This window comes from Triplophysa dalaica, chromosome 3 (assembly GCF_015846415.1).
Source record: "Triplophysa dalaica isolate WHDGS20190420 chromosome 3, ASM1584641v1, whole genome shotgun sequence".
NCBI lineage: Eukaryota > Metazoa > Chordata > Actinopteri > Cypriniformes > Nemacheilidae > Triplophysa > Triplophysa dalaica.
Window position 1 is genome coordinate 27,610,324 of NC_079544.1, and position 144,179 is coordinate 27,754,502.

General features: G+C 39.1%; 1 protein-coding gene across 6 annotated transcripts; it reads right to left on the minus strand.

The window, feature by feature from the left end:
* Positions 1-20,270: 20,270 nt before the first annotated feature.
* On the minus strand, positions 20,271-116,008 carry LOC130417197 (adhesion G protein-coupled receptor L2-like). 6 transcript variants are annotated; one of them, XM_056742545.1, is made up of 23 exons: positions 115,484-116,008; positions 100,757-100,953; positions 82,310-82,523; positions 76,608-76,717; positions 68,281-69,081; positions 57,020-57,307; positions 56,487-56,590; positions 56,198-56,383; positions 54,961-54,999; positions 49,579-49,762; positions 43,472-43,594; positions 42,901-43,106; positions 41,999-42,172; positions 39,877-40,086; positions 39,448-39,668; positions 38,888-38,954; positions 32,233-32,324; positions 31,083-31,251; positions 30,533-30,661; positions 28,927-29,023; positions 26,930-27,058; positions 22,722-22,757; positions 22,037-22,174 (listed from the first exon to the last, which is right to left on the minus strand). In XM_056742545.1, exons 2-22 carry the CDS (start codon positions 100,830-100,832, stop codon positions 22,723-22,725), a joined length of 3,654 nt encoding a protein of 1,217 aa, XP_056598523.1. In that variant the 5' UTR covers positions 100,833-100,953; positions 115,484-116,008; the 3' UTR covers positions 22,037-22,174; position 22,722. The 6 variants fall into 6 exon arrangements, with proteins under 6 accessions (XP_056598519.1, XP_056598520.1, XP_056598521.1 ...); XM_056742541.1 differs by lacking the exon at positions 22,722-22,757 and having other exon boundaries at positions 20,271-22,174; XM_056742546.1 differs by lacking the exon at positions 26,930-27,058.
* Between the last annotated feature and the right edge of the window lie 28,171 nt (positions 116,009-144,179).

A 144,179-nucleotide genomic window follows, 5' to 3' on the forward strand; every position in this document is an offset into this window, starting at 1 on the left:
CCGCTTGTGTGTCTAGCGGAGAACGGGGTCGCGCTAGCAGCGGCGACTGCGCCAAAGAATTGTGGTCCTGAGACCAGCGCTTGTGTCCCAAGCGAAGGCAGCCTTGCGTCTGAGATGTGATGATGCGGCGGTACTCCTGGAGGTTTCCGGCAGGCTTTGCATGGGAGACCCACTGCGTTCGATTTGATTTCATGTGCGTCGAGCTGAGATGCCTCGGCCTGCCTGAGGTGCTTAGCCGGGATGTCCTTGGCTTCCAATGCACCTGGTGCGCTACCTGGATTGGCTGAATCTCTGCTGCGCCGTCTCGAGTGAGAGAGGCCATGCCGAGCCGCGGAAGTAGATTGCTTGTGCCTGGAATGGACGGGACCCCGAGCCGAGCCTGACTCGTCGTTGGCAGCCATTCGAGCCGACATGACCAGCGGGGCATCGGTCTGGGATGACACAAAGAGGGTGTAGAGCTCTAGTTTTGACATCCGCCTGCTGAATGGGACTTCCGCGTTGGTGAGGGCCTTATGAAGACTCTGGACCGTCCATTTGCGGAATGTTGGTATCTTGGGGTTTGCAGAGGCGAGAGATCTCGCCGGTGAATGAGATGGAGATCGCGCTGGTGGGAGAGATAACCCTTCTGCTTAGATGCACGCCGCTCCGAGCTGGCGGCACCGATGCGAAGCTTGGGAATCATCCGCAGAATCTAACTCTGCTGGAGACTTGTGGAGGTTCCAAAGCAGGCGCATTTGGAGGTGCGGGCATCGTGATCGCCGTAGCCAGTGAGAATGCTGGGCGTGCCTGTTGAAGAGAGAGAGAGGAGGGAATGGCGGCCGCTTGCGCGTCGTGCGGAGACATGCTCAGGCTTACGTTGGCAGCGGCGCCGAGTTCCATCAAAACTGTGCGGGGACTCTGTCTAGTGACGTAGATACGTGGCGGTTAGAGACACGTCTCTTTTGCGTGATTTAGAGTCAACTCCCTTTTTTTCAAGCCAATAACTTTGATATTTATACACCTTAGGTCTTACAACTTGGCAGACTGCTTATTTCAAACACGGCAACACAACACACTGGATGAAATGTCATTTTCATGATCAAATGCTACTTACTTTTAAGGGAACGAAGTAACACAGATGTTCTTGGCATGTTGCTTTGTTGTCTCACTTTTGAATCCTTTCTCTCTCTCTGGCTCGCTCTCTCTTCAGCTCTGGCTTTGATGTACACTGTACTTTATACCTGTAAAACACTGAAATGGTTAAAAGACATCATTCACCCAGAAGCCTCTCGAAGGAGTTGTCGACAGCACTTGCTGCATTGAGAGTTGACGTTCTTTGTCAATTGACAAACCCTGTGAAAGGCAACACACAATGGTTCAGGGTCACGTTTTCAAATGAAAGGAATAAAGGTGCGAGACGCAGCGTGTCCCAAGGTTCAAGTCAAGAGGAATGCCATACATCGTCTGAGACGTAGAGCTGTACTGTTCTCAAAGCTGTTTTCCTGAGGTTTTTCTCCAGTCATTACTTCATCTGTGTTCAACTGTGTTGCTGATGGTCTGAGTCACACTTGACACCTACTGTGTGTGTATTTGGATCTGTTTCATCAGCATGACCATTGAAACTTCAGTTCTAACTTGGGTTTTCTGCATTCGATTCATCTTTGGCTTTTCTAGTTGTTGGCCTTTTGTAAAAGTCACGGAAAGAAGTTGTTCATTACTCTACAGAACACAACATAACATTCAATACACCGACGAGCAGCTCCGAACAAAAAGTTCAGAATGTTTCCCGTATTTCCCTTTACGTGACCCGGCTGAATACACAACAAGAGAAGTTTTATTTTGCTTATGGTTTTGAAGGTTTCTGAGAAGCAGATACCAAACGTCAATATGATTCAAATTTGGATTCAGGGAAGGTTCAATACGGAGTTCAGAATAAAGAAACGTGGCAGAACATCCCTTTTATCTATCTTACCAGGGAAAGAGTTTCAATGGTTAATAAACAAAAACGTCTGTCCTGGATGATGTTTGCAAAACATTTTTGTGCTCTGGTAAGATTGTAATGCATATTTATTTTGACACTAATTCCGGGTTTGCGTAGAGGCTGACAGGCCCTGCTTATAGTTTGGGCTTTTGATGTGTATCAGATTTCTTCAATAACCAGTCCAATACAGTCCAGATGCTCTCCTGGCCTTTCTGGGCTCTCCAAGTCTCAAGATCTAGCTGCTCTTCATCAAGATGTTCTGGCTGTGGTCAGTTTTCACTTAGGAGCTTTCAAAAATACTTTGAGTAAAATGATATAATCTGAAGGAAAACAAATAACACAAAGATTTATGAAAGTGCATAGTATCAAGAAATTACAATTCGCCATGTCGTCTTAGATAAGCATCACAATTACTGTTGAGAAGAGATGTTCTTTGCTTTAAGGTCAACGGATCAGCGTTTTGCACCCATTGGACAACAATTTAAGGAAGATCCCGAAGAGAGTACATTTAAGGATGGTATAAAGACTCCGGCATGAGCTTTATTCACTTGGGACAGTAAACAACCATTCAGACACCTGTGTAACATCAAAGCGCGCTGTTCTAGCATAATGACCACTTGTTTAACATGAGCAAGCATCACTAATATTTCTTTAGCAAGCATCTAGTCCGTACACTAGTACAATTTTGTAATTGTTCCACTCAAAGCGTGTAAATCTTTCAGGGAATGAAACACTACATTTTCTGATAAAATATTAGCCAAACCCTCAGACCAACATTAAGGGTGACCAGTAGTAAATATTAAAAACATACGAAAGGTTTCAGTATATTTTACATATAGGTCAGTAAAAATATTTGACCTATTATATGTTTATCAGGCTTATCTGAATTCAATTCAAAAACATGCTTACAGAACATGCTGTATAATATATGAACCCACTAATGTTAATTATTTTATTTTGCAATAATAGCAATCAATTCTATTCTACTTTTTCAAATTTAAAACATACATAGACATCTTTCGATGACATAAAAATACGCTGGTTCAACACTGGAACTTCCTGCTTCAGTTACACAACCGTTAGAAATAAATACAACTGACAGAATATATATAACCGATTTAAAATGTGAAAAAAAGAAATCTTGAAAAGCAATGAGTCTTACCTTTTGTTAGTAACCTCATCATCCTTAAAAAACTTGCAATATTTCCATTATGGTCAACATAGACTTTTAAACAGTCGTGCAAAAATTTTCACCATAATGATTGAACGTTGAATGTTCATAAAGCTCAGAAACATAAATGATCACACGTATACAGTTGATGACAGAAATGCCTGTGCGACCTAATTTAAATGAGGGAAGAATACTAAGCGAAGGTCTCAGTGGAGTGAATGTGAATGAATTATGAATAAATCAATAAACATTTTTGCAGTGGCTGAAGAGCTAATGACAAAACTAAAGACTCAAACCTTTAAGAGCATCTCTGCCGACTGCACACGACACCTGTTGCCAGGTAACGTCTGCCAGGAATCTCGTCCTTCTTATCTCGTGGGAGTCGGCCAATGTCTCTTCTCAAGGTCGGGAACAATATCGTGAGTTGTTGCAAACACAACAAGTTTCTACAAATAAAACAGCTGTCAGCATTTGAAGGCCTCAAATTGTCTTGAAAAACAAAGAAAGGTAAAAAAGAAATACAATCATTTAGCAAGAAAAATGAGAAGGAGAGGTAAGAAGATTATTTTGATCATTATTTTCAAATTCGTTGTAAAACCTGTAGCGCAGCCACCTAACATGGGTCCTTATAAGTGACTGATGTAGATTCACAGCATCAGTTCACTAAAAGCTCACAGGCAACTTGAATCCCAATTGACTCAATCTCTATTTGGCAAGATAACATCCCCTGTGGCCATATTGTTTGGTCTCAATGAGGAAAATATCTTACACATCAATCTAAATGACTGGTTTATTTTACAATGATACATTCAGAGAGCTTTGTGTGAGTGTTAGGTTTGCAATATTCAGTTTGTGCCGTACAAATTTCACTACGTCCATGAAAAGTCCATGTATGTGTGTGATGTAAATGCATTATGTCATCTGTCAAGTGTTAAGTGATGTAACCGTCTTTATATTGTTCCAGTAGTGAATTGCGTTAGCAATGCCAAGGTCATGGGTTGAATTCCCAGGTTTACTGTACACCGATAAAGGCATCTGCCAAACACATAAATGTAATGTACCATAAAACGTGAGCAGCCAGAGACATCTGTGCATTAATAGGATGTATGACTGCAATTGGGTTTTACATCCCCCAGTTTTTTACAGGATCTCAGGACAGCGTTCCAGGACCACTGGTCGTCTTTTTCCGACTGGAGTTGTGACTGTGATTACCTGGCCCACCCACTCAGACTGGGGAAGCACTTCTTTACTCACAGTCGGCCTCTGGAGTAGCATCAATTTTCAATCACTCTGATTATCTCCATATGGTTCTGGCAGAGCGTGTGCTTTTACACAGAGCACCCTATCGCTGTGCACTGGAAACAGTGGCATAAGTAAATTAGCTCTGAATAAGTGTTAGTGGGGGACCGCCATTAATCCACGACACCCTGCTGTCCTGTGGCTACGAGCCTAAATCCCTCCACTATGAACTCATGTGCAGAACGCGAGGCGGGAGGACCATTGTTAAACTGCAATTACCAGCAAAGCATCTCTCATTACAAATTCTGTGGAGCAGATTTGTCCAAAGCATTGGATTCGCTCTTCAAGACATCAAGGGCTTTTTCTGACTGGTGTGTGATGTTACATTTAAAGTCAGTTCAGCCCAAAATTGAAGATTCAGGGTTTCTTTTTGAAGAATCTTCATATTGACTACATCTGTTATACCCCAAAATGGGAGAAACAACGCTCATAAAGGCATAACAAATGTAGCCGATGTGACTTGAGTGTCATATATATCACATTTCTACAGTAACAAAACAAAATTCAAGTCATTATGCCTCATAGACCGTTTCATCGGACACGCACACATCTGACCCCCAGTTCACTTCCGGTCTGTGTTTGGCTAGTGTCTAATAATGTCTTTTATTTTATGTTAATATTATTTTATTTTATTGTATACATTTTTTATTAAACCAACGATTTGTTGAATTTAGTTGTTTGTTCATTTTATTAAATGAAAATTTGTTGAATTTAAATTGGTTTTATTTAAAGAAAGTGTATGGTACATTGACATCTAGAGGTTGAGCTTGGTATCGCAGTCTAAATTCGAAATATTTGAGAGACAAGTTCAGCCAGTTAACATTGTGATTGTTATCAGAAATAATCTACAGGCACTCTACTGTCTGTGAATGTGTACCAGAAGTTAAGGTGGGGTCACAAAAGTGCGTAAGCGCAGTAATGTTTTGTAACATAGTTTTGATCCTGTAGACCTGGATTCGAATCCACCTTCAGCTGAACTCACTCTTTTACCTTTTTCCATCACATATCAGATCATGAAAGCATTTGTTTTCAATAAAATTAAGTATTGGAGTATAATTATAAAAAATAAAGAATATACCGAATATATCGTATTATAATACCATACCATTATATCAACTAATGCATATCTTAAAAAGATATAGATTTTGAGCATAGATTTTATATCGTAAATATCAATTATCATTGACAAATTATTCTCAGCAGATTTTTACAATAGCACACTGTAGGTGAATAAACAATGCAACTTTTCTTTGTAGTTCTGTGTAGTTTTTTCTTCTGTAACTCCGGTTCAGGAGGTTCTCTGACACTACATGTGCAGAGCATCAACTGAGGAAATAACAGGGAAAAATTAATCTTGTTCGTGTTCCCATACAAGACAAGCCTCCCTCATACCCCGCAGCTGAATACTTAACCTTCGGCATTCCTGAGGAGATATACGTCGCTCACCCTTAAATTCCTTTACTCCAGCTTCAGCCGAACCCATGTAGATAAGGGAAAATGGCAGTGCAGTTATTTTTGGTGAATAATATTACTGGCTACAGGAAGACCATAGCCGCATCACATTTCCCGTCCTCACACTGTGCGCTTAAAGGTCCGCTCAGCACATTTGTAGAATAAGAATCAGAGGTGAGATTGCTCTCATGAGGAACCTGACCTGACAGCTGCTGAAATGTGTTTTTCCCCATTCAAAAAGTTTCATCCACAAAGAAATGAAAAGTACATTTAAATAAACATTTTAAATAAACATTTTAGGTTTTGATACCAACCAGCAGCGGCTAACTGGACTGTGACATCCAGCCAAACCTTGACCTCCTGGAACAAACATTTAAGCATCTTTGGCAATTTGAACGTATAATGATTTAGGACACACTGATTCTAATCTTAGGGTAGACACTTTCAAGATTGGGACAGAGCCCATGTCTACACTGTAAGTGAGCGATACAGCAAGACGAAACTGTAATTGTCAAAGAAAAACAGAGGGAGAGAGTCCAGACTAACACTAATAAGCCAATCTAAAACAAATTGGTTTAAAACAAATATTCTGCCGTCTTTTAAATATATTGGGTTGAAATTGTCTTTGAAACATTCAGACTCTTATCTGATAAAGCGTCAGTAAAAAAGCATTTCATGAGCACCAAGAAGTTCAGCCAGTTTATTTATTCTCCATCAATCATCTAGAACTGAATGTCCAATGAAACCTGATTATTTGGGCACGTTCTCGGTCACATAACATCCCAGTTTGACGGATAAGTTAGTTCATACATGTCCGACCATATTTCTCTTTATTGTGGTCTTTGCTCAGCTCTGAATATAGAGATTAATGAATGAGCTTTTAATATTCTGTCATCTCTCATCTACAGGGAATGAGTTTCCAATAACCCCGGAGAACGGGAACGCTCGGAGGCACAGTAGAGATTTTACGATGTAATGCGAACAGCAGATCCGTACATCCAGTTAAATTTATATATAGACAGAGTTCTGAATCTGATGTTTCTTTATGAAGATCATTTAAACAGACTGCTATGTGTCCAACCCCTGAGACGTGCAGATCTCAGACTGACTCTGGGAGAAAAACACTATTGCTGCCCTGAGAGGCACAGTAAACAAACTTTGAGTTAAAAACACGTTGATTTCTGCATATTAACATCATTATACATTGATGCTGCTTTTCTATGGAGACAACACTCAAGCACCTTACTGGACGTTGTATCTGATAATTAAAAAGAAAAAATTAAGATCAAATCTACTACATGAATCGCATCATTGTTTTTATACCACTTTTGTGAGTCACATTGGATGAAATTGGTTTCTTTTCAGTAGTGTTTCCAGATAAAAGCAAAAGGTAATTATTTCTGAACAGCTGTCAGAGGTCACGAACATCGTTCTCACACTTTACATTTCTACACAATTTCACTTCTAAGCAGATCAATATAGCTAATAAAAGCTGATAATATATAAACGATAATCGAATAAAAAAATAAGCGTTTCACAACACACCACAAACATCTAAAAGTGATTTGTTATTGGATATTTGGAATGAGGAGGGCTCAGAATATCCTTCCCTCAGGCTGTCAGGGGCCGCCCCGGGGTCAAATGTGGGCCAAGTAATATTTTCTCATCCTCTTCGTCAGCACCCCCAGTTCATCAGTTGCCCCGAGCTTGCAACAGCTCCGACCCATCACCTTTCACCCGAACAGCAGTGATGAAAACTAAACATCAAGCTAATACGATGTCAGACACCCCTGAGGCTGAACAACTAAACCCCCTGATAATGTCATGTAGTTCAAGGCTGTAGAATGACCTCAAAACCCTGTGAGCTGAAAGTTAATATGAGCTCAAAATTCAGCGTCTTCACTTTCTTAAGATAGGTTCCTGAAGGCCTTATGCTCAGCTTCTGTGCGTATTTCTCAAAAAAAATTATATTAAACTGCACACAACCTTCCTGGTCCATTAACGTCACCCCCTGTTTCTCAGATACTCCCCTCCATCAACCTGTCATATAGAAACCGCTTCACCATAGAATCAATGCACGAATAGTCAAAACTGTTCTTGAAAGTAAAACTGTGAGAATGGAAGTGCGTTTTTTACATTTCTATCACATACTCTTTGCCAAATAAAGAGATATTGCCATTTCAAATCAGTACATGTGCCTACATACATTTATATATTGAAACAGCTGAGATTCATCAATGTTTGTCAATTGATGTATTATAAAGTGATTTGATGGGTCTGTCCTAGAAACGTAAAGTTATTTACCGGCAATCCACAGCCACAGGCAGTCGGTTTGTGTGAGTGATAGGATGTGTTCCATAATGTGTCATGTCCTCTTGAAAGTAACTGCAGGAAGGAGGTACACTACGTGACCGGTTGTCTCAGTTAAGGAAAAATGGTTGATTTAAAAGGCAAAATTGACAAAAAGCTGTTCATCTTCATTCATTCACAACACTTCAGATACAAGGGCAGGGATACTTTTGTGCTGAGCGTGGGCCTAATAGCGTTTGAGACATTTACTGATTTCACTTTCATTAACTCAACCAAATATCTTCTTGAAAAAACATATAAAAGCAAATACTGGATGTGAGATTTATATGCATGTTTTAATATATGACCTATAAGTAAAAGCAACAAAAACAGTATAAAATGAACAAAATGCAATAAATAACAGAAATACAAAATGACAGAAGAAATAAGGATGGTTAAAAACCTCAAAGAAAACTATTTTGAGAGCCCTGTTTCACGATATCTTCCTAGAGGTCCAGCAATGACCATTTTTACAGGATTGTTTTCAGTATACTTTTTGAAATACGTTAAAATCCATCAAATTACAGAAAAGGACAAATTTACAAGAAATACATGAAAAATATAACGTTTTAATTCTGGTCAAGAACCACTTACGTAGACTGACAAGATGTCTGACTGTAATGTAATGCAATTTATCCCAGGCCAATAATCCATCAACCATTAGATTATTTCAGAAAATACTAAAGACATTTGCGGAAGACATGCGTGGACACAGTGGTCAGAATTTCCATCAAAAAATCCTATACATCCCAAAAGTTGATGGAAACACAGTTCATCAGATTGAAGCTGCAAATTTTGTCCCACACGTGCCAATAAGCATCAGACATTTGGCCCGTGGATCGTCTGTGACTGAGATTATTTGTTAGCTGAAGTTGCCAAGGTTTGTTGATTCTGTGTCAAGTTGAATTTGTTGGTGATCTATTTAAGCGCTGTAATCTAGTGATGTCATCCAAAATCAAATCTAATTTAAGAGTTCAAACTGTACTTAAAATGTTTACAGAGTGCAACCTGATCACTGTGTGTTTCTGATGTGCAGAATGTCGAGACACACACTCAGATGAACAGGCTCTACAGTGAAATAATATTTCGCTTTGTGGACGAAGCGCTTTATGGCTCTTCTTCAAGTGATCAACCTTTGCTCCAGCCGGGGCCAGAGTTTATTTGTTTGACTGAACCTTTATTTAACCAGTGTCAGAGCGGGACCGGTGCCTACCTTGCCGAGATGATTAAATGGCAAGCATATTTGGACAAGAAAATCCTTGGAGCATAGTCAAGACACCTGGCCAAAAGTGCTGGAGGATATTTAGTTCTCTCTGGTGCTTTGAAGCTTTAATCTTCAGGGGAGATTGACAACCGTGCATTCTCTGCCTCATAATATTAAACTCCATTTACCACCCCTGAGGTTCCTTCCCGTCGAGACCAGACGACAAAACTGCAGACGATCCAAATCCACAGGAGTTTTTGGTGATCTTGATTTGATTTGGATAATTACTTTTCGACAATCAGACAAACATACTTTAAGTAAAGGGTCAATTGTGACTCTGATTGTGTAGGCCTATGCTAAACAACTACACACATGAGGAGGCTTTTCCCTTGACAATAAACATCTACAACGCTGACGTAACATACTTTATGGTGACGTAACTAGTATCAACAAATTTGCTTCTCATGTTGTTTCTTTGTCAGAAGACAAATGTCTTTAGCGTGTAAATATGTGTTGAAGTACTCTAAAACACAGGTCAAACCAGCACCTAAGTGCCATCTGAATATTCCAAAAATTGTCATTTAGCTGCTTCAAACTTTCTATCTCTGAGAGAAGAATACATTTTTTTGTGTAAAAGTGACCTTTAATGTCACATACAGAGTTATGTATAGAAATTTGCAAATAAAAATGGTTCACACAAACTGTTTGCGTTCTGAAATGACACAAGTTGCATTCTTAGCATTACAGAATGGCAGTATAGTGGGCAATGGGCGTTAATGTAAAATGTCAGGGGTTCTCAAAAATGAAGACTCCAAAGGACCCCTGTGGTATTGTACAAAAACCATAGCCCCCCCTCCCACTCACCAAAAAGTCTGACTTTAAAGAAGATTTTGGAGCTTGATATTAACTGGAAAAAAAGTTGAGTTACTATAAAAGGTCCAAATAAGAAGAAATATTTTGTCGTTTAGGTTTTAAATGTATTTCAATGCTTCGTCATCTTGATCCCCCCTTAAAAGTCAGCTGGAGCTCCCTTGTGCCCCCCATCTAGAAACACTGTTCTGGAGCCAGTTTGCTGTAAAATACTGTAAATAAACTGCAAGTTCACATGAAATGTAGTTTAACTTTCCAAGAAATGGTATTTGACGTTTTTCTGAGGCCCCATCTGCCAGAATGTTACTGTTTTAATATGTTTCGCACAATGTATGATGAACACTAAAGGTTATGGTTATGGTTAGGTTAGGTTTGTTCACAGCTTGCTTTTAAAAAATACATCTGTTTAAAACCACATATACTATACAAATACTCTATTGGCACTTGGATTGTGTTGAAGTCAGCAGAGTGTGTACAACAGGACTTTGAACTTGCCATAGGTTGGGCAAGTATTTGCATCTGCATTTGTAACAAAGGACACATCTCTTATACAGACATGAAGATGGATGACTCACTCCCACTCAAACACATCGACAATCTCACTTTGCGAGTTCTGGAATTCGTGGTATTGTTTTTATGTCTCATAATCTCCATACCACATTGCTTTGTTTTTACCATCAAAGGAAACCCTAGTTTTTTTCTTCATCTCCCCCCACACACAGATCATAATGTTAAAGTGGTTGTGTTGTACGTACAGTAAGGGCCCTGAGACCGTAGAGGACCCATTCTGTTCGTCATCTCTCATGATGCAATTATGTACATTTCTGCTCATTCCCAAGCCTGCTATCCATAACATAACAGCTTCCCCTTCAAAACATCTGCTCCACAGGAATTTACACAACAACCACCACCAAAAAAAACTTGACTGTACAGAATGTAGCGTACTGTAAATTGCAGCTTGCAACTAAAAGTGATTAACATGAGCCATTAAAGGTTAACTGTACATTGACTACAGCATTAACAAAACGTATTTAACTTCAACAATCATGTATTATTGTTTCCCAAACATTCCCTATGCCTGCAATTCATTAGCTAAATAGATAACCTGAAACTCAGACCATCAAATGTTGCTAGTGTATGTAATTCTGTTTAAACATACTTCAGTATTATTCAGTGCTTCAAGTGATTCACAAATCACACACATGAGAAATGTGTGATAAATGTCCATATACTGTAACAAAAACACAAGATAGAGCCAGTGTGGTGGACTAACTCCAAACAGTGATGATACAGTACTAACTTTCCATAATGATTCATAAAATAGAGTCATTTTATGACAACAAGCTACACTGAAGTTTACTTAATAAAATCCTCGTCAAAATTTGCACAAACATTTTTTAACTAAAATTTGCTGCTATAATTCAAGTAGAGTATTCAACTGTGCTGAAATAGTGAGATTATAACACCTAGTCCTATTAAGTGAATATAACCAGAATAAAGAAGATTCTACGTATTAAATACATTTAGTTTTGTTAAGATGTCAAGTAAATGTTCCATAAAGTAAAAATAATGACACTGAACAAAACATGTATCTGACTCAAACTTCTCTGATCACTTGCTTTCATATTTAAAATACTATTTTTTATAAGATAAAGTCAAGTGAGATGAGACTGATGGTCTCTGTACTGGCATTAGCACAGTTACTGCTCAATAAGTGAAATAACACCCTGATATCACGCCTCCCTCAGCCTATAGGCACAGGCACCGCTCTTCTGAACAACTGTATCAATTGAAAAATCCCAAACATAAAAGTATTACCAGAACTCTCGTAAATCTCTAAGATAAATCAACAAAAAGTATTTTCTTTTTACTTAAAAACATTTAAAATGACAGTTAATCTGGAAAATGAATCTCCTAATGCAGTCAGATACAAAGCATGCTGGAAACTATTTTTTTAAAAAATATTTATGTAGTCTCAACACAAAATAAACTTAATTTGACCAATTAAAATTGGTTTAACATAATAAAATTGAGCTGGATTTACTTAATACATTGTTCAACTGAAATTACTCAGAGAAAATAATTAAAATCTAAACAACCAAATTCGTTATTTTAAATCTATTGTTTTTGTTAAAAACAGGAACATAATGTTTAATTAATTTAGTATATTTTAATCATTTCTTTTCATAAAATCTACTAAGGCACAAAATCTTTTCTCTCAGTGAACTTTCCAAAAAGCTGTTGTGAAGTGTGATAAAGTAAGAAAAATGATCTTTTTAGCATAAGATGATGCATTAGTTACAAATAACTTAAAACAAGTAACACAATTTTTATAGCTTGGTTTAGTTGTGTAGCAGTGTTAGAGTATTTAAACGGCTTTCTGAATATATTTGATATTGATGTTATTTATATTAAATAACATCAATATCAGAATCTTTTATTCTTTTATGTTCTCATGAGAATATTCAGAACACTGTAATATAACGTCTAAGTGTTTATTCATTTCAATTAGTTCATTTGACCGATTTTTGGTCATAAACAGAAAGTTTGAATGGCTGATATTTGAAGATGGCCATAAAACAATGATGGGAAGAGTAAGCTTCGAGCATACAAGCAACATCAAAGAGATGCTGAACGTCATGAACTGAAACAAGATCATGAGGGTTCATTTCAGTTCCTCTCAGTTATTAAGTATTTCAGTAGGATAAACGTCTGCCAGCTTGACATTCACTTTGTTTAGTGGGGTTTCCTAATGTTTATCCTCTAAAGAAAAAAAATGGAATAATACTACAGTGCTGTTATATTTGAATCATAACAGATTTTACAGGATTCTTGACCTGACATTTATTATAGCTATTTATATATAGCTGTGTGCCTTTAACAAACATTATCCACTGGACAAGATGACTGAACCCTGCTGTGTATCATCTGGAAAGCCATTGAATACTAAAGTCTGGCCTTTTTCTGAATTTAGACGGACTGACCAAGTAGATTTTGTTGCAATATGACATTGAGGCCGACTTAATCTGAAACAACCATAATACAATAATAATACAATCAAATAACATTTGTGCAGACATCCATGTGAACAGAAAACACTTTGGAAATATGTGGTGAGGATTTCTGTCCATTCAGATTATTTCACAGACATGTTGAGAATATTCACTTCTGATGGAGGTTATCAGTTCACTCTGAGACGAGGAGATATCTGCTCATAAACTGTCTGCTTGATTCTCTCAGCTGAATGCAGTTCTTGAGGAAAGGTGGAAAGTTTGAATTGTAAAGCAAGACTTTACTGGGGAATGAAGACTCATGGCACAACAGTCTGATTTCACAAAAAATTATCTGTATGATGTGAAACGTACTAAAATGTAGTTTTATTAAAAGCAGCAATTCTGAAGCCGCGCCCCTAAACCAGGGGCGGAGCCAGAGGGCTAGTTGGGGTGGCAATTGCCACCCCAGACGAAGTCCTTGCCACCCCTGTTGTCACCCCGCTGAAAACATTACACTGTTAGATTTTTACGAACATTTCCCAAATCTCCCAGCGGACGTGAATGCATCCTTACGCAGCACGCACAAGCGTGCAGCCGCAGCGTGCTATTGCTGCTACACTTTTCATTGGTTAAGCTGACACGCAGCACCTTCGTGACGTGCTCCAAACGGCTCCAAAACTACGCCGACAGCTCACGGGATCGATGAAGAGCATGTTGCTGGTATGTACGGCTTTTATTGGTATTAAATTAAACGAAGTAGTGTTTAAACGGGAAGTAAGGGAGACGTTGCACTTTAGTGCTTAGCATTAATACTTCATGAGCATTACTAGTCGTGAAACTGACTGACTAATACTGTCACGCCTGTGTGAATATGCTTAAAACATGTCGTTAGCAAATGTTCAGCAACAATCACAGACATTAGGTAGGCTTATTCATATTGGCACTAATCTTAGTATAACAGACCGTTGTCATGAAAAACAGAGCGTTGTAATGGCCGCAGTATTTTGGTATTTTAACATGTCTAGATGTCTTTAAGCAATTTTCCTTGTGTTGTCAAATAGGCTAGACCTCAATATACTCAGATTTTGTCGTCATGTATTACTTTAGTATTTGTATTATTAGTAACGGTGTACTCGGTAAATAATAACAAGCAAATTGTTCCAAATTATGGTTTCTTCATGAGGTGTGTAAAACATTTTGCTTCATCTCACCAGAACCGCAGAATTATGCTGTTCTGAATCTGAATGTTTGTATTTGTGAACTTGGTGGTGCCATACCATGTGTAGATGCAGGTTATACCTGGTACAACTATTGAAGTTTATCATTAGAGTCAGTGTTTAAGGGCTCTATGTTTTTTGTTGTATTGTTGTTCTACTATTATTCTTGTAGTACATGTTTGAATGTGTACATCTGCCTACTCCTGCCTTGTTTTGACAGGTCCAAGTTTACCTCAGTTTTTTCTCTTGGACTTGATTAGTCCAAGGAGCACTTTGAATACTTATTGTTCTATTTTTGCTGTATACTTAATACATATATAATTGTGTACATTTTGGAAAATAAACAACTTTAATTTAATCTATATACATTTTGTGGAAAATAATTTATTTTTACCTTGCCACCCCTTTGCCACCCCTGTTTTTAAAGTGTAGCTCCGCCACTGCCCTAAACCTCACTGACACATTACGAGTGATGTCGTACATATACGATTTTATGAGTACATACAAATGATTGCCATGACAAATAACACCTGTCTGGTAAAGATTGGATGCCATCAAAACCAAATCAATTCCCTTCCTATAAAATCTGTGCATCCTGACTCTTTACATGACATTACAACCAGCCAATCAGATGAAAGCCTGTCAGACTACAACAGCTCTCGCTCTTTTAACGTGCAATGCACATCAGGTGGTCAATAAGCAGATTGTGGTGGTGTGTGGGCACGCCGTCTTACGCCTAATTGAGTCCTAAGTGATCCATCAAACTGAGCGTCAAATTCTTGCCGTCTGGTAGTTTGCAGTGATTCGAGCACAATACTGAGGTGAAGGCAGAGGATAACCGTCAAATGCTAATCTACAAAGCTGTTCTAAGTATTCAGACCCTTAACACATTCTGGATCAGCGTGTAAGATTATGTGTGAGCATTGCTCATAGTTCAGGTGGGATTTGGGCTCATTTTTCCAGGAAGATTAGCTCCATGGTCATGCCTCCGCACAATGGGATTTAAATCTGGGATTTGACAGAAGAAAGCCACTTCCGCGATATACTGGCCATGTGGTTGGGTTGGTTTGTTGTACTCAAACTAGGAATACAAAATTTAAGTATTTGTGTTTTTTAGAAGACTCAAACGTTAACATTTCATATATGCATCGTATGAAAGATAAAGTATCTGTGGTCCCCGGGAATCAAACCCATGACCTTGCTTGTGCCACACTTTGTTTTCAGCAACTCTTTTAACATTCTCCATAATTTCTTTGAAAAACAATTGTGCAGACATTGAGAACTTTGAGCCACACACATGGTCCCTCAAAAGCTCTTTTTGTCACACTTGTACATTATTGTGCTTCTTGGCAAACCACAGACATACCCGTTGAGTAATGGCTTTGTATGCTACATGCTTTTTTGGTTAAATAATGCACCTTTACTTCTCACATCTCTGTGTCTTTGTTAAGCACACAGAGAGGATTGAGGGATGACCTTCTCTAGCTTGTGTCTGTGTGGTTTGATGTGTCTTGCGCTTCCTGATCTGAACCAACAGGGGCATGTGAACAGCTGGATGTTGTTCTCCACACTTTTCCTAACTGATGCACGCTTTCCTTTAATCCGTAACCTTTGTGAATGATCTTTTGTCTTCATGTTCACAGCTGCCCTTTACATTCACAGCCTGAGTGATAAACCTTGTGCGCTTTGTATCCTCTTGATAGTGTTTCAAATATTTACACTTTAAGTCACACATCAGTTGTGAGGCAAAGACATCCTTATTAAATGAATGAGTTTTAACTCAATAGACGGATGAAATGAAATCACTGATATTAAAAGACTGTATGAAGAAAGCTTGTTTCTTATTTACTTCAGTCGAAATGTTACATGAACTTAAAATAGTTCAGATTGAGTGACAGTGCTCCGTGCTCAGACAATGACTGTAGAGTTCAATGTATAACATCAGAAAGAATTAATTCATATTTACATTTAGTCATTTAGCAGTGACTATCTCAATCCACTTACAAATAAGGTTAACAATAGAAGCAATTGGAACAACATTAGGACAACAAAAAGCGTGAGTGCAATAAAACTGGTCTCACAAAGTCTACTACAGCATACAAAACTAAGTTGCTTTTTTATTTATTTTTTAAAAAGAGTAGAAAAGACATAAGTGGTGGTCTGAGTGCTAATGAGTTTTCATTAATTATTTCATATCAAAAGAATATTGATTAGACATTTACATTTTCCTAAGAAGGTTTTGATTATCTCACCACTATGATGTTGGATGCTTTTTATATGAGTCGAATAGTCTGGCCCATAAAAAAGATTATTGAAGTGCCCTATTAGTCTACTTTTTAAGCACTTCTTAGAAATATACCAAAAACCACTGTATACTTAAGCATTCTTGATTGATCTCAATGTTCTTTTACTTTTAACAACATATCTACATTAAAATGTTGAGCACATGCCATCATATTAATACATTTAAAGATAATAATATAAATTATAATTTCATAATTATGTAATTTATAATCTATAAAGTACATTTGAAGCATAAAGTTAAAAATAAATAACTAAAATAATACATGTTCTAGAATAAATCAAGTGCACTGATAACATAAAAATAGTAAACTATAAGTATGATGGAGTATAAAAATACTTAAAGTAGCAATTTGCAGAGAGTAAAAAAATACTGTATAAAATAAAAATATACTCAAACTGTAAAAAAAGTATTCTTTTATCTACAAAAATGAACCCATTTTGACCAAAGTCATATTAAGTACACATACAAGTATACTACTAGTGGATTAATAGTAGTAATTGCTACTTGACATATAGGCCTACTTAAAAATACCCTTTAACTCTACTGAAGTATACTTCATGAAATGACCTTGAAGCCTACTTATTTTAAGGGGTTCACTGGATGTGGCTTAGGTCCCTCCTTCAGTTTTATCATCTTTTTATCAAGTCTAGATATTATTAGCGTCATAAAACTGTGCTCAGTTAAACAAGTTTAATACTTAAAATGGGGATTTTAATCACATGCATAATTTATATATTGTGTATACAACATAAAATAGAGAAGCAGGCAAGACCATGATAATGAGCTGAACTGCTCAGTGTTCAGTATTCAGATCAACACGACCCAGAAACAGAAGCCATTCCTGGACCCAGTGTCATATAAAAGTGAAGCGATCTGCACTGACATCTGAATGTGATTTGTCATATCATGTACTTTATAGGTCTATGTGCTTACACAGAACATGATATATTTTGTCTGCCCAAGGTAGGACTCGCTGGGCGAAACAGTCTCAGAAAGGTGACCTGACGTCCCCATCAAAACATCTCATACTAATGAACTCTTTTAATGCAAACAAGGAATTTCCAGACGGTGCGTGATTATATCGCGGGAAAAAACAGCAAGCTCAGAGTTCCTGAAGAAATCATTCCCTACTTAACAAACCCTGACAGCAACCACCCACTGTCAAAATGCTTGTAATCAGGATGTGCATAAAAACACTAACACCGTCATCATGCAAAATGGATCAGACTACAACATTGTCAGCAGTTTGCATCCAGCGCTTAATTTGCCCTGTGCTCCACCTGAAGGGTGATAATTACATGGGAATGGGAACGGGACGGGCTGTTTGCCGAACAACAATGAGCCAATATATATGCATAAAACCCTGCAAAGCTTTTGGAAGGTGTTTAAGAGTTTCATTAAACCCGACGGTGTCTTGAAAACTGGCTTATGACCGAGCGCTGCTTCCTTCTGCTTGTTTATAAATCTCTTTTACATTTCATGTCCGGTTAGCACGGTCACTTTGGATTGTTTGCGGAGGTCGACGGACTTCATGCGGCCAAGTTGAGTTTGATCACTAGAGGCGTCCTCGATTTTGTACTTTCTGTGCTGGGGAACTGGCATAAGTCTTGTTATTGTGACGTTGGGATTCAAGGTCTGAAAGGAAATCAATGATATGCTGTTTTCAAGCCACGAGACATCTGATTTCTCTCCATAAGACAAGAGGGATGCTGAGACCCAAGAGATCCTCAGATTGTGCTATAAAACATTTCTGATGTACATCTGGATTTTCGCTGCATCTTTGATAAGTTAAACAGATGTTACTTTATCAAATACGGTTTTGCAGAAATGGATCCTGTAGGTGTGAACGTTGCCATATGGCAACACTAGAAATTGGCCATAATAGACCTGCAGTAATGTTTCTCCATTAGAAAGTCTCAAACTATGATAAAGCAATATTGTTTACGCGCAGTTACGTTCCTTCTGGTCAGAGTTGTTTGTGTTGTATGAAAAGGATGACGGAAGATGAGGATGGGCTCAGCTGTTAACACCTGCAGTTAAAGAGAAAAGATTTTCTCATTGAAGCGGTTCATTACGGTGGCCCTGAGGGGCAAATAAAATTCACAACTCAGTAAACATCAAATCACATTCGTCTACATTTCACTGCAAGTCGCATCCTGTATAGCTGTGTGTTTAACAATTAAAACAGGTGGAATTAAAAACCAGATATACCCTGTACACAGTGTTGGGTAAGTTACTCTGAAATAGTAATTAATTACTGGTTACTAATTACTTATTCAACAGTGGAATTAGATTAATGTACAAGTTACTTTCTACCTTGATTTACTACAACCTGGAATAGTTCAGTAATTCAATGAAACGGCTCTTGTAAGTAATTCAAATAAATCATATAAAACAACATAAAGAAGTATAACAAATGTGAGACTAATACATTAAAGCTCAGATTTTAAGGTGAGACTTTGAATTTTGATGTCAGTTTCGCTATTGCACAAACATATATATTACACAAAGTATTTTGTTTATTTACATCAGAAGTAAGTAATTAAATTACAGAAAAATTACAGTAATCCCTTACTTTACTTTACTTTTTCAAGGGGAAAGTAATTAAATAAGAGTAACTCATTACTTAGTTTCAGGTTTCTGATTTGTAAATTTAATTTGCAGTGCCAGTTCATAGCACACATAGAAATTATTGTTCATCGTTTACCAACGATTCTTAAATTAAACATGATTTTAAATAATTTAGGAATAATAAATGATATATTAAACGCATGATTCATGTGTTTGGTTATTACTCAAACGAGTTCAGACCTCAAACAATGTCAATTTTTGTGTTCCTAATAATTACAATGATTCTTTAAAAAAACAATTGTAGTGTTGATACAGAATCCGTCTTAAGCCATTTTTAAACCTTGTATTTTGGCTAATATTCATGAGACATATTTATGGAACACAAGAGTTACACCATTTTCTAATATCTCATATGATGTGAATTGAGCAGAACGCTCAGCCTACCTACACCATCTGTTCTTTCTATTTAAGAGCAGGATGTGGGTTTCATCAAAGGCTCTTTAGACACTAACTGAATGGAAATGGCACTTTACTCACTTTAATTCAGTGTACGCTTTGGGCAGAGCTCTTTAAAGGCAACATGAAATCACAATTGCCCTTAATACATGTTTTTGGTCTTATTTTTGTACACAAATGTATCAGTAAATGTAAAGATAAGCACTAGTAAACAGTGTTAGATTTATTCTCATCACGCATGTGAAGATGGTGTCGGTCTAAAAGTCAACGCTCAGTGCTCAATTTATCAAAATCAAATCCCACCTTATATTTACTTACACTTTCTCTTCTCCTTAAATGGTTTTATGTTAAATGTTCCTTCATTGCTCATACTTCCAAAAGAACAATTCTGTAAGTTCAACACTGCACGGAATGAGACCGATATTTGCAAACCAGAAAAATTGTCACATTTATTTGATATCAAACAAGAGTTGAATTTACATCAGCATATGACAATGGGCTCTTAGAAAAGATTGAAATGAATATCAACAGTGTTACATCACGCACACTCTGTCTGTCTCATCCCTTGTATTTCATAGTTCATACTTCATCTAATAAATTATTTTGTGTCAAATACTGAGATATGTCCTCAAGGTATGATGTTAACACATGAATATTCCTGATCCCTGACAAATACTGTCAAGTATTTCTTTTTTTTTAAGTAAAATAAATTACATATGAATCCAATTCACTCCGAATTTGTGCAAGACACAGCTTCTGTTCAGCTGAACAAAAATAAAGAAGCTTTATTTTCTACATACACGTTGGCAAAACACATTTGAATGGTCAAATCCCTATCAGAGCACACCGCTCGCAAGCTTCATCTGGCTCCCTTTATGTTCTCAATGCTTTTACAACACATGAAACATCTCACACATTACAAGAAAATGTGCAACGACTTCCCTAGAATTTGTCTGAACTGTTTCTAATATGGTCATTTTAATTCTCTACCCTTGTGGTACTGCAAAATATATTTTCGTCAGCTGTTATTCGTACAACAGTTATATGTGCAATAGAGAAAATATAAAGCCTGAGTCTGGAATAGTGGTTCTTGTTTCTTTTTTCAGTCTTTAACGCTTCCTTCTGCATTACAGAGAACCTCTGTGCTTCCAAGACGGGACGATTACCTGCAAACTGGCCGGGAACGTTTTGAAGTTCTAGAAAAATCGGACATTGGCATGTTTGTCTTGTTGTTGTTTTTTACAGTATATTGTACAAAGCTTTTGGCAGATGTGTATGATGCCAGTCTCAGGGAACAGCCTCCACGTCAGCACTAGCACAACCTAAGCGTCCAAAGGACTGTATCTTAAAAAAGTCATTGTGCCGTCCACGAGTCCCTCTCTCGCAGTTTGTGTCTGAACGGTCAGAACAGGTTAAGAAAAAGAAGGGCAAGGGTACTCAGAGGCTGGTGATTAGCTGCATCTGTCCATCTTTATCAGCTTCACCTTCCTGTGGGAGACAGCCGTCAGGGAGCCCGGGGCCAATACAGCCCTCGCTGGTGCCCCGCCGGCTTATTTGATAGTAGGAGAGGGGTTGGTTCCCGTCGCCCAGGTCGGGCAAGCTCTTGTGAAAGAGTTCCTCTGGTTCACCTCGAGCGGACGAGCAGGGCGAAACGTCATCCTCTCCGCTGCAAGGGTCGACCGATTCCGAGGGCGAGGGTGACGAGTCTCTGAGATTGGGCATGCTCGTGTACAACGAGTCCCTGTTATTTGGCGAGGGCGTGTTCTCTTCTTCTGCCGGCCTTTGTTCTTCTTCTGCCTCCCTACTGTCTTCCTGTGGCCTGGCGGCCCGTCGAGAAGCCCTCTGAGCACAGTAAAGGAGGGAATGAGTTCGCTGGGGCAAAAGCGGGGCCTCAAGGGCCTCCCGGTGGTTGGGGTTAAGGAGCAGAAGCTCCAGTGCCGGGTGGTTTGTGGATGCTGACAAAGCGGAGGTGTCAGCATCAGCAACTATTGCATCGTCTTCACTCCCGCTGCTGTTACCAACACCCCCGTCGATGCTGACGCGTGTCTGCTGCCCCGCTGGGTCTCTGCGATTGAAGCCTTTCTCGGTTTTGGTGTCGCTTTGGTTCCGAGGCGGGCCGCGAGGCCTCAGGTTGTTGTGAACCAGTTCGGAGATGATCATCTTTTCCAAGGCAGGATCGTCCAGGCCTAAAGCGCATTCAGCCGGGCAGCGAAACGAGGGGTCTTCGTAGTCGTCCTCCCTCAGCGAGTAACTGTTGTTGAAGTTGCCGTTGAGAGGGAGCGTGTCCATGGTGCTGACATCACGGCTGTTCGTCAGCGAGTGCTGGCCTGAAATGAAAGGTGACAGATTCAGTACCGCAAAAGTGACGGCAACAATAACAGTCTCAATGAAATGATAGACAAAACTGATGGATATTTGTTACTATTAAGGACATAACGTTTCTTATCACACTAGTAAAACATGCGGCCCACCTGTTTATCACTAACTAATGTCACAAACAATACATAAGATGCTGAATTGGGTACACTACAATTAACTGATGCCAATCATATAAAAAGAATGCAAATATGAATGTATTAATCTATTGGTAAATACAATCTTTTACGCTAAAAGTGATTAAAACAGTATGTCCTTAACAGTATAAAAATTAGGCAGAAAATATTTTAAAGGGCAGCCAAAGAACTTCTTGCAATAACACACACAGATTACCATTCGTGAAGCTATTATTGTAAATGCATATGAAGGCAGAATTAAAACCCAACAACATAAACGTGCTGCAAATGTTTGCACAGAACAGACGAGAAGCATGTTAATAGTGCAGACAGACGGCCAGGCACACGGATCACAGACAGCAGGCAGGGGACAAACACTCACATCATGTGTGTCTGCTCAGGCTAGATGACCTGAGAACTGCCCATGTGCGAAAAGAAAAAGAGTGAAACAACGCTCGTTTTAAAAACTGCAGCAATGACAGAAAAGTGAGAAATCACCAAAAAGAAAGCTTACAAAGTACAGGGGCCTGAATTCAGTCCGTCTGTCAAGATCCGTGAAATGAATTTTAATTCGCTAACAATTTAAACAAAGTATGAATATCAATCAATGAAAAATCTGCAAACGTTTTTCATTTCACACACTGGAGCCAGACTGGAAATTATTTTTGGTCTTATTCAACTCGTGACTTGGAATTTGAATTGAACTGCTCAAGCGGCACAGCATGTTGAAGCCGAATGTGAATTAGAACGACAGGATTTACTGAATTTCAATAGCAAAAATTCAACAGTCACACAACAGAGGAATTTCATTCATCCAAAAAGATTAGAGATAACAATTCCTCCTTATTTCCAAGATGTGTCCACCACATTTTCTTTTCAGTGACATCAGAAATATTCTAGACCTAACCGAGCTTTATTTTAGCATCATTTATAGTTTATTCAAACGTCTTTATCTCACCCTGATGCCATTCCAAACACATGTGACTTTCTTTCTACTGCAGAACACAAAAGTAGATATTTTGAAAAAAAAAACATTGGACCCCATTGACTTACATTGTATGGAAACAAAACCACTGGGACATTTCTCAAAATATCTATTTTGTGTTCCACAGAAGAAAGAGTCACATACAGGTGTCGAACCACATGAAGGTGGATAAATATTGACCACATTTTTTATTTTTGGGTAAACTATCTCCCACACAAATGTTTCAACACACATAGAAATTAAATACACATTGCAATGTTAATATTATTTTATGAACGATCGATGCTTCGTAGAACATGCTTGTAGGTCATTCACACAGAAAAAGTGATCAAATGTAATATTGGTGACACTGCTCAACAAGGTCTCATTGGTTAACATGAGATAATGCTTTAGCTAACATGAGCTAACAATGAACGCCGTTTGTTTAACATTCATTACTCTGCCTTAGGTCAATTCGCTTTTCAATGGGGCAGTCGTGGCCTAATGGTTAGAGGGTTGGACTCGTGACCAGAAGCTTGCCGGTTCGATCCTCAGGTCAGGTGGGAAACGATTGAGGTGTCCTTGAGCAAGGCACCTAACCCCTACTTGCTCCCCGGGCGCTGCAGCGATAGTTGCCCACTGCTCTGGGTGTATGTGTGTTCACCACTTGCTGTGTGTGTGTTCACTACTCTCTGGATGGGTTAAAAGCAGAGGTATATCTCGGATATGGGTCACCATAACTGACAAATTGGTCACTTTCACTTCACTTTTATTCATTTGTTTTATTCAGTGTTGAAATTATGATGAAAAAAAGGGTTATTCATTGGCTCATGTTATCTTACGTACTAATGTTACCTATCATAATAATTGTATTGTATAAATAACTGTAATTGTAAATCTGTATTATCTGCCACTTTATATATTTGAAATTCTATTCAAACTTCAATTTAATTGCCAATTCTGCTACATCTTGCGTGCTTCCTTAATAGAAATCTCGAATCGGACTTCAATTCTAATTGGCGTACAAAGCTGTCGTGAATTAATGATGAAATATGTCAGCAGTTAATTTGGCTTCAAATAATTTCCGACAGTAATTCCAGCAAGTGAGCGCGATAAGAGCGTCATTAATAAAATGTGGATACGTAAAGCAATGGCACTTCTAGGAAGGAGGTTTTTTTATCAATGTCATTAACGCTTCCTTCCACACACTGATGTGTGAGTTGACTTCAGTAATGAGCAGATCCATCAGAAGACTGAATTCAGGAGGCGGCAGGTGTAATGGGTTCAGCACCCAAGCATCTTCAACAACTCTTTTCTGTTTATGCTTCTTTGAACGGATAAACATCTCAAGTTGTAATTGCAAAGCAGTATGAACACAGCAATATCAACACGTTTCCCTTATTGGCCCTTGAAATTGTAACAATGAAATAAATAAAAACATGGATGGAAAAACTAAAAGGGGGAAAAGCTGCTGTTTGGTTTCATGCTAAGCATAGGATGGATTTAAAGTTCTGTAGTTTGAAACAAAGGCAAGATTGTGGGGGACGACAACGCCCAAAAAAATAAAAATGTGTGTACTGCTGTGAGATAAGGAGAGGCTTTTTGTAGAGCAAGAAAAGAAGGCAGAAACAGACATCAAAGAGCTGAACGAGAGCAGAGAGAGACCGAACACGAGGATAAAGAGAAGACCAAAATAAAGCAAGCAACCGTGAAACATCCACTCGGCCAAATGATTTGCATTTGTTTATGCGTCGGCAAACGGTTTAATCCAGGAAGGTATTGTCTGGAGAGCTGTGCCAGAAGACACAGACTGAATACTGGTGGACATGCTGAAGAGGAGGAATTCTGGGAAAACAGCCAGGCCACATCTTTAGATTCTACCGTCTCTCCGGTCGAATACTTCATGCACTGAAAGCCCCGCCATGTTTACATGAAGCGCAGCTGGTTTTTCTGTTGGCGGTATTTGTGGAAATGGAAGGTAAAGAGCGAAGGTCTCTGGGAAATCATATTAACGCAGGTCGGAGTGATGCAATTAGAGCTCGGTGAACGTAAAGTGTTTCTTTTGTTCACACATTCTGCTTCAAGCGTCATGCGATGCGTTCACGGTGCACTCTTAATCCTTGAGGTATGTTGAGACGCGGCATGGAAGCCATTACGCTCAAAACAAAAACCAGGAATGACAACTCTCACTCTCATGACTGTGCTGACGGATATTAGCACGAAAGCCAAAAGAAATTGGGGGATTTTGAGCATCTACACAGTTTGAGAGACTTGACAAATGACCCTGACAAATTCAATCCAACTCTTCTGCCACAGAACATCAAAATATGAAATATCGGGTTCCATAAAGAATCCATATTTATTATTATTAAATTTGATAATAAACACTGAAAGGGAGCTTACGGTGGTCACAGATCAATGAGCTGTACGCCTGAGGCTAAGCTTCAACAACATGAAAATATATCTTTTTTACACTCCCTAAAGAAATCCCTAAAAATAGGGCACAATATCCTGTATTAATATGAAGGAATTTTCCATATTCATTATACACTTGTTTTGCCTGTATTTTACATTTTGCACTGAATTAACGGAAATGTCCGTAAACAAAAGAAAAATGTATACGGATAAATCTTATGACAGTGTACTTTTCTCTACAGAAATGCATCTCTTTTGCTATTGTAGAAAAGTTTCTGTCGTATTAAAATTAGAATCAAGATTAGTAAAACTGAACTGGACCTTCTACAAAAATGTTTGTATGAGGACAGGCCTACAACTCAAAGTGACCGTATAGGATGTTTTTATGACACAAACCGTTGTTTTTCGAGGCGATGTGATTTTGATCTAGAGATGGATGTGACTGACAGTGGCAGGGACGCCGGTCGCCTTGCGTGAGGAACTGGAGGTGTACGCTGGGCGATTTCCGTCAGGAGGGTGATTAGCTCACTGTCTGCCGCTGACTACGGCGTGATGGAGACGCTGACAGATGGATACGACTCTTCCCATTTCTTACAAAAGCATGTTTACAATCTAAACGCAAAGACCAATTTCCATTTACATAAACGCGAGACGGCGCATGTCAAATGCGCGGCGAAACGAATGGCAGTTATTTCTGAAAGCACACAGCCTCTTCTTTTTCTTTCACTCGCTCGTTTTATCATCAAACCGTTCAGGATTCAACGCCTGTGTAGCGACCGGTGATATAGACTGCGCTTGACGGGAAGGAGGACGCTAAATGCGGAACCTGTTTGTGTCTGTTTATTTTACTGGATGGGTAAAGTATAGAGACGACAATGACGGAATGCCAATCACAGCCAGACACAGGAAAACATAACAGCTCGTCTGCCGATTAACACGTGTCAATCATAACACGTCTAAAAAAACAGGAATTAAAGGGGTGAACTCATGACGTGGAGGAAATGGAAACAAAATCGAAAATCATGCAGTTTTGTGTGTTGAGAAAAAGAGAGGACAGCAAAACCACCACATGGCCACAGCGATCCCATGACAGACACTCAGCAAATTACAGTCCTGTGTTAAAGTGCTGTGAAAATCCCTGTCTTTTTCCACCCCACACCCCCATCAACGTTGTGAAAGGATAGGAAAGCAGAGGGGAGGCCTGCGAGCACCTGGGGAGTGGAAAGCCGGAGGTGAAGGTGTGTTGCACACGATGGTTTCGGCCAGAAGGTTGTTATAGGGGTTGTTAGTGTCGTGGGGCCGCAGGAGAGGGTTAGTTAGGAGATAGTTGCCCGTCATTCCTGTTGAATAAAGAAAGAGAGGAGAAGAGCAAGGGTGATGGTGAAAAAGAGGAACAGTGCAGAAAAATTGTCTTATGATACGGTCAAACTTTCAAACATGAGCATCCAACATCCCTACGTGTTTTTTGTTTTACAAGTCTCGGAAGATAACAGTATTTATATCAATGTATCCGCCTACTACATGCACACTTTGATACTGTCGTCGCCAAAACGCACTTAAATATTTTCAGAAAATACAAATGAACGCTTCAAATAACACTTGTTTCTAAATCTATTACATAAACGTTCATTCTCGATTCCCAGTGCACCCGAGAGCACATCGGAGCAGCGCAAACTTTTTGTTAGTGCGTCACACCTACAGGAGCGTTTTTTGACTCATATTCTCTCTCTCTCTCTCGCCTGCACGTCTAACGGCCTGTCGAGGGGTCGGTGAGAGTTGAACATCATACTCTCATCAGCAACACTCTTGCCGAGCCTAAATTATTCATCAAACCATTTTGAACATCCGGCCTGGCTGCTCTCCAACTGAGGAGAGACCTCGGGACACGATGAAGAATTAGGCATGATCATCTAACGCTATTTCAAGTCTTGATGTATTTTAACAATTGAATAATGTATCATTTCATAGAAATATTTTTGAGTCTCATCAGACTCAGTTTGTACAAATTGAGCATGGGCTTATGACAAAGATATTCCTTTTCTCAAAACCTATTTCAATGTGCCTTACAAAGAACCCCACATAGAAAATAAACAAAAAGTGTCAAGAATAGCACAAGCCTGGGTGGAACTTTCTATTTGATGCAATGAGTGGTACTCCATAATGTGATTCATAATATTGGTATTAGTTAAAGAAACCAATGGAAGAGATTAACTATGACCACTGGTTCCAGAAGTACTTGTTTTATTTATTTTCTCCAATGGCGTTAAAACTTTTTAATTCAGTAACAAGACTTGAACCAAACCAATCAGCTCTGAGATGAATCACATTACATAACATCTGATTCAATGCAAGAACGCTTCTAAAGACTGGATTATTTAAGGGAGGAAACTTCTTCCATGAAACCGTGTGAATGATGAAATCAAACCAGATAAAATATACATAATAAAAAATACATTACTGTAGTATGAATATTTCTATTTCAATATTGAAATATATGTAAGTTTCTGAATGTGTACTGAGACATCCTCCAAATGCTTAGCAAATCCGGTAACACTTTACAATAAATGCTGTTAGTTAACATTAGCTAACAATGTACAACACCTCTACAGCATTTATTAAAATTGGTTCATGCTCATTTCATCACTTACTAACACATTACTAAAGTCAAACGTTGTCACTGTTAACATTAGTTATTGCACCATGAACTAACATGAATAACTGTATTGACATGAACTAACATTGACGAGGATCAATTAATGCTGAAAAACTCAACTGTTCATTGTTAACTCATAGAACATTATTGTAAAGTGTCACCGCAATTCCCGCTTGGCAGCTAAACTAAACTATAATGTTTTAAGTACATGTATTAGTCAGTTTAGCGACATTAATTATTAACTATAATAACTGTAAAGTTACTGTAATCTGGCTATAGACAGCAGAGTTTTTTTCCATGTGCTGATGTATTTCCTATTGAAAGAGGAAGTGATCGTGGCCATTAAAAGCTCTTCCTTGTATCAAACAGCTCCAGACCATTATTAAAGATGGTCCATTTAATAAAATACTTTAGTGCAGATAGAAATTGTGTTACTATTTAGTAGCTACAATAAAACTATGTTTTGAATTGCTGCGTAGAAAGAAAACACTACATTGAAACTATGGTTTGGAAAGCACACACACACACAATCTTTCGCTAGGTTAGAGCTGTCACCTTGGTTTAGAGTGGAAGTGCTGTTGATGTCTCCGGAGATAAAGGAAGACTCAGACTGTTTCCTCACCGTATCGTTCCACATCCTCCTGATGCGACTCTGCGGTGAGAGAGAGATAGAGAGAGAGAGAGAGAGAGAGAGACAGAGAGATAGATTAATGCGTCTAATATTCAGCACACATCTTCTTAACACAATTACAAGATTCAATGTTAGTTGCTGGAATAAAGACGACATCTAAACACGCGACACGTTTTGAAGACAATTACGTTACAATCCATCGCAACAAATGCAAACATTCACAGCAGGCCAAAACATGCCACGAGCCGTGTAGGGTGTAACTAGTTACTAAGGGCTGGAATACACTACAAGACTTTCAATCAGATTTTCAGTCTGGAGTTGTTACAGAAAGTCTGCGCCAGTGTGCAGATTTTATTACGTATTGTTTTATAATGCAAAACATTCAAAAAGTCTGCAAGTGTATGATGTCTAGTTTAAAAAATATATATTGTAGTGTATTCCAGCCTTTAGTTATGAGTTAATGTAATTGAATTACTTTTTCCTTGAAAAAGTAAAGTAAGGGATTACTCTTGTTTTTTCCCGTAATTATTTACAGTTACTTCTGAAGTAAATAAATAAATACTTTGTATAATATATGTGTGTGCAATAGTGGAATTAACATCGAAATTCAAAGGCTAACTTTAAAATCATGCTTTAATGTTTCATTCTCACCTTTGTAATAATTTGATCACTTAATAATACTACTTTATGTAGTTCGTTATTAAACCGAATGAATTAAAAGTGCCGTTTCATGTCTATTCTTTAATCACTTTAATTAAACAAGGTTGATGTTGGATATAGAAAGTCATTACTTTTCTGAGAGAGTCATTCGTACAGTAATCTAATGACACTGTTGAATATGTCATCAGTAACTAGTAACCCAACACTGGTCATGAGTCTATGATAATTCCCAAATCAATATAAAATAAATATCACTCAACAAATGAATCTCTGTCAGCAACTGTGGCACAATATTGAGTCCAACAGAAAATTCTTTGGACTTTTTTAACAAAACAAATGATGTTTACTGTAATGAATTACTTATACTGTATGTAGTCTAAATGACTGTTACGAGATGATCACCAGTAAAATGTAGATCTGGTTTTGAACCTACAACATTCCTTTAATGTGCTGTGTTTGAACTCACACTGGATTATTTTCTGAAGAATTGAATTCAAATCTACAAGAGGGATTTCCTAAAACCTAAACATTTTATGAACTCATTCAGTTATGTATTACAGTGTATAAGGGATTGAATATGAACACACCTCCATATGCCATACAAATAGCCCTGACAAAAGCTGTCAATGAAACAACAGTTTACAAGCCAAGACTCGCCGCCGTGTAAGTAACCTATAATCTTTCTAGCTGCTGAGGAGTTAAGCGTGCTTTACATGGGAAAAGCTCAAGGGCAGGGATGCTCTTCCGTTGGCTTGAATGTGGGGAAAGTCTTTTCATGAGCTCATATGTCATTCAAACGACAGCAGTCGCCTCGAGTCAGGAAAGACCTTTGACCGTGTGCGTGTGTTTTTCATATGATAGTAGACGTACCTGTGTAGCAGATGAATATCGAGCAGTGGACCTGGAGGCTGAGGTTTTGTTGGAGCTGTGTGGGCCTTCAGAGGGCAGACCGCCACAGCACTGAGACTGACGAAAACACTTGCTGTATTCTTTACGCACCTAGAAACAAGCAGAGATATAGCAACACACATTAGCGGGACTGCATTGTTTACAGCATTTACTAACCCAATCTGTTTATGTGTATGAAGAGTATATACAGTATGTGTACGTGTGTGTTAAATGAAATGTTCCTGTAATTCATTCAGCGAAGACGCCGCAACCTTGAAAACCTTCACTGCCTTTCAGATAAAAAACGTCTCGAAACTGTTTCTTTTGCATGTGTGCTAGTGAATTACTGCCGGCCCCCGGGGCAAACAATATGTGCCATATCGCCATATTGCCAGGCATGAGCTCAATGGATTGCGATTTCATTAAATAAGACAAATAAACATCACAGGCAGAAAATGGCATTAAAGACTAGCATTATCACTTAACCCAATCAGCTTTCGGTCTGGTATAATAACGTATCGCCACCGGTTACCTTCTTCTGCAGGAGACAGTGGAAGATGAAGATGAACATCCCTTGCAAGGTATTGAAGATAGTGAAGAGGTACGCCATCAGTATGGAAGAGTCGTTTAAGAAGAACAATCCAAAGGACCAAGTTAGGCCAAGCAGACACAGCAATGCAAAAGCGCCCAGCACCCAGGACCTGTACATGGACAATTGAACATAATATGACAACTAGCTCCTTAATGCTTTTATATTGACAACACTGCTATAATGAGTCATCTTATATTATCTCTGCGTTAGGCGAACATGTAAGCGGCCAAACTAACTGTAAATCACAAGACATGACTCATTTAATTCATTTCTCAACTCGTCTGAAAGAATCATTTGAAAGAAACGAAACAAATGAACAAACACATGTTCACGAAGAGGAAAAACTCCCCATACTCTATGTGAAGAAGAATCAAAATCCGCTCATAAATTGAATCCACTCCTATCATTCGACCACCCAGACGTAGGCGAGTTTTAAGACGGCAGTATATCAGATATGAGACAGAGAACTCTTTCCCATAAGAGATTCCAGCAACTATCTGTGCGGATCGAATGTCCTGGAGGGCCGATCCTTTCATACGGACACATGACGGGGGAGATTTTTCCATCTCCTGTTACCCCCAGCTGCACGTTTAAAAGTAATTTTGACTCGGGGTCCAATAAAACGTCTTGCTTCTCATCATTCCATTGTGCTTCCTATCTGGAAATATGCATCTAGTTTCCAAGGACAGTGTTTACAAGAGGGCCGGATCGTGCTTTGACGTTGCGGGACAGCGGCGGGATGAAGAAGTTAATAACATGGTGTTCGAAAGGTTAATGCCGTCCATAATTATTCCCATAAACTCAAATTAGCTTTGAGCGAGTATTTACCACAAATCTGGTCCCAGACGCAACCTCTACCCCGTGTGCCACCTTTAACCTGAAATGCCGTCCATTACCACGAAACCAATTTGTACAGCAACGATGTAATTGTCACATTGTGATTATAACAATTATAGAGTCGTGCCGCTTAAAGTAATGCCAGCGAAGTAATCCAGATGGTAATTGGGGGCTAGAAAAGCGTGTATCTGGATGAAAAATCGCGAAGACAGCTGCATGCAAACCATGCAACGCTTTTCAAGGTTGATCTTACCGTATGTTCTCCAGTCTGCTGGAATCAGGTTTCATAGACGTCGAGTGTTTTACCATCTTGTACATAGTCACCACCAGAAAGATGAGATTAAGCTGTCAGGAAAGATAAAACATGTTGAGAAGACCACACAACCTTCCCACACATCTCGTCATTGGGTCGGCATGTTTCTCAAAACATCATTTAATATTCAGATTTTTCTTTTTGGCAGCTGGACTCTTACTTGAGACAACTGTGTAGCGGTTACACAAGCAAAAACAACTCGCTTGGGACCTGTGATCACCAGGCTATTAAACACCATTAAAAATAAAAATAAAGCATGGTTTACCTTGGCTGATGCACACTGCAAAGTATAACCTTCAATCATTTATCAAATAGACGGCGACTGCAAAAAGCAGGAACGGATGACTTGCGCTGGAAGATTCCAAGAAGCTACTCCACATAAACAATCCCGTTTCAGGATTCTGTTTGTTTAGACGTGAACTACACACTTCAAGTGTTAAATAAAATAGGGTTAGATGTGGACGTCCACGCAGAGGGATCTGCAACCTCAGCTGTTTTCCAATTGCCAGTGGGAACATTAACATTTATTCAGATACAAACCGTCACACGGATAATAAAGTGCTACCATTTGTTCCCTATTTGGATCTTAAGGATTATTGGAGACAAACTGCCTGTAGGCGCCTTCTCAGACTAGTGTAAGTCATAACTGTGGCTCTGGACATGTCTGCTCGCTGGCAGCAACTTTTGTTTTTCTACGCCGCCCTGAACATGGGAATGTCATTCATACGGGCCAGAGGAGACCTCTTAAAGAAGCAACTTTGGAAAGCTTCTATTTTAAATGTGGAGAGAGGAATGTGTTCATTCAGTTGGTGGAGGACGGTTGAGTTCCAGACCACCAAACTCTATCCAAAACGTGAAACTTAAGAGTTAAACATATATCGACACACTTATTTGAATTGAATCACACGATTTACCATGCATCTGTTTCTCAAAGTCTACAAATAAGTAAAAAATACTTTGTAGTAATGTTATTGTCCCTAAAGCAGTTTTTGCTGTTCACATACAAAGCAGCTGGCAGAAAAGAAAGGTAATATTTAAGGACGATTAAGCTCTACAAATACTAGAAGATGTGTGTCTGATTCATGCACTATACATCATCTGAAGTCATCTGATAGTTTAGTGTGAGGAGCAGAACGCCATTGTGAAGACAAATGTGACTTGTGGACATGGCTGTAAGACCTATGGCACTTAGATTTCGGTCATGTCTTGTAGCTTTGTGGGGATATAGTGCACGTATCACATAGACCATTTCAATTTGTTACAGGTTGATAGTCCACAGCATGCAGAAACACTTGTGCATTCTTCAAAACATCTCTCTTTTGTGTTACACAGAAGACACTATCTGACCTCTTCTGCAAAACTGTGACTGTTGAGTGACTAGAGTTTGTTATTCCCATGGAACTGGTGTCTGAGTGTCTGTCCGACGACTTGAGAAAAGATCTTGATTCAAGTGCTCCTGGAGTGCTGAGAAACTTCATGGAAAACTTCCAGCTGTTACCCCTAAAATGTGGGTCAAACCGTGAAGATGAAGGAAACAACCGCCATTTCAGGTTGGTAACAGGGTGCGGGTTGTTAACTTGGTATATTGTGTTTGGCTAAAATCCCCCAAAAAAAGACAAAAACTTCATGACAAATAGGTCAATTATAAGCACATTACAGCGTCGCAAAGCAGTGGGTGAAAAACACACATTTGTCTTGTTTATTTCTTGGAGGCACAGAAAACCATGCAGTGCAAGACAGAGAAAACAAGACTGTGTTCTTTGAAAAGAAAATGAAAAGAAAGTTTCTCGCTTCATCGATCACCGGCAGAAACCGTACGAAAGCATACAAGTTTTCAGAGGCTTTCAGAAAGAAAGAAAAGTTAAAAAGATTTGAACGACTGCTTTGTATGTTCTATTAGAGTGCAGGGATGGGCATAAATACATGTAAATGTATTTAAAATACAAATACAAAATACTGAGTGGAAAAGTGTATTTAAATACAAATACAAAATACTGTGTGGAAAAATGTATTTAAATACAAATACAGTATTTTGTATTTTGAAAATACTCAAAATACATGTGAAATTGGTGATTCAGTGCAGGTACCCCTATTAGGCTGAAATCTATCTGGGCCTATTCTAAATGCCAAAAAGCATGATGTGTTTAACTGCTAAGAAACTTTCGTTTTCATTTTATTTACCGCTTCCCTTCCCCTGCCCGGTAGGAAATACGCATCTACAAAAAAAGACACTTTATAAATGTTTTTATTTTATTATGTTTTATCACCATCATAACTTCGAACTCAGTAACAAAAATAGAAATTTTGTCTAAAATAAAAAATAAATAAAATTAGAATTTGGCATTATTCGCCCAAAGTTGTTTTTTTTCTACTGAAAGATAAAGATTTTGTGTGGTGTATCATTCATCAGTGTCATCACAGATGCACACAATCAATACACTAAACTGATGGAGATTATTTTGTTTAATACAATCGTTAATTAAAAGAAAATAATGCATTTAAAAATGTATAAGACAGTATTTTTCAATTTAGTGTTTAATGTTATCATATATTGATATGTTTTGTTATAATGTCACAATTTGAAGTTAACTGGGTTTTACTGAGGGTTTAAGAAGTGTACTCAAAACCTTTTTCACATAATGACCTAAAAATGACCCAAAATCTAATCAATTTATATGTGAAGAAATCCATTAATCACGAGAGGAGTGTTTCACAAATTATTCGGCAAACAAATGACTTCCTCTCATCGCTCCTATTTGATGATTTGGAGAAGAATTTATCAGTGTCGCCCCCTGTCGTTTCACAGATTTATACAACAGAGAGCACGTCAAGAATAAAAGCCTCGTCGGTTTAATGAGGAGTGCGCGCAGTAAACAGTTTCGCGGAGTATTTATGTGAATTGTAAAGTATAAACAAGGCTTCAACTGCAGAAAACTACAAGACAAAGCGGCAACTGTGCGCTTATTCCAACGCTTACCGCGTCACACGTGCCTCTCCGTCTCGGAGTGCACAAAAAGTGAGAATTAGAATTTCCTTTCCTTTTAATAACAAATCACAATTATTCATTCACACTTGTTTCTTTTTCCACTCTCATGTTCCAATTATTCCTGCCACTAAAAGGTAAACATAAATATTTACTTACCCCAATAGCTCTATAAACTATTTAAAAAAAGTTAAATCAATTTATATAATCGCTACGAATCTACGACATGTTGATGTTGTCATGACATCACCCATACCTAACACGCAGTAACGTTAATATTTTAAACACAAATAAAATTGACCATGAAATCCTCACATTATTCTAGAAAAGTCGCAGATCCAATGCTGGGTTGTATCTACACCTGAAGCTCACGTGCATGATTGCTGGGGGAAGGGCGTGTCTGGCCTGAATTATGTTGGTTGATGCACGAAAACACCCTGATAAAAAGGTTGACTGGCTCAAAGTATTTTGAGTATTTTGAAAATACAAAAATACTCATCTTAAATGTATTTAAATACAAATTACATTAGATTTTTCCAAAGGCTTTAAAATACAAAATACAAAATACTATTTTGTATTTCAAATACGTATTTTAAATACATGTATTTGAAATACTGCCCATCCCTGTTAGAGTGTTGATTAGTAAATCCTGTAAATAAATCCAGTGCCAGGGCTCCGTGATATGCTGGTCTTCTGACACGGCTAGCAAGACGCAAGACTATGATATTCATTTTGACATCTGACAAACTTGAATCTTCTCATTTAGAAAAATAAAAACACACCTTGTGATAGCAGCAGTCTGCAGGTTTAAATGTTTACACTGAGGTTGAATATTAGGTGTAAGTCCGATACCTCTAATGCTGGGTTCACACCAAACACGTCTATACACGTTTTGCATTGACTTTGTATGTAATGAAATCGCGCCAAACGCTTAATGTGCCTTTGGTGTCAACCCAGTGTAAGAAAAAAGTAATAACTAATAAGTGGAATTAAGTCTAGACTCTAAATTGTTAAAAAAAGGATGCACTAGAATAAAAAAAATGGGAGCCTGATACAAGGAGAGAGAGAGAGAGAGAGAGAGAGAGGGAGAGAGGGAGAGGGAGAGAGAGAGAGAGAGAGAGGGAGAGAGAGGGAGAGGGAGAGAGAGAGAGAGAGAGAGAGAGAGAGGGAGAGGGAGAGAGGGAGAGAGAGGGATAGGGAGAGGGAGAGAGAGAGAGAGAGAGAGAGAGAGAGAGAGAGAGAGAGAGAGAGAGAGAAAAAGAGAAAGAGAGAGAGGGAGAGAGAGAGACACAGAGATAGAGAGAGAGAGAGAGAGAGAGAGAGAGAGAGAGAGAGAGAAAGAGAAAAAGAGAGACAGAGGGAGAGAGAGAGACAAAGAGAGAGGGAGAGAGACAGAGAGAGAGAAAGAGAAAGAGAGAGACAGAGGGAGAGAGAGAGACAAAGAGAGAGGGAGAGAGAGAGAGAGAGAGAGAGAGACAAAGAGAGAGGGAGAGAGAGAGAGAGAGAGAGAGAGAGAGAGAGAGAGAGAGAGAGAGAGAGAGAGAGAGAGACAGAGGGAGAGAGAGAGACAAAGAGAGAGAGAGAGAGGGAAAGAGAAAGAGAGAGACAGAGGAGAGAGAGAGACAAAGAGAGAGGGAGAGACAAAGAGAGAGGGAGAGAGACAGAGAGAGAGAAAGAGAAAGAGAGAGACAGAGGGAGAGAGAGAGACAAAGAGAGAGACAGAGGGAGAGAGAGAGACAAAGAGAGAGGGAGAGAGAGAGAGAGAGAGAGAGAGAGAGACAAAGAGAGAGGGAGAGAGAGAGAGAGAGAGAGAGAGAGAGAGAGAGAGAGAGAGAGAGAGAGAGAGAGAGAGAGAAAGAGAAAGAGAGAGACAGAGGGAGAGAGACAGAGAGAGACAAAGAGAGAGACAGAGGGAGAGAGAGAGACAAAGAGAGAGAGAGAGAGGGAGAGAGACAAAGAGAGAGAGAGAGAGAGAGAAAGAGAAAGAGAGAGACAGAGGGAGAGAGAGAGACAAAGAGAGAGACAGAGGGAGAGAGAGAGAGAGGGAGAGAGACAGAGAGAGAGCTTTTAGATCAGTGATCATGTTGCTGTTGCATGTTGTCTTCGAGTCACTAGGGTTGTTTTGTTCCAGCGTGGCTGGAGAAGCTGGAAATGCATTTAACGCTGCCTCAGAGCGATGACACAGATCCGATGAGACAGCCCGGCAGGCCAGGCACGGCACGAGAGGAAGCCGGGCCAACCGAACCGCCTCAACTCTCTCAGCGCCTCCCCCCATCTCACCCTTCACCTACCCACAAGTGCACAGCCAATAGAAAACAGCCAGACAACAGAAGACACTTCAGTCTGACGGCGAGTGTTTGTGAGGCTATACACCTTGTTGGGGTGAAGGGAGGATCTACAGGACTGAGAGAGAAATTCTTCACAGTAAATCCATCATTAAAACAGCTCACGGTTCTTACCAACTCTGTCAATGGGTCTCATTTCACCCCAAGAAAGATACAGAAAGGAAATTAAACCCATTTTTAGGTCCATTCAAGTTTGTCGCTTTGTTTTTGTCAGTGTTCATGGTTCCAGAATACGTATTTACACATTTAGTAAATGCTGGAAAGCTGTGAGAAAATACATTTAAAACTTGTTCACACAAATTTATTTTAAGTGTGGAATATAAACCGAGGTAGAGTCTTTAAATTGCCTTTAACCCCAGAAGAAGGTGATGTCTGTGAAGTAAATGTGTGCTTTATGAATAAGTGATCTGCAGAGGTCACGGTCTGTGTATCTACTGTCATACCCAGAACACACATCCATTTCTGCACTTTCTTTCTCCTTTCACTGTGTCATATTTTCTTCTCCATCTGTGGATCAGTTTGAAAAAAACTCTCCTCACAGCGGTGCGGTAACTCGTGTCAGTACAGTTAAACTCCAGCAATCTATAGCTGTCAGTCCCTCCTACTTGTTATCTTTATACTCGTCTCCCTCTCCAGCCTTTATCACTCTTTTTCAAGAACGAATGAATGACCTTTAGGTCCGCAGCGAAGTCGTTCTCCACCAATCTGTCTTATGCAGTGGAGTCACGATTGGGAACTAAATAAAGGCTGACCAATAGCTTTCATTTCTGTTCACACATTAATAACAAAAGAGAACACATCACTGTGTTCACGGCCAATAGACAGACACATTGTACTTGACCATCAAAAAGAAACACAGAATACGTCATTGACCAATATAAGCAAAGCTACTTACATTGCTGAGCAGTTAGTATTGACCTTAACTGAAATCTGCACGTTTCGTAAATTAGAACTGCACTATAAATTGATAACAATATGTGAGACAATAATGTCAAATTAATTTAAAGTATGTTTAAATACACCTAATACGTAAAAATTAAAGAACCAACATAGAATTCAAATTTTTATTTTTTGTCTCAACAGATGCTTCTCTCTGCTATCTGCATCAACCTAAAACTTTGACTGTATATAAGTAGTTTAAGAATTAAAATTATTTTTGAAATGATGCACATTTGCAATATTTCCATACATCTTACAACCTATTTGTTACAGGTGTGCGTTACATATATTTAGAACCAGGTGACCGTGAGAAATGTTCAAAACTTACCATGATGACGAATGTGACGGGACCAATAAAACTCCAGATGAAATGATTATCAACCCTCAACCAACAACTGGAAAGATAAAAAAGAAACTAAAGTGAGAAATGACCACAGTAGCAATAACCTGAGCTCACAAGAAACTCCACTCTCAATTCACACAAATGAGAAAAGATTTATGAATTGCCGTGATTGTGTTTTTGGGAGCTGGACGGATTTACTGAATGATCATAAAAAGTGAAAGTGGTAAGTAGTTTCTCTATGAGATGTTTCACAATCTGAATCTCAAGTCTTTGAAAAAACTGAATCAGCCTACAACTTCATCAAAGTCTCCGTGTAAATTTGGACTGATATCAAAGAGAAATATGCACTCCTATGGTTGTCTCTAACATGACAGGCTTTCTTTTGGAAATGCTTGAACAAACTGTCGCATCGGCTCAAAGTGAAATAAGTCTTGGAGAAACATATGGCCATGTCACTCAAAGTGCGACACAACAATCACATAAACCAAACTCACACTTAGCCAATAAAACACAATAACATCTGGTGGACTCAGACTCAAACTCACGCTTTCTTGGTGCCGTAGCTTTTGTAGTCGATGGCTGCCGAAATCCCCACCACTACAGCGGGAAACAGATAGCCGGACGCATAATAGTACTTTCGCCGGGAAAATTCGCTCTCGAAGACTTCCACGAGCATGAGGAACAGCTGAACACCTTCCAAACACATCCAGGCAAACGCCGCCAGGAAGAAGAAATGAAGAACTCCAGCGATGACAGAGCACACGATCTGATCAGAAAAACAGGAGTTTCCGTTCACTTTCAAGCCTTTAGCACCTTAAAAACACCTTCAAATGTAACATCCGCCATATACAACTGTTACAAAACGCTTCTGTTCCAGACAGACAGAACAGAACATGGAAATTGGTGAAAACAAGGTCGCCAAAGAAGGTTCATGAAACATGTACAATCGTAATCCCACAGATGTTGATACCTACCGGAGGTTCGGTCATGTTGATGCCCACGAGGAAGAGGAGCTCGGCGATGAAGAGGTTAATGCACAGATTCTTGTGGATGGTGTTGCGGTCACTCTGCAGGCCGCGGAAGAAGCAGAAAGTGAAGATGCTAATGGCGAGGCAGACAAGCGAAACGGCGATGCCCATTCGCGTGATGACTGTCAGCAGGAGTTCGTGGACGCTTCCCCCGCCCTTGAAAACACACATTAGCATTAACAGTCAGACCAGGATTCACTTAACTCAGATGCTTGACTTGTCAGAATATGAGTAAGTGCTGTCGGTTTGTCGAAAATGTAGAGGGTGACTTAACTGTAACCTGTAAAAAAAAGTCAAACAGGAATTCAATACAGAATGTAAGATTTATAGAAATATGTTATATGTATATTTGTGGTTCATGAATGAATCCACAGAGGGTTGATGATTACAAATGGTGAAACATCACGGATGGTCAGTGAATGGTTGAGATTTGAAGGGACCGTCAAGAAACTACAGCACTTGTATTCTTGAGACACTCGGGTTACCTCAGGGAGGCTGAACTTGTATTAAGTGTAGCACTTTGGATAAAAGAATCTGCTAAATGACCGCTTCATTAAAAACATATTGATTATGCAAGAGCAAACCTATAATTAACAGTATAATTCACTTGAAGCTTACACTGCCTCCGTTAAATGAGTGTGTCTGTTTAACTAAGATGGTCATTATCATTTATATCCAGAAGATGAAACAGGCCACAAGGTCAGAAGAACAGGGATTCAGCAGAACACATTAACAGGGCTGAACTACGAGTTACAGTAAATATGACACAAAAAAATGATGATTGTGTGAATGTTAATCTTGAATATCACACCAACATCATTTTTCTTAACTTTCTCTTAAATTAGTTCTTATTTTTCTGGCAATTCAAAAAACGTTGACACTTTTCTTAATGTAAACTTAAGAAAGTAAAGCCAGTTAGGCTTCAAAATGTCCACAGAATACTGGCTTTGCAACTAAAAACCAGAATTTTAAATTTTAAGAAAGCTAATAATTCCAGTTGATGTTACGCTAAACAGTACTGGCTTCTAAACATTCCAAAAATGATTCTTCAATTTTGTACAAATAATTGGTCCTCATTATATAAATGACAAAACACTTTAACAACAGAGCGATACAAAAAATACAATATGCAATGAAAAGGTGCGTATGCACAGTCCATGCATTGCATGTATACATTGTTCCTATGTCATAATGATGATGATATAATAAACACATCCATCTGTTTTTCACTATAGATAGCAATACGGTTTACAATAAATCAACATATTAACTTCAATGTTAACAGGAAACTGTCATAACATGATACATAATACTGATATTGATCGCCTGTCCTCACGCCAGCAGCTCTGAAGCCCCCGGGGACATTGTACCGACACATTCCCGGCAAAGGGTTATACACTTTCACATGATATTCAATGAAAATACAGTTTCAGTTCTGGATTTGTTAAAACACAGTCGACCGATCACCCTAAGCCCTTAGTCCTTAAATCTTATAACCTTATTACATCTCACTCACGGCGGCCTTGAACTTTCCAGATGTCACTATGAAGGTTGATGTGTTTCAGTGCAAGTGCTTTTGGTTCTGTGGTTAAATTTACAGCTGCTGATGCAGTGACGGGGAAAGTTCATGGCCCAAGACCATGTAAGTAGTCGCACCACAAATCCCATAATTTCCACATTCATTACAGTTTAAACGATCGCTGCGTATGATATCATGTCATCCAGGCGTAATTGCATTGCTCCCAGAAACATCTAGCACAAGGGCTTCATTCATCAAAGTAGGCCGAGAATTATTTTTGTGCTTGGGGAAAGCACTCCATTATGTTCATTTGTTCACTTGTACAGATAAGTCGCTCGTGATGAACGCAAATTACGCCTAATTTATTCCACCATATCAGCAGAATAAAATGACATTCTGGAAACTCTGACTCAATAAAAATCAGGATCACGTGAACGGCATAAAAAGCCGGAAATCAGTACCGAAGTATAGCTGCTGACTTTACTGAACCGAAGGCGGATTTCTTAAATTCGACATCCTGTCAGGTCTGAGAGTAAAACTGATACTCACCGCATGTTCACGATGAGCCATAAGGATGGCAAAGTTTGTGAGGTGACTGCAGGAACACGTGGTGTGAGTCTTGTTTGTCGCCAGGAGTTTGCAGCCTTGAGTTGACCAGTATCCCATCATGCTCCTCTCCGAGTAGTTCCAGAAAGAGCAGTTTGGGTTGAAGTAATTCTCTGTCTGATGTATGGATAAAAGAAACACAACTTGATCTGCCGGGCGCAACAATAGCAAGCTTTTGACCTTTACACATTTAAGAATAGACACAAAACTGAATTCACGCAAACTAGAACATCTTTTTGGATCAACCAATCATAGCCCACACCCTGATCTTAAAATTACAAGTCAATGATTGGTTAAGAAGAATTTTGTTCCAGTACACAAACCCTACAGCTGAACTAAACCCTGGCCTAAAAAATGTCTCAAAGCCAACAGACTGACCTGACATGGCCTTGTTTTCCTGTAGGACATACGGTCCGAGTCAACTTTTACATCAAATTCTCTTTATAATTTTTCTCATTTAAAACAGCGCATGTCATTACAATCAGTCATGCAATTTCAGTGATTGTGAAATGAGAAAGGATTTGGGATGAGTTTCCCGAAACCCAGCCTTGGTCTGTCCTCCTAAAGACCGCATGCATTCACAAGTTTGTGCTAAACCTCATGTTATTCCAGCATGATCCCAGATCATCCTGTGTAAGAAACCTGAGCTTCTATACAAAAGAATGTCCCAAACTTGCTTATATGATTAGTGACCCAGAAACTCGTCTTAAGTGTTTCAAGATCCTAAAACCTTGTTTATTTCCAGGTTTTACATTAGATTCCGAATCCCAGATTTGATCCCCCTACAATTTCATCAAAACACCTGAAACCAATAGCCGTCTGTAACTAAGCATTTGATGTCTTACGTCCAGATGCTCCAGTGTGAATACGACCGGCTCTGACACAAACACCCGGCTGGACTCTTTATTGATGGAGGCGGAGAGGATGTGGGAGTTGACGGTCAGGGAGTGGTTTCTGACTCCGCCCTCTCCCATTAACCTCACTGTGGCGTTCTCTGTACTCAGGAAATCCCCCAGGTGCTTATAGAGGACGAAAACCAACTTGGCAAAACCTGGAGTTAAAGACAAGAGAAGGATCATAACACTTCCGTTATCTTTCCGCATATAATTAGTCTGAAATAGTTTCAACACTTCTGACTGATTTTTATTTGAAATCTTACGCTCTCGGTGTTGCCACAAGGGGTGCTACAGGAAGAGTTAGCCTTCTTTATTCACATCAACTACTGTCATGCAAATTGAAGTTAGCTAACGTGGGTTAAATAGTTGACAAGTCTTTCGACATCTGAAGATAACTATGCGTGAACTAAGGATTTCTGTTCACATATACTGGGCCTTCATCCACATCTTCACAACTCCTTGACTTCTTCAATGTATCGAAAGTTTATTTCCTCGTGTACATAAATGTTCATTTGCTTACCGTTTTTACTGTTCAGTTTGACCGTGTTAGCTGAGAGCTGAATTGCGGCTCCTCTTTTGCTGGTCTGTGGAAACCTGAAGTCTTGAATTTGACCGTCAGTGCTCAACACGTAGACGTCCAAAACTAAGCGGAGAGAAACACAGACAGACATGGATTACCAAATGTGACACTTCGGTGTTCCTTTGATTCTTACACAGCCACGCGAAGCACGCCTTCCCAAATCCATGAAACACTCCAGCATGAAAAGCTCACAGTTAATCGTGAAGGTACCGCCCAGCGCTCCTGAAACTCCAAATGCATAAACAACCCTATTATAGCAACGCCGATGTTGATCACATTACTTTCAGAATAAGGTCATTTTATTAACCGCCTGAGAAGTTTTCTGACCTCGCATTTCGACAAAGCCGAACTGAAAAAATGATCAAGGCTCTATTCACTGCTACTCGCTCGCCAGAAAGATAGGAAACTTTCACCAATCGACAGAGACAATCAGATATCAGGAGTAAAAAGAACAGTCGGCAACCATCTGAATGTCAAATATGCCCGAGATCAAAACTATCATTGGGTTTTTCCTGGGCTTCTCCCGGTGGGTTGAGATAGCTCTGTAGTTTGGCTGAGCTGATCTGGGCTGAGCCGTCGAGCGACCGTGGACCGCTCCAGTCAGCCCGTGCTCTCTTTGATGTGTGAAATTACCGTCGGGTCATGAGGACATCGGTATCAACACAAACCCCTTCCCTTTACTTCGCTCCGTCTGAGAGAGGGAAAGAAAAGCTTGACTTTCTTTTGCTTCTCTCTCCATCTCGCTGTAGTGTGGGGGCTAATTTAATTGAAACTAAAGACGTAAAGAAGTTTCCCAGTGTGCCTCAGGGCGCAGCCAGATATTTGCATTTTCACCATATCGTATCGTTTTTAAATAAGCAGCGGAGAACAAAACATTGTTGGTGGGCGTTGAGATGAGCGCAGCAGAAATATTCTCTCATTTAAGTGCGGAATGTTATCTCATTAACAGTGACCGCCGCTCGCAGATTCAAGAAGTATACTGCAGGCCTTTTCTAATGAAATTAAGTTAACTGCCGCTTTCATACAAAAACGCCGGCTGCTTCATCACATTTACAGGTTTCTGGACTCAAATAAATGTTTAACCCGTGTGTGGTGTTTATATTTGTGTTAATCAGCCAGTGTTGGTGGGGTTTATAATTCAACACAATCAAACACTTTAAGTAAAAATAATTAAAAGATGTTTACTTCATCCCAATTACAAGCATCTAAACAGCGCATATGCTTGATATTTGCCCTGTGCCTTTGTTCAATTTTTTTGCTGGAACAGGAGGGTCAGTAACAGTAAACTCAAACTTACACACACTCTCTCTCTCTCTCTCACACACACACACACACAAACATACTAAAAGGAGGCCAAGACATTAAAGTGAAGGTACACAGAACCTACAGTTTCCACAATTTTTTTCCAAAATTTGAAAAAAGAAGGAATTGAATAATATTTCTTTTGATAACAGACCCACAGACCTGAACAGCACACAAGGGTTAAGCATACTACAGACAGGTTTACATGAAACAAGGTACTTTAAACTGATGAATGAACCTTCCGCCATTATTTACTGACCCTCATGTCATTTAGCTCTCGTGTGATTTTCCATAAAGAAAAAACATGCTTAGCAGAACGCTCATGAGACATGTTCCATGACAGAAGTCCATACAATTTGTGAACTATTATGACAAACAACAGATTTTGAGTTGTGACTCAAATTCCATTAAGCACACATCCTCAGATATGTACTTTCTGCAGAACACACAAGAAGAGATATTGAAGAATGATGGTAACTGGCTTCCAATGTCTGGACACAAAACCACTGAGACATTTCTCAAAATATTTTCTTTTGTGAACAACAGAAGGCATATTCAGGTTTTGAAAGACATGAGGGTGAGTTTAGGATGAACTATCCATTTTATTTGGAAGCTACAGCTTGGACCCAAAAAGGAAGAAAAGAGCAGCATGGACATTCTGTGAACTAACCCGTAATACACACAGGTTTGGAGCAAATGATGAGACGCTCTTCATTTTGAGCATAAGACTTTAAGCCAAATCTTAACAAAAGCACAACTAAGGATAGCAGCCTCGCTGTTTGTAGAGTTAAGGAAAAATTTCCACGCAGCCGACTTAAAAATCAAGGGGGTGGAAAACTATTGAGCCAAGGTTAAAGAGGAAAACCATGGCAACCCGGAGGCCTGTGCAGTGAAACGACAGATGAGTGCACAAAGCTGACTTATATGAATGAGATCACATTACTAATAAACTCCGCTGGCAGGGCCCTGGGCTGGATTCTCTCTATGTGAACAGTGAAATCAAGGCTGCCGCATGCTGAGACCTGAGCTAAATCTATTCGGTTTCAAATCCCACCTCTCTCTCTGTCTCCGGCAGTAACTGCAACCATAGAAAATGACAAAAAGAACAATATCTACTGCACTCAAGGAGACAATACCTTAATCACAACATAAAGCCTAAGACTGTCAGTGGTGTTGATGCAGCTTCATGTACTGTAAACTCCTCACCTGGTGCCTAGATACCTTTCATAGTCCCAAATCATCAAAACCCCTTTACTGTAAAATGTATCTACTCAAATGAAACGAACAAAGCCATTGTTACAAACCCACATGACTCGACAGTTACTTTCTTAGAACAACATTATGCTATTCTCGTCTTGTTATCATATTACATCAGAAGACTTGGAATATTCTGCGCAAGTTGAGAGAGCTATATTTATAACTTTTCTCTTCCTTTTTTAAAGGATCCATTCATTGTGACAGAACAAAAGAAGATTCAGGAATCCATGGAAAGTAAAAGATGTGACTTACTGTAAGGGGATGTAAATAATAATAGGATTAAAAATGTTCGGTGTAAAAAGGGAACTATGCCGTCATTTCAAATCTTCTTTTTCAATCTTTCTTCTGCAAAGCACAAAAAATATGTTTGTGTCCATACAATGGAAGTCTAGTCTTGTTTTGAAGAATAAAGAAAGTCATACAGGTTTGAAATAACAAATGGGGTTTGGGTGGGGGGGTGATGACAGAATTTCCATTTTTGGGTGAACTATCACTTCAATGTATGTAGTACAATAAAACTGTCTTTGTTCACATGGTTTGTAGATTACACAAACTACATTTGCAACCCATTTCCATTCCCATACTATGATGTATTTATCCACTGGGAACAGATCTGATCCTGAAAAGCAGCGGTTTCTGCTTGGTGACGTCAGTCAAAAGAGAAAACACTGTCTGAGGCAAAGCAAGCTATTACATTTTGATGAAAGATTATAAAAACAAATATTTCTCTCTTCGGAATAACATGCACTGATGAACAGTTTACAGCCAAAAATGAGCATAAAAAATGCAAATAGGTTTAATTCTGATTTCATGTTGACTTTAATCAAAGATCTATCCAAATTATCATGATACTATCAGATGTTATGAAGCTATAACCTAATACCTGAACAGTTTGAAAGCGCTTTTCTCTCCTATGAAAAGAAAATAAATTATGGAAAGAAACTCGATGGCCTTCACATTTTATTAGAAGACTTTTTTCAAAGCGCAGGCTCCAGCCAGAACATTATACCTTTTCTTTTAAATACAACAAACACACTTTTGTTCAATAATCACCAGACTGACCAGGGGCCACACAGCTACTAAATCTCAGATTTCCTGCGTTTACCAGGCTTCAATCATGACATGACGGATTGAAAAGTGTAACTATCTATCCATCTAGTCCACTGCTGAGGAATATGCAATTTTTATAAAACAATTTGATTTTATGATAAACAGGACAGACTGAACCAGCCCATCAACATTGAAATGCACAATAAAACATCTCACCAGCATCAGTGAGCAAGACTTTCCTGGTACTGCACTGTATCTTACTGATCTTTACCATTTTCTTCTCATAGTTGATCAACTTTACACATGATGTCCCTCAGGGTTCTATCTCAGGGCCATTTTTATGTTTGCTATACCGTGTGTTTAATCACTTTATAACAGTAATTTCTCACTGATGACACACTCTAATGACTGATGACCCTAATGTGGACTGTGTAATGGACTTTAAAATATCTCAAATCAAGACATTTCAGACAGATCAGTTCTTGGGCAAACACATTTCAAATTGCAACAATCATCATCAATTTGTTTGAAAACTGATGAACTAACCAGACATAGAGTTCTCCCTCAACATTCAATTCTCACTGCTCTTTCACAGTCCATGTGTTGATTTTTACAGCTTGTGGACTGGGTTAAGAATAATAAACCTTGGTTGGAAATCTCAAGGCACATTGCGACAGTGTGACCGGCGGAAATGAAACCGGCAGATCCAATCAGAGGTTTGATTCCATAAACTCTTCTCAAATGTCACATTCAAGCAATTTGGTGAATCCTGGTTTCTCTGCTGCTCAGAATATTCTCAAAACTCCGGATATAAACATCGCAATCAGAGCAATGATTTCTTTAGCCAGGATCGAAACTGCCGGGAAAAGGGTCCCTAAATGAAGCAGTGAGAGGTTTGAATCGGGTTGGGTTACTTTGCGCTTTCTTCTCGTCCCGTGGACTGACAGGGAAAGTTGATATCTGAAGAGATGACTGAAGGGGTGTGTGCACTGTTAGAAGCTGAGTGTGCGAACCTCATCTGAGGGATTCTGCAAAACGTAACCTTTCGATCTACCAAGGCCAGCACTCTTAACCTAAGGCAGACTGAAATCTTCACAAACACAAGATTTTCTTAAAAGTGACATGGACTAATTTGCTTTGGGCTTGCTGAAGTATATTCCAATGCTGACGCAACATTATTAACATATTATGAAATAACAGTTTCATTCAAATATTGTTTTTAGATGAAGAACATACGCTTAATACCCTATAATATCCTAATATCAAAAAATCGTGTTCAGTCAAGTTGTGAGAAACTGGTGCGATGCTGCTGTAGCAGGACCCATCAAAGCTGTTCTGTTGCATTTCCATCCTGCGCAGTCTGCTTTACTGCCTGTTTAATAAATAATGTATCTCCGCTTCACACTTTCCTTATGTTATCTCTGAGGATCTGCTCCAAAATGTGTCTGCTCAGAAAGACTTAACCGCTCCAGTCCCGTATCAGAAATGAACAACAATGTCTCCATTTCCACCAATTGCTGCTCTCTGCAAGTGGCCGTTCACACGGGACACGTTTTGTTATCATTTTTGGCTTACATAAACATACTAGATAAATGCCTTCGACTGTTGCTGCATTTTTCTCTCACTGTGAGTGTTGTGTTTTAAAGATGTGAACGTCATAAAAGACTTAAGAACGTTCTTTAAAGGGATAGTTCACCCAAAAATGAAGATTCTGTCATCGTTTACTCCCCTTCGGAATGTTCTGAACCTGTATAAATGTCTTTGTCTGGTGAACACAAAAGAGGATATTTGGAAGAATGTCAGTAACCAAACAAACAGATCTCATGCCCCATTTAGTGCCACAGTAGGAAAATAAATACTATGGGAGTCAACCTGAGGGTGAGTACATATTGACCGAAGTTTCATTTATGGATAAACTATCCCTTTAAGTCCCTCGCAATCATGTGTCACGTGTGATCGAAAGACATACACAGCAAACTAACCAGAAATAAAATGATGGAAAACAGGATATTTCTAAATGTGGTCTTGAAGCTTAGAAAGTTTTTGAATCTATCTTACAGCCGAACATTCATAATTGAAAGAATGCGTTTGAAGCACAGTAACAGAAAACCATCAATGTTTCAACTTGCGACTAAGAAGTCTAAAAGCCACGATATGAGCTCGCTGTTCATTTTGAAAACCTGAGATGGCCTTCACAATGTCTTATGTAACATTGTGAACTGAAGTGATCCTGAGACGAGCACTTGAGGACTCTGAGAGCAGATGTGCTCTCTACACACTACAATAAAGTCTAAACCCCTCGGTGAGATCCTCAGGGTCATCTCATGCCTTCCCATTTGGGTTTCATAGAGCGTCATTAGGCATCGGCCTGACTTGTGACTGGACACGAAACCTCCTCAGTTATTTCAAAAGTTAAAGATTGATATAAAATGACTCACTGATGTTCTCGGCGGGCACTCTGACGACTGCGGGCTCGATCAGGTTGTCTGCAAGGACAAAGGCTCCTTCCTCCAGGGTATCGAGTAACATGGTGGCGGCGTGTGTTTGCTCTGTGGAATTCATGTCCTCCCAGGATTTAAGGGCTTCTGGCCTCAGGAGGTTGTCAACCGTGTCCACGATGGCCTGTAACCATGGAAACAAGAGAAATGACAGGCAGTTGATAGTTTTCCCTCCCTTTCACAGGAAAAAGGTCTGGGCACATGGAGCACACAGGGGACGACAGAAGCAAATGAGACTTGTGACAGGCAAGAACAACTATAATGGGAAATGAAACAGTTTTTGGATCTGTAAAAGAAGTGCGATTGGAGCAAACATGTTCGTTGGACTTTAGGGCTTGACACTAAATGTGTTGCGTGTGTTTATGCCAACTTTGTCTTCAGAGATGACTGGAAAAATGAAACCATCAAATACAAAAAAAAACAATTTTGTTTTAGTCATGAATTTATTTGAAAGGTTTCACAAAAATGCAAATCTTTCCTCAAGTGCCAAGTAACCATCCCCTGGGGAACCCTTTGGAGTTATTGCTTTATATTACCCATTTACCAAAGATGAATTGGCAAACAGGCACGGCCTTCTCTGCATAAAGTCCACTTGGGTATCCCAGTAGAAATATAAAGCTGCTCCCAGCTGCTGCCCGCTGCTTTGAGGAAGCAAACACTCCATGATTGCTGTATTCAATTTCCTCTTGGGGATCAATAAAGCACGCCTTCCTATCTGTAACAGGATCTAACCATAACGCTGTCAAAAAAAATCTTCCCGTAAGGTAAAAAGGGATATCAGGCTGGAAAGCCGCTTGCAGAATACAGACAGCCTGCTGAAGAATAGGATATTCTCATTTGTATCCAGGAGGAATCGTTTCATTTCCTCAGGCCCTGACCGGGATCTAATTGAATTAAAAAATCCCAACGGGGCTACAACACTGCAGTGGCGGAGGATGATTTTAACATGGTGTCAATCTCTGGACATTATTACAAGGGCAAGTGAAGGAACTTAAAGGAAATGATCAACTCTACGTGCAGTATTGTGTAACGGCCCAGACTTTGCAAGTCAAGCCTTTAAATAAAGTGCACATACGGTATTTTTGAAACAGTATATACTTAAAAACAATAAATTAATGCTATCAACTTGAACTAATATACAAAATAAACTAAATAAATCTTTAAACTTTAGTAGAGATCAAACTAAAAATGCCCCCACTGTTTAAGACACACTTGTTATTTAAAAACACATGAATGAAAGAAAACACATCCTTTAAAATAAATCAATTAAAATGAATGAATGAATAAAAACACACACAGACAAAGACTGCCAGACCGCAGCTCTAAATTATTATTATTATATTATTATACATTATTTAATGTAATTATGCATCATTAAACATGCATGCATCTTACAGTACAATGTCAAATTTCATATACATTTTTTCAAAATACTAATATTTTTAGAACCTTATCTTACAATTTAACAATAAAAATTAGTGCTGTCAAACGATTAATCGCATCCAGAATAAAGGTTTGTGTTCACATCAGCCTGTGTTTATTTACCAATAATTAAAACTAAAATGAATGTTTATTCGCTTTATATTTGATATTTTAATAGATTAATAAAAGATTGATAAATGCTAAAAGCTTCTTGTAGTTCATGTTAGCAAATGCATATGTTAATAAATACAAACCACTGTAGAGTGTTACTTTAATAAATGTTAAATTAATGTCAAATTATATTTAAACCATTTTTTCTTTTGACTGTACAGTCTGGGAACATCTCTAGATGGGGTGATCGCAGAACCGTAGACTTGCTAAGAGGATCCCATTACGACGGAGCCCTTGAGCGAGACACTGGACCCGCGGTGGGTCCGGGGGGACTGCCTCTGCAATTAGTCAACTGTAAGTCACTTCAGATCCAAAGCATCTGCTACTTTCCTTGTTCTCTGCCATTTCATTTGTCAGGTTCTGATTGAGGGCTGTGTGGGCTGAATGAAGTGCGAGTCACCCGGTGGGCTGCAAGGATTTCTCTCCTACCTGAAGGACCACGGCAACTGCCACCAATTACAAAGAACTCAGCGTTACAAAGAGCCAGACACATAAATGAGTCTGTCATCAACCACGAGTCCTTCTGACAGTTGGTTTGGGAAAATCGACCGGCTCTTTTGTTACCGTGCACAGCGTTGGAAGCAGATGAGCTTGATCTTCATCCTGGCCAAGGTCACGGAACGCCCGATCCGACCAGTTTCACGCATTTGTGAAGAAGCAGGGTGTAAACAGTGAAAACTGATGCTTTGTGCGTTTTTAATTTGCTGACTGTTTGTTGAGATTAGGACCTTCATTTAAATGCAAACGAACTGTGAGGTTGAAAAATAGCAGCTCGCATGCAAGGAAAATCTAGCAGAAAACAATGTGATGTTGGCCAATTTTCATAGTAGGCAAAATGCTTTTTAGTTTAATTAGTGGTCTTTGGTAACATGTTCATTTTTATTTGAAAACAAACCAACACTGCCGCCATGAAGATAACGGCCTAAAACCCTCTGAAATGTATTTTATTTAGATAACTGGATGTAAATCTGTCAGCTAGATTAACACTCTACCAGTGCTTCTAGTGCAGAATAGAAGCAGCTTTGCTGTATTTTAATGCCAGAAGTTCAGTGGCTGGCGTTTAATTTATTTAAAGTGACTTCCAGCACATTTAATCGCCAGTAATGTCCTGTACCCTCTCTATATTCATTGACAGAATAGGTGCTTTTAAAAGTCCATCAAGATTTGGGATAAACAAGTACAGTAGAGTTTATAAACAACACATTTGGCAAACAAGACATCATTAAGACTCTTAGGCCTATTTTTATAAACTGAGTTTTTCCTTCTGTGTTTAAAAAGAAAACGCAAAAAACTCTATCAGAAGCATTCCAAACCAACTGGTGGCGAAAGAACCCTAACCATCAAGCCGTGTTGGCCAATCAGTATCCTAGAATCTGACATCAAATAAGGAGATAGCAGCATGCTCTCCAACGTCACACGGCATATATCCAGTTTCACAATCTACACGACAACACTGAAACCGGAGTCCCTAAAAAGCTTCACTCTGGCAGTTGTCAAAAACGATGGCTTTCACTGACGGAGCACTGCGTTTGGAAGAACGGTGGTTTCGAATATACCCGTGTTCGTGTGGACAGGGCCCTACAAACAGACCGATGACATCTCTCACAAATCAACATGTTTCCGGAGCAAAGGATAATCTTTGGGTTTGTGACAGAACAGACGCATTGGTATGGGATTTGTATGGGTTCATGTTTTCTAGTAAAGCACCTTACAGCTTATACATTCTGTGGCCTGGAGGCAGAAGGTGCTTGGCTGTGATTGCCCGACACCAAAATCTGGGGGCTCAAAGACAAAACAAAGATCTAATGTAGAACACACTATCATCTAAACACAGTTCTGATTTTGGAGGACTGATGAGCATGTCGGGATGTGAGGGAAAAACAGATCTGAAACTGTCTGCCAGGAGGTAGAAACACACGCATACACTTAAAAAACACAAAGCACCTTCACACCAACTAAAATGAATGATGGTGAAGCCTGGTCAGATCCCCAACCCAACCGATGGACTTCCACATATATTTCCATAAATGACCAGACAACATTTGGCAGTCTAATGAGGACAGTACTAATATTTGACTGTAGTATTGTAAAATCGATAAAGACTACAGAAAACAGACTCCAGGCTGGAATTCAAGCATAAGATGATTAGAATTCAAATAAAGGCAAAACAAATAACACCAAGCAGAACAAACACAAACTATTGAATAAAAGCCACTGCTTTTACACATCACGATAATAAAAATTGCAATGCAAATGTACCATTGTTGATGTTAAATATATATTTTATTTTATTTTCACTTGATCTTCAAACCTTGAAAGCCTCAATTCAAATTACTCATGTATGCATTTGATGTCCTTTTTTACTTTTCGTGGTGAATTTAAATATCCCCTTTACATACTTTCGAAATGCATACAAACTGCATAAAGTATTTGTGCAGTGTGAATATGGCAGTATTCTTTTTACAGATGCAGCTGTGAATAAAAAATGAATAACACATAATTGAGGATGACAACATTTAAGGAGAGTTATGCATGACATGTAGACAAACAGATGAATGGAACAGTAGAGAAAGACGTCCACTAGACAGAAAGAGTAGTTTGAAGGGCTCAGGTGAGGAAGTGAGACTTTGATTAGGCTATCAGCTGATAGAACAGCACAACTATTACTGTAGGAAGACAATCATTGGCAGCAAAAAGAGAGAGAGAAGCCTAAAAGTAAGTCTAACAGAAGTGGAGCTAAAAGATTGAGGAATGAACAGATATTGAAAAGGTGAAGACTACGAGCATGATGAAGGGACTGAATGGAGAACAGAAGAATGTGGACAGAGTGAGCAAAAGCCAAAGAAACCTAAACAGAAGTCTAGCTGCAAGCAGCGATTCTCAGGGTCCAAGCACAATAACCTGTTCATTTTATAACAATAGCTTTTGTTTTCTTGCTGACATTTGTTGAGAGTTCATATGTGTTTGATAATTAGCCCTTAAATGACACACCAACATTTGTGAAAGTATGTCAGTGATAAACTTTCCTACTATATTTCTTTACAATTCACTCAATCGATTCGTTCAATATATACATTTCATCAGTCCGTGTCTTCACTGGGTATCAAAACCCACAATATGGACTATCCTTTACTATTTCAGCAGAAAGAATGCATTCAACATGGCCTCTTGTGAAAACTGAGGAGTATTTTAATAAACAGCTGTCTTCATGTAAATTTTAGGACTTTGGTCAACGACCAAAACGAACAGTCGAGCATTGGCAAATCAGACACACAAATGCTCGCATAATTTAAGATATTTCACTTTTATAGTGCCACCAGCACCCAGATTATTTCAACTTTACTTGCTCAAGATTTATAGCCATTTTTGTCAAATAGAGAACACCCCACATTTTTCGTTGGCCTCAGACAACCAAGTTGTGTTGAATGTTTAACATGTCTGATGATTAATGAAAATGCCACCGCAGACTATTTGCCTGACAAAAACTTGACAAATGCTAGAGGGAGCTTTGACAAAATTGTGGGTATACCTCAATGACACATACATAAACAAAGCCACCAATTTTAAATACATTTACTTCCTAAGTTGAGTGTAACAAATTCATGCTTGGACCCTTAAAAATGGAGGCAAATGCCCGCAGAAAAACATAAAGATGGACTTCCAGCCAGACAGACGAGCTGCATGCAGTTGAGCAGGTGAAGGGAATTCTGGGATTGTGTCCATGTATACCTTCATATAGGCCCTGCAAGTCCTCTCTCTTTTTTGACGCTTTTATTGGTTTAAAACACAAAGACGGAAGATTAAGAATAGCACAGACACACAGAAAGAAAGAGAGAACAAACAAGCCCTAGTGAAAATGTGCCTACGTCACACATCAAATAGCTGGAGCCCGATATCGCCACATTTCATTAGCAGTACGCCACGGCCCCCTTTTCAATTAAAAGACTCTTTCTGAATGTTATAAAAGAGGTTTGCTGAATGGGGAAATATGAAGATGGCCGTATTGGAGCGTGCATTCAAATGAAGCCAGAGAATCCATTAAACTCAATACCGGCTGCCAGAAGAGGTCACTTGTTTTTGACGGTCACGATTACAGGGCTATCTGGCGACATGACTGTTTCAAACTCTTCGAGTGGCGTAGTATAGCTTTCTCTCCAAACCACAGAAGCTGGAAACAAATTTAATACCATTGCGAAATTTACTGACTAAGAGGATCGTTCCAGAATGGTTCTATTGAGGGAGAAATTTCATTTTTTCATCTTTTTTTTCCCATTAGTGAAACATTTGTGGTGCTTGTGGGTTGTAATTACATTACAATGTCATCTCACTGTCACCATATAAAGTGTGAGATTGAATACTGCATTCCAGGAAGGACTACATCTTTTTCTGCCTTCTAGACATTAATGCACATTTTTGCATTGTGTAAATTCGGCCGCACCAACCCTGTGATTACCAGAGAGGTGATCTGGAACTTCTAATCGGTTCCTTCCAGTATTCACACAAAGCCATCCGCTGTGGTCGAGAAAGAGAAATTCCCACGAGGCTTATAAAAATGGACATTTTCAAACAAACATGCCGTAATGAGTCAAAAATCCGAAAAATGCGAGTGGGTGGGACACAAGAGTCTAGTGATAGACGAAAATACATCTTGGGACTTTTTGCAATGACGGATAAATTAGCATTGGGAATTACCAGGGCAACTGGCCTCAGGAAACACATCAAATTGCCAAAATAAGCCTCAATAATGCCATGAGGGCCTTTGGGAATAGATCGAGTAATTTCAGCGAACGACGGGGGGTGGCGTTCCCTTGCTTATCAGCTTCAGAAGAGATTGGGAGTATAAATTACCTTTACCTGCTTACAGATAGTTGAATAACAGATTCATTTTGAGGCTTGAAGATTCAGTCGACCCCATTAAACAAATGTTGCATGTGAAATCAGACGTGGAGATGGTTCTGTACTGCACCTTGTTGAAGCTGCGCCCCGCCGAGTCTTTCTCACGAGGTTTCAGTTCTTGCAGTTGTGCGTCCAGTATATCCACAAGCTGTTCCATCAGTCGAACGGATGAGCTTACGTCGCCGGCGTACACGGGACCCTGAGTGTGACGCGCCAGCTCATTGGCCAGGTTTGCTGCGTTTTCTCCACTGCGGATCTGAGAGAAGCCGTTTGGAAGAAAGTGAACAGTGCCCAATTCTTGTTTAGTTTGCAGATTTTAGAGGTGAAAGGGAATCCTGTCTCTGCAGTGTACAACTCACCTTCTGTGCCACCTGTGTCACCCAATGGGACGTACAGTTGCTGAGATCGGGACCCTTGGGATTCCAGGTCCCATCGACAGCCGTGCATAGAAACGAAGCGATTCCTGGACACAAGGGAAAATTGGGTTCAGTGATTTTAGGTCAGCGCAACGGTGGTGGTCCTTATCTTTGCAATTAAAACATCTAAAGTGTTTTCATTCTGCCATTATTCTTTTCACTCTTTAATGTTAATTTGAACTACATCTGATGGCATTTGTAACAACAAATATAATAACCGTGCCGTGGAATGATTTTTATATAAAACGTTGTTTAAACAAAGAGCAAATCAACTGATTTGAGCAAATAAATAAAAATCAGATAAATGGCTTTCATCCATTACGGACCGCAAACTCTGGCACTCTTTAAAACTCATTATGTCTGCAATTTCCACATCACCATATGGCTGCCATTTAACTAAGAAATGCCACATGCCTGATATCAGCACAAACAGATCTGATGCCAAAGTCTCTAACGACGACCAAATGCATACATACCTCGAGTTCCTTTAGGACAGGGACGCTCCACCGTCGACCCGCGCTGCGTTTGAGGCCAAGATATTCCTCGCCTCTCTGTGCTCTCGCAGAAGCGTTTGCTGGAGGGGGGCAAGCTGACGGCGGTGGGCTCCGCTGGCTCAGGGTGGTCCGCAGCTGTGTCCCTGCCTTGCTTGGGAATCGTGGTAACGTTCACCGGGGGTTTGTGGACGGCAACAGTTGTGGTGATCATAACAGGTGTAGTTCTTATAGGCAGCAAAGTCGACCTGACTTCATCTGAGACGGTCGGCACTGTGAACACAAAATTACGTTTGGGAGCGACAGGATTAGCACAGACATCTAAATGTAATGTTGATACATCAAAATAATTTGCAAGCCAATCAAACATAGTGATTTTTTGATGACCTATACATATATTATATGTGAGCCTGTCTGTGGAAACCCAGCTACATTTATTTTGTGATTCACGCTCTCAAAATCCATCATATAATCATTGTATTTTCGGCTCTCTCAAGCCTGGATTTGGACACGGGCATATATAAACCAATTCTAAAGAAACTAAACGGTGACACATCTGTCTGTTAAAATCATTAAAAATATCAATTCATCACTTTAAAGTCCACTTAAACACTAAAGATACACGAGGAACAATATCATTGAGATGACATCTTTCCAGCTGATAAACAATAACACATGGACTGCCAAGGGCGGAGCAATGCAGGAAGGGGCGTGTTCCTTCGGAGTAGCAGCGTGTTTTGATGTCAATTTCAAATAACAACAACACGTTTCAGAAATCGATAAAGACACCCTGCCTTTAAGGCCTCGGTTCTCAGCCAAAATTGTGTAAAATGCTTATTCAACCCATGTTCTTAGTTCATCTCCGACATCGGTAACCAGCAGCAAAGACACCCGTGGCCGACACAAACGACAGACTGCTTTACATCATCTCCGGAGCTCACATTCTGAAGGACACTGGGACCATCATTACTGTTTACTGTTATGTTCCAGACATTGCTAATGAAGGAACGTACGGGAAGTACAATGGCTTGCGTCTGGCCATCATTCTACATGTGCCGATGTGGGAGCAGATTAAATGTCAGTCGGGACGGACAAAGTCTGGCTGCAATGTGGCTTTTACCCATTTCATCTCCCGCATTCTTTGTGAGAATATATGAGGCAACTTGAATGAAATACAACTGGAGAGATCCTGGCATTACGGTAATGATAAGAAGATATAGCCCTGTGGTTACGCAGGAAAGCGAGTGCGTTTTTCATCTTTATGTAGGTCTGACAGAATAAAGAATATAATTACAGCACCCAAAGGTACGTGCAGATCTGTAATATATGCTGTGCAGCAACCAATATCATAAACAATAAAAAACACCAAACTTTTTTACATATTCAGAGAAAAAACCTGAGGAGCTAGGAGTTGAAATGGGGTTGCGAGGGTGTTTTTTTCCTTTGAATGGTTCCTAATTAATCCTAAAACTGAGTCATTGTGACAGTGCTGCAGCAAATAACACTAAAGTTCAACATAAATCCTGAAAAGCTGAATACAAACACGCACAAACACACAAAAAAAACATCAAAAAGATAAACAAGCAAGAGAGCTTCTAAAGTTGAATATGAAAAATAAGCTAAACACTTATTTTCTGTTCGCCCGTGTATTAGAAAATCACGCCATATTTACTTTTTATCTTCAAACAGATTTGAGTTTCACAGAAAAAGTGGTCTGAGTGCCGAGCATTCTGGGTAAAGTGCAAGACTGTGAATGGCGTTGTGGCTTGGCAGTTCAGGTCTCATGAACGTTCCCGCAGAAGGATTGTTTAGTAGACGGCCGATATGATGCTCGGCACAAGAGCGATATCAGATATCTGACATCCTCAGATTTAGTTCTTAAATAAGTCAACAAACACACCCGGCCATCTTCCAAACCACCAATCTGGAACACTCCTGGTTTTGGTTCTCTATCGTAAGGATCCGGATCTCCGCTGACCAGCCCGTCTGCAAAAGAGGCTCGAAGAGGAAGATAAACAGTACTTCAGGAACTCTAATTCAACTGCACTTTCACAGCCGCTTAAACAAAAGGACAAACTGTCCCGCTTGTGGCACCGTGACACTCTGTTTGCCGTCTTTTCAAGTTAGCAGACACAGCCTAATTAAATGAGTGCCCAGTCAATTCATTTGGACGCTTATTTGTTGACCATTCAGTCACACTTCTTCTCAATTCACTAAAGTGTCCGAGCTATATATCAGGCCTGTTTACACCATGACGGCTGAATGAAAATTCACTTTCACTTGATAACAGATACAGAAATACACAGCAGACGAAGCCATAATGAACGTATGGTGACGGACTAAAGAGTTTCATGTCGTAGAAGTCACAAAGTAGTTTATTTGAGCTGTACATCCTGCGTTCAGTGTTTTTAAAGGCCCTCAGTAGTCAAAGCAAAATCATGTGTATTCTCTGGACACATAGCTCGGTATCACTGAAAGGCTTATCGTCCGTCAATCTGACCCTGTCAGGCTCAGTGAATGAAAACCTGTGGACCGCTGTTCAAATCTTAAACATCTCAGAGCGCCGACTCTATTCTTCTCATGTCTGCTTAAACGCTGCATTTCAGCCCCAAAGCCCATGGAGGAAAAAAGATGAGTAGACGAGCGAGAGAGAGAGAAAATAAATACAGAGGTAAACTGCTTGTCAATGGCCAAGCCTGCCTCAACGCTTTATTTTGACATCTCCTGACTGGTGCCTCTACAATTTTCTTTTGATTATGCCGGGCAATTTCACCGGCCGGCGGGAGGAGGAACCGCGAGCATCATCCATCAGCTCTCTAGGGAAAGGAGCCTCAATTAGCTGTCATTTCATGAGTCTGTGAAATCGCCGTCCGTAGAGATATCACGTCGTGAGGACGTAAGGACCACTCATTGGCGCACCGCGGGTGTGAAAAACATGAGCCCAAGAGTTAAAAGCAATGCTGTTGACAAACTGAGATTCTGGAAGGAAAAGTGGTGAGAGTAGGAATGAAAGAAATCTGATAGAAATGGATTTATAGATATGCGTAGACGGATCTGTTGATTAAACAAACTGTGCCAAGGAAACCATTACACAAGACTCAAACCAATCAAAAAACTGGTCTTACTATTTCTTTCAGCCTAAAACGTTTCTTCGCTAGGCGATATGCAGGAGTTGCCAAATGCAAATGTGGTGTTTATCCAAAGCTTCCTCCAGCTGGAGTCCTCTGATGGCCGTTTGGAGGTGGTTTATTACATGCTGGTTGTGTCACAACAAAATAATACTGTAGGATCAGCACATGTGTGTTTGTGTTTAAAGCAGCGCATAAAGAAGCTGTTCCTGCAGAACTTCCACCGTCTTCTTCATGTGTATTTGACTGTCTCTAAAAACTGTGAGGCATCAACGTGAAAGACCCACAGCATGTTTAAAGGTTGATAAAAAGTCAATGACGCTGCTCTCTGCAGGATTGTTCTTTGTTTATTGCTGGAGAGAACATGCAATCTGCTGTTATGACATCTTCTGTTAAAGTTAGGGTTAGGGTAATCTGTGTCCTCAGATAAGTTTATCCCATCATACACTCATTCACCTTCTACATCTGCCCATTTGCAGATATGTTAATAAATATGAAATTACATGGCAAAAAATCATTCTAGGTCACTAGATATGTATGCCTATACGAACTTCTATTGATTTTTTGACTGGATTGCAATGTCATCAATATGAGATCAATTTCTGTGTTGGTGCAGATCATGTTTGCAATATGTGAACGCAGCCATTTAAAAGTCTAATTGAAATGTTACCGTTTAAAAGATTTTAACGGGAGAAATGAGTTAGTAATTTCCAGTGTAGACGCGGCATTACAGCAACACATTAAGGAAAGCATTTCTTCTAGTGCTCAAAACAATGAATTGTTCATTTAACAGCAGAGCCAGATTGCGTCTTTTGATAGGAAAACAATTTCATGAAATGCTACAAATGACTCTTGGGAAAATAGTAATGAAAGTGCATGGGGACCGTGGATTTATTCCTTAACTTCTTTGTGAACCCCTGGGGTGGGAACATAACACTGGACCTAACAATTGAAGTTTAAATTTCTTAACGTGTCTTCTCACATTGTTCCAAACTACATTTTCACATCCATAACACATTCAGCACTTAAATCTCAGTCGCTACTTCTGAAATCTTGCATAGTCTGTCATTTGGTAATCTGCACAGGACCTGACAATCCTCAAGAGAAAATTCATCAGTGGGTTTTGGGCTGCACTATTGATTAAATGACTGAATATCTCTGGCTGTTGTTGGGCGAGAGTCAACTTCCCTGACATCTGCAGCAATAATCGATGTGTGATTGAGATAGATGAGGGCTCTATCAGGTCATCTGAGGGAACCTGTATCTTCCCAAAACCTCAGAGCAACGTTATTTTAGCTGACTAAAATGACAACTTTGAAAAGGTTTCTGTTCATCGACTCATTCCCCGCCAGCCTTTTAAAAATAAAAGATGCCAGCCTACGCCAGCGTTTTTTAACATTTTCACCAAATTTAATGGCTCACAGTAAATTTTCTGTAAATAATATATGGACAAACAATATGTCAAATGAAAGAACAGAGTCTCAGCTTTCAAACAAAAGAAACCGTATTCTTCTATCTTCATTTGTTCGTTTTTTAGCACTCTGTAGATGGGGGTAGGTTTCTTCAAAAATGCATCACTTTGATTAAGAGAAAAATTAAAGTTTCTTGTCAAAGGTTCCACCCAGATTACACTCAGAACAATCATTAAAAACCACTAAAACATACACGTTCTAGGTTCTCGGATTCTGTACTTTTTCCCAAAGTTGTGTAACAGCGCCACCTGCTGTACAACAGTACAAACACTAATTGCCGTGATAACTCGTCTTTGGCGGGGAACCGTTTTTTTTAAATGACGAGATAATTTGTCAATGGCGGTGAAAGAATTAAAATCAAATCAAATATTGGGAAAACTTAACTAAAGGAAAAATTGGAATGTTGCCTCAGAAATACACTGAAAGAACAAAAAAGATTATAATAATAAACAAAAATAATAAAAAATTAATCAAATGATATAGAAAGTGAAAAAGTAAACAGAAGATTATAAAATGACAAAAGCATCTACCAAAATTGCTAAAACTTTAACTAAAATGAAAATAAAAAGCTTATTTTAAACATGTATACAACTAAATAAATGTATAATCAAAACTATTTTAACTCTGCCTCAGAGTACAGATGGGAATGGACTACACTTCTGATCACAGAAACCTCACCATCAGGATTGGTTTAGGGGTCTGAAGCCCCGAATATTTTTAAGTAAAGCCCTGAATGTTACTTTTGGGGTCGTTCGTTGTTTTTAGACACATGGTGTCTTTTATGGAAAAATACATTCTTTATAATAGCTCCCTTTGTGGTTAGCAAAAGAAGAAAGGTCACACGGGATTATGGCAAGATGATGAGTAAATAATGATTGAAGGTGTTAATTTTACCTGAACTATTTTGAAAAACAGCCAAAAATGCACTGTTTGCATAAATATGTTCATTTGTTTGTGTATCTGTTGTACAATTGTCATATACAGTAAAATACAGGTAAAACTTGCTTTGTGGTAACGAGTGCTTTATTAGCATGTTGCTAGGGTCCTGCTAGGCTTTGCCTTAACTCTGATATTCTGGGGGCCGTTACATAAACCAAGCCGCTAAATTAAGACTGTGTCTTGACTACTAGTCTCACCAACTAGAAATTCTTAGGACCAATCAGTCTTTTCAGATTTCAATTGCACCAATCTGCCTTTTATGTTACTGATTTTAAGAAATGATGACCAGTCTTGAAGAAAAAAAAATGAGATGACTAACTTGTAAGACCAGTCTAAGTAGTTTATGCAACCGGCCCCAGGTCTGTAGATATGGCTTGATCTTTTTTCTGTTGAATCATTTTCAATTGGCAACTCTGTCCTATCAGCATACCACACCATTCTCCAACTAGCAATCATTCAGGTTACATTACAATAAAATACAATATAGCAAACATCAGAACAGAATCATATCCTCTTTTAAGCTGTGTAATCTGAATAAAAATAACCAAACTGTTAACCAGTCTTTTACAGAACACTCTGTCTGTAAGCCCAGCTGAAGCCCAGAGCATTTGATCTATTTACTTCTGTCCTGTGGACGTGTGAAAAGAAACACCTGTTCCACAGAGTGTCATGAGATTTAGGGCTTTAGACGGCACTAAACACATGGGCTTTACATTTCCGCTAATCACGGGTGACTACCAGGTGTCAAACGCTCCATTACCAAACGGCAGCATTACCAGATCGACTGGTGTGTTGCCACGACATTCAGCTGAAAGAGCTCGAGGCAGATAAAGACCTGACGGATCGCTGCCAGGGACTGTTAAGAAACTCCTGCGTATGCGCGCTAAAGAGGCGAAATGCAACTTATTAACTGCGGGATTGACACTGCCTCCAGGAAAACACTTGGTATGTGAGCCAGGGGACGAGAAAACAGAGGCCAACAGCGAGAGGGCGGGGGAGAGAATGCATGGGAATACAATGATCTCTTTTTCTGCTCGGCCCCTTTTGCTCCAAATGTTTCTCTTCCTCTGAAAATGTGGCTAGTGTTGAGACTCAAAACACACAGGAGCACCCTTGTGAGATATTCTCTGAGGACGACGGCCCTTCAAACCTCGCTCCAATTACACTGTCAACAAGAAATCAAAACCGGCCGCATTTACTTTTCTATGCGTTACCGCTCCACGATTCATCATCGCATGTCATTATACGAGAAAAACTGTTTTTGAAATGGGATGCCTCGCAACACCTCTAAGACAACTTTTCTTTTGGGCTGATGTCACCTAGGCCGTGGCAGCGAACCTGATTTTGATGAGCTTCGCATGTTTCTTGGTCAACATGTGAGCCAATCAGATTAAGGTTCTCATTGGGACTGGGTTCAGGGCTTGTGCTTGTATCAACATATTCATTCCATTGAGTTTATGAAGAAGCTTTGTATTCAGACCTAGTTTGTGCTGGCTGGATGAAGACCCAGGAGCCTAAATCAAACCAAAACACCACAGCTATTGGATAATGTTAACAAAGAGCAAACAAATTGATTTAGTCAATTCACGTTCAGGTCATTCTGGTATGAAAGTGGCACTTTTTCAATTCCCAGTGTCCACTTAAGTCATGCGTTCTCATTCAAGAGTCACATCACAAAGCAATATACCCTTGTGTGTTGTCTCTAATAGCTTCAAATGCGTAATAAGCACCACGATGGGCTTTATTCATTTATCAAGCCATTTTCTTCCTATTTTGAGCCTGACTTCACGCATCCAACGGAACTAAATCAAAATTCTAATTTTCAGTGCTAGCCGAAGCCTCTCCACACATGCAAGAGTCATTCATTTTACGCTTTTACGGCATGTCATCTTTAACGCTGAGATCAATGGTGGTTGTAAGGAAAATTAATTTTTCTCCCTCATGCCTTGCTTTCCCTCTGAAAGTTCCTCGCAATTATTGCCTCTTCTGATTCTGTCTTTTTACCTTGTTGAACAAAGACTCGCCTGGCTTTGTGCATCCCTGACAATGCCTTTTAAGTGTCAACATGAGGATCTCAAATCGTCAGGATTTAGGTGCGCGTTTTATTAACGCTTCCCTTTGAAGAATGAGCCATCAAGGAGATTTAAAAAATACATTGGATTTTTCCTTTGACTTTCTCCTCCCCATCCACAATATAATACCATATTTATAACGTGCTTTTCTATGTGTCAATGTGAAACTGAGTTTGCAACTTATTTGTATTATATAAGCTGACAAATTTTGTATGATACCGTCAAGTATTAAGTGGATCTTGTAAAACAGAGTGTCTTGAGTCTCAACAGCAAGCTTATAGTAACATTTTATAACATCAGCTGTCAGATTAGTGGGAAATGTACAAACATCAATCAATGTTATGTTTTGAACAGAGGTGGCGAGAGAGAGGCAAAATCTATGGATAGCAGGTTTAAACAATCTCAGTGGTTTAGAATTTATACGTATTGCACTTTGACTTTGCAAATGTATAAACTGTAGTTAATGACCGCAGTGAACAATGTATTCCTCTTTACATGAGAATTGACAACATCAAGCAAATGTCTTACTACAACTTACTGCATTTTACTTACCAAAACTTAAGACAACACTTATAGTACATATCATATGGCTTGAATAAAGCAAAATGTTTAAGGAGCCAGTCTTTCCAAAGCATTGACGATTATTTGGGTGTTTAACATTGGACGTTTCTGATTAAAAGAAAACGTTATTGACCAGCTGTAGGACTGTGGTGAAAGTAGTCAAATGATTACAATCTCTGATAACCAAACACTACTTCAGCAGCTCTTCATATTCTCTTTATTTTTTGGCGTATTCCTTTGCGCGGAGGTTATTAAAAGCACTCGGAATAGTGACATCATGTACCCGGGAAGTAGAGGGCTGTAAATTCAATCCACCCGTTGTCTGTAGTCCATGAAAAGCGAATTCTGTTAAAGAAAATATCTCGCTTGGCACTGAACTTTGAGCTTTATCATTTTGCAGGTATTATTTATGCTCTAACAGTAACATTACACACTACTTAAAGGTTGAAAATGCGATCGCGGCGAACATGGCCTGTAAATGGTCCCTTTTTTTAGCGTCTGTAAATGAATAAAACACAAATGTGAACTGTACAAAAACATTGTTGTGAGAATATTACGAGCAAGCGTATACAAACAGCTGAAATCTGTAACACTAAGCTCTTCGCAAATGAAGACACGGTCTAAAACCGAAAAACACTACAAAGAGGATTTAACGCTAACAAGATTATTATCTCCAATACATCAATACAGTAATTAAAGGAGTAGGGAAATGGCATTTATGCTGCGTGAGCTGAGAGCACTTAATGTCTTCCTAATGAAAAAAGAACTGAAATCTAGCTCCTACTTTGACTCGCTTTCCAAATAGTGAATGAACCAGAATAGAGGATTTTGGTCACTAAGCACTATTCAAGCCCATTTTCCACAGAACAGACTACATGAGCCGCATGCTTTTCATTGCACACAAATTCCCCTTATAAATCAGATGAGTTTTATGTTGTGCCCACAAGAAATGATGGGAACTGGACAGAAGCGTTAGTGTTCCTGGATGAATCTCTTTTCAGTGGCATTTCTTCTAGGTGTTAGGAGTGAAGGAGCACAACAGTTCCGCTACCCATTTTCAAAGGCTGGTAATTGTCTTAACATGTAATTACCTAAAGTACAACCCACAGTCAAGGCTTAATAGGGAGCTCATAAAGTCCAGAAATGAGATTTAATCGCTCCCATATGTACATCTAATCGGACTTTGGGTCAGTGTAAATTCTACAGATGCTATGCGGGCAGGTATCGCTGAGGGACTTTACCGTGAGCCCTGTGAATCTTAATGGACGCAATTCAATTTATCTATGCACTCAGATGCTTCCCTATTTTAGCAATTAGATTCTTTTTCGGAGCAAGCTATTTTATTGCATTCTATATAGAGATCTGAAATAAAAATGATGTTGTTTTTAACTGAGGCATTCAGAAAAGCACAAGGCTGTCTTAGACGCATTAACAAAGTAATTGACGCTGAATGCTGACAAATGAGTGTGTTGTATATGTTCCTCTGAATACCAAACTCTAATTATGTTTTCAACATGAAACAGACCAGACGTCCTACTTTAAGCTCTGGTTTTATAACTGCGGTGGACGAAAACTGACATTTTTGCAGTGCTCATGACAACGCCTTTTCTTTAAGAAACCCGGCTATTGTTTCTCTCTTTTCCAAGCAACTCAACTGGAACTGGAAAAACCTGCTGCTAGCATTCAACAAAATCGCGGCGCCCCGGAAAGATGTCTGGGGTGTCAGAAAAAAGATGAATATTTAAGCTTCTCATTGGCAGCGCGCCACAATCCTGAGTCGCTGCACTGCCGTGATCACCCACGGATGGCAATTATGATAATTCAGTTGTTAATCACATTTACATACATGTGAGCTCCAGAGCGAAAGGGGCTCAATGCATGCGTTCCCCCTCATGCACGGCGGGCCAATTAAAATTCTAGTGTCTACATCGACTTAATTGTGGCTTGGCAGGGGGCAGATTCAAGACTCGACCTCTGCGAGCACGCTGGTGGAGGACAGACAAAAGCAGACAGAAACAAACAGGACTGGTGAAAGGGGGTCACCGCTGCTTAAGGACGCAAAGGCTGTTTTTGTTCGGAGAGGTAGGTGTGGATAATTACGCTCATTCCCCTCTCGCTGATAGAAGAGAGCTGTCTAGTGACACATCTGGTGCCACTCGGCTCTTAAGAGATGAATTTCAAATCCAACCTGTCTAGCTAATGGCCCTTGATGATTGATCTCTCCTTCTGTGGCGAGCCATTTCTCCAGCCTTGTCGCAGCCAATGATACATGCGTCTTGCCGTGCACGAGCTATGCATTTCCTTTTACGCTTTGCCAAATGACGTTGAGATTGACTACATTTATTGCAAATTGTGTCATGAAAGAAACTGACCAGGTAGCAATGACAATGAGTTCAAGTAAAAGTAGGGGCAGGTTCTTTCTAAATGCAGTTGGCGACCTACACTTAGAGTGACGTTTGAGTGTATACAAAATATTCTCTAAAATTGTATCGTTTGTGTTCTGCAGAAGAACTTCCAAAATGTCTGGATGCCGCGACAATTTAAGGCAAATTGCACCTGCGGGGAAACCGACAGGTAGCCATGGCAACAAGTAAAGACAATTTTGCTAAGTAGGGTAACCTTTAGGCTTCTCACATATGCTGTGCATTTGCAGAACACGACGATGGCACCTTTCTCGCTAAGTTGGTGGTCTTAGCTCAGGGGTGGGGTTAATAGGGTTATGGCCATAATAGATGGGATGAGGATGGCAAGAGCGCCTGCTTGATGAGTCTTTTCAGAGCGAGTCGTTGAGCGCTTCGCTATGATAATCAACCTTCACAGGCAGTCACTGCGGCAATCACACATAACAATAATGTAAATCATCTCTGGCGTCTGAGCATGCCATTTTGTTTAGAGGTGGACTCTCTCTCCAGGGAGATGAGGAAGAAAAGCTCTCTTCAATCTCACAGCTGTATCACCACTTGAAATTAAAACTCGGCCATCCGTAACATCCCACGCTCTGCGCGTATTAGGTGCATACTTGACAAATCAGACCGTTCTGCAAAAGCAAACAGAAAGAACTTAATGAGTCTTACCTTCGGCTGGATCAGGCGGGCCGAATTCAAGATTGTAGCGCAGAATGTAAAAATTATTCCACACGTATAGCTGGTTATCCCTTGGGTTGTAATCCACAGCGGCGATGTATTGATACTGGTTGGGAAAGAGGATGTCCGTATACTCCCCTTGGCCCCATTTAGTGTTGTACACATAGTCGATTTGGCTCTTACTGGCCTCGCTTTCATTCTCTTCGTAAGTGGAACGCACCACATGCAATACGCCACACACCATGAAGGCATTGGACGCCGAGCGTTTGTCGTAGGCCGTTTCCCACGTGGCTTCGAAGCGTAGCGTGTACGGATTGAGTTGGCTGAGAACGATACGTCCGTTGTTCTGCTCAGTGGCATAGATGACCCACAGTCCTCGCTCGTCCACTGCCAAGTCAATGTCGGTTTTCCCCCCCCAGCGATACGGCGAGGTGTCGTGGTAGTTGGCATTGGCAACGATGGCCTCTCCGCTCTTTATCCGAGTCCTCAGGTCAAATTTTACAATGTTTCGCGTGCGTTCTTTGTTGAAGAAAATGGCCCCGTCGTAGGCGACAAATCCAGTTCCGTCCACGCGGTGTGGAAGCTTGTAAAAAGTTGTCGGTCGACCGCTGCGCAAGTCATCAAGCGAGGCGTACTCAATGAGCATGTCCGTGCGGTACGGAGTCCAGGGCATGAAGTAGATCTTGTCCCCGGCCTGCAGGGGGTCTTTGCACCAGGCTCCAGATTGCTTTTCGGCCTCAAACACGAAGGCTGGCTCCCCGACCGATTTCAGAGTACCAGGGCAAATGAAAACTGAAAAAACAAAGGTCAGGAGGCAATAACAAAAGTTAGAAAATCAACAAACAATGGACTCTGTATTGGTCTTCTAGACAAATTCTTTGGGTCCAATATAGGTTTAAGTAAAACAAACATTTCTCAGGCTATAAGTCACAGTCTTATTACGGCAGTCTCAAAACTGGTGAAACTTGCGTGCATAGTCTAAAGGAAACACAAAAGGTTAAGTGAGAGCAACTTCACGGATTCTTTTTGCTCCCTGAGATATTTCTCAAACACGTTTAACTGAGAGAAACAGACAGAGGGGAAGAAGGGAAACCAAACAAACAGCAAAAAAGCCCTGCAAATGAAAAGAGATGAGAGAGACGACGCTAATGGACAGGTGCGATTCCTTTTGGAAATACTACCTAAATTTCCACAATTCTTTTTATGCCAATGTTACATGGCGGGTTTGTCGCAAAAGTCTCTCCCTTGAAAGTAAACACATACATGGATTATGTCTGAGGAAAGACCATAGGACAGATGAGAGGTGAGAGGGCACAGAGGTCAAGGACGGGGGGACATAATGACAATGCTGTTCAGGACAGATAAGATGTCAGCCAAAGGGAAGCGTCTTCACTCAGGTCACTGAGGAATACAAGCTACGAGTAGGAGAGCGAGGCCCTTGCTGAACGCACTCGTGTCTGGGTGTTGCACCGGTTACTTTGTGTCTGTGATGAACAGCATATCACATGCAGATGACTACAGGTAGGTGGCCTCTCTCTCCCATCAATATCACATGAGCGGAAGTGCCAAGGAAGGAAAAGGCCAAATAAAAGTAATGTAACCAATCTTGTCAATGTTACTTTCTCACTAAAAGGTGAAGTGCATAACTGTCTGTACCACTCGCATCACAGGTTTACCACTGTCTTTCATTGCTTGGACAAACCAACGGTTGAGCCAATGTGTCTGTCTTGGGCTTATCAATGTTTACACTTCCAAATCAAGCAGGGAATGGGCTCATTCAAAGTTGTCTTTGCATATAGGAGAACATATTTTAACACCAAAATCAATTACACACATCACCTTTAAAAAAATGTTTGCAATGGGTTTTGTTTTTGTCTGAAACTTAAGTTCCTTAAGGTTCTTCAAGTTGGACAACGCAAGACTGTAGACGAACAACCCAACTATGTTTTTCAGGCTGTTGGTTTGGGAGATCTTAACGATCTGGATATCATGTAGGGAGATAAGGGTGGGGAGGGGTGGAAGGTTCAAACCATACAACACAAAACAAGGAGCTGAGGACTGAGAACCAGAGCAGTCATTTACCTTTTTGCTCCACTTCTATTTCGAGCCGTGAAAAACAAGAGAATGGAAAGAGCGTCAGGGGAGAGAAAAGATTAGGACGAGCCCAAAAAAACGTCAACATTTACATATACAGGCCAATGAGTTTGAGTCAAAGAGAACTTCCAACGGGAAAGAGTCATTCAGTTAATGCAGATAAGGTGTTCAGAGAAAACCAAAGTGCTGAGTTACGACACCTGTGCTACTGAGAATGAGGCATGATTAATTATATCGCTATCAGTCGACACCTGACAGTGAATAGAAAAGTTAGTAATAACACAATGAAAAACAGTTCTATACTGTAGATATATAGAGACAGAAAGCAGAAACAGACAGAGAACTATTAACACAAACAGCCACATGAACTTTTCTTTCAATTATTGCATTAATAACATTAAAACATGTGACGTTAAATGACCTCTTTTCTATAAGATTAGACATGAATCGAACAAATTAATTTTACTTGTAAAATGAGATTTATATAAGATTTTTATATAAGTTATACACAGGCAGTTGACATTTCATTGTAACCATATACATAGTAACATAAAACACTGTATATAAGACAATTCTTATTACTATCCATGCAGTTTATATGACCTCATATTAACTGAAGCAAAACGATTTAATGTGTGACACCATTTTTTAAAGCTGCAATCTGTACCTTTGCCGCTCTAATGCCATCTCAGTTTAAAACATAATATTGCATTTTTTTTTACATGAGATAAGATCAAATTTCCCCACGGCTTAACTTATCAGCATTATAGACTTACTGTTCATTTGAACCTTCTCAATAATTGATGTAAGTTTATTTGAACCCCCCAAGACTTACGGATTGCAGCTTTAAATATAAAAGGCATTTTAACATCAGAGAAGTAGGCGGTATAACCAAAGCTAATAAAGTGTTGAATATTACTTAGTGGCATAGCTAAGTGGCCTTGTTGTACTAAATCCAGACTTGCCAACCTTGAAATATTTTTTTGAGTACCATCAGCCGAAGAGACAGAACACAGGTATTTAACATATAACATAGTGGTTGTGAAAAAGCATCGCAGTCAACTTTTCTTATTGCTTTCCCCCTCATTCTGATCACAACTCCTTCCTGGTGGAACATTCTTCCTAACTCAGTCCGGTCAACCACATATCTCATAACATTCAAAAAACTACTTAAAACCCAACTCTTCTGTGAATACTTGAGACAAATAAAAAAAAAAAAAAAAAAAACACTAACCCTTTATCTCAACAGGTAGTGGTCTAGCTTTAGTTGAAACCAGTAACTTTGTATTGAGATCTAATGTATTATGGCTCCTGTATGACATATCGCTTGTTGCTCCCTAACTCTTTGTAAGTTGCTTTGGATAAAAGCGTCTGCTAAATGACTAAATGTAAATGTAAACATATGTAAATTTAAATTTAGGAAACATTTGTGTATATTGTGTGTAAATAATCTTCAGTGTGATACCCTTGATGTGTATCAATCACATTTACTTGCAGTTGCACTTGCTCTTGACTGCTTTGTTTCATAGGTCGCTGATTTGGGGGGCGCTGTTATACATATCATAAAAAAATACAGCTTTTATAGCACCAAAACAAGTATTATTTATCAAATAAAGACAGAATAATATGGCTCTTGTTTTCTGTTTGTTTAAAAGCAAAGGGAATGTTTTCTCATGTAATAAATGTTCATATATTCAATAAATAAAATATTATGGTGTGTACCTGAAGCCTACTTATTGTGATTATCACAAACGATTTATGCCTGCTGGCAACTTTATAGAAAAAGGCTGGTGGGAAAATAATTAATAATATACACACATCCTGAAATGGGCACAATCACAAATGTGTTGTGTTTAATTAAAACTATACGTCTTCCTAAAGGCACAACTTTACCTGAGGCTCCCTGATGGCTGACATCAATATCATAATTGTACAATGTGCAAAATGCATGATTCAGCAGTTTTGATGGGCGGAGACACGGCCATTGCTCCTGATACACTTTTAGGAACTGCTATGGGACATGGGCTCATTTCTTTTTTTTAGATGGTCTTCTGCTTTCTCCCTCCCTGTCTGTGTCCTCATCTGATGTCATTTTTTGCTGCAAGTCACGCACGCACGCACAGACACACACACACAAGCACAAACCTCTATATAACTTTCTATGCTGCACACATGCATTTACATTTTTTGCCAGCCTGCCATAATCTTCTTTAATCCTTAAAAACGTGAATAAATAAATAATCTCAAAAGTTTGAATATGACGTTTTACTTTATTGACAATTATCGAGAGCTTGGTTTTGACTCCCAAGGCAAACAGGTCCTAGGCAACGGGTCAGACTATGATGACAAGGAATTGGAGGACCGTGACGTCGCCCGGTATGGCGCAGCCAGGGCCCCACCCTGGAGCCAGGCCCGGGGTTGGGGCTCGTATGCAAGCGCCTGGTGGTCGGGCCTTCCCCCATGGGGTCAGGCCTGGCTCAGCCCGGAGGAGCGACGTGGGGCCACCCTCCCGTGGACCCACCACCTACAGGAGGGACCGTAAGGGGCCGGTGCAAAGTGGATCGGGCGGCAGTCGAAGGCGGGGGCCGCGACAACCCGATCCCTGGATACGAAATCTAGCTCTAGGGACATGGAACGTCACCTCTCTGGCGGGGAAGGAGCCTGAGATTGTGTGTGAGGTTCAGAGATTCCGACTAGAAATAGTCGAGATCACCTCTACGCACAGCTTGGGCTCTGGAACCACTCTTCTCGAGGGAGGATGGACTCTTCACCACTCTGGAGTTGCCCATGGTGAGAGGCGGCTGTGGGTTTGCTTATAGCCCCCCAGCTCAGCCGCCATGTGTTGGCGTTTACCCCGGTGAACGAGAGGGTCGCTTCCCTGCGCCTTCGGGTCGGGGATAGGTCTCTCACTGTCGTGTGCGCCTATGGGCCAAATGGCAGTGTAGAGTACCCGGCCTTCTTGGAGACTCTGGGAGGTGTGCTGGAAAGCGCCCCGACTGGGGACTCCGTCGTTCTGCTGGGGGACTTCAACGCCCATGTGGGCAACGACAGTGACACCTGGAGGGGTGTGATTGGGAGGAACGGCCCCCCTGATCTGAACCCGAGTGGTGTTCTGTTATTGGACTTCTGTGCTAGTTACAGCTTGGCCATAACGAACACCATGTTCAAGCATAAGGGTGTCCATCAGTGCATATGGCACCAGGACACCCTTGGCCGGAGGTCGATGATCGACTTTGTGGTTGTTTCATCTGACCTACGGCCGTATGTCTTGGACACTCGGGTGAAGAGAGGGAAGGAGCTGTCAACTGATCACCACCTGGTGGTGAGTTGGATCCGATGGCGGGGTAGGAAGCTGGACAGACTCGGCAGACCCAAACGTACTGTGAGGGTCTGTTGGGAACGTTTGGCCGAATCGCCTGTCAGAGAGATCTTCAACTTCCACCTCCGGCAGAGCTCGGGCTAGATCCCGAGGGAGTCTGGAGATATTGAGTCCGAGTGGACCATGTTCTCCACCTCCATTGTCAACGCGGCCACTCGGAGCTGTGGCCGTAAGGTCTCCGGTGCCTGTCGAGGCGGCAATCCCCGAACCCGGTGGTGGACACCGGAAGTAAGGGATGCCGTCAAGCTGAAGAAGGAGTCCTATCGGGCCTGGCTGGCTTGTAGGACTCCAGAGGCAGCTGACAGGTACCGACAGGCCAAGCGGACGGCAGCCCGGATGGTTGGGGATGCAAAAACTCGGGCCTGGGAGGAGTTCGGTGCGGCCATGGAGAAGGACTTTCGGTCTGCCTCGAAGAGATTCTGGCAATCCGTCCGGCACCTCAGGAGGGGTAAGCAGTGCCCTACCAACGCTGTTTACAGAGATAGGGTGAGAAGCTCGGTCACTCGGGAGGAGCTCAGAGTAGATCCGCTGCTCCTCCACCGAGAGGGGCCAGCTGAGGTGGCTCGGGCATCTTTTACGGATGCCCCCTGGACGCCTTCCCGGGAAGGTTTTCCGGGCATGTCCCACCGTGAGGAGACCCTGGGGAAGACCTAGGACACGCTGGAGGGACTATGTCTCCCGGCTGGCCTGGGAACGCCTCTGTGTCCCCCGGAAGAGCTGGAGGAAGTGTCTAGGGAGAGGGAAGTCTGGGCATACCTGCTTAGACTGCTGCCCCCGCGACCCGGCCCCGATAAGCGGTAGAAAATAGATGGATGGATGGATGGCATTCATTCGGCTCTGCTGTCAATCGGATTCCCTTTACTGAAAGAGAACAACGCCGGCACGCCGTTTTTCTGTGGATAAAACTTGATGCTCTCTAGCAGATATAAGTGCACGTTATTGAGTGTGAGAATCCACCAACGCAATCGGCGCCTATGGTACTTGGTAAAATCATGGTAACATTTCGTGAGCGATCATTTATAAATCAGAATAATGTTAGCCCATCTTGCGGGCAAGTGCGCTTTACCAAATGAGCCCGCGAGATCATCGACTGCATAGGATTAAGCTAATTCAATATTTCAACTTTCTACATCCACCTGAGCTCAGAAGACGTCTTGACGTTTTGTTTTAATCAATGAAGGGGATCACGCGGGATTTTGTGGTTCTGCCGATTTGCTGACTCTTGTTATTGATTGATTGCCCATAGAATGTGTCAATCATCGCCGCTTTCTATTTGGGAGAAGAACTCAGTGCTATGATTGGACATGTTCTTCTTTTTTCTGTTGCTTGTTTTGAGTGCACGCAGCAGAGGCGTCCTCATGTTTTTGAGTAGTTTAGAGTGACAAATCGTACCAGCGTACTTTGAGGTGAAAATGCGTCCCTGCTACGCAAAATGCGTGCATGTTGGCAGGTCTGTAAATCTGAAGCAAAACTAATAAAATAAGTTTAGGAAAAAGTATGTTCCCTGGCAAAGGTCAAAGCCCTGCTTAAATGTACACTTTTCATTACACATTCATATGAAACCATAACCTGAAGCCTTGAAGTGTGTGTCCATGCAACCAATCAACTAACCACATACACTGAAAAAGCCAGAGAGAGAAAGATGTTCGTTCATGTTTTCTGAGAAAATCAGTACTGAGTGGTGCAATATGTGATGAAACGAACAATAACCCAAAATCTGGAAAAGAAGGGATCCTCCAAAGTGTCCGAATCTGCAAAACTAGAGGTTTTCAAAACGTGGGAAAAAGGCATGTTTTCTCAGGACTGAATATTTTTTAATCAAAGATGCAGCAACCATCAGGTCAAACTGCTGCAAAACAAGCCGTCTGGACAAAGGAAAAGAAATTCTGCAGACGAGAGAGGAATAAATGAATATATTAGCCGTGGAGTAAACAGCACACAGAGGGTGTGTAGGGCAATCTGGACAGAGGTTTCCTGTCATCGGTGACTGAGAAACACTGGCAGGTCAAACGTTAAAGTGGATACTGGCTCTGTTCCAAACCTCTGAGAGCTGCCTACCTAGACAGTATTTTTAGATCACTGGCTGATGCCTTATTAGACAGCTAAAGTGGGGTTAGCTGTGCCACCATTTCCTACATGCGAGCAGAAATAGACAAAAGTCAACTAAAACATGGTGGAGTGTAATGTGACAAAATAAAAAGGTGAAACACTGGATCTGTGTATTTAGTAATTCATGGCCGGTATTTAATCCCATAATTTACAAGCTTTTAACAAATAGAAGAAATGACGACACATCTTACCCCACTCTTCTCTACCCATTTCATTACATATTTGGACATAATTGTTATTTTGCTGATGAATGATCCTTTTAAGGGAATTTGTGGTACATCCCGGTGTGGTACATCCCGGTTAAGGGAACATCCCGGTTTAAGGTAAAGTCAAGAGAAACATCAACACTGAAATTTATCAATAAAACCTTTAATCACCCAATATATTTTGTGATCTGTATTTTGAGTTTATTTTCAGGATAGCTTAGCAACATGCTACCATCAGACTGAGCTTGATATGTTAGCGAACAGACAGTGAGGCAACTCACAACATTTTGGACCAGAGCTCAGACTCCAGGATTAAAACACAGCGTGTTAGCAAGATTGCAATCTATGGCTGTGGACTGAAATCTGTTATTCACAATCAAATGTTACGTAACCAGATCCATAAAAATATATTTGAACATTTGACTGATATTACTGCTACACTGCAGACTAAGTACAGTACAGTCAGTGATGTTAGTATTGTGTATGAAGTACAATTGAAACCGTTTGAAAAATACTGCAAGATTACTTACTGTACGGCACACACTCGTACTGGACCTCGAGATACTTGTACGTCCCGGGACATGGATCTGGGAAGACATCTGATCCGGTGATGACAACACACTGCGTCCGGTTGTTACACCTGAAGAACAGAGGAACATTTCATTTCACACAAGCAACTCTGCACAGTTACACACCACAACAAACATGTATCAAGACATATCATCACAAATGTATCGGATGATGCATTGGCACATTCAAGCGATGCTTGGTGTAGACATAATTATGACACTGATCATAATAAACATGACACTGAGTCAAATAATAAGTAATGAAGTAATGTTTGCTCTGTTAACATAATTTGGGTAAAGATTCAATAATTCATATGAGGTTACTGCAAAAGACCGCTTCATCGGACACACGTGCCTGGACTGCAGTTCACTTCGGGTCTGTGTTTGTTTATGGTGTGTAATAATACATATTTTATGTAATTATTTCAAAAATTAATTTATGTATTTTTTAGTGTATAATAATTAGCACCCGCTCCCCCTCAGACATAAATAGGTCATCTAACATTTCACACAGTTGACTGGTGACAAATATGATGATGGCAACAACTTAATGCGTGACATAACATACAGAATACTGTCAGAAAGAAACTAAAATTAAAGATATCTGTGCAAAAATGAACCTGAATGATATTTATTCAATTATGCAATCACACAAGCACAATATCATAGCAGTGCTATTTATGTCCAGAAAACTTCGAATGCATGTCATGTTGATTTTATACAGTTCATTAAATAAGAAATTTATTTTAAGATACATTTTATAGACAAAATTGTCTATAAAAATATTGTTTTCCTAATTTTTCAAATACAGCATGGTTTCGTTTCTAAATGAATACATTTCTTGAGCAAAACAGTCGAGTGAATCAATGAATCAATAGCTCATTCATAAAGAGTCGTTTACTGCATTCCTGAACTAATTCACTGAATCAAACGAATCAATGACATTTAGCACCCCACGTACTTAAAGAATTTTAGCAGTATTAAAATAAAAAAGTTAAATGATAACAATACTAATAAATTGGTGATAATTTGACAGCCAAAAAATCTGCTTTTTTACATTTACTTTCCAATTAACTTGACTTGCTATTTATTTGGGGAAAAGGAAGATATTGCTTAAGAATGTAAGTTTTGCTCTTTAATTATAACAATTCAGCTTCTGAAAAACTAAATGATGGCCGTTTTAGCTTCTGAACATCTGAAGTTACTTTCTGTATTGTCTTATTGTGGCGTTAAATGATATCTTGGAATGTATGCAAAGATGTAATGCAATATACACGATTTAAAAAACGCTGTATTTTCCAAATACCGTGCATGTTTTTATCTTCTCATAAGCGAGGTGTGCTATGATTGGTCAGTTAACCAGTGCATAGTGATTGGCTGAATACTTAATGCACATGAGGGAAATGTAACACCTCTTACCATATTTGGAAGGGTCATTTTAATCAATGAAATGTGACCATGCTTTAGTTGTCACTTTTCTGAGTGCTTAATTTTGTTGTGTACATCCAGAATTCACTTGTTTACAGGAGTGACAACTACATTTATTCTATTACTAGCAAACTGTCTACAGAGCCAAATTAAACTAGTATTTGTCAGTGACATAATGCAAAGTGCAAATTAAATGAATCTCTTTTCCGTCAGTGCAGTGAAAACACTTGTGTAAAAACTATCCACTTTCTAGGAGAAACTCGTGTAAGATAAAAAAAAAGTTAAAGATAAAATCATGGTCCAGCATTCCTTATAAAAATATATATCGAAAATAATAGCATGACTGTCTAAAGATTATCATAAATTAATGTGACTCCAGCATTGTGAACAGAAGTTAAAAACCATTGCGGACTACAACTGAAAACCATTTTTTATTTATTTATTTAACTATGCAAATATTCCACTAAATTGAATGTGATTCAAATATGCATAGAATTGTGTGCAACATGTTAAAACATAATTTACATAAACCAGGAATAAAAGAATGTTTAAAGCAGCTAAACAATTTTAAATAAAAATACCAAACCACAAACCTTTGATTCATATAAGCATGTTTTAAATTATGATTGATTAAGAACTTGTTATGTTTTTCATTGTTTTAATCCAAAATATATTATAAGAATATTACAGTCAAATGCAAGTAAATCACTGACAAACAATCCTCTTGCACACTGCGAAAAGTCATCAATTGTTATCATAGTGTTTCTATTAATATGATTAATAGAAATAAGATGTTTTGCTATATAAAGATAGCAGGCTTTAAAACGACTTTACATTTCCTAAAAAAAAGGAGACTTTGAATTAACAGTGAGAGCTTTACATTCCGTAATGCCAAGCAACCATTCATGGATTTGTACACGTCTCCAGACAGCAATGAAATATGCAATCTTTTCTTGAGTCTCAGCAGAATAATTAAGCACTTGTGTTCTACGACTGGGAAAACTTCCTCTTTTCCTTCAGGTGACCTTTCCCATAGAGACGGTTAACTGACTGAAGGAGAATGGCGGTGGTTCTTGTAGCCAGAGCCTGTGTATGCGCGTCAAGTAAACAATGGATGAAATTAGTGAAACTTCAATCAAGCTTCATATATGCACAGGAATTGGTGGCAAACAGACATTATTTGGCGTGAGAGAAAGAGAGAGAAAAAAGCAAACTGGGCCTCTCCGCAATTCACAGAAAGTAATAAATATTTCAGAAGGTGGAAACCAAAGTCAGTAAACTTAGTGGAAGGAGTTTTGAAAAGACATTCAGAGACATGTCCTCTTAAGAGTTCTTGATTTTTTACTTATTTATTTGCTCTTTTTGGAAACGTTTGACAAAATCAATGCTGCTAGAGCTAAAGTCAGCACTATTCACAAAAGATTTTACATCCGTCATCGTCAAGTAAAACCAGACAGGCAACAAGAAAAAAAGATTGAAAACTGAACAATATGACAACTGGCCGTTCCAAATAAATGTGATGACATCACCCAGAGTATAGATATCTTTAAGGTCAAGTTTTTAGGTCACAAAGACACATAATGTGTGTCAATAAATAAAGTCATTTAATGCTTTACTGCATGTATTTTATTTTTTAAATGCTTTTTTATTTCTAAATATGATTTCATGAAATGCAGAATAAAAATAACACCTCTCTAAAGATGTTTAATGTTGACTTGCTAAAAGCCTTTTACAACCTTTCCTCCAACCTGGAGATTTGTTTCCATCCTCATGGGCGGATAAAGACGTCTCAGCGCTTTGTCAGTTGCGTCTTCCTTGCATCATGTTCTTTACCACAGTCTGGGACTGTATTCACGAAACCCTCTCATATCCTAGATGTTAACCACATGACAGCTTGGCTTTGGGCTAACCGGGAGCCCCAGAAAGAAAATATTAATTACAAAAAAGACATTTCATTACTTCTAGCCCAGGGCTATGACTGCAAGTTATTCTGACAAGGAATATACCCTAAAGGATTTCCTCTTTTAAACCCCCAGCACTGAATGTAAGAGACTCTCAGAGATCCCTCTCTGCCATGATTCCATTTAGAGGAAAAAGCGAGTTAATGGTAAGACATCACATCAGCCAATCACCACGAGGGAAGCCACGCACATTAGCATGCAGAGGCAAACCAGCGCTCCGTATATCGTCATTCAACCGTCAGAGGTTTAACCTTGACTCCGGCAATGTTAGTCATTCAGTTGCTTGAGCTAACCGACACAATGTAAATGAGCCAAACTGCATCAATGTTCAACAGGAAGGTTTACAGACTCTAAACCATTTGATGTTTATTTATTAAATTGTTTAATAATTGGCCCCTCACTAGTTATTGAAATAAAAACTCATTCTTTCAACACTGAGAAGCATTTAAACATGGTGAATGGAGCAGTTTGATGTTTATTTCTTTGAAAAAAATGACCCCACTCTACAATAAAATAATATAGTTACACTTTAGAAAACAACCATTTCTCAACTAACTATTAACTACGACATTCGCCCAATAACTCCTAATTATTGCTTAAAACATCATTTTTAGGTCTAGGAATTTGATAAGATTAAGGGATGTTGAATAAGACCATGCAATAAAAGGCATTCACTGTACCTCGCTTGTATATGTACTCATTTACAACCAATATACATGATATTAAGCAAGTCATTAATAACGAATTTGTGTACTTTCATTTAGAATTATAACAATATTCTGAAAGCTATTAACTAGTTGTTAATAGATGTCTATTTTTAGCATATAGGCTGTTTATTAGCACTTATAAAGCCCATATTCAACATGACCATATTCTTCTTCCCTAATCCTACCCATTACCTAAACCTATCAAGTACCTTACTAACTAGTAATAAGTAAATAGTATTTTATGTATACTGTATATTATATCTGTACAGCACTTTGGTTACAACTTGCGTTGTTTGAAATGTGCTTTATAAATGAAAAAACTAAACTTTAAAATATATATATATATATTTTATAAAATCCATACAATTGGTGTGATAAAGAGAAAATCTCATTTTCACATCAAACTGCAACAGTACATACATGTTAAAAATAAAATGTTGATTAAACTTGACAAGAATAAGTATTGTAAGCATTATCAATTTACAATACTCGAAACAAAATGAACATAAGGTCCGTTCAAAAGAGAAAGGTCAAAATCTACAGTAACAGCTTAAATACATTTCTGTGGTTCTCATCATTCTTCAGCAGATCACTAACAATCTTAAAACAGCCTTAAGAAAACAACCACGTGGAAACATGTCTCTGTGTTTAATACACTTATAATCCACAGTCCTTAAGATTTTATTCTTCAATCCTGAACATTAACGTCACGTCCTTCAGCGACAGTTGATTTAATAACAGAACAGCAGATCACAGAGGAAGAATGATGCAGCCCTTAACTGCCTCATGAAATGCTAAAAGAGCTTTACAGGCATCTGAGTCAGGTGGAGAATAGGGCCTTCAGTGTGACGGAGGCGGCGTTTCACCACACGAGAGCAAGCTGGAGACGGTTGCTCTTCTGAAATGTTAATATCTGGATGGCTCTTGATGTCACAGCAGTCCCCGCTCTCTGTGTGTATGTGTGCGTGTTCAGTCGCACAAGAATGTCCTGAGAGAGCCGGCGCAGGCACAAGCGTCACTAATATAAATGGTATGAGAGGCGAGCATTACTCAGGGCCGCAGCTCCGTGCCAAGCTGCCAAGCTCCGCCATTTCAGCAGAGCTCTTCAAAGGATACGTGAGGAAGCGCTGTGAATTTATAGACTTTGAATTTAGAATCGAACAACCCGTAGAAAAAAAGCGATGCATATTTCAGCTCTATTATGGGGAAGGTGTCGAGTTCTCCCCTCAAATCCCAAACTAATTTGTCATACGTGGACAAACGGGCTTCATAACATAGCGCTCGCGTCAAAGCCTAATGAGGCGTCGACAAATGAGTTTTAAAGTGAACTAAATAGGGCCTGGAAATACAAGTGGCGTCTATTTATAAAAGAACCTGTAATTTTTCCTCTGGAGGAACGTAATGCATTACACACGTCGGCGCGTTAAAAGTTTTCCTCTAAAGTCATTGGTGCAAGAATAAACCCGTAATTCATTTTCTCTGTGAATACAGTATGAACACCACATCGGAAGCAAGGAAACGCGCCCACGTTGGGACTGACAGCAATGCCCGGCACATGTTCCTTTACCTTTGAGATATGATTTTGTAGGCGTCAGGGAGGTAGCAGTTAATGTTTTCCATCTGGAACGGGTCAGCGTCGCAAATCTTGTCGTCTGTGCGGCCGTAGTTGGCGGTTTCTATCATGATGACATCACTCCCTGGGCAGCGGAGATCGATGGGGTAGCCCTCGCACGACAGCTCTCTCCGTACCAGGCCAAACGGTAAAGCTGCCCGACTGAAAGCTGCAAGGAAAAGAAAGGAAAATTAGCCAACACCTTTTGTAAATGATCAAATGAAGTTGCTAAAGGCATTTACTTCTGTCGTAACCCTACCACGAAAAAAATATATATTGTTTTTACCAGCGGTTTTTACTATGATAACAGCAGAGATTTTTTACATTTGGTGGTTGAAATACCCATGTGAGATCTCTCTTCAAATTTCTAAAGCATTAGTTTTATTTTTAGCTCATGATTTTTCATAGTCAGGTAAGAGCCATTTTCAGGATTGTCACATCCATAACGCTTCATATTCTTCATAAATGAACACATGAAAATAAATATATAGTAACTATTTGATGTTCAATAAAGAGGCTTCCCTTCATCATTCATTGGGTATTATTGCTTCAGGATTTTGTATTTTATTTCAAAGAAATCCTACAAAGTTTATCGTTTCCCAAAAAACACATCCTTTTTTTGTCACAAAACTCATGTTTATTTCCCTTTTTTAAATAGAATTACTTTTTATAGACTGACATTTTTTGATATTTAGAGTCTATCAACAAGGGTTCAGTCAAATATAATTAGATGGTTCAATATAATCGTAATAAATTCATTCTCTGAGCATTTTTATATCACGTCCATAACGCAAAATGCTGGAATTGCCCAAATCGTTCTTTTAAGCTTACAATTGCAATGTTGGTAAGCGGATAGCTTAAAACACAGATTTCTGTTAAACAAAGAAAAGCTATGGATTGATACGGAAGGTGTTTCTGTACGCCTCTGCATGTCATGAGCGCATGCGCAGCTGCAGCAGGCATGCGTCGAACGCATCTGTACCGGCTCAAGGTCAACGAACTGTACAGTTTGAAAGGCTTGAATGCTTTAGTGAATGTGAAAAAAATAACACACCCTGAGCTTTAGCTGTATTGAGCTCTTGACTGTGAACCAGACGGCTGTCTAACTGCTTTCTGCACGCATGAATGGTCAAACCTGCATCTCATGCACAGATTGAAAGAAAACCGATGGGACAAAAAAGAAAACAAACAAGGGTCTTTAAATATTTGGTTTATGCTTTAGGACTCGCAGTGGAAATACATCCTAATAGACCCACTGCTGTCTATTATACTGTTAAAACTAAACAAACAACAATATTGACAAGAAAATTAGAAAATCATTCACTGCTCCTAATGAATGTATTTGTTCTTTGTTATTAACTGTTTACTCGAATAATTACTTGAAAGGAAAACAATCGTGACTCCAGTGCTGTAGCACGAAGATAAGAGGACGACAGTAAAACCACAAACTGCAATGAGGGGCGCTTTGGAGTCGCACAACTACTATTTGAAATACAACAAACCTGTTTCATCACCACTTTAAAAGACGTGCAAATACACTTGTCAGACGTGTTGTGTGAATATTCATAGAGCTCAAGCTGAAAATTGTGATGGATTCAGTACGACGGTCTCATCGGGTCTCAGCATTTTTTGAAAACAGTGCAGTAGTTGATCCAAGCTGTCATAGAGTTAAATTGTAAGATAAAAATCACGCTGATTCAATAAACCCACCAATTAGACATTTCTCAAAAGTAACACAACAACAAATGCTTTCAAACTGAAACTTTGACTCTCAGGTACCATTTCTAAACTCCAGATTCTTCTTCAGCGTGCATTGTGTTTAATATACTGACATAATGTCACAACATTGCTCTTAAATCTGCACATGACTCCCCTGCCTCAGACCTCTGCAGTAATACCAAGTAGATCCTTTAGCACTTTTTGATCCAGAAAATGCTGAGCTGAACATATATAAGACGTTAACACAAATGTACAGTAATGCCTTTGGACTGCTTAAATGCGTGACTGACAGATCAACAGCAAAACACCTGTACATTTACCCGATATGAAAAAGCCCATCAGACTATATGATATAATGATAATGTGCCATGCAGAGGCTGTTGTTATGATGTCTGCTATACTTTTCTAAGATGCGGCGGAGGTTAAAGTGAGAGGAGATGTGGATATTACTGACTAAAATGTAGAGATGTTCTCTATCGCTGTGTCACGGATCATATGTTTATGTTTATGTGATGCTGCAGACACATCAGGCACATGTTTAGAAAATAAACAGATGTATAATGTGATAAAAAAACACCACCGACAGCCCTATGAAGTTCATGTACTCTTTGTGTTTACTAATGAAGCTTCATATACAGATGAAGTGCTTACTATAAAAAAAGCATTCAATAATGGTTGTATTGTCATCTCATGTATATATTTTGCATGTAAGTGATGTACATTTACTACCTTGTTGAATGATGTCATAACGCATACAAACTATATAACTGCATGATGTCAGAATAATAATGTGCTGCAATATAATCATTCGTACTCCTAGTTCTCGTTGATCCAAAGCAAATCAAAGTATTCTGAGCTTTAACTGTAAAGAAATAGTCTTGATACTCAAGTATTTGTGAACGAAATGGGAGAGAATAAAGAAGAGGAGAGAGACATGAATCTTACCAGCATGAAGTGTAATTTAATCTATTTTACAGTCGTACCGATCGAAACAGAGACTATAGTGTAGAGTCCACGCAGGAGAAAAAAAATCTATATGCCGCGCTTCGCACATTTGACCGCAGCCAGATAGCTGTGTTTGGGGAGAGATTTACTCTTTTGCTCAATTGTGTTCTGTTCAACAAATGATTCTGACACTTTTGTATTGTGCAGCAACATGTTGGAGAAAGAAACAATGTGACTCAATACATGCGAGCCATGCATTTCTTTTCATTTGACAGAAACAATTGTTGGAAATGACTGGAAAAAAACCAAGAGGGGTGTGAATTTAGATTGATTTGTCAATGGGAACAAATTCAAAACAAATATGAAAATATTTTAGAGATCCTGGTGAATCTGAAAATACGAATGATGGTAAATGTAGCACCAGCGGCACATTCGAACTTTACCCATTATATGTTATTGGTCTGCAAATTCTGATGCAGATGGAACAGTTTGCAGCGCTGTGTTATGAGAGATAAAAATGAACATCATTCTGAGTCATTTACCAAAAAAATACAAAAAAAGTGCCATCAAAACAGACAACTAAATAAAATAAAAACAAATGAAATGTTCAAAACTGTAATAGCATTGGAGCAGATGTGTTTGTGATCACAGCGCGAGCGAGAGCTGCTGCCGCATGCGCTAACTCTCAATGATCACAGTTGTTAGCAGCAACATTTCATCCCAAGGGCTCCAGCTGCCAGTTGTGTTTTCTGCTCCGTGCTCCCCAATTAGCCTCTCGCAGCCTGTTGCCTTCATGAGAAAAAACCCTCTACACTTTCTCATATTGCCATTCACTCGCAGCTCTGTCATGGAACCAACTACCAGACTCATTTAGCAGCTAAACGCTAGTTACCCCCGCGCTGTCCTGGCACCGTTTCAGATCCGCATGAACACACGTCAATGCTGCTGATGTAAACATTCGAGTGGCTCTGCTCCTTTCTTTCATGTTACTGTGATAACATTTCACTCCACCGCACACTGACACTGAAGCAAAGAATCACATTTCTTATTATAAAGGTTCATCAGAACTCGTCTGATACCATTCAGGGTAAAGTCAAGCAATATAGGATTCCAGTGGTGATGATGTATCACCAACGTATGTACAGTATGATACTTATCGACTGAAATTTAAAGATTTACCCAATAACTGCTGAATTTAACTGAACATTTCCCAAATAAAAGAATTTGGACATGAAATGCATATTGAAGTTATTTCAGTGCTAATGCGAAGTGGAAAATTCCTTCCAATTCCAAACACGAATGGAGGTATATAGTGGTTTATATCCTGAACTATATCTAAACATGCAGCGTCATATCAATGGACTATCTTGAGCTGTAACTCCATAATTATGTTCAGTTGCATCTGACATCACAAATACAGTTGACAGAACGTAATGAACTTAACACCTTGATCATTGGCAAACCATCAAAAGATATTTAACACAATCCGCATGTTTGAGCTCAAACACACATGTGAGTTACTGTAGTACTGTAAAAAGCATGAAATATATGGTTTTCACCTGGCTCATGACTCATATTTCAAATGAAAAATGGGATGTGATATCACACTTTCCTCTGGCCTAGTTTACATTCACTGCCATATGACCTATAAAACCACAGAGACCAGATGAAAACTGCACTTCTTGCTGGTTGGGTCCCTTATTACTATTTCTGTGTTTTGGCAGCACAATCAAATCAGTGTAACAATATCAGACGATAACAACAAACGAACAAATAAAATGTGATCAAACCATTGTATAAGGTCTAACATTTATCTAAAGAAGAAACTGTCATCATTTGTAATTCGCAACGCTTGCGTGTGATTGACCAGGTTAAAGACCCCTTTAATGTCAAAACATTCAAATGTCAGACTGATGCAGAACTGTTCAAATCTGAATCAGAAGGTCCAGCCCAGGATACAAGTCAGATGTGTGCGTTTGAAGGTCTAGATCTAGTTTAGGACACACCTTGCAAAACATCGGTTCCTCTTGGCGGCTAAGTTTATCACAGCAGTTTTTAAACACTGTGCAGAAAAAGAGAGAGCGTGTTCTGTGGCTTTCAAACAAGCTGTACGTTCTATCTTTGCATGCCCTGCGGCCGCTCCACCGGCTCTACCTTCACCGCAGAAGCTTCGTGCATCCATCATATGTATGTGGTCTGCTCACAAACAACTGTCAACAGAAAGCCCAGAAATTGATGGGGTCTGCTTCTAGAGAGCTGGCCGAGGCCTGCACAAGACGCATGTTTCAGGGGCCCGAGAGAGCCGAGGCAAACTGTTAAATCAATACGAGGAATTGGTAGTCTATCTGGAAGTGAAGCTGGAAACCAGGGAACTAATTACAAAGCCATCAAGAATTCTAACCCCTGCAGTCAACAAGCTCCTCACCTTCAAACACGGGCAGCTTTAGGAAAACCAACACTTTCCCAACTTGAAATACTATAACATTATAAAAACAAAATGAGAGATAATTGATTCTGAAACTCAAGGAGTATGTTGGTAAAACAAAAACATGAATAAGTGAGCGACACACTTCATTTATCCAATAGGGGCTGATCATAAAAAGTGAGTGTTCCATACCAAAAAAGAGTCAAATCCTGATGAAGAAATGTCCTTAAACAATGTCTATACAGATATGATGACATTATTTAACATTATCTAATGGCATGCATTGTCTAAATGATGCAAGTTGTTCATAGAACAATTTCTTCATAGAACTACACACAGTTATAAATAAAACCAGAAACATTTTTATTAAAAAACAGGGTTTTGATTTCATGTTTCTTCAACTTTCCAAAAGACAGAAGCTTCTGTCAGAAATTGTGTCTGGACCTCTTTGTATCTGCTAGCTTCAAATGGCGTTGAAAATAAATCAAGATGCTAACAATTTCTTGATTAGGCAAAAAAAGCAAAAAATGTATTTTATTTGAAGACAACAAAAATACATTTCTTCTGTGGCATAACATAAATCGAAATACACAAGGCGTCAGTTCTGGGTTCTTTGGAGAAAAGAATTCTCTTTTATGTTGTCTACAATGTAGTGTGATAGTCTAAAAATGTCACTCACTTACCGCCTCTCTAGAGCAACTCGATTTATTTCCAACTAGCAGCACAGTCTTTCAAACTCACCTCAGCAAACCACAGCCGGCGGCAGTCGGGATTTACATCAAAGCTGAGAATGAAGACACAGTCACCCTAAACAAGTCTGCCAAAGCTCGTGCCCCTTTATCTTACTTTGGCTTTTAAATTAAATCATGTTAAGGGGGTATCCTAGGCTGTAAACAATATATAACACAGAATGTTCGATTCCATTGCCATGGCAACTGCTCAAGGCAGAACCTAATTGGCTGCGATTCTGTTTCCCCGGTTTTGTTGACATGGAACCTTATCAGGCATTCTGGTCAGCGGCTGGGAAAAGTAGCTTTTCTTTTGCCCCCACCTGAAGCCCTCGCTACGGGGCTCAAGCAAGCAATGCCGTCGCACAATATAGCACTTTTCGCGCAACTCTCTTTGCTGATTTTCATCACAGGGTATTTGCGGCTAAGACCCTCTCTATAATACAAATTGTGTTTTCTATCAACACCCTTGAAATTGGATGTCGCACCATAGCTCGCATGATTGCTTTTAAAGTAAAGGATAACAAACAAAATCACAGGTAATGTAGTGCCGCAAATTTTGTATCAGATAACTCGCTCTGGGCACATCAAACATGCCACCATCCCTCTTCAGCCGATGTCCAAATGGCTTAGCTTTGCAATTCTGGCGTTAAAATAATGATTTTAAATAGCTTTCAGGGAAAGTTCTGAGCATATGGGATGCAAACCAGCGCAGCTACAGAGCAAACAGTGTGTGAAGCCTGGTCCACACAGGAGGTCTGGATGTCGGGTGATGCTTGTCACCCTCTATTAATGCAGCTTTGATTGGCTTTTGTGGCTGTGGAAACAGAAAACAGCTGCATGCAAATCCAACACACTCCCCCCGGTCAGCCTCCATTGTGTTCCAGACTCCAGCCTCCGCCGGGGGATTTCTCCGAGAGAAAGAGGGCGGAGAGGAGAAAGGGAGGGTGTCACCTTTAGAAAAGTAAGAGCGGCCCCACAACAGACCCAGCAGGGACTTCTTGAGTCCACTTGTCTTTTTTGTCATTTTGTTCACAGCATTTTCAGCAGCCAAATGTCTTTAGAAGAAAAGAAAAATGTGCGAGCAAAGCGAGGCAGCTCTCATGTGTCCATAATCCAATATAAAGAGCAATGCCAGGCTTACTGTACTGAAGACACATCCAGAGGTGAAGTCAAAACTTTCCAAAAGAGTTTCCTGGAAAGGGGGGCACATGTGCAAAATCAATCTTTTAATATCCAAACAATTATTTTCTTTTACATTTTGTATCTCAGCATTGAGACACTATATGTTTCTGAGATCAGGATACAACACAGCCTGCTGAACAGCACACACTCATTTACAAAAAAAGGTAAAGATTCTTTTATTTGTCATGTTTTTTTGAGGATATCCAGACATCCAAAAGAGGTTATCTGCGTTCAACATGAAATAAACATTTACTTTTACTACCATTTTATTTAAATATTTATTGTGCGTGTCTCATTAGTTCACATCATTTAGAAGAAGTATTTGCTCTGCATTTGTTATAATTTTCCCCACAATCTGACTTCCCCTACGACGCATTGGATAATGTTAACAAATAGCCAAATAGTTCTTGAAGTTTTGTTTTCCTAAACTCTCAGTCAGATATCTCTCCATTCTCCATGAAAAAGTCCTTCGTTTCAGATTGAAATAAATCAAGGTGCTCTTATTTTCAGTGAAAATCCTGTCTCATTCAGAAACATTAGAAAAGTAAAATGAGTTATTTAAGAGTTTCATGTTTACTTTAAAGCAACGTTGATTTAACATTCAACATGGCGTTTCATCGCCTTGGAATTAAAAGGTTCTACGGAGATAATGAGCTTTAAAGTTTTTGCATTTCATAGAGAAAAAAATATTTTAGGAACAAATCACTTTTATACAAAAGACAGAGACCATTAATGCAATATCAACATTTTCTGAAATTTGTAAATGTTTTTTTGGAACAGGTCAAACACAGATAGAACCTTCTGATTCTGAAACATCACTTTTGGTTTAGAAAGATAAGGTTCTAGCTGCAAAACATTCATTAAAGCAATACTTTTTCAAGCCACACAAACTATTTATTTATAACTTTTGTTAAAACATGAAATTAGAGTATAATAATGTGTAAAATGTGTTTTATGACACTTACTTTCTGAATTAGTCTTTTTACTTGTTTTCCAGTAAAATTGTCTACAAATTCTTGAATCATGATGCATTTTCTTGATGAGCAAAATGACCTAAGAAAATAAGTATTTAAAAAAATATGAAATTTCACTAAATATGTGCTTAAATAAGCAAAGAAATCTGCCAATAGGGTAAGAAAAATTATCTTGAATTGACTAAGAAAAAGGTAAACCTCAATTCAAGATTATTTTTCTTATCTTGAATCAAGAATTTGTAGACAAAATTACTGGAAAACAAGAAAAAGTCATTTTTTGCAGTGTAAAAGGCTGTGCTAATTGTTGTATGGATGTTACAGTATATCCACAGAAGGTGAGACAGATCAAATTACTTTTTAGAAATAAGTTTGGCTGACAAAACATAATAATGTTTATTGTCGTAATCAAGACTCTTGACGTTCTTGACTATTTGGCATTAACTGCAGTATGAGAGTCTATGTTAACACAGGTATTAGGACGCTAGCGCTTCTGGCTGGTGTTGTGTCGATAAATATAATACAATTAATCTCCTCAACAAAACCTAAAACAAAAAATACTGTTGTTTGAGCTGCTCTAGTTGACAAGAGTCTCAATAAAACAGTCGACCTTGAGGTTTCTTATAAACATTGTTTCGTGTTATATTGTTTCCTCAGATACTCCACTGTCAACCGAGGAGCCTGGTCACATGACAAACAAAGCTGATCCTGATTGGTCCTCTTGTGTGCATTCAACAGGCGGTTTGGCTCTTGCAGATACTGCATTTAAAGTACAAAATTATAATTCAATTTTGTAGATAGAAAGTAGTTTTCTTTAAAAAAAAACATTGCATAATGTAAATAAATTGTCACAGAATAAGAATGTGAATAACACAAAGATGAAAAATGCCTGCAAGACCATGTGCAAAGAATTGTGTGCACCTATTAAAGTGAATGATAAATCCCACCCGACAAAACCAACCTTCAGAGGTTTGCTATTGATAACAACGGCCTGTCATATTTGCATTCGAAAGCAGCAAAAACTCGGAGGTCTCTTTGAGGTCCATTTACTTCGATTTGATCTTCACCCAACCACGCTTACGTGCCACTAACAACGGCCTTATTTCAAGTTCCTGGATAGTAATTTGTATTCAGGATGAAGCCCTTCCCTCCACTTCATATAGCTCCTGTAGATCTCCCCACCTCCTTTCCCGTCTATACTGCTGGAGAATGACTGCACGCTGTGCGAGACGGTTCCGCCTCAGGAATCAGAACATTTTTTTTTTTTTTTTTTCCTGTGGTTCACTCAAAGCTTGCCGTGATAAAGCACATTGCCCAGGTAGGAGCGCACAAATAGTTTCAGGTCAGGAATTTAGCTGCTGATCAATGTTTTTGGGCCGCAATGCAAACGGAGGTAAACACATCAACACTGGCCTTCAACTCCAATGATGCTCAAGTGAGCCAGTCATGAGAAAGTAATCCGAGAGGAAAACATTTGTGTTTGCTAATAAATATACAAAATGTTAGAAATAAAACATTTCAAGTGATAGTATACACAAAAGAAAATATTTTAAAGAATGTTGATAAGCAAACAACATTGGGGCCCATTGACTTCCATTGCATGGACACAGAATCACATTTCTCAAAATATCTTCTTTATAGTTCCACATAGATTGGTTCCACTAATTGCATGGGCACATAGTTCCAGATGTTTGTGTCATCTGTTTTTTCACCAAGAAAAGACATTTTCAAAATCTCTCAACCCAATGGTTGGCCAGTGTGTATTCTGGTCAATGGTTATATAAACATCTATAAAGCAGGGTGGCAGATTAAATCAGTGATTTCATTCAATCCAATTGAATGATTAGACTTTATTTTAAACATCATTTACCCAATTCCCCAAAAGTGGACACGGTCAGGCTGTCCGTTATTGGGCAACACAAAAAATTCTAAAACCGTCAAGCACATTATAGGCCTGCCCCATGTTAGAAAAAATATCATACCATTTTGGATGGAAGAATAATGTTCACTACACAACCGTCATGATTTTTTACGATGTTTGAAGACACGCACACATGTTGAGAAGAGACCTCCTAACAATGCGCATCAAATTTCCTGTCGCCTGCAACTTTCGCCAAAATGATCAAATAAATAAATAAAAACACAGCATGAATTCAACAGTCATTTCAAAAGTATATTAGTTTCAATTTTTTAAGTTTATTTATAAAAGATTTCAGTGAATCATTTATAGCTCAGTGAACCACAAGAGAGTGCAGGATGTGAATGAGATTTAACTGGAGAATTCAGTTGGCTATTATGGGGTGAAAAGTTAGTTGAAATGATAAAAAGCTTTTATTGGATTTCAAACAGCTTGTCTGTTGGTTGAACAAATGTAATGTTTTAATTATCTTAATAATTGTCATTTTTATTTTATTTTTAGAACTTTTTTATGTTGTTTGTAAAGTGTTTGGATAAGCCACTTAAAAATGCGTTAGGTCTACCAGGATAGCACCACTTCCGGCTCATTTTGAAAATTCCGCCCCGTAAAAGTCTTTTCCCCCAATGAGTCTGTTTGATGAATAAGACTGAACCTGCCTCTTAAAAATAATCAATGTCGTTCCTGATTAATGTATTCCTCAATTCTATATTAACAGGCCGCTGACCTTTAACCTGTAAGCCCCCCCCCCCCCCCCCACACACACACACACACACACACAGCACCTCAATCACAGACAGCGAGTGTTTTCCAGCAGCGTTGAATCAAAATGAAGCACATGCTCATAATCCTCGGAGGATTACAGAGGTAATCTATAATAAGGTTTATAAAACCAGGGTAGAATTTACAATCATTGGACGTGTTCCAGGAAATGAGACGGCTTTAAAACTAATTGTTAAGGCTTCCTGTAGTTAAAATACATTAGTCAGTGGACTTAATGTACAATAAATTCTGGGCAAACTTTTCTTTAACTAACTCTGAATCACAAAAAATGATGAGGGACACTGAAATTTGACTTTCTGGAAATGTATTCAAATGTGATGGTTTTAGCCGTAATCGGCACTATTATTAACCAAACTTCACAACTTTGTGTGCAGACAAATACAGCCGTCCTCCAATCATCTCACAGGAAGTATGCCAGTTTGGTCCTCATTGGTTAAACAAACCTCCAACCTCCACAAGTACAAGCTGACCCTTCAGACACATTTCAATTCACTTTCAAATGATGCAACGGCATCATTTGAACCCACATTTCGCTACAGAAATAAACCTGCATCTGTCTAGCTCAAAGTTATCACGGCAGTGAACACATCTTAAAAAAATACTCTAACAACTTTCTGCTCATTTAGATCTTATTGTAAGCCTTTCTTCTTCCAGATCTCATTTCTATGTCCTACTGAATTAAAATCATTTGGTTTTGGAACAACATAAGGTAGAGTTAATGATAAAGTTTAGATTTTTGGGTGTGCTGTTCCTTTAAGAGATGGCAACACTGTAAAAGTCTCATCCACCAAATGAAAACAGTGTGCACAATATAAGTGATGGTGTCAATGATGGGATGTCTCCATCACCATCCCAGTGTTTTCCTCCGTACCTGCACATGTCACAAACACGAGGACACGTGAATCCGGCATGTTAGAAGTGCCCGGACCGTTTCTGTCAGCGGCTGCTGTGACCGAGCCAAGATTTAAATGTCACTTTCACGCCAACGCAATGTAGTGTGGCTCTGAACTGATGTCTTTCACTGGCAGGGGGGGGGCTAACACAATCCAGCCGTGTTCTCCCCACAAAAGAGACCCCATTTCGTTCAAGAAGGTAGTCTGCCTTTCTTCTCAAGTTAAGATCACTGACCTCGTCCAGAACCCCCCCCCACCTGAACAGCGTTAGGCCTTTAGCAATCATGTCTGGGCTCACTTGCTGTCCACCCCTTCCATCAGTCTTCTGCCCGATGGGACAAAACGACAGATGGGTCAAGCGTTGATAGTGAAAAGCAATGTGTCCATGTGTTTGTTAAGTAACAACGACTTGTAATTTGAATTTCCTGCGGTCATGGGCTTTGTGGTACTTGATTTGAAAAAAGTCTGATCGTACAGTTTGCAACCAAAAACATATATTCCCTGCTGTTAATTTTTACTAGGTTAAACAAAGCCTTCTCTATGTTAACTGAATTTGATTGTTTGCGTTTCGCTACTTGAACCTCCATAATGTCATCAATGACTTATACCAGCCAATACTTCATTTGAGAAATGAAATCTGGTCAAAAAGGAAAGCAGTCATAATTTAGGATTATGTTATTAAGAGTCACTTATGAGTCAAATTCAGATAAATAGCTGATAAAATCAATTTCCATTAAAGACAAAGTACCAATTCCCTTCAGTACCCATTCACATGTCAGTGGAGAAGATCTGCGATCAATAACTTCACCATCCTGAGCGTTTTTCAGGACGACATCAACAAACAAGCTTTGCCGACGATTGAGCGAACAACACAAAAACACATGCATTCCAAACAAGGTTCTCTTGTTGAGACAGCCGCGGCATTGCGTAAATATTTCCTATTGTTGAGCACTGGCCCTGACAACTAGATTAAACACACAAAATTCTTTCTGGAGATGAAACGTATCGCTCATTCAGAACACCTGTCAAGCGCGTCCACCGTGGAATGCGAGACGCCTCGGAGAGCTTACATTAGGGAAAAGAGCATTCTTTCATATCCACCTCCCGCGCTAAGCTTTATCTACAGACGGACACAGCTGAGAAGCATCGCACAAATGCAATCTCTCTCTCTCCAGAGATGTTTGAGCAGGCCGATTGACTGGATCACCTGAAGGCGATGGAAGTCGCGCAACACTCCGCTCACACAAACACCAGAGGCTAAAAGTACTTCACATTATATAGTGCCGTCAGCAACGTTGATTTAAAGCCTTCTTACTCGCTAAAATCAAAATGTCAAGAGATGCAGCTCCCAGCCCATTAGACGAAGGCACCTGATCGTCATCGCCACATAAAAAAAAAAAACGTTTTACAATCAGATGTAAATGGACGGTAAAGCAGGAGAGCTCAGACACCCAGCGGAGGAGACAGCTGCGGGCTGTTAAATCTTCCATCTGCCCGGTCGAAATATACATTTCGGCGTCCTGACACCGAAAGAAAAAGGGAAAATATGCTTCCTCTCAATTTCCAGCCTGCTTCTTTCAGCCAGCGCTGTAAAGTTGTTTACACTGAATTGCATCATCAAGAGTTTATACTCTTTGGGGTTTTTCAACTATAAATTGAACCTGTACACGACCTCATTGAAAGAGACAAATATATTGCAATTCTGTTTGCTGTTAATGTGATTATTTAGTGGTTGAAAAGGGTTCAATTTAAAGTTCTCAGAGACGTGGCCACGTGTTCTGACACGCTCTTAAAGATAAAGCTGCTACACAATGCTGTTGAACAACCATTTTTGGCTCAATGTTTAAATAACCTTTACAATCCAAAGAACTTTTCTGTTTCACAAAAAGTTCTTTATACTGGAAAAAGGTTCTTAAAGGCTAAAATACACTACAAGACTTTAGCTCAGATTTTCAGTCTGTGCCAGTCTGCAGATTTGATCACTTCTGGCTGGAATACACTGAGACTTTTAAATCTGAATAGATTTTCTTAAACTAGACAGCACACACTTGCAGACCTTTTGAAAGTTTCATATAGAAACTCATTAACTGATCTTATCTGCAAACTGGCACAGAATTTCTGCAACAAATGCGGGCTACAAATCTGGGCAAAATTAGTGTAGTGTGTATCAGCCTTTAGTGTGTTTCTATCTGAAACTTTTAAAAAAGTCTGCAAGTGAATGATGTCTAGCTAAAAAAAAGTTCTGTTCAGATTTTAAAAGTCTTGTAGTGTACTGCAGCTATAATATGAAATGTTTCTTATGAAGGAACCTTCTATGGCATCACTGTGAAGATGAGTTTGTACTAGTGGTGGGCCGTTAACGCCGGTAACGCAGTGAGCCTCTTATCGCGCGTTAAAAAAAATGTCGCCGTTAATCTATTCTCAAAGTTGGGTTGGGAGCTGGGTCTATACTACGCAAGCTATGATGACTTTCACCTTGATATTTTAGCGCGGATGTATACCAGCTTAACTGCACTGTACGGGGCGAGAACGAGATTTTTCAACTCGCGTGATTCGCGTGATTCGTGGAAGCAGAAGCCGCCTCATCATCTCATAACCAGGACTTCATTCGCGCGATTCGCGCAGCAAGTAGGTCTATTGGCTCTTTGCATTAACATATAAATCACTCGCACTTGACGCGCCATTCGCGTTTGGTCTGAACACAACATAACGTTACTGTGAAATTACAACATCAAATATGACGTGCTAACATGGATGCAGCTTTGAAGCCGCCGGGTTTGCTTCAGGGAATATTAATTTTTAAGAAGCTTCCCAATGGAAACATCGACAAGACTAAGGTTGTTTGCACCTTGTGCAATGCGGAATTGGTTTAAAAAAAACACTTTCTCTCAACAGGTAGTGGTCTAGCTTTAGTTGAAACCAGTAACTTTGTATTGAGATCTAATGTATTATGGCTCCTGTATGACATATCGCTTGTTGCTCCCTCACTCTTTGTAAGTCGCTTTGGATAAAAGCGTCTGCTAAATGACTAAATGTAAATGTACTGTAGGAGCTCTTCCAGTCTCAAGCACCACCTAAACGCAAATCATCCCTTAGCTAATGTGGAAGTAAACACAAGTTCATCTTATTGAACATAATTTAATTTTCATCACCAATTATCATAGTAGAACAGCTTTCTCAAGCAGTTAGTGATGCATTTTGGAAACAGGAGATGAGCCCCTGGTCTAATGCGCCACCTGGCTTGAGAAACCCGTTCTCAAAGACTTACTTTTAGTCATTATTTGGGTAGCACAAATAATGAATGCCTTCGGCAGAATTCAAATGAGCCATTTTAATCTAGATTAATCTAGATTAAAAAAATTAATCTATGCCCACCACTAGTTTGTACCTTTTTAAAAAGTGAACATTGTGTGATGGTCTGGTGTGGCAACGTTGTTGGAGCTGACGTCTGGCGGTTAGCCCACACATTTCATATAGACAAACACAAGTTCAATTTCAACGCACAACAGTCACCTCAAAGTTCTGCACAGTGACATGGCTTTGAATACACAGCATTTAAAGTGCTGCAAGCTTTGACAAAAACCTAGATTAGAATAAGGTTCCAAATCCCCCAACGTGGTCATAGTGTTTATTGCATAGCTATGTTCTGATTTCTAATGCTCAGCGTTCTGAAAACAACACAAAAGCTCAGTTTAGTGAAAGTCTTTGCGCACAAACACACGTCTCATCTGTCAAGATTTGTCAAGATAAAGGAGAAGTATATAGATGTGGAGGTTTGTAGATATTGAAGACCCCCTGAAAAAAGAGCCCCGTCGAGTGAGATGTTTCTGGGGAATAAATATGAATGAGTTTACTAAGACACAATAAAATCCAGATTGCAAAGCAACGGCGGGTTGTTTTGACACACACGTTCCTGCTGGTCCGTCTTTCGTGGCTGGAGATAAGACTTTTCTTGTTTCATGGATGGCTGGCATTGAAGCAGAATAGCGTGAGAGATATATAAATCATATCTTAGGCGTGCTTGTTGTTGGCACACTGCTGAATCCATTGTGTGCGCTTCTCCCATGGCAGTGCGGCGATAATTCATTATGGTCATGTCATATACCCCCATGATTCAGAGGTGAGCTACCAAAAGCTAAAACAAAACTAAAAGAAACGGAGCGTAAAGGTGTTTGTGGCAGAGGAACGATCAGCTCCATGACAGCGGGAATAGAAGATAAAGGAGAAATATCACCCACAGAGAAAGCAAACTTTTCAAATCTGCAAATGAAGCAGGTTTCTCAATTGCACTGTTAATATCTACATAAGCTAGATTCTTTATCTTGTGATCAATGTGTTTCAGGAGTATTTTGTTGCTCAAAATTCTGGAGGATTCTGCCTTAAAATAAACTCTTTTGTAGCAACTTTTATTCTGTCTGATTCAAACATTTTTCAAGAGAATTTTCACAACAAAATTAAAGGGGAAAATATGAAATTTATACTGAGAATTCCCGAATCGCTTTTTTTTGCTTTTTTCACGCATTAAACCTTTGAATATAAATTGAGAGATGGAATCTACTTTCACTTTTCCATCCACACGTTCTGCCTCTATAAACCTGCAGTGCTTCAAGCCGTTACTCCATATTCTCAAAATACAGCTCCTCATCTACACAGTGACGACAGATCATTTACTGTCCCTCTCTCTCAGCCGTGTCTGAACAACATCACTCCATTTACATTCAACAGCTGCTTAAGTCCTGTTGCACATTTACAGCGTGTATGTGAAGAGACACATGCATACTACGCTTTGAACATTATAATTACATCCATTACAGTAAACATATCCTGGGGCCGAATATAGAAAACAGTTTAATTGTAACTTGCATGTCCGTGCAATGATTTAAACACGAATTCCAGTTTCTTGGTTTTTCTTTTGCTTTAATGACCGCATGCACTCAAGCTGCTATGAGGTTTGATCCATGTTATTCCAGCATCATCACAGATGTGATCTTGTGTGCTTCAATGGAAGCAAGTTAATCTCACCTTTTCTATAAAAAGACATGTCAGTTTTCATAGTTAATGTCATGTTAGCTTTGTTTTTTTTCAGAAGCTTTGTTTCTCTCTAGGTTAAATAAAAAGTCGCTGGATTTTTTTGAGACCTCCACTCTATAAACCAGTTCAATCAGACTTTTTACTCAGGTCAGAGGTCGCGTTGAACGAAAATTCTCCGTCATTGAAAGATTATGTTTTACCGGCGACGGAAAAATCTGAAGGCTGTCCGTCATTTTGATGGATTACAGTAAAGGCAATTTGTAACTCCCCTTTTTGTCATTTCTCTTCATTAGAGCGTGATCGTAGGCTTCGTCCTCTGCCCTGGACACCATCCCGAAGAGACTTGTGTTTCCCTTTTCATTACTTTACTTACGATGCCTTTTCTATTTCGGAAAACGCAAGTGCGGTCAGCGGAGACTCGTGGTGTGGATGCATCTGTCACTCAGACCCCCACAACGCATTCACGCATGCACACAAAGGCGCGGAGTGGTGCGATGTATACAGAGATTTTTCCATCAGAAAGGCGACTAGCACCTGTCATTGTTACTGACTAGACGCATAAACATAAGCGATGATTATTTTATGTCTGACCACAGATACATTAAAGATATAAATGAACATAAGCAACAACGACTTTATTGGGCATTTAGTTGTATAAAATACAGCAAATTCCGAGAGTAAACGCAAGTTCAGCGTCGAGAACATGCTAATTACCACGTAACGTCACCTTCCACAACAGTGACGGGTAATAATAGATTGTGATGTCATTTTAACGATTGGGCTCGTAAAAAATCCAAGCTATAAAAGCGCAATTTTGAAGTTTTATAATTGTTTTCCCTTCATACATAATGTTTTCTGAGGCGCCAGAAATGTGAAGAGCGCTCGTTGAACGCTTTCTGTGTGATTATCCATCATTAGATGCAGAGGAAGAAACCTGACTTCTTTTTTTTTCACCTCAGGAGTGTTGTGGCTAATGATAAATGACTTGTGGATGGATGAAATATTTTCAGAGTAACCCACACTCATACTGATGGACTGATGAATGAAAAACACCAAAGACAACGGCGACGAGAAAAAAGATCACTTTTGTTAGGCATTAACCTAAAACCTGACAGAAAATCTGCTGCGTATCAGGATATTTTACTTTTAGCTACCGAAAACATTAAGCTCATTAATTGTACAAAAATACAACCCAGCAAAAAAGAAGAAAAATAACAATTAAAAATGTGTTTTGCTGCTTGCGTATAATTAATGTTTGCCGCTCAAGTGTGTGATTAAATCAATTTTGTTCAGAAAAGCACACGTAACTGTGAGAAAGAAAAATAATGATTGCGATTAAGCAAAGATGCCAAGATGTGTAGTTTTGCTGGGGTGTGGAAGGCAACTACACATGTAATTATGATCAAACACGCTAATCAGACCCAAATAGTCAGTGGAAAAAAGCTCAGGAACATTGTCCAATATTGATTTCATTTGGTCGTCGACATTCTGCCGACCAGCCAAACGCACACGCTTCGTGTTTTCAGGTGCACGGAAAATCACACAGCCTGCATTTCAAATGCTTTCAACCAGCATAACATCACATCGCTCATCCTAAACCAGATTTCACTGCTCTTGCCCGCAGGACGAGTGTGGGACTGCAAAATAACAGGCAGTATCAAAGCAGAACTAATTGAATTGGCAACCTAAAGCAAACACGCGTGAGGAAAGTGTTCCACTTTCACTAAACACGTTACGTATTAAATCTCTCAATATTTCAGGGGTGTCAATTTGTGAGCAGTCCCCTGAAAAGAAGACGGCCTCTTACCTTCTGAACATTGTGAAAAGATCACAGTTAACACAAGTCCGTGCACAAAGGGACATTTCCACAGTGAAGAAGCCATCGCAGTTAATGACGGTCTCCAGACGCTGGACGATAGTTTACACTTTGAAGAGGAAGGACAAGTATTCAGGCCACGATGTCAGCAATCTGTTTTTCTCAGAGCTTCACCAATCATCTTCCATCTGAAAAGACACATGAAACAACTTTAGTTAGCATATGAATAACACGGATTGCCAAAATCCAGAACTTTGTTTTTTATATTTAAATGTCTCAACTTTAAAAGAATAGTTCATCCAAAAACAAAAAGTTTTTCCATTATTTATTCACCCTCATGCCCTTCAAAATCTGTATGTGTAAGTGTATTCTGTGAAACACAAAATGGGATATTTTGAGAAAATGGGTATTGTGTCCATACAATGGAAATCAATGGGGTTCAATGTTATTTGGTTACCAACATTCTTCAAAATATCTTCTTTTGTATTCTGCAGAAGAAAGTCGTACTGGTTTGGAATGCCAAAAGAACGAGTAAATGCTGAAATCATTTTCATTTTGGGCCCTGTGGGACATTTATTAGCCAAATGTTCATTTTTGAGTAACTGAAACAAACACAGGGATTTCTTTACATGATTATGTTTGAACTCATACCCAGCTGACTTTATGTCTAATTTCCAACACCGGTGAGTTCGACATGGATCTGCATGATTGAAAGAATGAGATCTAACTCATCTACAAAAATGCAAAGCAGAATGAATCACGGTTGAATATAGGATCTGTCTCATGTTTTACCTCAAGCTTATCAAATAAAAGCAGCGGTCTCAAATCAATCAAATTCTGTTTTAGAACTCCCACTTGGGTATTAGAGAAATGGATAAATCAATTTGAATTCAAAGTAGATTTTTACATTTTCTGTAGGAAACGTAAGCGGTGCTTGTCTGTGCCAAACTTACTACCACAGTGCTAAAATGTTATACGTGGCTGTCATGCCATTGCAATGGGGTTGCTAAGGTAAAAAAGAGCGCACCCCCATGTCTCTGGTTTTCTGGTCTCTAGATATGGCGAGTCGCTCCTAAAACTGAAGATCCAGGCTTCAGTGATTCAAATAAAAAAACGACTTGAAAACAATGCTTTAAGATGTTTTTTAAAGGCGTGCTGTATAATTTGGTGCAGCTAAAAGTGTTTTGCGGCCGAGTCTTGCTTAGCCGAAATATTTAGCCAAAGCTGAAACCCGGAAGCCGTCTCCACAGACCTTAATGTGCCACATTAACACTGTTAAAGTCGGTTTTGAGGATACGCCACCGATTTCGAGGGAAGCCAGAGTCTATCTTTGGACCCCGGAGTGGAATTCACACGCCCAGGCTTGTGCTTGTAATTGCACCGTTTATATAGCTTGCAAACACATCGCTCATTTCTCAACGTCTCTCACTTCCCCTCGACCCACCCTGCGCTAGATAATAATTACTTTGGCAACTGGTTTAGTCGGTAAACTATTAAAAACACTTCTCCTTTGTGTCTGTATGTTTGTGTGTGTTTGCTTTTGTCTCCCCGTTATCTCATGGGGGTGGGATGAACACATTCAGACTGCTTTGTCTGCTTTGGTAAAGGTTACTATTGGAGACCCTGGGGAGCCCGAGCTCATTATAACACAATGTCAAACGCTGAAGACGGATGACATGTCAGACTCACTTTGCCCACGAATTCATACCCACAGACACGCATGCCTGCGCATACGCGTGCAAGCATCCACCCACAAACTAAATAATACTTTCATCTTCCAGAAAAAAAATCACTGCCCCTCCTCCTCCGTCCCCCACAATGCATCGGCTCAGCATGTGCAGCACAGGTAGTTTGTGGTTTTGACTCATCCGTATTGCCTGCGGAATTTCGCACTTTGATGTCTGCTTCACCAAAGCCTCCGCGCAGTTCCTCGTCATCAAGCGGCGTGATTATTTTATTATGAACCTAAATATGAACATTACGCCGTTCTCAGAGCTCCAGTAACGCTGATGAAAACAGGAGAAGGGAAAGTAAGAAACAAAACGCAGCATACAACAGACAGAATTTAATTACGTTTCATTACAAATCCAGCTGCAGGAAAAATCCAGCTTTCTTCAATGCATTTTACAGCGTTGCGCAACACTGAGACCGGCAGGCGGGAGAAATTTTGTTATAAGGAGCACGTCTGAAGTCCAAGCACATTTATCTTTAAACAATTAGCAGGGGCGCTTTGACACCCGACAGTAACTTCAATGCACCCAGAGGGTTTAGGCTGAATGCTTTGCGCTTCATGCTAATACGCATGATTAAACTTATCATAGAAATGCAATCGGCCTTATCGCAGACTACGCATTCAGGAGGGGAAATCATTCAGGGCATTGCATGATGGGATCAGGATGCCAAATATCCCGCAGCTGTGCAGATACCCAAACAGGGTGTCTTGAGTGCGGCTGAGGGTGCCGTTGATCTGTACTTGGGTAATCATGATCACCGATATAACTGGCCGGAAAATCCCACACCCTGCTGAGTTTGCCGAGACGCTGATCCTGGCAGACGGGAGGCGTGGGTTGGGGGATGGAAGGGAGCTCACGAAAAGTGAGGGACCGCAACGTCTGCCCGACATGGTTTAATTCTCTTCATTAGAGAGCTCAAACTCTCACCCTGCTGAGGTACATGCTCGCTTTATGTCTGGAGGCTTAATCGCAGGAGCCCACCATTATCATCCACCTAAACACCATTTTGTTTGGCAGATTTCGGACTGGATTTGTTCTGACTTGAAATAAAAGGATTAAGCGATTAGTATTAGCAAGCTTTGCGCCGCTCCTGACAGACGCGTCATATTTTTGCAAGGGCAGAGATCAGGAATGCGTGACAGTTTTTGCTTTCGCGTAAATGAAATGACTCATGTTGTACAGGGGAAGAAAAACTTTTTGATTGATCAATCAAACCATTTCATACCTTCAAAAAGTCACCACACCATGATAATCCTATATTTCTGTCATTCTAAAACATGATCCGACATGAATAGGAGCCACTTATTTGCCACATTTTCTCATTGTTCATCACGAGAAGTAAGCTCTATGTCTCACGACAAATCTCCTCCAGTCATTTAGACAGGATGACAGATGTCATCATTATAGCAAAAGGGTAAAAACGAGTGTGCACTGCAAAATTCCCATGTTATCAGAGTGGAAAGAGGGCAATTAAATGATAATGATAATGAACGGGTGGGAAAAACAGGGCAGCCAAAAAGGAAGGCTTAATGTTAAATATGGGTATGTTTGTGAATGTGAGATTCATCACTGTGCTCCCGCCTTCCTTTCGGAGGACGGGGAGGCGACCGCTGGAAGAATAGCCAAGAAGGAGGTTCTTGGACAGAGAGGAATTGACTGAATAGGCCAGAAAAGAATGGAGGAGAAAAAGAAAAAGGGCGGGCGGGCGGGTCGCACGGGAAGATTGACAGCTTGTGAGTGTCGCTTGACCTCTCAGGGTTCGCCTCCAAGTATTCTTGACAGGCTTAAAGAAGAAAAAGATAAAAGAGCTGGAATGTTAATTTATTTTCAATTGTCAGGGCCAAGACGGGAGAAAATAAAGAATGCGTACGCACATAGATGCATAGCAAGTGAGGCGGACACAAATGAAATGTAAAGCTGCATCCGTGTGTAAGCTCAAGCGCAGATAAATGAAGATGTGATGCTGTTATTACCATTTTTATGTGGCATTTTGGAGACCGATTACATTGTTAAACGTACACTGTCAAATCCACTAAATCAACCCAAATGCCACAAGATCAACTTCACATGTGAAAGGACAGAGAAAGTATTCAAAATGACAATATTCACACTCATTTTGTTTTCAAACAAAAATTGTACGCTTACAAATCACATTTAACTGAAACATAAACAAGCAGGTCTAAATTACAACACAAAACACAGGAAGAGTATTTCATACGAGTGTTTAATAAAACGAGGACATGTTACGGTATAAAATGTGTGTCATTTTCTAGCAGTCAAATGCACACGGAGAGGTGCAGAGCGGGTCTAAAGGAGATCTCCTTGGATGCTCTCGACATTCTCAGAGGAGACGTCTCCGAGGCATTGCACTTTGTCATGACAATCCCTGACAAGACTACGGCAAGCTGGGTCTCCCCCTCAAGGATTCAATGTCATTTTCTCGTTGCAAACTTGTCACAAGCTAGGGTGCGAGCGAGACAGGCATAGGATGCCCATGTCAGTTGGGGGTGTCAACAGCGGGCATATCGCTGACAGGACCGAAACGCAGGTAAAGGTGCAGAAATGGTGCCACAAACTTCAGGTGTCAATCAGCAATGATCTCACCTCCCACTTTCCTGCATGGGAAATTTCATGTCAGCGTGTTAGCGTTCTATCCTAGTAGACTGATTCAATGGCAGGAGCACTCACTAGGAGACCATTTCAGCACAGGCTAAGCCACAGGCTTAATTTTTATTCTTTTCTCATTGGTTTCATTGTTGGTATTAACATTGGGTTGCCCGACGTCTACAGATGTGAAAATCCCCAGCATATCCAGAGTGATTTGTTCGGGTTAGCAGATCTTACCGAGAAGTCATAATAAGGCGTGTTAAAGCGTTACGACTGATAATCTATGTGTTAAAAGTCTGAGTCTAAAGGAAATGACTCAAACATCACATTCATCAACCAAAGAAAAGATGTCCGTTTGTGTGTGATACTGTAATTCTTTTCAGTCAGTGTCAGAGCCCTGAATCCTTTCATAAAGAAACTAAAGGAGCTGAAGAATTTTCTTCCTTTTTTATCCAGCATTGAACCGCATGACGCCCGCAGCGACCCATTCCTCCGCATACTTCAGTCGTTCCCTCACAATTCACCATATACAAGAGAAAATGTAGTTGGCTTGACAACCGCACATTTACTCCAAACAGAATAGGCTGTAATGTGTCCTATCAGTCAACTGGTGAGTGAATGGAGAATACCCACAGATCAACATTTAAACACCCCGCAGGCCCAAACTACCGTCTTCATTCTGTTTTTCTTCACACGATTACACGGTGCCATTCATGGCTACACCTGAGCATTTGCCATGGAACTGGGACACCAAGAAAAAGCGATCGCCTTTGAGAACATTTATGGACATTGTTGAAAATAATTCGACAAATTAAGTGTGGCCCGAAACACAAACCTAACTCTGCACGGGACCCCTTTGGTGTTAAAGATGGAACGAATGGACTATAACAGACGTACAGTCTATTACTTCATGTGTATCTATATGCATTGTGATGTATTAAAATAACAATTAACAAAGGGATGTACTAATGTAAATTGGAATACACCCTTCATCCCAAACTTTCCCGTAGTTGTTACCTTGGTTGAAATGTAATGTTGTGTAATTGCTTAACGCAAGTTCAAATGCACAATATTGTGATGCTGCAATAAAATATACGTGTTTAAGAACCCTGAATTAGATGTGTAATGTTTTATGCTGTCACAGACAATGAGGGCAAACAAAGTTTTATTGCACAAGCCTGTTGCCTCATTAAACTAGTTAGTATCAACTCGGCACAGTAGACAATACGTATAAAATGTGCAAACTGAGTGTTGAGTCAGCATTTTAATAATCATTGTTTTTTAAGCACTCCCTGTCTACTATTGGTCAGACAAACAGGATTTCAATTTCTGTTCACACATGATCGTCTTCTGAACAAGTTTATTCCCACTTGACTTGAAGGAATATTTTAGGAATGACTTCAAGAGAAAGGTAAGGACATGAGAATCTACGCTGCCACATATTTAATGAATATATCTACAGTATGAAAAGAAACATCTGCATGAGTAAACAAGCAAGCATTAATGCGCTACACATTAAAAATCAATGACACCTTTTCAAGGATGCTGTCGTACATTTGCTCTTTATTCATGTTCTCAATCCTCAGTTTGGAAATGAACAAAATTCACACAGAATGTGCAGTCACTGCAGCTACTCTGGCTTTGATATCTATCAAAAAATGAAATTCAAACAGAAAAGACATAACTTTGGTAATAAATGGAGGCGGGAGGATTGACTACTATGGCTTTGATATACAGTAGAAGCACAAAATGCATAGATTAAACGGAGAGACGCGCTGCCTCCACTCGCACTGCCTGCTTTTTGAATTCTCCCTGTTTTCTTTCTGTCACCAGCCTCGTGTTAATCTTCAGGCCGGCCGCTGGCTGGTGAGACGCTCTCATTTGATTTTCTGCCCCCAATCCACCGCACCAGCTTTTTCCCCTCTTTACTCTTCCCCGGAACATAATTCCTTCTTGTGTTTGTGTAGCGTCCCTTAGTTACCATACAGAAGACGAACCGACACAGTGAGTTAAAAGCTCACCCGGTCCCAGTCAACGAATACAAACCTTTCAATAATTCACCATCATTGGAAGGATTATCTAACAGACCGCCTCGATTTTTAGCACGGCTTGAGACAGCCCGAGACACGCAGAAGAGTATCGTTGCAGATCTCTAACATGCCAGTCAATCCAAAAACAATCAGCAAATCCTACTTTACGTGGATTAAAAGGACATCAAACTAAAATTAGAATGGATGCGTTCGCATTCGCCGTCTCTCTCATTAGAAACTAGCGAGCAGTCACACCGGTGGGTGGAAGGAAAATCTACGTGGCATTTATCAATTCAATCCCATAGTAATTAAAATGTCTGACTTTGAACTGAAAACTCTACGTGCACATTCAAGAGCTTTTCTGACCTGCCCAAAAAAAGTCAGTTAAAATTTTTGGAGACTGACAATGAGTCTGTTGTGTTGGGAATTTGGCAAAACGTTTTTAAAGGCATGAAAGCATGTTCATTTAATAAACAGAATGTGACAATACCAAAAAAGGTTAGCAGGGGGCCGTCACAAGCAGTTCTAGGAAGATATGTCTAGGACTATGAATCGAAATGACAACAAGAAAAAGTATATTGTAATTAAAGTAGAAACATTGTTCAATCCCATACACATGCATTTTAATTGAATAAACAGAATGTGAACATTGGATAACAGCTAAAGCAATAGTAAACACATTTGCAGTTAACACAAGGCCACTTGAGTTCAGTTGCTATGTCAGTATGTGATTACACTTGTACCTGATCATATCATGCAATTTAAGCAGGTAATTACTTTGATCGCAAACACTGATACACCAAACCCCAAAAACGGTCTCTGATTGCAAACGCGGCAATAATTGCATTCCGTCTACATACCATTTTATCGCTTACGACCACAAGTGATCACAGCAGATTTTGCGTAATTGCGCTGAAGTGCGGCGCAACATACAATCCGATTTCCCAATTTCATGACTTTCGCCATTAGCGGAATAATCGCGATGCCTTGAGCACATTTAGGAGCTTGTGATTTCTATAATTAAAACCCAGAGAAGTCATGAGCAATCCCGCTAGCTCTCGCACGGCCGATCCACACAGACGCTCATGCCTCCCTCTTCACTCGCCTGTTTCAAATGGAACAAATCAAGAGGGAGGACAGAAATGATGAGCTCTTATTTCACTGCCACTATATGCCACAGAACGTTTTTTTTTCTTAACAAATACTAGAAATTAAGGGCACCAATGATTTCCACATAAAATAAAGGGCTTCGGAACAGCAGTATTGGAAATAATAAGCCGTTAGCATAATACTAAAGAAGTAAATACTTCAGGGAAAAGAAGGCCACAACAAAAACACAAACAAGTACATTCTTCTTCAGAAGTCATCACATAGTGGAATTGTTTGTGTATGAAGAGCATGTATATATTTTTGTAAGAAAATTGCGATATGTGGATATGGATATTTGGTGCTAATACAGAAGTTCGGAACTGCATGGCACACTTTCTTAACCAATTTTGTGATTGTGAAAAATAAATAGGAATTACATGTGTGCAGTTCTCCTTAAGTTTGAATCTGTCTCGAGTCATTTTAAAATTCCCATCAGTATGTAATTTTGCATCATCTCTTGTGTATGAACCGATCCAAACAGCTGAGAAATGCACACATGCAGTTCTTCTCCAGTCGAACGCTATCGAGTACTTTAATGAATGTCAAATGGGTTCATCGAGGTCCTCCTCAAAACCATTAGAATCTAGATGATGATTCATAAGCGTTTGGCACCGAGCACTTCAGGACATCAGCATGAAATAATGCGGCGCACATTAACGCATCAACCTGATTCCACACGCGCTCCCTTCCACTTCAAGGAAACGTGGCATAATCAGCGCAGACAACTGACTCGAGTGGCGCATTAACGGACACGCACGCAACAGACGCACGATGATCCCCCCAATATCTGCCAGCACGTTCTTGCGCCTGTAAAATTGAATAATACATTTAAAATTCCCACAGAGGGATAAAAATATATCACGGGGGCTGTGGTCTCTATCTATGCTAATGTAGCCATTTGTTGTTGTGCAGGAGCCCAGGGGCCGGTAGAGACGGCTCGCAGGTCAATGCTAATCCCCTGATAGATGGAGCTACAAGACCTTTAACCATTCATCAACCTCCAATTCACAGCTCCAACAGGGTGAGCAGCGCCAACACGGAGCGCTTGATACACAAGCAGAAAGGTCTAGCAGCTATCCATCATTCAAAGCTGGCAGCTACAGCAGGGTGCGTTTAAGAGAGCGCTTCTCTCCTGAAAAAAGGCGTAGGGAGGACTAATCATCCACACAGAGGTCAGATAGTGGGGGCGGACTACAGATCCTAATATTCACAAATGCACAATGCTATTCCTTTAATTATATATATAGATAGATAGATAGATAGAGAGAGAGAGAGAGAGAGAGAGAGAGAGAGAGAGAGAGAGAGAGAGAGAGAGAGTGAAAGGTTGGGTCGGAAAAAGTATGATAAACCTGTACGTGTGGCTTGATGCGTTCTCGGTAGTCCATCTCTTTTCTTTTCTCACGTGATCTCATTTGTATTCATAGGTATTCCTACATGAAGTGCAGTTCTAGCACACATACGTTTTCACACGTATGTGACACACACACGTACAGTGAATGTGATTCATTTAAAATACATAGTTTTTAAAATATTTTTCATATTTATAGAACTTTGCAGTTTTTTTCTTTGGCTGAATGCGATTATCGGCAAAGGATTTGATCTCATCATTTTGCTTTACATTTTCTCCATTTACTGATAAATAAGTGATCGGGTATTAGGGCAGCTTGATTATGAGAAAAATCATCATCAATATTTTGATACCGATAACACAAGACAATTACTCACCAACTTTTGACACAAAATAGAAAAATAACTTGGCTTTTTAACTGTTAACTCAACTGAAAAACAATTGTAAAGAAAATGTGGATTTATACCCTGGAAAACAGACAATCCTTGCAAAATGGAAAGTGGCATTATAATCGTTTTACCTCGATTCATTTGTTCTCGTAATTGTTGAAGGCCTAAATTGATGATTACGATTCTTTTTCGATTAATTGCACAGCTTTATCGGGTACAGTATTGTGTCCGATTGTTCAACTCAATTCCTGGTATGCTTGAAAAACTATCAACAACTCAAGTGCAGGCCGATCATCAGACGGTTCCATAAAATGTGTAAAACTAGAAAGATGTTCACGTGTAAAAGGCTTTAGGTTGGTTGCACATCCAGCATAATTACACCAATAATAGATTCCCTTTTTTCACAGTAAAGGCATAGTTCACTCACAGAAATAAAAATGCAGTCATAATTTACTCATGTCATTCCAACCTTTTTTCATCCAAAAAACACAAAAGAAGATATTGTGAAGAAGGTTGAGCTTCCACTGTGTGAACACAAAAAGCACTCAGACATTTCCTGAAATATCGTCCGTGTCATACAGGTTTGGAAAGACATGAGATTGAGAAAATGATGAAAGAAGTTTATTTTGGAGCGCACTATTCCTTTAAGCACAAACATCCATGTAAAATCTTTAAAATCCTGCTTCCTGACAGAGAGTTTATGCAAGACTGCGTTCAACCGGCATTTTCTTTTCTCTCTTCTCTTACATCTGTTATTTCCACGCACATCAACTGGTGAGAAACCCACTACGATTGTTCTGATGGATAGATGAAATGCATCTATAAAAACCATCATTTCCATCGCATATAAACACGGCATAAGTGCAGTGATAGTTCTACAGAAGCGTAAAATCGCTTTGGCAAAGCAGGGATGCGTTTCTCTTGATTCATCTCTTGTTTTCCTTCTGCATCGTTTTATCCTACTTCAGAGAACCAGACAGTGATGTCTGTCGAGCGATCCTGCTGTGATTGAAGATTGCACTTAATGCTGGAGAACTGCAGCATTACCATCACACCCTACAGATCTGGCCTGGAGCACAACAAGCATTTACATTGAAGTATTCAGCAGATTCTTTATGTCTGTGTGTTTTATCGGTTACCTGAAATCTGAACCTTTGACCTTGTCAGCGCCATGTTTTACCACTCGAGCAACATCAAGTCAACTTGAACTTTTGCGACAGCCGATCATACAAGAGCTTGTAGTTGCGTCATTTTCTTTGCTGCTATTAAAGAAATTTCGCCTGCTGGGTAGAGCTTCATTCTGCCTCCATGTACCGAAATGACTAATAACTAAGACGAGAGGTGTCTCTCTTTAAAACAACTATTTTAATGGCCTCCATACAGTCTCTCAGAATGTTCTGAGGACGATCAATGGTTCTGAGTGAAATCACCGTCACTCCAGAAACCCTGTGTGTTCTGCACTGCACCGAGGGGCTTCGGCTGGAAACTCAAGTTTCTTTCAACCCTGAAAGCTTTTTGGCAGCTACAGAAAAACTCGTACTAATTCAAAAATGTTCTTTCACAAAATATAAAAGGGGGCTTTTATACAGGTTTGAGGTAGCACTAAAATACTTCTTCTGGCTTGCTGTTTAGTTACATTTCCGTTCTTGCATTTGTGGTTAAATATAAAGCATGCCGGATTAAAAAAATAAAGGAATATCTTTGGCTTGTGTTGCCCCAAAAATCATCTGTTTTAGGTTCAATTAAAGGCATACAATATTATTACACTTTTACTTCATTATGTTAGAAAAACAAACCGTTCGCAGATTTAGTTTCTTGTTTATTTACTTTTTGCCATTATGCAGACATTATATTTTTCGAACATATTTGTATAAGCTGAAAGTTTTTCCGAGATCCCAAAAATGATTCCTCATTTATTTCACGCTCACCTAATGAGTGTCGAAATGCTTATTAATCTGCTAGCATTCGCTACAAATAGTTATTCTTCTTGGTTTAATTTAAAAAATAATGTCATAAATATTGGTCTGTTCATTTTATCTCTTAAATGTTTTATTATGCATCTGAAAAGGTTGAACATTCCAATTATAAAACCAGTCTTTCAACTTCAAGTCAAATATTGATTTGTTTTTTACTTCTCTTTTCATTTACTAAAGAGAATATTTTTTTAACACATTGCTTTGCTTAATAACACTGAAACATAAAACATATTAGTTCGACATTTGAGTGTTCTGTTTGATCATTTGCATAATATTTGTCAATACTGCAAATGCCTAAACTTCTTCTTTCCCTCTGGAGAGCTATGACGTACTATTAATATAAATTCTTCATATTTAATTGAATTTGCTTCGTATTTCAAATAATAATATTTTTGGCTGCGGGTGATTCTGTAGAATTATATCTAATTCCATTCTATTGTAAATGTGCATTGTGCAGTCCTGCATTCAACAGCAAAACCTGAAGTATATATACATTGGATTATATAGGTACGACTCGCATTGAAACAAATCTTCTGAGAAGTGTTTTTATAGGTTGACACATGATAGCGGGGGCTTGTTAGCGTCAGGAACTCTATGAAGTGACGTGAAAGACTCAAGACTTTCTGGGCCAGCAGAAATGAGATCTCGGCAAGCGCTTGAGTAATCCAGCTCATTTCTGTGGGAACGTTAGCGCACTGAAGGGATCAATCTCCACGCTCGACCACAGGCCTTGTGACGTTAAGGAATGAATGAAATTTGAAGCAAAATCAGGAAAACGTTAAACACTTCAACACATGTCAAAGGTTGCGGCGAACATGTGCTGTATCCTGAATCACGCGTTTGTGAAATCATAATACTAATGATTATAATTAATCATCTACGACAACCTTTCACTCGGACGCGTAATAACACAGTTCCGAAATAAACATTAGCAGCATTCCTCATGCTTGAATTCAGACACTGGCCAAAAACATTCAGTGTGAAAAAATTCCCAAAACATCGCTATTGAAGTTTGCCAGACGCATTATTCCTTATTCCAAACGGCTCCGTTCCTTTTTTCACCAGCTCCCCTGAGCATACATACACAACTGTCTGCCTTTCGCTGTAAGTTCTTGAGCTATCATTGCTTTGGACATACAAAGGCTTTGCTAGATGGAGTTAGTAAACAGTGGAAAAGGAAACCAGTGGCGTAATGTGATATAGGCAATTGCTATTTGCAGGGCCTGTTGTGAATCAAAGATTTCTTTCAAAGGTTTTGCACCTTTAAACGTAACGTGTGAGAATGCATTCAGAATAAGCTGTGTCGTAGTGCTGTTTCAGTGCTCCACTAAAAAGAAATCTATTTTATGAACTGTCACAGTGCCGTACCGTTTAGATCGAGTAGTATGGTCTAAATAAACTTACATTTATTATATATATAAAATATGTATAGAGAGAGAATCGTGTGGATAGTAGTAAGTTAGCCCACGTTTACTGCAGTAACTTTGGTATATTGGCGGAAACTAGGACTACCATGAATAAATGGAGTAACTCGGTTTTGAAAACTCAACAGCTGCAAGAACAACTGGAAAATGCTGGTGTCTGCATTTCATCATCTGGGAAAAACAATAGTGCAAAATAGGCAAAATGTCATGAAATACAGAGCGTGAGACAATGAGAAGGTGCATGGCAATATTTAAAAATCTAGATGGTATTACGATCGCTTGGTTAGAAAATTGTGAAATCTGTGAACAAATCTCAACGGCCAAATAAAATAATGCATATACATAGATAGTTCAAGAATCAGTCCACTGTTTTTCCATTTCTCATAGTGTTTGATATCATTATATTCATTCAGGATCGGTGTGAAATAATGACAGGAATTCTCTTCCGGTAGACATCCTTCACGTCTCAAGACTAACGTGAAAATACAGGTTGTAAAAATTCAACAATTAATCGACCAGAAACCTTTTCAAATCAATGAATTTGATGCTTTAATAATGTAAAGAAAATGTTCTTCAAAGGAATGCAATTATTTAACCTTGCCATGAATGGACTCAGTAGTGGCCAAACTGTTGGGCTGGGGGTTGGTGGCTCAAGTTTTGGGCCATTGAGATGCAAGCACTTTGATATGTAAATGAATGGTTGGAAAATGAAGCGCCAGAAATCACAGGCAGTTGATGTGAGCTGAGATGGCACTTCCTCTAAAGACATGCACAACAAATGGAGCGAATGAGAGCGCACCGCAACTGTACATTTGTCCATGTGAATTCACCCTCTGCATTCAAATGAATGAGCGCTAAACAATGACTCACAATGGAGATTAAATGCACTGTACTTTCATGCGTTTAAAATGTAAATCATAGGAGGCTTTTTATGTGAATGTTGGTTCTACTCGTACTTCTCAAATTCAGTCAAGCAAAATGCACTTTAAGTGAGATCAAATACAATAAATCTTCATTTTGCATTCCGTCTTGCAGTTTTTAAAAATCATGAACGGGACCTACTTGAATGAGCTACAGTTTTAACTTCACACACACATATGTACGATTACTTCACAATATAGTGTGTTGCTCGTGGCTCCTCTGTTGTTCTGTACTTTGTTTTAATGGCTGACACACAAGTATCCAGTTTTGCACAGATTTAAACTTTCAACAAACTAGCCGCCTGATCCATGAATTTCTCTGCATGCACACACTGTGTGTGTGACACGAGAAGCTCATAGCACGCTAAATAATGCATGTGCAGTAAAATGATCTCATTTGAGCTGCTGCAGAAGGACTTTCAAAAGACAAACAAAATCAACCATTTATGCTTCCATTTACAAAGCCCTCATGAAACAAGGATTAAATGCACTCATATTATACAACCTCTTTTATGCACTAACGTTATTCCTTTTGGTTGACTTTAACCCTGCTGTTTTATGTATTTGATGCAGTTGCAACTGCCGCAAATGCTTGGGTAACATTGTTAAAATGTGTAAAAAAAGTATTATTTATAACTCCAATTTCTTTGATGTGGTGTAATAAATAAGGCCAGAAAGGACAATGCATCCGTTTCGGCCAGTTTGAGAAACAGCCTCTTTCCATTGATTCATTTCACTGGCCTGTATAATTCTTCAATAAATTCACCCAGGATTATAATGAAAAGGTATAAACACAGCATGCTTTTTTTGTAAAAAAAAAAACAAAAACGAGAAATTGAGACTAACTGCTGTGTTATCGATGTCTTGGACCGGGACACACACGAGCTGAACACTTCATGACCCCGCGCATGCTTTCACATCTTTACACACAATTCTTTTTGTGTATTTTCATTGTAAATGGACAGTACAAAACGTCCGTCTTTTGAGCACTGGTCTTTTCATGTTCACTGTCCCGCTGTCTTAAAACCCAGATGAGCTGTTTACAACACGGTACCGTACACGCTTTCAGACGGTTAATTTCGCCACGATAAATCTAAGCGTCAATCTCCGACATGCGCTTGACTGAAAAGTAAAATACTCACATGTTGAGGAATAGTCCCAGAGGAAAGTGTTTTGACGCAGTATGAAGCGACAGGGTTTATAAGTCACCCCTAAAAGCAGCGCACAAAGACTTTCGGCGCGTCCAAAGCGTTCGGATCCAATGCGTTCGCTCAGGTAGACGCGTTCCCAAAACATCCGTGCGCTCCGGATAACTCCATCAGGCCTTCAGTTACCGGACACTCACTAACTGAACAACTCGTTCTCGATTCAAAATATCATTTCTCCGATTTCTGGAGCCGGAGGTGTCCCGGTCCATGCAGCGCTCGGTTCGGACGCAAAATATTCGCGTTACGTCTACGAACTCACGCGTCCTCTCGCCATCGTGCCGGTCGAGCTGTTCTAATGAACTCTGAATACCCGTCGACCGAACCGGTACGGGACTTGCCGCACACTCAGCTGGAAATATGTTTTTGAACTTAAGGAAATCCCAGTCGCTTCGTACTGCGCAAAGTCAATCTCGACCCAGTAGCTGAAAGGAGACGAGCGCGTCGAGCCGGCTGCGTGCGTGCGTGCGTGCGTGCGTCCGTGTGTCTCTGCAGAGGCGCGCTGGAAAGCCCGAAGTGGATGACGCACACTAGAGGATCCGGATTGCAGCAGCACCTGGCCTACAGAGTCAAACCCATAAACCTTATGGAAGGCTCTTTTCCTAACAACTGTTTAAACACCGCCAAACTTCGCTCCGGGAGAGTGATATAAAGGGTGATTTCCTGTGTGCACACCGCACTTCTGGATTCATGTTGTATTTTAATGTCAGTGTGTGCCGACACTATCCACAGTGTAGGACTACTTCACTGAATACATTTATGAAGGAAATTATGTGTGGTTATTCTTTATCAATCCATTATAATGTTTTGCTGTAGCATTTGTAATGTTCTTCAAAAATAATTGATGTTGTTTAAATCAACTTTTTCTGATGCAATAGATTAGACAAGTGAATGCTTAATTTTGATTAACATTATTTCAGATATTTAAATGTCCATAACCCTTAGTGTGGTCTATAGACATCACATTGATCTTATCACAAGTGCTGGAATATAAGAATTGACTTTCTTTAAATGAAAATAAAATTGTGCCCACCAACACCATTTATTCAATTTTAAAACACAACAAATTCAAATTTTATTAGTAACAGTAAAAATCTCATCTTTTCATTATTTATAATTGGAAGTCTTATATATCTAAACAAAATATAATACTTACACAGCCCTCAAAACTTGTATTAAGTAAATGAAAGCATGTTTTTCTCCCATGGTTTGTTAAACAAAGTCATTTCAAAGGCATTTTAATAATTGTGTTTCTGCAAAAGGCCCTGTATGTAGTCTGTATGATATATATATATTTAATTGATAGTGTAAGATAAAGCACTTTTTCTTCCTCCACCATCATGATGCCATGAAATGACGTTGTCAGAGTGCATTTCTGTGACCTCCATGTAGGAACTGCATCATTTCTCTTTGACGAAGGAGGGAATTCGTGAAAAATCTTTACGGGTGATGAATGATGTTTAGAGTAGAGTCGGATCAGCGGGAAGTAAGCAGGAGTACAATGACATTGACTGGGAGAGCGAAGCAGGAGAGATATGAATTAGGCCGACTCGGTGGTAACTCGAGCCCCATGCAGACATCTCAACACTCCAAGCAACAAAAAATGTTTGTCCAGCCATTTGTTCCCAGTGGTGTCAGTGGTACCTCCCCTGAGGAATGTCTCTGGGGGCTCCAGCCCACTTCATAATTCCAGAAGGCACCAAGATTATCCGTGGAAACCAATGATACGTGGTACAACAACAGTCGTGTCTTTGAAACGGCTCAGAGACACCCCTTGAGACTGCGCTTTGTCATTGCGATTCCTGTTCAGACAAGAATACCTCAAAAAAACAGCAAAAAGTTTCCAGCGGGAGGACTGAAGTTGAGCAGTACTCAAGTCTCAGTTGTTAAAAGAACGACGTCTCTCATGAGCGGAAAAAAAGAAGTGTGACTCTGTACAGGAAAAGGTCCCATCACGTATCTAAATCCTCTCCATTTGTTATTTCACCCGTATGTACGAGTGATTATTCACTTAGTCCAAACTTTTCTCTCCCATAGGATGATCTAAAAGAAAAATACAATTCAGAAAACAATCATTTTGAAGGGTGGATTTTTATTAAAGTTTCTACTGCATCTCTTAAATGACCTTTCCCTATTTTGTGTAAAAGTTACATTTGACAATTTTTCTGTGAGATATGAAGGACTAGTAACAGTAAAAGTGAAGTGTGGCTTTCTATATCTATATTTAATATAGTTCAACATTATTTCCAGAGGTGTTTCAGTAAACACAAATGTTAAATAGATGCTAGCAACCAGAAAAGGAAGTTACCATAGCAACAGAAGGCTGCTCAAGCAATTTTCGTTTTGTCAAAGTACATAAATACTGTAATTATTTAGGCCTTTACCACATATCACAAATATTTCAGCAAAAGTGTTTGTAACAATCCACACCATTGCGTAATATAGAAAAACCCATCGGAGTTTGATCAAGGCCTCGATCAGATCCTTTTCCATTGCTAAATGTTTTAACGTAGTTGAAACAGTTTGAAGGCTTATCGCTTTCCAAGATTTCAACTAGTCAAAAGACTCAGTCCACCACTGCGCTTATACAAATACAAAAACAAGCATTTCACTAAGAAGATTAATTTCCATCTTGCTCTTTTTCCTCCCAAGACCAAGTACACAGCCAGGTCAGTTAGATCTCATGCACGTGGCTTCAATAATAATAATAATATTTAAAAGGGGGGGGGGGGGCACACAAGGGAGACTACAAATTTGGGTCAGATTCACAAGGTAGAAAGCGAGTGGATTAGTGGTGACTCTTTTGTATTCACAGGCATAATTTTACATAATAAAGAATAGCGGAGTAAAGGAAAACAGATGTACCGCAGGTTACTGCCACCACATTCACCGCCACACATCGTTATTTGAGCACAGAAATGTTTATGCAGTAGGTGGAAGCAGCGGGAGGAAACACGCAGAGACATGCAATGTTTAGTGTCTCATTTATTCAATTTGTGTAATGTTGCACATTTGCATGCACGATATGTAACTATCTGTTAAATTGTTCATCATAAAACATGAAGTTTGTGTCCTGTTACATCAGTATCCATACAAGAATACAAAATGTTTTCACAATGTCTTTGACTAATACAGTTAAATGCAAAATGATCAGATAGCCACAGAATGAGACATGGGCTGTAAATCAGAAGACAATTCTGCCTATTTATTTTATAACATGAAAAGCAAATTGGCAACAATTTTACAACATTTTCGATGATGATAACATTTTAAATCCTGAATTACAATTAGATGTTCTATTTTTTACAGGACATGAAGTCATAAAGTGAGTAAATGCCAAGGTCATGGGTTCAATTCCCAGAAAAACACACAGACTGATTAATGGAAAATTGAAGAACCTTGAAGTTACTTAGGTTGAAAATGGTCAAATGCATAATTGTTGCCAAGCTGATATGATGAGATAACAAAGAAACAAATAAATGTCATTAAAAGCCCAGAATTCATTATCTTTCATTACTATTTTTGTAAGAAGCACTTTAGGTTTCAAATATATTAAATATTGGATACAAAAAGTGATTTGTTGTCTCAAAAACCATATTGTGTTATGTTAAGTGGATTCTACTTAAAAATATACACATTTAATACATTTTTGGTTTAACATAAAATTATTTGTTCATGCAACATAAACATATAAATGAAAAGCTCAAGAGTATGCATAAAGTAAATTATAAAATGTGAGTTGTGCAAACTACAGTTCAAATAAAGTAAACATAACATACATTTCCAGTGCAAGGAACTTAATATTGTCAGTTCACATGCTGTGAGGAATACCCATAAGCCCTTGCTTTGATTGTTCATGCTTTTCTTAAATAATAAGCACTTCAGGGTTTTTGAATAGATTTAATAAGATGGATAAAGAGATTCAAGACGTTTTTAATATTATTGATGTTGTTTTGTTGTGAATAATTGCTTTCCTGTAGCTCAGTGGTAAGAGCATTGCGTTAACAAGGCATGGTTGTGTTGTTAAATTTACTTAATAACCATGATGCACATATATATAATTCAACACATAATTTTTAACAGTGTATCCAGAAAACACATATACTATAAATGTGTATAGCCTGAATGTACTATAAGTACAATTAAACACAATTTTATTTGGAAATATGTAGCCTACTAAATGCAGAGGGACATTGACCTTTTTTGATTGATCATTAAGGCATTTCAAACTTTTTTCATCATTATATTAACTTTTGATCAAATAGCTGTTTAAAGTTTTTGAAACAAACATGAAGACACAACAAAAGAGGCCATTTCAAATAGATTTTTAAAGATTAACTTTGTTATAAGTCCTCATCTTCAATCCTTATTTGTCATTGACCGGTGTACAACCTTTCTTCATTCTCATGAATTCAAACTTAACTGTCTAGATAGAATATTAAAGAAAACATGTATAATGATCACAGCAGCTCTAGATAAAGGTTGAAAAATGTTTTGAAACCCAGAATGTTTGTCTACTAAAACCACATTTTGTGTTATCTAATATGATATGATGGGTCAAAAGTAAGTAACATTTCCATTCACATTCTTATGTGAGGCTTCTCTCTTTACATACATGTGATCCCTCTTAGATACATTGTTCTCTATGTTGGGAAAACCTCAAAGAATCGAAAGTCCTTCAGAAAGCTTCGCACCACTAATAAGAGAGCACTGGAGAGATATGCGGTAAAATATGTCTTGTGTCATTATTCGGCGGTTATGCTGCGGCGGAGTTCAAAGAGTTACACTCAAAAGCAATCCTGAGATGGAGAGAGAGGAGAGAGCAAGCAAAGAAGAAAAAACTTGCTTTGACTGTTGTGGGGATGATTTTCCATCAAAACTCTGTAATGAAACACATTGCCATGCCTTTTCATGGGAGACAAAGCGCATGCCATGCACTCCACAACCCACAAACTGTCTCTCACAGCCCGTGTTTTTAATCACATGCTTTGCTGCTGAAGTCGACTCTATCGCTCACCCGACTGCTCATCAAAGTCTATGTGGGACTGGGCCATCTTTAAAATGGCGATGAAAGCAGAATTAGGTTAACTTTGATGAGCCAGATCTTCTCCAGTTCAAGCGTGCAGGTCAATACCAATGACTCCTCCATGCCAGCATTGAATGCAATAGACCAAAATGAAAATAGAGCTCAATGTTTCGTGCTCAAAAGAAGACTGAGAAAAAAAGAAAAAAAATTGAGCAAAGTTCATCAACTGGCGCGAGATGCTTCGAGAGCTTCATTTTAAGAACGGCAAAGTCATTTGGTTGTAAAATCTTTGGCCTATTTGGAAAATAAACGTTCTATGTTCATATATCAACGCACAGCGGCGCTGCAAATATAGCAGTTCATACTCATTGTTCCAAATGCCTCATATCATTTCCATTTCAGTCGCAGGCAAGAGCATCATAACAATGTCAAGGTGAGATTGCACCAATAAATTATTCCTGTTTATAATGCTGGGCAAAGGGCCAGCTTCAAATAAACCCCAAAGTATTCTGCTTATTCAACCTAAATAATAAAATCACACACACAAGAAGATCTCCAAACTAAATAATAGATCTCGCTGAACTCCTTCATACTCACTCTGAAATATTGTACAGCGATCATCAGTTTGCTTGGATTTCTTTCATTCAAAGCTAAAATCATTTTTTTAATGTTCGTAAAAAAACACTGATCAAAATGCTGGTATTGAATGTGATGGCCAATGGGAATCAAATGAAGATTTCATTACACAACTCTGATTTCTTTATGATTTCATCAATCCTTCTCTTAGTATTTTGATGGAGCTTATGATATGGGTAAGGACTACACAGTTGAAAGATCGGTCGTCAATTTATTGGCTTTGCATCGTTTTGCGACTTTCTCTGTCAGCACTTTTGTGAACGGATGCTATAGATTCAGCACTGTAACACTGTCAGGGTATTTTGAGTTCTCTTCACATTGGCAGACGAATGCAGACATTTCATGAAATGATTTTTTTTGTTAAGGAAATAGTTTTGTGCTAGCCTTGGCAATGAATGACTAGTCCCCCTGTTCCAGACCTCTTGACCTCTTGGCATATTGACAATCGGCACAATATCAACACTATAATGAGGTCATGGGCGTGATGTCTGAAGCTGAAACTAACGGGTGACTGACAGTGTGAAATGCAAAGGAACAACACAGCCAATGTTTGCTTTAGACAAATGCAAAGGCATGATATAGATTTAAGGATTCTAGTGCAAGTTTAATATCAAAGATCAGAGAAGTATAGTAAAACAGCAACATAATTGGAGAATTATTATTATTATTTCTCTTCCCTGACAATGAAAGATTTTGCAAAATTTTTAATCAGAATGTTACTTGCTCAATATTTTTTCACAATTAAAATGACCCGCATTCAAGTGTTGATAAAAAACAATGAAGCTAGAATGTTTTTATAACATATTTAAGAGCGAATGGCCTGTTCTTTCTTTTAATATAGGAAATGTATGCAAATAAAAAAATCTTGGTGCCATGAACGTTTTTTTAGAACTTTTAGAAACTAACACACATGAACTGGTTTGAATGAAGAACACAGATAGAATAAAACACTACACTGTAAAACATGATGTGGTGACTTTACTTAAAATAGATGTGCACCATTTTTGCATCATGACTTTAAAGTGAATTCAACTTAAGGAGATTTTAAGTAAAAATAACAAAATAATCTTTGTGGCGTTTACACAAATATATCAGTCCATTGACCCTCTTTCCTTTAACATTGATGAAGCACAAGTTCAATCAACTTACATTCATTTATCTTAACGTACAGCATAGTGAAGTATATTATTATAACAAACAGTTTGTAAATAATTGATGACTGATTTGATGTCAGTCATTGAATGATTCTCGACAGAAGCACACGACATACTGCATTTCTGATGTGTGTTTTCCTTATTGTGGTAAGAAATATGATGTTGAACTGTGTCTATCCTTACCAAAGCAAACACGAATCACCTGAATGGTAACTTGACAGAAAACGATTATTCACTACAAAACAAAATCAATAATACTAAATATATCTGAAATTACATATAAATGTCCCAAAAGAGCTTTTATTTAAAATAAGCATGAATAATCAAACTGTTCGCACAAAAGCATTTGTACTGATAATATTAAGTTCATTGCACTGGAAATGTATGTTACGTTTACTTAATTTGAACTTTAGTTTGCACAACTCACATTTTTCCTTTCACTTTATGCGTAAATGCTTTTCTTTCAATTTATATTTTTGTGTTGCATGAACAAAGGATTTTAAATTAAGCTAGAAATGTTACACATTTGTTTATTTTTAAGTAGAAGCTACTTTACATAATGCAATATGGTTGTTGAAACAACAAATCACTTTTTACAGTGTATTAAAATTGGTTTCAAAGAGGATTTCTGAAACTCGACCTTGTCAGCCATTGCTCAATTAACAGATCCGACAGAACTCCATTAGACTAGAAGTTGAGATGTTGTTTGCACAGCACCTCAGACACAGCCTCTATCTTTAAGAACCCACGGACAGACCTCAAACCAATAACACATTTCAATCGAAAATTGCAAAAAGGTTTACCGACTGAAAACCGCACATCTCATCATCCAGAAAATGTAAAAATAAAAGAGTTGAAACGCCTCCTTGCTGTTTTTTATATGGTCAATGTTTTAGAGTCCATGAACACACCGTAACCCATCCCTACATTGGTATCTGACTCTGTTTGGCTTTGTAAAGCTTTAGTACAGCGGCGAGGGACGTGAAGGGTTCATGTGTTACTGTCGAGAGTGTGTCTGGCAGTACAGCAGGGTGGAGGTAACAGAACGACTCTGATGTGCGTGTGGCTATTCCTTTTGTGCTGAGGACAGGGCCAAATGGAAACAGATGCTGCTGCTCCGTGTCCCAGCGGAGAGGAGAAAGATGGGGGTGGAGAGAGAGAGAGAGGGAGGGAGAAGAAATGGAGAGGGAACAACAGAGGAAGAGAGAAACAGAATAGATTTACAACGGCTGATAATTCAGTTTCTCAACGGCTGACCTCCCAGTTGGCTTCATTCATTTAAAGAGTGCACTCGCTGACAAAAACTGCCCGAAAAGACAACGAAACCATTTCAGTGCTTGTTTAAAGGTGTCTCTCAGAGATTTAAGAGGCACAGAGAAATCATACTTCAGTATGCAGCTGTGTCAAAACTGTAGCCATTTAAAATAACATTTGGAGAAAAACAAAAAAAGCAATAGTAAAACAAAATCTGTGTTAAGGTTTTGAAGTTAATGGTGTTGGGTTGGGTCACCACCAGTTCATGTCCAGTGTAAAATCTGGGTCCTTGTTTCCTAAAACCTTTAAGATTTATTCAGCCGCAGCAAACTTTTGTCACTGTTTAACATCTGAACACGAAGGTTGACTGTGTTAAGACTCAAGTTCATGGTTAATCTTTAGCTGAGGTTGTAATGAAAACATATTGCTTTAGGTCAAACAGTGTGTGGTGGTGACTGATGAGGCGTCTCTTCACATGGACGGATGACCATAGCTGTGCCATATTACAGCCGAAATGAATTCCAGTAAAATATATAGTATTGCTGCTAAAGTTGAGTCTGGAAAAAATCTTCACATCACAGATTTGCACTGGATGGTCAGAAAAATGGCGATGTTGGGAGATAAGCAACATTTTGGGACAATAACTTTTACCAGTGCATGACGAGTCATCACAGTTTTTTTACAGAAGAGGAAAGACTCTGGTTATCTTTTAGGAATACAGATGACCTCAGCTAACAGACATGAACTTAAAGCCGCAAAGCTCCAGTTGAAGTGGAAATGAAGTACAATTACTCAACTTTGCAGCATTGCCTCAAACATGAAGTCCTGATGGGAAGAACAATGCAGATAAACAAATTTAGTTGAGGCTTAGGGAACATTGGGATGCCACCAAAACAAATGTGCTGTGCAGCTCAAGGCAGATTTATGGAGCTTTATCTAATATTAGCATCAGGATGTGAGACGGCCGGCGTACGCCTAAGACATGGCACATGCAGATAAGATAAATCACTCGACTAGCAGACAGAGGGGAAACAAATCTCTCCCATCATTTACCAGGTGCACTCATTACAGCAGAGACAGTTTCATAGAGGACGGAATGAAAATTTGATCGAGTTGAAGACAAGATATAGAGAGTCATATAAGTCACCATCTGGTATTGTTGACATGTAACTTGAAATCCTCCAGTAATTCAAGACACATGCTTGTTGGAGCAACGTAAACGCGACGCGTACAGTTCTGGTGCGGTCACAGATGTGTATGTATGTATACTGTATGTGACGGAATAGCAACGTTGTCCTTCATTGTGATCTCTATGACCGGGAACAAACGACCTTGTTGCCAGTTATTTTTGCTGTCAAGAATGTTTCCATGCATAACTGTGTGAAAATAGAGCCTGTTAAAATGACACGTTTACACATGTTGCAAACATTACACACAAAGATACAAAATTGCAACAGTAATTATCAAGTAGATTGCTAAAGAAAGATCTTAATGGTAAGGTGGAGGTCGACAAGGTGTTTCTATTGGGCTATAACAGAGTTCTGGGTGGTGTCTTGATCATTGTTGTTTGTTTCCTCAAGTCATTACTCAATGACATTCTGGTCCATAGACACGGCTCAGCTCCTTCAATAAGTCTGTGAGATTGTTGACCTTCAGAATGTCCAACTAAAACTCTGGGATACAATTATTTATAAGGTGTGTTTCCCGATACCCTTTACAGAAAACATGCCAAAGCAAAATCTTCTCAACACGCTGCATGATTTGAGCATCATTCATGTCTGCAGCAGAAACAGGCTCCAGGGATTAAATCCGTAAATATAAAAAAAGTAATTGATGCAAACACTATGAATAATCAATAATAAGCAATCTTTAGCAATAATAAAGACTGTTCTTCCCAGCTGTCCTACTAATAATGGCTAAACTTGTTTTTATTATGAGTCTCATAAACTGCACTTATGTGTTATTTGTCGTGTCGTGTAACTACACACTTATGCGATTACACAACATCAGCATTACAAAGTCAAGTGACTTATATTTTTACGCACGTTTTAACACACACCATTGCAAAGGAGCGGTTCAGGACTAATTAGATCATCTCCACGACGTTTCATGAATGTTTCAGTGAGTGATCTCAACGGGAACAGTAATGCAACTTTTGCTCTTTTGAAGTTCTTTCTTGTGTAGATCGTAGCCGAACTGAAATGTGTTTTATTAAAGAGAGAGTCTCTGGAGGAACTGCTCTGGTGAGGTGCTCAAACATGCAAATGTAATTACAATGACAAATGCAAATCCAGAGCCATTACGAAAGCCATCAAGAATGAGATTACTGAGAAGAAAAAGAAAATAGTCTTCGCTGGATGCTGGGAAATGAACAGTGATTACAATGGCAAGAATTACTTTAGAAATATGACTGTTAATTAACTTTCTGTGCTTTGTTACAATTACTGTTAAGCTTTTTCTTTGAATACAATGCAGATGTGTTTTTTAGGTCATCATCACTTCTAAAAGATTTAAGAGTGCCGTCTAGTATTGCATGAGTTAAAGGAAGATTTCATGTGTTGTCTGTGACGTGTTGTCTGACGATACAGAAATATATAAATATGCCTTGTTGGCTTTTCACAATATTCAGCAAATAACCTGATGTTTCTGTTTTTGTTCTAGATGGCTCAGAAATAGCTCTCTGGTCAATCAGATGAACCATGATTCTAACCAAACAGACAGTCTACTGTTTCCAAGCAGATTCAAAATGTTCAATGTAAAAAGTCAGACGATGTAAAAAAAGAAAGAACTTGAAAATAATGAAGGTATAGTTGTCAGACACAAAATGCAGACAGGAACAATAAAAGGTATTATGTATGCAACATAAACTAAACCACTGTCTACATACAGTAGTTGCCAAAATTGTATTAAACAATTAAAGATGGAGTGGTTGATTTGGAATGGTGCTAACTTTAGCCTGCTAGCACTAAAATTATAATCCCAAATCCTTAAAAATGTGTAAAGTATACGATACAAAATAATAAATATTATGACATTTATAAAGAAAGATGATTTATAGAGAAAAACAACAGTTTCCTCTGTAACCTTCTATCCCATATTTCATGATTTTTTCCATCATTTTATTATTTTGTATTATTTTAACCCTTTATGTTTGTCACTGGGGCTTGCAAATATCTAACCAATAAACATAGTAAAACGTGCTTGTCAACTTTGATAACACAGTGTGAAATCATTTTCGTTCAGTGTCTCAGTTCCTGAGAAACGGTGAATTTGCACATCCAACGTTTCAGAAGGACTTTGACAATAGGTATTATTTGAATTGACAAAAAAAGCCATGAATCATATGAAAGGGTGCATACATTGACTACATTTGATCTATTTTTGTGGTAACAATATTTTGTAGCCTTTCTCCTATCCTCAAGAAGCTTTGTCCATGTGTCTTGCACAATTCTTTTGCCAAGCCTCAACACAACACACCAACATGCATTAAATGCACCTTTAATACATTTGTATATGTGTTTTAGTCCATTTCTGGGAAACCGACAGCTTGCTGTAGATGCTGTTGATAGCTGAAGTGAGTAACGTCTGTGCCACTAAACACACCACTATGTTGGGCTGGTCAAACCAACACAGCAATGTTTTGAAAGCATAGAGAGCCACAGTATTTACACTTGTCAGGAAAATAAACTCTTGAAAAACTCAGAATCGTACATTCTGGACAAGACCGAGCGTTTCAACACATTAAACTGAAATGACACAGTTGGGCTTTAGCTCACATATAACTCAGAGTATTCCTGGTGGTGTTTGCACGTCATTGGCCAGATCTTCTTGCAGAACTGTGTCATGTGACGGATCCTTGAGGAACGGCTGTGTTTTTCTGTAAGAAGTGTTTAATAGAGAACTCCAGATGGAGGGCGTCTCAGTCAGAGAGGACGCTAGTACAGACAATAGCAGCTCTCTGGAAAAAGAAAAGAGGATATTGTGTTTCACCGGCTCACAAGATAATGGGCTTAATTCACTTTTCATGTTTATTCTTACCTGCTTCCTTTAGTGGAAATGTGTGCTTTTATTCCCTGCCTTTGTGTTGACGATGACAAAAAGCACCACAGCTTTAAAAGGCATCAGGACTTGAAACATACCATCAGTCTGTGTCTTCTCCACATGGCCTCTGAATGAAGTAAGTGTGAGCGGATGTGTTTCTCCAGCTCGTGCCTCCCTTCCACGTTTCAGCCCTTAATTTCATGCGCGCCGGCTGCTCTCGTCCGCCGTTCGCTTAAAAACAGCTCATGACAGCTACTTTAGCCCCACCTCAGACCATTTCAGCAATGGCGGCCCTTCGAGACAGTACAATGTTTCAGATCAAAAGTGTTCACCCTTCGGCAGGCGCCAGACTGTCTGACACTGGCCCAAATTGATTCTTAATCGGGTTTGTATGGACTCTTAACCCCTTTGGCTGGCCGGCTTCACGGGAAAGTCCACTGGTACGGTTAAAGTGTTGACACGATGTCAGGTCATCGGATGAAAATCGCATGGAAATCTTTTCGGTGTTTGTTAAAAAAGATTGTTTAGTGGTTGTTTGTTTTAAAAAAAAAGCGTAATGCCGTAAAACATCAGTTCTCTGTACTTGTAGAGCAGTTGCTCATTTGTACTTTACACTCAGCAGGGAGGCTCCATGAAAACTGAGTTAGGAAGCCATTAAGATGCTAAAGGGCGTTATGATCATGTTTGGGCATTATATTTAAAAGGACCAATTTAATGCGTTTGTATTTGCCACAAACGTATTGTGTTACAACTGTGTAACTTTTCAAGACCTCTTACAATTGATTTACCTCATATTAAAACCATTACGCTTACATGAAAAAGGGTCTAAATATACCTTTCGGTTTAAAACAAAATGAGAATGTTTTCATTGTTGCATTACCGGTTTTTAATCCTGGTCCTTTCCCTGCTTTCTACCTCCTGCACAAACGCACCCACGCATCCAGTGTTTCAGGAGTCTTTCTAGTTTACTTCTTCCCTGTATGCATGCTCATAATTACATATCCAGAAGGCACAGTTATGTAAAGCAGGCCTGAAATCAGGATCCATGAGACGGTTCATCAGTCTGGCACAGTTAGTGTAATATGGCTGCTGTTTTATGGGGAGCGTCATTACTCATGTCTGGTGGGGGCCGTCACTTTCTCAAACTCGGTGGCTAAATGTCTTTAAGCGAGTTTTGTCTTTTCTGACAGTTATAAATCATCCGGTATAAATCCGCTTTGGAGACTCGGAGACGGAGCCTGTTTTTGAGAAGGCCCATCGTGGAAGAATTATTTTATTTATGTCGTCGAAACGTGCACGCATGGGCAAATCAATAAAAGTTGTGTTGTACTCACACACACCAACACTTAACCTCTTAAAGGGACAGTTCGTCCTAAAATAAAAAAACTCTTTTCCTTACATGTGTGGAGCACAAAGGGACATATTTGGCAGTAGTTGTTGTTGACATCTAAATCTGTGCATCCGATCGTAACAGCACCTTAAATTGCACTAGAAGCTAAAACGGGCAGCTGCAAACATGAAAGCACTGCATTACATGCCTTCATTCTCGAAAACCATGAACAGAACAAAAATACAACCCGGGGTAGACCTACATTGATTCACTTGAAAACGGAACACACATGGTGTGTAGCAACTACAATTTGCTTTGCGTGGTGAACTGCAACATACATTTGAGACTTTTAATACATTTAGAAACCTATTAAAAATAAAAGGTAACAGGGACCAATTCTCACTATTAACTAGTTGTTAATAGATGTCTATTTTTAGCATATAGGCTGTTTATTAGCACTTATAAAGCCCATATTCAACATGACCATATTCTACCTAATACCTAAACCTTACAACTACTAACTATTAACTAACTATTAAAAAGCAACAAATTAAGAGTTTACCAAGGCAAAAGCCATAGTGAACGGTTAATTAATACAGAGAATTGGACCTTAAAATAAAGTGTGACGAAAATAAAATTCTCTAAAATGTATCCACTATGTTTTTAATTACCAATTATTTAAATTGTATAAAAGTGTATTCATTTTTATGTTTTATTTTTCTTAAATATATGCACGTATATGTTTTCATAACTACAAGATAAATATGCACAGTACGCAGACAAATATTATACAAACACAAACTTAACTGTTAAACATTTTAAATAGTTAAATACTAAAATGCTAGATATTAAATAGCTCAAACTTTGCATTCTCATACATTACAGAGTTTTAATTTTTGGGGTTAAATATTCTTTTAACATTCATTTCGGGTTCAGGTAGAACCAGTTAAAAAGCTCTTGTTTGTCAGAATGTTTCAGCATGTAGTCATCAAGTAGACGGTGATGGTTTAAGATATTAAGCATTTCTCATATATACCCAAAGTAAGCTCTGATTTTTATCAATTCCAATTCTGCGTATTGATTCTAATTCTAATATATTCACATTTTCAAGGATTACAAAGGTCTAAAAAAGATATCAGCTTCTACGGTGATGTAACCAGGTTATTTCCAAAGTGACTTACATTGCTTTATCCTATACATTTTACATAGGTATTTGAAATCCCCTGGGATCGAACCCACAACACTCTTACCACTGAGCTACAGGAAGCTGGGTTATTGTTGGCTTTGCGCAAAATATATATATTTACAAGCACTCTTTGGTAAAAAATGTATGCACATTTCATTTACAAATGCACATTTCTAAAAATGTGCGCGCATGATTTGATAAGAGGAATTGTTGTTTTAATTGTTTACCAATTATCCACCTTTCTAACCTTTCGATTCTAATTGAATTCTAATTGATTTTTGATTCCCAATCCTAAACCTCACACGCAAATGCAGTCACTTACGAAAGCTTCTTCTTCTAAAGATCATCTCCAAATGCTCTGATCACATTGAATCAGATCGAAAAGTAAGCTATGGGGAAATGCCACAATCATAAAAAATAAATGGAGCAAGTGTCTGCAAAGTCTACCCGTCACTGTGTTGGGATGCTGTTAGTGGCTGCCAGGACATTACTCTGCGGTTGCTAAGGTGTTTTGGTTGGTTGTTAGGACATTTTGAGGGCAATGTGGGCGGTTGTCAAGTGGTTGGTGATTGTCCACCTCTCCATGATATCTTGATAGATTCAACTTTTAGGTGAAAATATGTACACCTGATGGCACAATAGTACTTTCACATCTCACACGATTTGAGGGATCAAGACACATTCACTACAAAGTGTAGTGTACTGTGTATATATATACTTTAGGGTTTGATCAAATCATTAAGCCCAAATGTGAGCAATAGTACAGTATATGGTTTTTGGAACATCTCCTTTTTTTGTTTCTTTTTCTTTCCCGAAACCACTCTGTGGCAGCACATTCAGTTGATTTAGCAGCGCGGCCTCGCTCAACGCACCATTACTATTTCAATTTAACAAAAGTTGATCTAACTTTCCATAAAAAAGGGGAAAAAAAGGTTCTCCAGGATCGGCCGACCCACCCCTCCCTTCTGTGAATCAGCCACACAGAGAAATAGCGGGACTTGTGTGGAGAGCATACAGATGAAAGTAATAGACTTTGATCTAGCTCAGCAGGCAGCTTATCACCAGGAGCACGTAGAGCAGCAGGTCCTGCCGTAAAACAGCCAGAGCCACCGGCAGGTCCCCTGGGTGGTCTTCTCTCACCGCTGTTGTTCCCCTCGCATGAATGCTGGGTGGGACGTGTTCTCACATGCCCAGGGAAGACATCGCCATCACTGTGCTTTCTATTCTCGGGTCGGAGCTAAAAAAAAAAGAGCTTACAGCCAGAAACGGTGTGCTGTAAAGTCATGGTGGTCCCACCCTGCCACCCCCGGGATGTTGTGGCTGAAATGTGGGCCATTTCTCGGCTTAAAATGACTGACGGGTTTTGTGACACACCAAGATTTTTTGTCTCGCATTCTTTAAACTCCAAAAAGCTTGGAGATCTGACACATGCTGTGATTTTACATCTTCGCCCCCGGGGAATTTTTGATGTTAACGATTTTTGAATATGTAAATAAATTTGCGGGACTAAGATTATTAACAAACATTCTAAAATGTTTCCATGCATCCACAACATATGTAATTTATTAGTCCAGTATGTTTTGAAAAATATTAATATTTTTTCTGATTTAAAGATGAACCTCACTTATATTTGCTTTTACTGTAGGGTTAAAAAAATGCAACTTGACATCCCAACATTTTTAAAGTCTGATTTAGTGTTAAGGTATATTTGGAAAATGTATCACATGAAAAAAACGTAAATTAAATATTGATTATTATTTTTTATTGTTGCATTTGTATTAGCTGTTTATACAACACTATTTATACAATTATTTTGTCTTATACAATGTTGTACATTTACGCACATGGTTTTAATGTAAAAAATTCATACTTAACAAAACACATTTGTTACCCTGGACCACAAATCCAGTCATAAGTAGCACAGGAATGATTTTGGCAATAGCCAAAAAACATAGAATGGATCAAAATGATTGATTTTCCTTTTATGTCAAAAATCATGAGGATATTAGGAAAGGTTGGGTTTTTTTGTAATTGTCCTATCATAAATTGTAAAACTTTATTTTTGTGAGTAATATGCCATGATAAGGACTTCATTAGGACAACTTTAAATGTGTTTTCAGATCCTAACAAATCATACATCGATGGAAAGCTTATTTATTCTATAAATATATCTATAAATCTAAATTTTACAAAATGTACCCAAAAGACTGGGTTTGTTGTCCAAGGTCAGATTTATTAAGGATGTAATTATTTTATTATGGTTACTTTAGTGTTTGAAATACACCAAAGGAGTATGTATGCAATATTAAACACAATATTTTGCAATTGACACATTATCTGAATGTGTAATGACTTGCTGGTGTAACCTTATTTAGACATCACCACTAAAAGTGTAAGATTTGTGCCTGAAACCTTTAGCTTCAAAACTGTGAGAAACGTTCAGGCTTTTCATTTGTATGAAGTTGTGTTTGTTTTGATAAGCATCAGTGATGCTGTTGATCTCTACAAACTCCTGATGGTAAGAATTACACAACATTTGTGTTACGGGGTAGTAAAATCAAACTAAATGGTAGAGAGCTCTGCCTGTAATGCCTGTAGAGTATACTTTCGACAACTTAAACACTGAAAAATGTGCACCACAAATGCACTGAAATGTCATTTTGGATAAAAGCACATGCAAGCGCTTACACAGTACAAAATATGTAACAAACGTTCCTCGTTTTTAAAGACCTATACGCTGCACCCAATGGCCCATTAGAACGGTTGAGTTGAATAAAATGACATACTTACATGATTCATTTCATAATGAAAACCAGCGAGTGGAACTTTTGCCAAACAACTGTTTACTTTCTGCTGGATGAGATCATGGCCAATAACAATGAGAGTTTGTACAGCTTGAGGAAGAAACATGCCATTATATGAAGACTAGAGTTGCCAGACTGTGTCTTATCGGAAATGGAGTGCGTTATGAATCAGTTTTCCAGTATGTACACAGCAGTGTTTGGTCTGGTTGTGTGACAGAGGAGCCGGTTCTGTTAACAGATAGGAAACAGGCATCAGCAATGTCAACCTCTCCAAACAACAAAGGCATGTATTGTGTTCAAATGTAGATGTTATGAATGTGATTAATGATAAGTGGACCAGGAAATGTAACTGGCAAGATTTTTGGAGTCTTTCCCCGGAGATCAAGCTTTCTGATCTGACGTATGACATAAAGACATTGAGTTACAAAAAACAACGAAGCCCTTCTACGGTCCAATCATATTCACTAAAAGCTTCTGATATAAGACAGAACCAAACACAGTCTTGTACCTGTTACATAATGTATAACCCACAGCAGACACTGTGGGACAACTACGGCTGATTTGAGGAAACAAAAAACTTGATGGTTGCATGTGGAATATAAAACACAATCTTCTTTTGGAATCACTTGAGATAAAATTCTTTGTCTCCTCTCTTTAATCTGTTGTTGAGGGGGAAAAAGTCTTTGGTGGTCAATGGTTTGAGTGTCATTCAACGGCTGTTCAAATGCAATCAGTTTATTAAGACCTTATAGAGATGAAAATAGGTTTATTATACAACTTTAAAACTTCTCGCTGCAAATAAAACGAATATGCAAATAGAGCGAATACTCCAGAGACTCTAGTTCTGAATTCTTTCTGAAGGTGTTCATAAAATTAGGTCAACTAAATATATCAATGAAAACTAATAAAATGATTATTTATATGATGCTATCTCAAATTTTTTGTTTCATTAACAGTGTTTCTCAACTCAGTCTCTCAAAATTGCTCATAAGATATTGAAATAGAAACAAACGTGACATTTCTTAAAGATGGTGAAGAGTGTAGAGGTGTAAACTGAATATAGACTGTAGAGGTAAAATATTCTGAATTCGGGTCAATTTAATCAATTCAAACTGAGATCTTCAATAATATTGACTTGATCTGTTCTGAAACTAAAGGAGACATTTGTGAGATTTCTGGATTTTGTTTTAAATAAATAACTGTGTAGGAGCAAACTGCTCTCTGTTTATTCTTATTGATGTACGGGAGATATCATTAGGATATTAAATATCATGTTGTCGTGGTCCTGCCTCTTCTTGTCACGATATTCGAGTCATGTGGCAGGATCACGACATACCCATGTGTTTTATGTGGAGAAATTAAGGGCATGGCATTGTTGTGGTTCTATAACGCCATGCTCTCTCTCCGTTGTCGCGTCTTTTAGCCCCGCCCCCTTGTATCTCCTCACTAGTGTTCATTCCTCTCACCTGTCCCATCAGCTTCTCGCCAGTTCCCATTATGTTTTATCCTTGTCACCTGCCCGTCACCCTCCCTGTCATCATGCCTTGTTAGTGTTTCCTTTATAATGTCTCAGTTCCTTTTGTCCCTTGTCGTTGCATTGTTCTTGGTCTGTGCTTTATGTCGAAGTTTATGCCTTTCTTATTACCTGCGTCGTGTCACCATGTGAAGAACCTTGTTCCTGTTTACCACACCCCAGTCGGTTTGGACTTATTATTTTGATTATGTACATTGTTTGTTTTGTCCTCCTTGTGGAAAGTTTTTGGTTTGTTTGGTCTTGCCATTCATGTTTTCCCCATCGTGGGATTTCATTTTTTGATTAATAAAAGTTTATTATTTAACCCTTCACCTGCCTGCGCCTGGGTTCTGCCTTACCATTTCCTGGGACATCTGTGGTTTTTCATTCTACTTTTACATTAACATTTACATTTAGTCATTTAGCAGACTCTTTTATCCAAAGCGACTTACAGGTGGGGTGAGCAATGGAAGCAACTGGGACAGCATAAGGACAACAAAAGCATAAGTGCCTGGTCTCATATAACCTAACACAAGTTAAATGTAGCTTAATGAATAGAGGAGTGACGTGTGCTCTCTCATGGCAATCCGACCTGAAACAAAATCCAATTGTATTTAATTGTTTTAAAAAAGCTTTTTTTTCAAAAGTTATAATTGTATAAATGTTAGTGTCATTTGAATTAAACATATAACAGGAAATGCGACACATATCAAGAAAAGTGCTTGATTTTATCAGGAATGATCAGTAAACAGGTGGCTGAATGCAAAGGGTTAAAAGTGTTAAGGTGCAGTTAGAGCAGGAACATGTGTTAATAGAGTAAACAGGTTCAGTTTTAAGCAGAATATCATTAGAGTCACAGAAATAACATCGTCACAATTTTAGGCGTCTGTGATGGTGAATCAGGAGAATGTTCTCCACATCTCATACGGGTCTCTCCAGTGTCATGTAGTGAAGGCTGAATGCTGTCCTAAAACTGTCTGCGTGTGTCTCTTTCATCTCTCGCTTCTTGATCTTGTAATAAACTAACATCCTGTCATCTATTGATGGATGTTTATGAACCATTTCCTTTTTTAGACTGCCACATCTCCTCGGGATAGAAATGCTAATGAGCTGAGACATTTTAATGGACACTCTAAGCACTTATAAGCTACAATAATGAGCTTAAACAGAAATAGCTGTAAGGTTTGACTTATACTTGCAATGAAATTGGCCTGAGCCAATACATCTAAAAATGTGCAACACCTGATCCCTTATGATTCCCCACTGACTATTCGAGAAGAACTTGAAACATTACTTAACTCACCTTAATTGATCTATGTACTCTTACTGGTTAATAAAACAATAATTCAAGGGAATTAAACCACAGCTTTATCCTACAGAGTCAGATACATGTTTCATGTTCAGCACTGGAAAACTAATAAAGATTCATCTACAAATTCCCATTGAAAAGAGACGAGAAAGTCTTTGATCTTCTGCTTCTCACAAATCAGTTTTTTCATACTGTAGATGTGACCTAATATGCAGTTCTCCTCCCCCATTGACTCTCATAGTATTTATTTTCCTTACTATGGCAGTAAATAGGGGACGACATCTGGTTAGTTACTGACATTCTTACGAATATCTTCCTGTGTGTTCAGCAGAACAAAGACATGTATACAGGTTCAGAATAATCTTTGGGTGAGTAAATGATGACAGAATTTTCATTTTTGGTTGAACTATCACTTTTAAGTGACTTTAATGTACTATGTTCTGCCCATTTTTTCAGGTCTTTATTTTTTAATATAGCATATCAGTGACATTATTTTGGTGAATATTATGTATTTTAGAGCTCATTTTAACAGAATAACCTACAAATAACCTAGCAAACACCCTTAGATGACGAAGTTATTGCTTTAAGCCCCTCCCACCTAGTTACATCCCACAGGATACGTTCAGCTCTGATTTCAGTACTATGTGTAGTCAAATGTGTATGTGTAGAATTGTAATAGTAATGTTGTACAACATACATTAGTATGGTTCTGTAAATTATTTAAGCAAATATAGACGTCCTTACTGCGGTTATAAATGTTCATTAAAGAAAAGTGCTAAAACAGTTTACTTCACAGTGTGTAACTATTATCATAAGATCCTCCCACAACAACATCTGCAACATATCTGAAAAAACATCCAAACACTTGCATTAGAAATAAACAAAAGCTTGTCTGGTAATATGGCAGATGGCAACAGCTGCTCAAGCAGGACTACAAAAACAGGAACTACACTTGCAGTAAATCCACAATCACCATGATTTTTACAAATGCTAGCAGTCATTGTTTAACAATGATATGTGTAATAAAAATATGCCTATACAAATATAAATCAATCTGCATTTTTAATACACTTTTACTTTATCATTTTAAAGTTTCAGAAAGTTTATTTTGCCCTAAATAAGAAAATGTTGACCAATCTTATACAGTTAATCACATATTAAGACCCCACAGATAATTAAAAATCCAAAGATTCGTGGTCTAGTAGAATTGAAAATGTTGTATGATGTCTGCGATATCAAAGACAAGAGCCTACCTGGGAGACTTGCAATTTAGGCTGTAATATTTCATTTCACAGGAGCACGGCAGCTGATGTTTACAAAACCTGCCTGAAGATTTCATTGTAAAGATTGACAAATCTAAATTGAGACCCAGACTTAGAATAAAACATTCAAACGCTCTCTCAAGGGAAACATATTGACTCTGTGTTTTGAAGGAATAGTTCACTCTAAAATAAAACCGATTCTGTCATCATTTACTCGCCCTCATGTTGCTCTGAACCTCTGTGCTGTTATTTTTCTGAGGAACACTTGCAGAGAGTCTCTTGCCATCTAGCTGTGAAGCTCCAATATGGATAGGGAAGCACCAAAAACTACCATTAAAGTCTCATAAAAGTGCTCTGTATAACTTGTGCGGTATTTCTACAACAAGTCTCCTGAAGCTAATGATAGCTGTGTGCGAGGAACAATGTGATAGATGAGAGTGTGTTAGTTTCAACACTCATCACGTGTGTGACGGATGTAGATGGGATAGTGATGACACAAGTTTCTGTGTGTGCGAGAGAGAGAGAGAGAGAGAGAGCATGCTATCCATATATCTAAGTATTTTTTTACCTTCTTAGCTTGGTGGGACTATTTCAAATACTTGTGTTGAGTTTGGCGACAAAATCAAACACCAATGTGGTCAACACACCAGGTTCTGCTCCACAGCCACTCTGTTATTGAAAATATATCAACACATATTTATCAGCCAATCAGAATCAACCATGTAACAGAGCTATAAGAAGGGCATATCTGTTGCATTATTAGAAAGATAACAAACCCCTGAGGTCAATGATTCTGCTTGTCCCCAAAGTATAAAGCAAAAAACACTGAACAAGCTATGAGTGTTTATTCATTCAGTTTATTCCTTCCACCCAAATTATTTCAGTATTTGTTTTCGAAAAGCAGTATTTCAATAAAAATTAAACTAGACAGCAAGTTTCTTTTACAGTAAAATATGAAGTTAAAATGCCATCCACACACCTAGAACTACTTCACAGATGTGTGCTTCCTGAAAAAGAACACATTTTTGTTTCCCCTGGCCTTTTTATACTTTTATATATTTTTTATATTACTTAGTAATGCGTTAGTCTAATTTCACCACATTTTTCAGTAACGAGTAATCTAACGCGTTAATTTTTCCAAACCATTAATCAGATTAAAGTTATTTATCAAAGTCACTGTGCGTTACTATTTTTGTCATTTTCCTCAGTAAAAATATATATTTTGGCTTTCTTCTTCCGTCTCAGGGAGTGAAGTCACGTAACATTATGCGACAAATCACGTTTTCAGCACGAGGACAATTCACGTGTAATAGCCCAAACCACACAGCGACACAAAGGTAAACAACAATGGAGGGAGGAGAGAGATGGAAATACAGTCACGAGTTTGTGTCCGCTAGATGACAATATTAAGGTTCGTTGTACTCTCTGTGCTGGCGACAAAGTGCTATCTAGCTTCAAAAACACTACGTCAACTTTGAAGAAACAATTGGAGTCGCAGCACTGCAAAGTCCAATTTACAGAGCGAGTCCCACCAGGTGTTGTGAAGCAGAGAGCAGCAGGTCCCCAACACCAGAACAACAAATGCTGGACTTTGATGCAAAAGCAGAAGAAGATGGTCGAGCAGTAGTGATGCGCGGATGGCGGTTAAATCCGCGGGCGCTGCGGATGATCCGCGGGTCGGGTTAGACGGGTAATAAAACAATACATTCTGATTAATTGCGGCTGGGTCGCGGATGGATGATATAATATACAATATTAACAACATTTCTCTAAAAATACGAATGAGTTTTAAATGCATTTTTCATCAGGCGCTAAATTGCAGTAATTTAAAAGAAATGCGGTAGAAGACGGTCTATTTCTTAAAGGAGAAATGGAGGCAAAACAGATCCGAGAGAAATGTACAAAAGGAGAAATAAAAAGAAGAGAGAAGAGAAGTGGTCAACAAGGATGAATCAAGTACTGCTGGTATGTAATATGCAACGACTGTGTGACAGGTACATGTGTGTGCTAAATCGAAATATTAGATTTGAGTATTTATAGACAAAGAAATTGCTAGAAAATTTACTGAGTAGCTATTTAAATGAAGATCGGGTCCGGGTCTGGTGCGGATATCTATATGCCGGTGGATCATTTATTTTTATGTTGAGGCAGCGGTGCTGTTGGCTGCAGCTGCTGAATGTAACTGATAAAGTAAAGAGTAATCTAATTTAGTTACTTTTAAAATCCAGTAATCTGTACAGTAACGAAGTTACTTTTTAGAGGTATAATCAGTAATCAGATTACTTCTTCAAAGTAACTGTGGCAACACTGTGTATACTTAGCTCAAGTATATTTTGAGCTTCATTCTGATATATCCTTATATTGCAAAAAAACAAATTTTCACATATTTAAACAAGTGTGACTGTCAAAAAATTCTAGAAATGTCCATAGCACAGGGAAGGTGAGATTAAGCGATGATGGGTGACTACGTCTGGAAATTGGTTGGTGAGGACAGTATTAGTCATAAAAGACAAAAACGATCAAATGTACACTTCTGAAGTTTAGGACGACTAAATTTTTGGTAACTATTATGTTAAACTGTTGTTTTTAGCTCTGTGTTATGACAGTACCTTGTAATTTCTGCCTACAAGTAATTCAATTTTTTTTCTTACATTGTGTAATTGCACACCTTAAAGGACCCGGCAGCCAATCAGAACACAGCATGTAACAGACATGCGGTATATCAATACATAACTGCCTGGTCTGTTATTATAATTTACAAAGCTGTCAGATCACTCAGATGATTCAGAATATTGAATTGATCTATAGTTTTGTGAGTGTATTTGGAGATTGATAGATGTGGTCACCATGAGCTGTCATTGTATGGCAAGACCTGCCTAAAAAAACCCTGAAAAACAACAGCATGAGGTTTGGGATGATATGAGAAGGGATTAATAATGACAGAGTTGTCATTTTTGGGTGAACTGCTGCTTTAAATCTTGTTCACCTGATGACTGTGGTGTCTCTCCTGCTGCATGTCATTAGCTTGAGGAAGATTAAGGGCGCTTCCGTCACGCCTTGTCATCTGGATTTCATTGTGACGGCTACAAAGTCACTAAATCTGGAGCATGTTGAGTACGTTTGTTAGCAGTCGAGTCAATTAAAGATGCAGGTGTGGGATCATGTCGGGACGTGACTTTGAGATGGCGGAGGTCAAATTGCATTCAACACCATCGCTTGCTCCTACAGGATCTAATCTAATTCTGCTCACTAACGCTGTGTTTGGAATGGATTATTGCTCAATGCGCTGTGTACTCACTACTAGGAACAGGGTCACACCCCATAGACAAATATTACACATATGATGTTTGTAATTCACCTTGTCACCTTAAAAGCAGTTATTTTATAGTTTTCTCCAGTAATGTGTCTCGAGATTTGACCTGAGAAATTGTGTTCCAGTTAAAGGGATAAAGTGTTCCAAAAAAACATTTGCCCTCATGTCTTTTCAAACCTTTCTAATGTTAAACACAAAGAAGATATTTTAAGAAATGTCTCAGTCATTTTGTGTTCATACAACTGAAGTCAATGTGGTTCAGTGTTTGCCATCAAAATATCCTCATTTGTGTTCTGCAGAGGAAAGGAAGTAATGAGGGTGTTTAAATGATGACAAAATTTTACATTTTTTAATACTACTGGTTGATTCATAAAAATGGTAATGGCAACGAAGAGCAATTGCGGCATACTGCACTGTAAACCCAAATGTTCAAAATAATCAAACAGATTGAGTAATGTAAACTTAATTTTATTTAAAAAAGTTATACTTACTTAAGAGGGGGGCACGGTGGCTTAGTGGCTTAGTAATTTGACTGTCGGCATACTCTTTCAGTCCCTTTTATTTTGAGGTGGTTAAAAAGGTTCGTTGTGTTGCCTTACGACGCTCGAATCTTATCATTGACACATTTGCAAATAACTGTTGTTTGGGCCGTGTCAGTTGGGGAAAACCCAAACCATTTCAATATTACTGATGTAGAATTTTTTTTAGGGACCAAGTCCTCCGTTTTCCCTCCATCTTCACTGACCGCGTCACTTAATCTTACTGAATTCACAAGCAACGTATACGAGCTTGTTTACATGGCGCAATCTATCGCAAGTATGTTGACGAATTCTATAGAACACTACTATATATGACGATTTAACGATTTTCCCGAAAAAGTGGATCGTGCAGTCATTTTAATCGTTCGCGATCTAATATCGTCATATCGCACACCCCTAGGATGGATACTTACTTAAATGTTTTAAGTTCCTGAAACACATCATACAAAGTATAATGATTATTTTTGACTACCTTGAAGTTTTGACTAAAAACAAAAATTCAATTTAGAACAATTTGCTTAATTTAAACATTTAAATTCAACACAATTGGTCAAGAAGGATTTCCAATTCCCAGCATGCTTTGCGTCAGACTGCATTAATAGAGGAAAAATATATGATTATGTTTTTTGTAAATTTAAAGACTTTTTAGTGTTTAATGTTCACTTCTCTTAGATATTTAGAAGAGTTCGGCATATTTTTCAGCTTTGTGGTTACCATTGTAGGGTGGCATGTGCTTAGTCTCTGCGAAGCTGCATTTGACCTCTAACATGTGTGATGTTACCAGTGAGCATGAACTGTGCTAATGCCAGTTCTGAGATCAGTTTCTTTTTGCTCATTTTGGATTGCGTAAGTCAAGGTGTTTGATTTGTGCATATTAAAGGTCTCCTCAGATGAGCACATTCAACAAGTTGGTATGATTTATTAGTGCTTCATGAAATGTCTGGAACATATTTGCTTAAAAACACTCAATGGCCGTGTAAACAAAACCCTTCTCACCTCGTCAAAAACAGCTCTGCTCACAGCAACCCGTTTTGGTGCATGTCTATATAAATGATAATGAGTTCCAGCGACACACGTGTAGTACTGCCATGGCAATGGTTTAGCTAAATTATATTTCCAGAATTCCTCTGCGGTTCGTTTCATCTTAAATTTCTCTGCAGACAAAAAATTCCGTCCCAGCAAACAGCGCTAACATTGTGCATTTTTGTTTGCCTAAAGTCCACGGAGTTTGCACCTGCAGATCTCAGTGGAATAACGTGGATTTAAGCGCTAGTCGTTGACCAGTTATAACGTAGCATTCAATGATTAGAAACCATTAAAACGAAACTATCCTGCAGTGTTCGCCCCTGTTTATTAGCAAAACAAACAGCTTGCCGCAGCTAAACATATTAACGCTCATAATGTATTAACATTCAGATAGTTTAACTCCAAGTGTCCATCTGCACTTATATACTGTAGGTTTAACACTGGCTTTGAATGTTCTATTTAACCTGTGACTGACTTAGCTCCCTTCACTATCATATGCTAATGTTATCCTCCTATATATATATACATACGTCAATTCAGACTGTTGATAAATATTACTGACATCGGCAGTTTTGTCTCGTTCAGTCGGTCTCGATCACTTTTGAAAAACATCTTTGAATCTTATCCTGCTTGTACTGTCCCAGGTTGATAAAGCGCTCCGGCTTGAATTGATTTGCGCAACAAAACAGGTTTTTACTTATGGTTTCTGATGGATTTCCACAAAAAATAAAATATATCCACACCTGTCTCTTCCTAGGATTGAACTCTGTGCAGCGACCACATTAGATGTTGACCACGAACTTTAGCCATGACGTCACGTGCAGCGCTGTCGCTTGTGAAAACAACAATGGCGGTGGGTGGAACTGTGTAGATTAAGGGGCTGTAACATTATAAGAAAATCCACTTTGAACATCACAACCAGAGCGAAATCTGAACGGTTCCATTTCTCACATGTTTGCAGGGAAAGGCACACCAAAACAAACTTACTGGGTTCTTATTTTTGACGTTTTCTGGGTTGCTAGATGCACCGGGGACCTGATTATAGCACTTAAACACAGAAAAAGTGGGGTTTTCATATGATGTCACCTTTAAGACTAAGGAATATGCAAAATAAAGAAACTGAAAGAATTTAGATTAGTTCACTTAAAAATTAAATTTTGGTGTACTTATTTGTTTAAGTTCTGTCAACTTCATTTCATAAAAAGGATCAATTAAATATTTAAGTTGAACTAACTAAGATTTGGTAAGAACATTAACTTAACAGTAATCAACATGTAAGGTTCTGCTTACTTAAACCAAGAACCTCTAAAACTCGAAACATTTTGAGTATTGCCAACTTATCTGGGTTTACAGTGTGCACATTTTGGCAAACACACACACACACTTCCATTATTTGAGAACAATTAAGAGTGTTTTTTTGTTGATGTTAGAGTGTGTTTGTCAGGACATTGATCAACGTGTATAATCAAGAATAGAAATATGTCTGGTCTCATCAAACACCACAGAACTCACTGTAAGGAGTATAGTACTGCAAATCTTGCCTATTTTTCTCCTTGGTTCCTCAACTCTCTTGGGATTCGCACCCGAGCCCTCTCTGGTCAGCCGCTGGTTTAATCTGAATGAAAAATGAAATACCCTTTTTCAGTAAAGGGTGACCCTTGAATTCGGGAGGTGGCGTGTGAGGAATGCTGGCCTCTCAGCGTGTGGGATATTTCGGTTGCAACCACGTTTTCCAAAGCACACAGTCCATCAGAATTTTAAAAAGAAACATACTCCTTTTCTCTCACTTTCTCCTTTAAGCAAAATACATTTGAAGAGTAAACTGCACTCTGAAAGTGCACCGTGCTCAAGTTTTATTTTGACACGTGTTGATAAATCCCAAGGAAGTGCCGTTCTGTTTCCTATCAGAGCAGGGGCTCCTTTGAAAGGGGCATCACGCTGGGTTAATCTTAGCAGAAAACACTTCTCACCAACTCAAAACCTGCCACTTTCTTCTGAACACAATCACTGAGCAACGGGTGTCGCTCTATACCAAACAAATGTTTGTTATTAATCTCTTTTGCTAATAACCTCTTTCACAGGATGGGATGCGAAGCACAGACAAAATTTACCACAGTCATTGACAGTGACACAAAGCATATGAGATCATCCATATAAACATGGCCTTTTGATTTCCCAGCATTCACAGCTGGAGCTAAGCTCTAGTAAATTGTCTTCATGTTGTTCGGTGATGTTCCCCA

Excerpts from the sequence above, each read along its gene's own strand:
- LOC130417197 (XM_056742541.1), bottom strand. The coding sequence starts at position 100,832 with ATGGCTTCTTCACTGTGGAAATGTCCCTTTGTGCACGGACTTGTGTTA. Across the intron at positions 43,595-49,578 it reads AGTGCCCGCCGAGAACATCA|TTTTGGACGTCTACGTGTTG; the intron begins GTGAGTCATTTT and ends CTCTCCGCTTAG. Across the intron at positions 22,175-26,929 it reads TCCGGCTTTCCACTCCCCAG|GCCAGCACTCGCTGACGAAC; the intron begins GTGCTCGCAGGC and ends CTTTCATTTCAG.